The sequence below is a fragment of the Zingiber officinale genome, chromosome 5A, assembly GCF_018446385.1.
Source record: "Zingiber officinale cultivar Zhangliang chromosome 5A, Zo_v1.1, whole genome shotgun sequence".
In the NCBI taxonomy this organism is placed as follows: Eukaryota; Viridiplantae; Streptophyta; class Magnoliopsida; order Zingiberales; family Zingiberaceae; genus Zingiber; species Zingiber officinale.
Window position 1 is genome coordinate 72,810,132 of NC_055994.1, and position 144,179 is coordinate 72,954,310.

At 38.2% G+C, this 144,179-nt stretch overlaps 3 protein-coding genes across 3 annotated transcripts; all 3 read right to left on the minus strand.

The window, feature by feature from the left end:
- Positions 1–7,127: 7,127 nt before the first annotated feature.
- LOC121980590 lies at positions 7,128–11,042 on the minus strand. The gene is made up of 5 exons (XM_042532693.1): positions 10,585–11,042; positions 8,512–8,597; positions 8,123–8,428; positions 7,906–7,989; positions 7,128–7,721 (listed from the first exon to the last, which is right to left on the minus strand). The coding sequence occupies exons 1-5, from the start codon at positions 10,960–10,962 to the stop codon at positions 7,289–7,291; spliced, it is 1,287 nt and encodes a 428-aa protein (XP_042388627.1). The 5' UTR covers positions 10,963–11,042; the 3' UTR covers positions 7,128–7,288.
- Positions 11,043–15,615: 4,573 nt separating this feature from the next.
- Positions 15,616–24,625, minus strand: LOC121980591 (transcription factor BIM2-like). The gene is made up of 7 exons (XM_042532695.1): positions 24,381–24,625; positions 24,075–24,192; positions 19,857–19,926; positions 19,673–19,765; positions 16,403–16,788; positions 16,179–16,302; positions 15,616–15,944 (listed from the first exon to the last, which is right to left on the minus strand). The coding sequence occupies exons 1-7, from the start codon at positions 24,448–24,450 to the stop codon at positions 15,834–15,836; spliced, it is 972 nt and encodes a 323-aa protein (XP_042388629.1). The 5' UTR covers positions 24,451–24,625; the 3' UTR covers positions 15,616–15,833.
- Positions 24,626–31,634: 7,009 nt separating this feature from the next.
- LOC121979633 lies at positions 31,635–64,058 on the minus strand. Its single transcript, XM_042531626.1, has 7 exons — positions 63,777–64,058; positions 62,897–62,997; positions 62,748–62,808; positions 62,270–62,390; positions 40,634–40,834; positions 40,419–40,567; positions 31,635–31,765 (listed from the first exon to the last, which is right to left on the minus strand). The coding sequence occupies exons 1-7, from the start codon at positions 63,994–63,996 to the stop codon at positions 31,635–31,637; spliced, it is 984 nt and encodes a 327-aa protein (XP_042387560.1). The 5' UTR covers positions 63,997–64,058.
- Positions 64,059–144,179: the final 80,121 nt, after the last annotated feature.

Consider the following 144,179-nt stretch of genomic DNA (forward strand, 5'->3'; position numbering starts at 1 on the left):
ACGAAGATTACACATCACAATCCACCAAGTTGACCATTAAATTGACTAAGAGATAGAAGAATTTTTTTTTCTAAGAATTTATATTCATCCAAAATTGATCCTTTATCTTAGTGTAGATCACCCTCTAATCAGCCTCAAGCCGTAAATGCAACAGGGGTAACTGCAAAAGAAATGAATGAATGATTTAAGAAGTATCTACAAGTAGAGTGCTGGAAGGGTCACCTGAAAGCATGCATGCCAAAAGAGAGTGAGAGTCAGCTTTTGTAGTGTCCTAAAAGCAGTTGAATATCAAGCTTTAAACAACAGGTGTCAGATTAAAGAGGAGAGCAATAACTCACCCATATGTTTTATGCATGAATTAATAAAGCTGTAAAGATTCCCAAAGAATTAATATCCTTGGGGTTCCTAATTAATTTCCTTCATTCCCAATTCCCAAAGAGGTGGTCAGGACGATGTAGAGCACTGGAGTCGTAGTGTGGGAGCTTGGCCTCCTCATGGCTCAAAAGCCTCATGCTGATGAAGGCGATCCCTGCACTGCTGTGGTTACCATCATTGCCATTGAGTGGCCACAATAATAAAGATCAACAAGGTTCGCATTGAAGCCGGAGACTGACCGACCGACCGATCAATTGATTGATGAGTGTGTAAACCCGTTTCTATTCCGAGGGAAACCAAGGAGCTGCGCGCATGCATCCTGCTGCCGAAGATGCATACATGTTTGTCCAATTGATCTCGACGTGGATATGAGCCACCACCATCGGTACTAGCTGCAATAGGGGAATTAAGATCAGGTCAGCTAGCGCTTGTGCATGCGCCAAGCAGCTAGCTGATCTATTGTTCAAGGTAATTAGGTTAATTATCAGAGTTTAAAATTAACTAAGCATGCATGCAATTGAAAAATGAATGATTGTTTGAGCATGACTTGGCTTGGCTTGGGTTCATTGGAATTTAGCTCAAGGTTAATTTGTTTGCCTGTTATCAAGCTTTTAATTAAATTTATTTGATTGTTTAAAATTTTATATTTTTAACTTTGGTAATTTTTCAAAGGAGGCATTCAAGATTTGGGATTAACTGCGAGATTTGAGAACCCCAAAAGGTATGTCTCTTTTCTATTTTTACCCTTATGTCAAAGCTAACTATTTATCTTTTCTCTTTCATGTCTTCTCTCCTTTATATAGGACATCTTTCTTCTTTTCTCTTTCCTCTCTTCTATTTCATCTCAAATTAAATTAAATTTAAATAAATAATCCTTTAAATGTATTTATTTTTAATTTTTAAACTTTAATATTTTTTTAAAATATAAAAGAAGATTAATAAAAAATATATATTTTAATATCTAATTATAAAAGAATAAAAAATAAAATAAAATTAATAACAACACTGATTTTATTAATAAAAAATAATAATAAATGAAATGAAAAATCATTTTGGTGTTGATTTTTAAAATCTAATATCAAAGCTTAAAAACCAACACCACAGGTTAACACATTAACACCACTACGGTATTGATATTTAAAAATTAACATAACTTAAAACACTAGCACATCTTTAATGTTGATTTTTAAAAATAATAAAGAAGGTCATATTTAGATTTCGGGAGCACGACAGAAATCTACCAGAGTAGGATTGGATATAATTGGAATTTTATAGGTCCATCAATAAGTTTTGATCAAAATTCATTGATAAACTTAGGGGATTTAAATTTCTAAAAAGTTAATATACAATGGAAGAGGATAGTGCATATAAGATATTTATTATGTCCATATCTAGTTCTGACATACATACGATAAGTTATGTATATGTGTCAATTATCTTAAAGTTATAAACTTTGAAAATCTTCTGATCACTATTGTTAATGACTTCCAGTCGATATTTCTGGGCACATATAGACTCGGGGTACTTTAGAAATTTATAGCATTTAGAATGAGTTTGATTAAAACTCTATTGGTTACTAATGAGTTTTGATTGAAACTTATTAATGAATCCAAAAACACTATAAATGATTTTTTTGGGACTTGAAAATGATCGAGTTGTTACGGCTATAAATGATTTCAATTAAAATCTATTGATAAACTTAGAGAGCTCGATTAAATCCATTCAACTTTTGTGGAATTGATTTTAAACACTAATACCATTGTGGTATTGATTTTAAAAATAAGCACTTCTTCAATATTAATATTAATGTGTTAAGTTGTGGTAGTGTTTTTTAATAAATCATGATGCCGATATTTAAAAATCAATATCATAATGATACTCATATTTAAGCTTTATTGTTGATTTTTAAAAATCAACAGCAAAACAATTTTTATTTCATTTTTTATTAATAGAATCAGTTTTCATTACTAATTTAATTTAAATAAATTTAGAGAGTTATTTATTAAAATTTAAATATAAATATAATTTAAGGAGGGAGGAAAGTACCTTGGAATGAAAAAGAAATGTGTCTTTTGGCATTCTCAAACCTAGATACGCCTGGCCAATTCCAAATTTTAAGTGCGCTATTTGAGCAATCATCATTTTAACTCTGAGAAATGATCGTTTTAACTTTATTTGATTAGAATAGTAGTTTTTTTTTTTTTTACATCAAATTTATGTAAAGAACTGCTAGCAGATAGATAGATATATATATTTACTAAAAATAAATTCTTTTCTGACTGTACAAGCAACATATATCAGATATATATATATATATCTCTATCTTATTATCTTATTGCATCTGAAAGAAAGAAAGAAAGAGTGGCTGCAGAATCTATCTCCCCTGAAAAGCTAACCTAGCTCTCTTAATTACGAGTCAACTCACCTCATGGCGGCGCCGGTGCAAGCGAGGGAGGTCTCCAGCTCTCTCTATATAAATGGAGAGGATCCTCTCCCTTCTCCTCAGTCCCAACCCTTGACTGATTTAGGAACCCCCCAAACATACATACAAATCTAATCGATGGGAGGAAGCCAGTCTTCAGTATCTTTCTGCGGCCTCTTCAACGCCTCCTCCAACAAGAAGAAGAAGTACGGGTCCGAGTCCGAGTACGAGGGGGATGAGTTCGCGCAGAGGAAGGTGTGGCCTAGCGATGAGTTCGAGGAAGAGAACGCCGGAAGAGGCAGGTGGGTGGGGGAGGTAGACGTCGACAGCAAAGCCTCCGCCTTCATTGCCAAGTTCCATCAGACTCGCATCACGCTCATGGATCAGATCGAGACCTCCCAAACTATCTAACTACTTGAAGATTAGATCAATTATATTTCTGCTGCGTCTTCAATTCCTTCATCGATATGCATGCACGTCGACTGTTTTCAGTATATGTATATCACTTGTATACTGCGCTCGTAAATCTTCTATGTACTTTTAAAGTTGGATCGATGTAAAATCCAAAAAAAAAAAACTTATTTGGGGAATAAAGCTCTCGATATCGATCATTTCCTATATGAAACGAGGACCTTTCTAACTGATCAGTGTCTAAAACATGCATTAGATGTTTGAATACATACGCAGTAGCTAGTTACTTCTCTTTAATTATGTATGCTCAAATAGTAGTTGTTTAAGGAAATTAACTAATTAAAAGCAAGAGATAATCTCCAGATGAGAATGAGTGTTAATATATTATTGATCGCAAAAACTTTTGGAGACTGATCAATGTGGTGGCCGGCCAATTACATTGTCTAATTAAGTAATTTGAAATGAGATGTACACAATTAGATACATATAAAAGCAATTTTATGGCATTGAAGAGACTACACTTGTTCTTTTGTTTTCTTGAATATTGCTATTTTATAATAATTCAATACTTGTATAGCTATGGGACAAAATGTGTGACGACTAGGACCAATCCAAAAAGAATCAAGTTTTGATTAAATATAATTAATTTCACATCAAAAATTGTGATCTTACATGAAGTTGGTCTTTATAGATGTACGTGATCCAAGCTTAAGACGATCCTTTAATAATTTGCTATATATTAAACTTAGTTGGGTGCAGCATTAATGATTCTCGTTCCTTAGATAGATGCTCTTCCTTTAGTTCCTTCTATGAGTTTCTACTTGTAAATCAGCTAAATTGTATTTATTTCCATAAAACATTGAATCCTCCACTAATTCACTTAGCTTCATAAATATTTCAATAATTGGAATTCACAAATCGAGACTGTTGGATATATATATATATATGCCTATATAAATCATGTATTTTTAATTTGTATATATATATATATCTATAAAGGTGGAGTTTATTTGTGAAATGTAAAAGAGAAAAGGCCGTAATTAATTACAACTCACCTGAAGACACTTTATAGATGATTAATGAAAGGATGTTTTCTTATTTGGCCTCTGTAGACTAATCTTATCCAAAGTTAAAACTTTAATGAACTCAAATCCTTATCAAACATTCCTTTTAATGGAAGAAATCATAGGGTTGTTCTATTTAGCATTAATTCCTTTTAATGTAATATCAATCCAGTGTGCAGTGGCAACAATATGTTCTTGTCTGTATATGTAGTTAGATTTGGGAGAAAGCAGAGTGGATCTATTTGATTCTGCATGCCATTCACTCACTTTAGTCTCTAGCCCTAAACTTATAAATGGAAGAAAACAATATTACTAACGAGATTGATTGTCCAGGCAGCTGGTCCATGACTGTTCATGCATCACCCTTTTCTCTCAGGCAATTAGAACCTACATAAAGCCATCATATCATATCCTAGCTATAATCTTCAGTATCACCAACTTATCTTCCATATATTATGGGCGAATTATCGATGGTTGTTGTCGTCGTCTTGAAAGAATATTGTGGAAAAGAAAATGAATCATTCTTGTCAAAGTTGAATGCATTTATTCCTTCCTGTGGAAAGGACACAAGGTGCAATTAATGGCCCAATCTACAATCCTTTGTCATGTGAAAACACAGTGATATGCAGGGAGATTTATTATCCCCGTGGCACTCAGTTACTCCAAAAATATCTCTTTTTTTTTTATGGTATCCATATCCAGAGAGATCTAGAGAGAGAAGGCAAAGGTTCCAGGGCTAGCTAGAAAATATCAAGTTGGTAGCAGGATACGATGCTTCGTTCATTATTAGAGAAAGAAGACAGGGAGAAGGATGATGGAAAAGGTCCAGAGGGGTTATCTGGCTTCCTCCATCAGTGCATGTATTCGAGCCTATCTCGTTGAGTGAGATGACAAGAAATTGCTGTAGCATTTGACCGGAGGACAGATATTACTGTGGAAAGTAACACTCATTAATTTCACCGCATTGTTGGAAGTGGCGCCCATGAAAATCTGTGTCGCTGTTCCTTGGGCAAGGTTTGGAGACACGCGTTGCATTGTGTGAACCATGAGAAATGGATGTGTGCTCCGATATCTATGTTAAAACTAATTTTTAATTAATAAATATAAAATATTTTATTGGATGTTGGTGATTTATTTATCTATATTTAGCTATGGATTGAACGGTAAAAATATGGAGCTAAGTTTTAAAAGGATCAAACGTATTTAATAAAATAATCGGCCTAAATCAAATTAAATTTAAAATGAATTAATTTTGATTTATTTTTTATGAATTTAATTTTAATTCAAATTTAATTTGAGTTTGGTTCATTTAGATGTCATTGAATTCATCATAATTTAAGTTTGGTTTGAATTTGATTCGTTTAAATATTATCGAATTCGTAATTAAATTTTTTTTATTATTTAAAACTTTTACATATTTGATGAATGATTAATAATTAATGATTATTGATTATTGAATTTAAAAATTTAAATTTATTTATTCATACAAATTTTATTAATAAATATGATTCATGAATATTATTCATTAATATTCATTATCGATAAATATTATTCACGAATATTAAAAAAATTAAATATATATATGTTCAATCTTATTGTTTAATTTAATCAATTATTTAAATTTATTTATTTAATTAATCTTATCTATATTATATCAATATGAATAAATTTTTATTAAATTAAATATTAAATTTATTCATAAGTATTTAATTTATTTATAATTTTAATCGTGGGCGATAATACTGATTATTTAGGATGAATAATAACATTTTTGCTGTTATAGTTAGAAACTGAAATGTCACTACTGCAGGCATGAAAATTAAAAAAAAAAAAAAATCAAAATAACAAAGATATCTATATTTAATGAATTACAAAATGAATATACTTTTTATAAAAAATATGATGGATGCTTCATTGTATATTTTATCCTAAAAACATTTTATTTTTAATATTATAGCAAGCTACAACGTATAAAATATAATATTATTTTAATATTATAGTGAGCATCCACATCAGTTATCCTATTTAAAAATTTTATCTTAAATTTTGGATAAGATAGCTAAAAAATTTAGGGAATAAAATCTCTACCCTAAAAATAAAATAATATTTCTTTTTAATCTCTCGTCTTTCATTCAATCTTTCAATCTCTCCTTCCACTCATTCCATAAATATATTAATAAAAAAAATAGAAGAAAGAGAAGAAAATAATAAAAAATTAAGGATGATGAAAATTTTAAGATAGTTGATGTAATGTATAGTGAAAAATGATTATCTAAATTTAATAAAATGAATTATTTATTTTAAATTTTAGATATAGTAATAAAAAAAATGAACGTGCATGCTCCAACTACTTAAAAATTTCAACTAATTTTTATACCATTTAAATAATTTTAACCATTGATAAAAAAATATTTAGACTTTAGAATTTAATAATCAAAGTGGAAGAATTATATTTAGGTTCAATTATAATTATATAGCAACTATCTAATTAATTATTATAACTCTTTTAAAATAAATTTGACTAACTTAAAATAGTTTTGATAAAATTTAAATAATCTTATTTAAGTCCGTAAAAAAAAATTGACAATTGATATAAAATATTTGATAGCGGGGAAGAAAAACTTTTGACAATTAAATGTCTTCGTGTATCTGTTCCCTAGCCAGTGCCGAAAACAACCCTCAAGTAAAATTTCTTGTTCATCTCAAACATTAAAAAAAAAAAAGTTTTGTGAATTAAGAAAAGAAAAAGAGATTCTAAGCTGACTACTGAAATCAACCATTTAAAACTTAAAAAACATGAAACATCGCCCGATCGTATTGCATCCACATTCATACTATTCAAAAGCTAACATCCCTGGCCAGTTACTCGTTGCATTTGGATTCATAGTATTCAAAAGCTCAAGCTAAAGTACCAACATATTATTTCTATGTCGAAGGCACACATACTACGGCCTCAAACAAAAGCACAAACGGAACAAATAGCAGTAGGTTAATTGCAAGGCATCATAAACTACTCTTATCTAGGCTGCCTGTAGTAGCTATAAGCGACTGCGACAGAAGCAATGGCTGTGACCACAGCAAGTGCGGCATATGTATCTTCTCGTTCCCAGCTCTCAAACCAGGTAGGCAACTTGTAGAGCTTCCTGGTGCGTGGACCTTGGTTGTTGCTAGCATCACGGTATTTGTTGCTGCTCTCCTGCTCAATCTCTTGAGCACTTTCATCTTCAGTTTTGCTCACTATGGGTTTTTCCTTTGGTGTAACTTGGCAGCAAGTAGAATTTGGATTCCCTTGACAGCAACTCTCAACAGGTGTTGCAGCATTAGTGCCGCCATTAACAGAGGCATTGATGAACTCTTTATTATTGTTTTCATCTGATCCCACATCAGGCTGGGCTTTGAGAAGATTCAGAGCGGCTTTCTGTTCATCCTCAGATAAACCCATTTGTCCCCTGATCCAACATGAAACTAATTGGTTCAATTGCACAAGGTTTGCTTCCATATAAAGCAAGATAATGGTTGTCAAAGCATTCTTTCTGAATATGCAAAGAATAGATGGTGAATGACTTCTATTTTGCGTGATACTTCGAGCACAATTCAAATAAATATATGACCTCAAGCAAGACAATAAGGTACCTCCAAAGATGCTCTATAATTTTTCCTTTTCCAATGTGTTGCTCCAGCAATGTAGGTACATCCTCAGGAGTCACATAACCATACCTTAGGCACGACAAAAACAAAAAACCATTATTTCCACTTTAAAGAATATATAAGAGGAGCATTGTCATAGAAACTAAATATGGAAGAGAAATGACGACAAAGAACTTATACCATTATGATATTTTATCCTTACCAATGACCGGATACTGCTTCACTGACAGTTGGGCTAAATATGATAACATTTCCAGCATACTTATGACCACCAATGTGAGAGCAAGGACTAACAAATACTTCACCCTGTAGACCTCGTGATGAGATCTCTTCCTTGAATCGTTTAATCAGAACAGGACCGCAAACACCACACCTGCGATCTCGACTACCATGAGCACATACAAAGATATATGAACCTGAAAGTGGCTCAGGTGGTTTAGGATTCCACTCGGAGTTTTTCTTAAGCACTTCATCCACAAAAGGTTCAACGTCAAAATGTGTCAATTGCCTACAATTAACAAATCCAATCCAAAACTAAGAAGTGTGAATATACATTCTGCTGCTCAGTAGACTTTAAGCTTATTTACTAACCTGTATCTTATCATATCTGGAAAGATCAACACATCGCCATTTGAGAAATCAGTGCCATCTTCTCCTTGAGATATAGTGAGACGAGTCTACGAAAACCGGTGCAAAAAGAGTTTCAAGCCAAGACATAATGAATATAACTTTAATTCGCTTAGGATCCAACCTTATGCATATCATCTTTCAATAAAAATATACAGAAAGGGCTGTACAGGAAGAAAGAAACTATTTTTGTGTCCGTAAATAGAATGAATCTATGGCATCACAATCTATAAATAAAAAATAATTCATCACTAAATAGTGATACAATCAACAAAAACCAACAACCCATTAAACTGTATAAAACGATCAACATAGTTCAAAAAAAAGAGGATCAGAATCAGCCAAGTAAAAAAAAACTTAATATTGGTCATCAGGGTCAATAGGTTTGGAAGAGGAAAACCTAACAATGGATTGATTTTATAACTGTGCTGATTATTTCCAAAGATTCCATCCGCCAATTTGGTAAGAATGGAATGCTCTATTCAATTCATGCTGGATTCCTACCAATTCCAACTAGATGTATCTGGTCATTTCTGCCAATGTTCTGTCATAGCTTGGAGGGTGTCTGTTTTCTTGTGTCTCAGATTGGTTACTGTGTTATCAACTTGGGTTGGCTGATTAAGATTGAAATTAACCAATTCAGTCAACTATGAAAATGCTACACCTCATTGCGAAAAGAATTATGATATTGTGTGACTAGATAAATGGCGCATCCAAGAGCTGTCTGTATGGAGAAAGGTCCACTAGAAATGTTAGAATGGATGGACAAAGAAAGACACTAATGGGAGGAACTATTCTAAACCAATGATCTATTAAAACTAATGAAATTATGAACACCATATAAAATGCAGCACTGGCAGAAATGATGAGCACAAATCTCAAATTTTCGGTGGGATGTGCCAGCATTCTTGAAGCATGAAGGTGCCAACTAGTTCAACTGGTAACGTTTGCCAAGATGTTGAGTTCCTAACCTGCCTTCGTCAAAATATGATGGCCTGAGGAATCTCATAAATTTGCCAGCACTCTTGTAGCACAAAGGTGCCAACTAGTTTAGCTGGTAAGGTTTTGCCATGGTGTTGTGTTTGAGACCCACCTTCAAAATATGATGGCCTGAGGGATTTCATAAATTCATCTAAAAAATATTCATGAGGCACATTATGCTTATTGACTACAATTACACAATCTAGGGGTTCTCCTATCTTCAAATCTATGTCAAACTTTTATCAACGAAAATTTTTTAGCTCAAAATCATACATTGTATCATCTGAAGATCCTACTTGTCACACATGACGTGCAGAGGGAAATATAGGATATCAAAATCAATGGTAATATGCCAGAAATATTCTTTCAAACAAACATGGCATTTATGGCTCATTAGTTCTTCATTCAAATAGGAGAAACAATTTATGATGTGTCTAAAAATTCATCTGACGAAGCCATGCCATACTGCACAGCCACTCAGCTGCAGTTCTTTGCCTGAAGTGTAACTGCAGTGTACCATTTCTTGATACCCTCAGCTCTATTACTGTATGATCAAAATGCACATGCAATTGGACTGGTAGGTGGCTTATTTGTTAGATATCTACTAAGTTAGACAATATATTTCGGTAGGCTTTTTTCTTTCCTGGATCAAAACTTTCCACCTATTTTCTGACTTACAGCTGAATTGTAGCAGCATGTACTTCCTCCTTTTTCCTTGAGAGAACTAGTCTGTTCACCCTTTTATCTTTTCTCAATGAAAAAAAAAACTAACTAGTTAAGAAATGATGACACGAGAACTTTTTTGAACGCAGGAACAAGAATTAGGGCAAGCATCCAAGATATCCCGTTCATAACACACATCCATTGCGGATACGACAAAGGATTTGAAGCATTAGTATTTCGTAATTTATCAACTAAAATATGATCAGCATACACTTTTTGCTCACATGTCGGAAAGAGAAGTCGGATCAGCATATGCGCTCGCATTATTAAATATATGGAATTCCTAAACGTCAGGTACGCCAATTTTTTTTTTTTTTTGAAAAAAAGGTTCACCTTCTTACTGATCGAAGACTTAGAAGCTTTGATCTCCGCCGCTAGTAGCCTCGGCAAGCGGTCGGAGTCCGACCCCTCAACATTCGGAGGCCAGACCTCAGGCGACTTGTAGCAGAGGAACAGGTGGCGATCGTAGGGCTGGACCGTCCCCACCAGTAGATTCTTCCCAAAATCCGGCCTTTGGAATCCGCACTCCGCGTCTTCCCCGGCGCTAGGAGGAGCAGCTCCCCCGCCTCCTGCCGCCGAGACCTCGGAGGCGGCAGGGACCACGTCGGCACCCTGCAGGGCCCCGTTTTGAGACTCCGGCTGGGGCGCGAGGGGAGCGGTTCCGTCTCCGCCGGAAAAGGCGTTCGGGGAGGAGAGAGAGGGGGAAGCCATGGATCGACGAGGGTTGGAACGGTTACGGCGCAGATCGATGAAAGCGCAATCGACGTCGTAGCATTTGGGGAAATGAGAACGCTTATGTATTGGTGCCGACTGTATTGTTTATTATCTTTTTCTTATTTAAAAATGTATTATTTTGTCGCTTCAAGTAAAAAAAAAAATCAAATTATTTATGTAACAAACCTGAAAATTTCTGTCCCTGTGAGTATATAAATACAGTAGGTTAAAAAAATATTTTTATATTTCCAATAAATACAGGTTGAATTTATCTATTTTTAATATATCTAACTAATTATTGTATTTAAAAAATGAAGACCGGTACAGTGTATAATTAGTTAGCAATCAAACTCAATGTTCGGGCACTTCTGTTGAATTTATCGGGAGTAATGATAAAAGAAAAATTCAATTGTTAGCTTGGTAAATGAAAAGACTCGTCTAGACCGTGTACAATCGAACATTATCTTGGTAAAATATTGTCTAGATAATATTCAATTCAGCTCGGTTCAGTTAGCTTATCAAATAAATTTAAACATCCTAATGTTCGATTCAGCTCGACTCGTTTATAGTCCTATATTATTATTATTATTATTATTATTATTATTATTTTACTTATCATTTAAGCATGAGTTCATTCTCGCAACATGTACGGAAGTTAAAACCTTGGATTCCATTAATTTTCTAATTTAAAATTTTAAGAATATATATATATATGAGTTTTGTTAAAATACGGACATGTGCATGCGGACTCGTCCGCAACAGAATTTGATTTTTTTTTATATTTTTATATTTTTTTTTACCATCCTCGTTCTCCTCTCTCTCGTCGTCGTGTGCCGATCGTGCCAGCCTCGCCTACTCGCCTTTGGCCGGCCGGGGAGGAAGTCTCGGCGACGAGGGGATCTAGTTGGGCCGGATTCTGGCCACAATCGCGCCGGAATCCTGCCGTGATCTTGCCGGAATCTGGCGCAATTGCGTTCAGTCGCGATAGCGTCCGGAATCCAGCCGCGATCACGCTAGATTGGGGCGCGGCGAGAGAGAGACGCAGGCGCGCGAGAAGGATCACGGCGAGAGAGAGGCGTAGGCGCCTGAGGAGGATCGCGGCGAGAGAGAGACACATGTGCGCGAGGAGGATCGCGGTGAGAGAGAGAGCAGGCGTGCAAGGAGGATCGCGAGGCTTCGGCTGGGATGAGAGGAAAAGAAAATAAGGAAAAATAGGATGACGCGGTAAGAAATAATGAGAAAGAGTTTGTTCGTATGATTCCGTAGATAAAGGTCCGTAGGATATATACAGAATTGTTATCCTACAGACCTTTATCTACAGAATCATACGGACAAACTCTTTCTCATTATTTCTTATCGTGTCATCCTATTTTTCCTTATTTTCTTTCCCTCTCGTCCCGGCCGAAGCCTCGCGATCCTCCTCGCGCGCCTGCTCTCTCTCTCGCTGCGATCCTCCTCGCGCGCATGTGTCTCTCTCTCGCCGCGATCCTCCTCGTGCGCCTGCGTCTCTCTCTTGCCGCGATCCTCCTCGCGCGCCTCCGTCTCTCTTTGCCCACGTCCCAATCTGGCGCGATCGCGGCTGGATTCCGGACGCTATCGCAACTAGACGCGATCGCGCCAGATTCCGGCGAGATCGCGGCAGGATTCCGGCGCGATCGTGGCCAGAATCCAGCGTGACTAGATCCCCTCGCCGCCGAGACTTCCTCTTAGCTGGGCGGTGGGCAGGCGGCAGCAGCCGGAATCCATGCCGCGATCCCCGACGGGTTCACCCCCTGGGCTATAGTGTGGGTGGGTCCAGGCAGCCGGAGGCCGCCGACGGTGGGCAGATGGGCAGCGGCTGGGCGAGGAGGCACGATGAGCAACTTCGGTGAGAACGAAGAAACACAACAGAGAATTCCAGACTTCCTTCTGTGGGTCGTGGTCGATGGGTGGTGGGCGGCCGGAGGCGAGGAGGAGGGGTGACCGGTGGGTGGCGGCCGGCGGGCCAGAGACGAGTAGGCGAGGCTGACACGATCGACACACGACGACAAGAGAGAGGAGAATGAGGATGGTAAAAAAAATATAAAAAGAAATCAAATTCTATCGTGGACGAGTCTGCATGCACATGTCCATATTGTAACAAAACTTTCACTCTCTCTCTATATATATATATATATATAAAATCCAAAAGTACCCTTTTTAAAATTGAGTGGTCAAAGAATTCCTCCACCACCACCACCACCTCCTCCTCCTCCTTAAATACATCTCAAAGTACCTCACTTTATATTTTTTAATAAAAAAGAAATTTCAAAATCAATACATTCATACTCCTACGCATATTATTAACCTTTTTTTTTTTTTTACTTTGTAGGATTATATAAAGGTTTTTGTCAAAACATCTACGTTACTATTATTTATATAATAATTTTTTGTCAAAATTGTCATATGATATTAAATTATTATAAATTAGATTTAAAAAATTATAATAAATTTTTAGGATAGCGATAACACAAAGAAAATCTTATTTATAATAGTTTTTGTCTATATAACCATTTTAAACCAAATTGCTACACGGCGTAGGCCTACTAAATGAATATCAAAGAGTATTTATTTGTGATATGAAAATAATTTTAAATTCGTATAACAGATTTGAACAAAATTAATTAAATATCAAATTCATTTATTATTCCTTATAAATATTATAAAATTCTAATAACATGTCTTAATTTCTATAATACTAGATGATTTTAGACTCTCGACATGGGTTTTAGGTATAGACCATTATAACTTATATCTAGTGATGCTTTCTTCTTTGATCAATAAGAATATGAATTAGAAATTTTTTATCTTATCCATATAATGTAAAAAAAAAATGTTATTTTTTTTAAGTTCCCATTCTTCCCCTTTTCCAACTTTCACTCTCTGTGCTTCTCTTACTCATTGAGATAGGAGAAGAGAAATCACACCTAATACTAGCATGCTGATTCAGTCAGTGTTATAATGCTCCTTACTTGATTAAATTCAAATGTTAATGCATTCATCCATATTGTGTTTGATCAAAATGGAAGATTTAATTATTTTTTAGCAATAAAAAGTTAGGTACCTCTACCATTTTACTTCCTTGATAGACATTTATAAATTATTCAATTTTCCCTTTGTCTCCCTTTTATCATTTACAATTGTTCTGATTTAGGTAATACAAAATATGATTTATTTTTTCTTTTACTCTATGCCTAAAAGGGTTTCCATTTAGTTCTTTATAAATGATAATAGCTCGTTTGTTCTCATTATCTTTATTTTCTAAGGATTGTATTCAGTTTTATCATTTTATACATGGTTCTTTATTTATTTGTTTTTTGTGCTTCATTGATAATGATGAGTTGAGCATGGGAGCATGATTTTTTTTTTTTTCTATTGTTATCTTATTTCATTGTTCTTATTTTCTCAATTTTGTTCTTTTTTTATAAGAGTTGTTCTCTCCATTTTTCATTCAAATAATTAGACGTAATTCGATCTTTCTTTATTTTTAAATAATTTTGAATACATCCATTTTTTAGCTAAGTAAATTATAAATTTACTATCTACTTCAGGTGTATTATTAGATCTAATAATAATACTCTGTTTAATATCATAAAACTTATATTTCTCTGAATTTGATTATCAAAATTTGAATATAAAAATTTAATTAATAATTTTATATCTAAAAAGTGAGATAATTAAATTGAATAAAAGAATATTTTTTAAAATTAATATTTAATTTGTTAAAAAAAATAAATTACCGTTTTCGATTCCGAATTTAAATGACAAAGGATGAATATTTTTTTTTAAAAAAATAATGTCAAATACTTAAAAAAAAATTCTGCCTAAAGTCTTAAATAGGCTGAGCTGGCCCTATCTTAGAGGGCACTAACTATTCGTCAAATAGAATGAAAAAGAGTCAAGCATATTATAAATCGAAAGAGAATGGACTCGCATCATAAAATTTGAATATCTAGATTATTAAAAAATAATAGACGGCCTAGGCCATGTAAGTCAAGATAGCAAATTTGACCTAGTGGATCTATGCTCTGCCAATAGTTATTTTCACACCATAGTCCAATTGAAGGTTGTGAAATGGATTATTTTCATTTATATGTTCAATTCGTGAGGTAGTTATAAGTAATAGATTAGTAATAAATTTTCTCAAACATAACGCTAGACTATGGTTTGCTCAACCCCTCATTTGCTTCAACTCAATCAATTCATCTATGCCAACTAAGTTTTTAAGTTTTACATCAATTATACATGGTAGCGAATTTATCTATCTTTTTGGATCTCACATCTATAGCTCACTTGATCTATCCAATCTAATAAATCTTAGTCTGAGAGGAAATTTTTAGAAGAATCTTTGTCGTGACTGTTTTTCAAATTTAACATGGTATTGTAATTTTAATGGTTGTTGTTTGTTTAGCTTTTGGATTTAATCTTGGTCTGAGACCAAAATTTCAGTCTTTGATGACCGAATAAATGGGCTTCATAGGATTTTAGAAGAATCGATTCGCAGAGAAAATGAGTGCTTGCAGCAGAGAAAATGATATGGCACTTTCAGAAGAATCAATTCCCAGAAGCATCAATTAGATGGCTCAGATTAGGCTTTTGGAAGAATCAATCATTTTCACAGGACCAGGCCGGTTAACTTCAGGACTAGTCAGCATAAACTCAATATCTTTCTTGATCAATACAATTCAAACAGTCAGCTATTCATTCGTACATGGATTGAATTAAATGAGCTTTTTTGGATCACAGAATAAGATGCAGAATATAAAGAATACACAATATGATTATACTCCGCCAGTTCACTTGGCAGGCAGATTCATCAAGAAGGAAGGATTAAGATCACAAGCAGAAAGTCATTGGCTGGTATCCACCTTTTGCCTCTTTGATTGTCCAGCCTCCTCAAAGTTGCTCCCTGCTCCGGGTTCCCCAATTACTTGATTCATAATTGAAGGGTCAGACAGATCCTAAGGAGCAAGCAACGAAATATTATGTCTGTATCTGTATAATTTAGACAAGACCCAGCCATTGTGCGTTTTGAGTTTAAGCAAAAATGCATCTGAAAATAACACTAGGTAACACGAGAGTAGTGTAGTGGAATTGATTAAAGTTCCCAATTGATGATCATGTTGTCTAAGTTTGATTTCTAAGTAAAACGATAAAGGGAAAAGAAAAAATATTAAAAACTAAGTAGTTCACACCTTTGCATTGGGCAAATTGGGCCTTTTAATTGCACGCCTACCAAGATTAATCTGCACGGACATGCTTGCTTGTGACAGATCTAGTCCAGAATTAGCGATGGCTTGTGATAGTGCAGTCAATAAACTGCATTCAAGTAATTATAAACAGGGTATGTTGCTTTAAGACAGATTAATAATTATCCAATAACTGAGTGAAAAAAACTAGAGGTCGAATGAAGACTCACCCTTGGGAATAGATGCTAGAAAAGCTAATTGTGCCCTCATCTATGGTCAATTCTTGTTCATTCTCACTGCTCACAGTGCAGTTGGCCATGCAGGATGAACTTTGCCACTCAGATTGAGAATGAGATACTAAGTTTTCAGAGTCTGTAACTAATCTCTCTTGAGGCATAAAATCAGATCCCCTACCCACAGAAGCATAATAGTTGGACTGTATTGGAACAAGATTCACATCAGCTTCTGCTACATTCTGGACGTTTGAGAGAGACATTTGTGCCCCCAGATTGGTATTATCAACAAATTTTCCAGCAAACAAGAGTGGAGACTGAGGACCATTTTTAGCAAGGCTAGCAGGCTCCGTTATACTCTCTCTGGGCCCTTGATTGTTGCCCTGTGTATGCAAGGAAAATCATAAGTCAAAATATACCCATATTCAATTAGTACAATGACTTGTACAAACATCAAGATCATAATTCCAGTGCAGACTGTAGACAATAGCATCCTTCCATTCAATACTACACCATAAGTGTATACAGTTTTCTAATTTAGAAGAAAATCAGTACAACAAAGCAAATTATAAGATAAAGAAGACCAGAACTTATTTTGCAGATGACAATCTGCTAGTAGTTTACAAAAGGCACTCTTCAGATTTTAGGCATGTCATTCAAACAAAACCTAGTTTCATTTCACTCAAATATGTAAATACTAAAATGAGCAATATGATCATTCAAAAGTTGGCGCCCAGATAAACAAAAACCATCTAGTATCAGTTCCAATTTAGTGTTCTCATACAGTATGCTTAGAGACATTCCATACATAAAATTTAATTGTGCATTGGACAAATTATACAACTAGTATTTTCTATTGTTGACCAGTTTGACTAGTATCTCCTTGCAGGGGCGGACCTAGAAATTTTGTTTAGGAGGGCACAATTTGTTGGACCACGTTGGCCGGCTAGAAGGGGGGTTGAATAGCCCTACAAAAGTAAAAACAAACTACCCTTCATGGACTTTTAATTGAACACTTATATAAAATAAACAAACAGAAGATAACAAAAAGAAGAGGCACCGGATTTGACTTCGTTATAACCGGGGAGGTTGTTAATTCAAGGAATGTGTCGCACTAATATCTCCTTCAGGCGGAGAAGCCTCTTATAGCAATGACGCACAGAAAAATAGAAGATAAACTCTAAAGAAAGCGAACAAGCGTTGGAAATGCTAATTGCTTGAATTGATTAAACGCTTCTGGACCAAGGCTGTATTTATAGCCTTGGTCGAGGTGCCTGGAAGGGGTTTAGGCGCCTGGGAGGGGATAAAATTTTATCCCCTTCGCAACAGATTGTGTTTGACCGTGATTCGGTCAAAACTTGATTCCGAGCGCCTGGAATGGCTCCGGCCGCCCGGAATGGTTCTCGGCGCCCGGACCACTAAAGTCAACAATGTTGACTTTTGATCCGGGCCCTCTGCTCTCGTGCTGCTCGCCTCGGTCCAGGTCTTCCGTTCCAGCTCCGCTCGCTTGGGCGATTTCAGCCAACCGAAATAAGGCTCACTCGAACCCAATTTCGACCTTTTCGAGCAACATTCCGCTTCAGCTTTTCGTCCCTCGGAAACGCCGCGTGCCTCCTCGTCCGCCCGCGTACTCTTCCGCAGCACCTCGTCCCTCGGACGCACCGATCCCGTCGACTCTTTCCTGTGCCGTCCTTCTCGCTAGCTGCGTCTTTTGCTCGACTCCCTATGCTCCTAAGCTCCTACACACTTAGACACAAGGTTAAAACACCACAGGACCTAACTTAACTTGTTGATCACATCAAAACAACCTTGGGGTTCCAACACAATTCATATAAAATCACAAAAGTAAAATTTCTATCAACTAAAAGACTTAAAACATTATCATTAATTCAAATGTGACTTATAATTGACTTTTATGATCTTTCAAATTTTTTCTATAATAATTCATGATACAATCATTTGATAAGTTACTAAATATAATTTTTTTTTCAATATATGCCATCAATATGTCATTTAACCATTGATCACTCATTATGTTCCGAAGTCGATTCTTCACAATCTTCATAGCTTAAAATAGTCAAAATAGATGAAAACTCAAAGCATCAAACTAACAATTAACACATAAAGAACAATAGATAAATATGATACATGTTTCTAAAATGCCAAAATCGAAAGGTCAAAAGAGGAGGGAAGTAAGGAAAAATATGATACCTTCATAAATCACAAGGTAAAGGAGAAGAAGAATTTTTTGTTGAGAAGAGGAAGGATTGGAAAGAGGGTTTTGTGGCTTTTTGTTTTTTTTAAAGTTTATTTTATTAATTAAAATTTTAAAAGTATATTAGCAATTTTTTTTTAAAATGAGGGGAGGTCCATGACCCCCCTTGCCCCTTTGTGGGTCCGCCCATGTCTCCTTGACCTCCACCTTTTCCCCATTTTTCCTCCTTTTTTGATAACTATAAAGAACGAACGAAAATGATCAGCATAAAAGTAAATTAATCAATTTGATAGTTAAACATTACAAATCACATATATGATTTCATTGAGATCGGATATTTACATTTGCCAGGATAGCACTCAGAAAAAGGAAATTAATTTGATAACTTCTATTTCAGATCAGGCTTACCACTATAGTTCCTCCTCAATCTGGTCCAGAGAAATTATTTAAAGGCTCAACAAAACCATCTAGCCACAGACACATCAAGCATAACATTAAATATCCCATGCAATTTGAGTCTGGTTGAGACAAACATTCAAATGGGTAAAATTTGAATTTATTATCTTTTCTTCACTTTCCACCATAACTAACAGAAAGTTGATCTTTTCTAGTCAAACACCATTCAAGTTTCTACAAGACAAATGGATTTTATTCCAGTTCCTTTTTGGCTTTCATGTTCAAGATCATGTAGATAAAGAGATTTATCTTTAGTGAGTGCCTAAAAATTCACAAACCAAACATATAGAATCAATTGTTTTTTATTAATTGCATCTGGTTGATTCTAAAAATTAAAGCTATGAGATAGTTCATCCAACCTAGCCATATAGCCCAGTGTCATCCATAAGCTGCAGGATATAAATATTGGGCTATGTCGTTCCGGTGGAAAGGTCATATCTACACTTAAAAGAGTTATCATTCACACAGGGAGAACAACTGACAATGCAAATAAATTTAAAAGTTTGGTTTGACATTATGTCCACCATCCCATTGGACAAAGATTAAATGCAATTCTTTATCAAACCATATTTACAAAGAAACCGACAGAAGATTACCCAGGGAATCAATTTCTCAGTCTCCTGATTCCAGCTAGGGAAGGTTTCATATTTTTGTGCTTTTTCTTGTAAAAACTTGATATATTCGATAACCTGCAGGGCAAAATGACTACAAAATTAACTCAAAATAACTTATTCGTAAAAGAATATAAATGATTGAAAAGCATCAGAATCATGCAGCTACCTCCAAAAGAAAAGAAGCTTTATCCCTCTTCTGATCACTATGTGGTATGAGGTCTCTAAGTATCTGGAATCTGCATGGTGGAGTAGGATCAGATTTTTAGATCATAATATACAGATAGAACTATTACCAAAAATATAGCAAGAACTATTTGTTTTCTCAACTCCTATTTCCACGAAGCAAAGAAGTTCATTTTAGCCTTTTCAATAAATACATCATAAAGCAATTAAAGCCTTCAGAAATGCCAAATACCAATTGAAACCCCAGTATACGACAAGGATGTAAAATTAATTTATCCATAGTTAAGCATTTATTTATTCTAAATCCACCTTTTTGCATGATTCATGGGTTGCTTGGTATACGATGAGTTATCACAAATATGACTATCTCAATTTGGCCCATACCATTCTATAACCATGCACTGGTAAGTAGAAAAAGTATCTTTTCGACAGGTCATGGCAATCAGCAAGTTTCATGGGCACAAACAATTTACATGATTAGGGAAGCATATTAATACAAGTTAGTTTATACAAAGATGCAGTGACACATTATTAAGTGAGAAATGGTTAACCTTTTTTTCATTCAAGTCAAATTTATACAAATTTAAAGGTTGTGCTCGACGAATAACTTCGACCTTTCTTGTCACATAACATTTTTTCATTAATTTGAATAGCTAAGCAAAAGTCACCATTTATGTTCTAATTGCCACAACATATATTAACGGTTGTATTAATAATTTAATAATTCAAATGCCAAAATAAATATAATTTTCAAAATGCTAAGGTTCTAAATCATTTTTGGAAATTTCAACTATGCAATTAGTTGCACAATCTACAAATTGAATGGAAGAATTAATGTCCCATTTAAAGTGCTAAATTTCAAATTGATTTTGGAAAATTTTCATAGGAACTATGGAATTAATCATGTGATTGAACATAATTGGTCCCATCATTTAAGGCAAATATCATACTTCAGCAATCAGAATACATTAGTGAGACAAACCAAAAATTAGAAATCTAAAGTGGCACCTAAGTCACATTGATTGTCATAAAGCACCAATGAATCTGTATAACTACTTGAATAACTATGCAATGATTTTACTTTATATTAACCCATTTCATCTCTCTTCTTACATTGTTTTCCTTTTGGTAAACTCTTTCTCTCCATATGTTCTTTTCTCTATCTTCAGGTCATAAGGAATTTTTTCGATAGATTCTAAAACATTTTTCCTAAGAAATCTCCAGATAGACAGATCAGCGACTTGCTAGCATCAGACATGGATCAACATAAATCCAGTGGGACTTTTGGTGTAATCACAGTATTTTATAGTTATAGGCAGTTTCCTTCTCGTTTTGTGACAGAAAAAACTTCATATACCACACTTCTATTTTATTTTAGCGGACCTTAATAGTGTTCCTTTGTGAAATTTTATCGTAATAGAGTCACATATTCCACAAAGATAAGTGATTTCACTAAAATAATTAGTTTATGAGATTTGTCTCTTCCATAGTTGTCAAAATTCAGATTGACCAGTCAAAACATCTAATTCTATGTGGCATCAGACTAGTAGGGTTAATGACCATATTCACAATTTGTATAATTCATAACTAGATTTTATCCATATTCACAATTAATTTGACCAAATTTCAATGGATTTTATCAATTTTCAATTATTAACAAAATTCTAGCTAATTTGTCATTTTTCAATAAATTGGATATTGTTGACAACGATCCAACCTAGGGGTTCTGCATCACTATCAACCAATTTTGCTAACTATAATTTTTTTTTAGATAGTATCAACATGTGGCCAAAGCTTATTTTTGAAGATTTAGTCAATCTTTGAACTCTTTATATTCATTATCCAATTTTTATAAGTAAAATCTTTGGAATTTTACAGAATGATAGGTGCACTAATATTGCAAATTTTTAGTCTCTCAAATCAAATGTTTGATTAGCGGATGTTTTCAAATAACAAGAACATGAATAGAAAGGCCCAAAAAATAATGAATTTTTGTACTACATTCAATTGAAGTTCAAGCTCTAAACAATTCCTCAACTGGTATTTCTTATGTAAAATATTGTTATTGAAAAGAATGTCATTGCAAGGGAATCTGAATAAAAGAAAAAATAATGGCTGAAAAGTTTATTGTTTGTAATATCTGTATTTACAATTAGATACACGTAGATCTTCTTTCAATTGATTTTTTATTTCCAATCCAAATAAAAATATTGAAAAATAATTCAAAGTTGTAAATTGTCTTGTGAATTTCATTCGTCTCATTCTTTTTAATATTTATGAAACAATAAATACCTTCAAATTAATATATAATATCACTAACTAATTCTCTTTTATCTTCTATGTTGAAAATTAAATTTTTAGTTTAAACTAAATTTGGCTATCTAAGTTTACATTTATCCCTTTTCTCATTACCTATTTATATTTTAACTATTTTATGTAATAATTTTCTAAAAGTAATTTGCTTAAGGTAAATCTTATACAATTTGATTTTTTTTTTTCAATGTATTTTATTTTTTTTAAGATATTTCATGCTTGAATGTATCTTAAATTTTCAATGTGTATGTTTTACTTTTTTTTTCATCTTTTTTTTTTTGTTAAGGCATTGCTTAATATTTCATTACCTTTTATTGAAAGGTTGATGGGTGCCACTAGTTAATAGATTTCTTGAATATGAAGCACCTACAAGAAATATGGAATTTTCTTAGCTACTTTCTTAAAATGGCTGGATGCAGAATCTTACTCATGGTCTAGGTAAACATGTTTTTAAGAATTTTTCATTACCTTTTTTTTTTAGTTTTTGTTATATGAAGGGGAGCCTTGGCACAATGGCAAAGTTGTTGCTTTGTGACCAAAAGGTCATGGGTTCGAATCCTGGAAACAGCCTCTTGCAAAAAGAAGGGTAAGGCTGCGTACAATGGATCCTTCCCCGGGACCCCGCATAGCGGGAGCTTCGTGCACCGGGCTGCCCTTTAATTTTTGAGATTTACAATTTCCAAGTAAATATTACATGCTTGAGTGGTGATTCCAAAATCTTTCATCTGAAGAAGATATTAATTATTTTATGCGGTTATCGAATAGTTGATTATATGCTTCATGCATTTCTCAAGGGATATAGCTCAAATTTTCAACAATGAACAGTAGTTAATGTGGAGTTGATTGCTTACAAATTAGCTCTTTACCCTTCACAAGCACAGTTTACCGACAAAAAAAATCGGTTTCCTCAGCCTAAAGGAGATTAGACATGATGCCAAAAGGTTGGTTGAAGTGTCTTCTGAGATTAAAATAGGAAATTGTCCTATATTAAATAATGAGTTGAGAATGTTGACTTCCATAATCAATAATATATTTTTTTTTCACTTAACAATCGACAGGCCTCGACAACAACAACCGTCACTAAGTCCCAGATCATGGCAATGTCATATTATGACCTAGCATCAATTCCATGAAAAATGTTCCAAATGAGTTCTAAAATCAGGAGACCCAACAATACATCTAACTATAACAACAACAAAAATGAGATAATCTGGATGAACAGGCAAATAAATTGGATTTGCAACACTGCAAAAGATTGTAGCACCTTCACAATAAGACCAACGTGGGCTAGATGGTATAAGGAAAATATACAAATAGAAAATAGCCAAAACAAAATAAACTGAAAGTGAATTTCAAGTTCTTGAAAGCTGAAAAAATAAACACTATATTAAACTTAACAGATGTCAAAAGTTCATGAAGCCATGAAGAATCAAATTTCTAGTTTTGTTCTCATGAAAGGGGGCAAGGTAAAGTAGGTGATGAAAATATATTTATCATTTTGTTCATGTTATCTTTGCACGGAGAAATGCCAATTGCATATGAATATCCACTTTAATTTGCCCACAAACCCCCCTTATATTTTGTGTTAGGTGCTCCATTTCCATTCTTCCTGTTAAATGTCTTTCTCCCTGTACGTTTACCAAATTGAATGATAAGAGGGTTATTTCTAAGAAAAAGTGATGTAAAAATCAAGGAACAAATTGAAGTTCTTGAAATCAAGAAATCACACTTTAGTTAACTTCTACCAACATCTTTTCTACTCCATAAAAGTGAAGAGGTTTTTTGAAGAACATTTTCCATAGATTTAAAAGGAAATTTTTTTTTGAGAATAATAAACATTTAGCCAAAAGATACTAGAGTATGAATGCAATCCAAACTAGTTACCAACCTATCATTGATTTTGCATCTACGACGCTGTTCGGTTGCCGAATGCTTTGATCTTGGAGTAGTTGGCGTGCCTGAATTCTGCTCACCACTCTTTCCGTCCAGCTTACCCGTCAGTTCAACTGTAGATAACAGATACACACAGAAGAGATAAAAAGAAGAATGAACTTTCAGCGAACAAAGCCAATTGAAGTTCTTACTCAGAAAAAAGGGCTCAGAATAGTATCTCAGCAGATGAAAGACGTCTTTCAAGTTAAAGTTTCTCTGTTTATTCTAAAAAAATAAATGGACCAAAGAATCTCAAGCACACCTCTTTGTGACGATCCATGAGCCCTCCTCAACTCGTCCTCGTCGCCGCTCGATCTTGACAGAGACTCCATAAGCAGAATGCTATCCTGTGAAGGAAGGAAGGAAGGAAGGAAGGCTCACTAGCTCTGAAGGAACCCGCAAATTTAGAAGAGAGGATGAGATCGACGGGAACCCTAATCCCAAGGTGACTTTTTGCCGGTCTTCTCCGATACGGAAAGCGATCGACGAGGCGGTATGAAACTTTCATAAAAGCCATTGCAAGATATAGTAACTCCCAAATACACCACGTTTCCTTCTCATCACTCATCAGAAGGAAATTTGTTTTTCACTCCCAAATGTTTACTTTTTAAAAAAACACTTAAAAGTTTTAAAATTATTTTAGTCCAACAGTAATAATATATATTTCCCTAGTAGCATGACAAACAAATCCTAAATTGTAGCTATTGTGCACTAAAATAATATATATTTAAATATTTTCAAGTTTTTTTAATAGTTTTTAAATTAAATGTGATTTAAAAAAACATGATAAAATTTAAGGAATGAAAGACAAAACAACGATTATGTAAAAAAAAATCAGTATCACCTTAATATTGAATTACACAATTTTCCTAAATATCTTAGAGTACGTTCATATTTTATAACGATTTTGATCAAAATTATTATAAAAAAAGTGATCAAACTATTCAAATAACTATATAAATTTTTTAACTAAAACTAGTGTATAAGATTTTTCTTTAAATTTTAAATCTGAATAAATAGATATATTTCAGAAAATCATTAGAAAGCTTACTCATAGTTTCAAAGTAACTAAAAACTTGGGAGAAGACTTGACCATGATTCGAAATCGTTAGTTCGGCGGTTTAGAATTATTTATCTAATATTTCTTGGAACGTCGATCCTTAACATTAATCGTTGAAGACGATTATAATTCACATTTTGAAATCGTCAGCAGTTTAAAATTATGAATATTTTTTATAAGATATTTAAAAATTATAAATTAAAAAAATAAATGATGAGAGCTGACCGTGGACTCGGTTATGAATATATATATATATATAAAATAAAGAAAAAAATACTTGATGCTCACAAGATGAGTGAGCACCTATGGTATCAGTTGTGTGTGTATCTAGCTACATATGTACATTTGTAGTGTTGCCAACTCAATTTCTTTAAATTATTAAATTCTTTTTATGCTTTCTCCTCTTCCACCCTTTATTCAAAACCTCACCCTTGCCTTTTAATCTTTCAATTTTCCTAAATCTAAATTTCTCTTGCTCTCGCTCCTTCTTTCGACACCATCTTCCGTCGATTTCGCTCCTGTCAGCAAGTAAAGCAAAGGTGTTGCAAGCTACACAATCACATGCATGTTTTCGAGCTGGCTGGAAGATCCCCAAACTGGCACTACAAGCAAAGCAAAGGTGCTGCAAGCTAAACAATCACATGCTTGTTCTTGAGCTGGCTGGAAGATCCCCAAACCGTCACTACAAACATAGTCGATGTTGCTTTGTTTAGTACCCCTCTCCATTCTTGATCGTAAGTCTTTTCACTCCACTGTCTATTTTTTAGCTTTGTACAATATTTTTTATTAAGAATTATCCTACAATGTACAAGCCCTAGCTACTTTCTTATCCTTTTTTGCATATATAATTTATAGAGAACTTGCCAAACATCATTTCCCACATTTCATAATCAATGATAAGTTATTTCATTTTAAGTTGTAATTCCCTCTGATCCTAATATATATTATTAGAATTTATGCTACAACGTACAAGTCCATGTCTATTACAACATGTACCAGCTACTTGGGCATTTAGTTGCTACAATGTGTAGCTGCCACTTAGACATTTAGCTGCTACACCACTTGGACATTTAGCTACTACAACGTGTAGTAGCTACTTGGGCACTTAGCTGCTATATGTTGTAGCAGCTAACTGTCCAAGTCGTTTCATTTTAAGTTGTAATTCCCTCTAATCTTAATAATATTTTTATACGTGATTCTAAATGATCTATTTAATTAATATAGGGAAAAATATATGTTATATTTATTAAATGTCAATCAGGTATTTATGACACCTAGATAGAAGTATCTATACAAGTTAATCATTTTAAGGGCGCTATACATCAGTCCTTCGAGAGTAAACAGGATGCAATAAGAGTTTTTAAAGCTTACAATGTACAATCTTATAATGTTAATAATCTTTTTTTAATAATATTTTTTTTGTTATATAATTTACAAGAAACTTATCGATGCTAATAATCATTGTAACTATCCAATATTATAGTTGGCATGGTTGATACATTTTAATGTATTATAATTCAAATTGTATTTCACTTTCATGTTGTAGTAGCTACCCAACAGTAGCTTCTACAATGTGAAAGTGAAATTGTGCAATTATTGTTTTGCCATCATAGTTCCAGCCAAAGTTATAACGTCTAAATCGGGTGTGCGACACATATTTCGAAAGATTCTCATTCGAAGTAGATCGGTGGTTGACAGTGTCTTTGTCTATCAACCTCACCGTAATGACTCTTTTTCTCCTTTGAAGCTTCACCTCCATCGTAAGTATTTCGTTAGAGTTTAGTATTTTGATTTTTCTCCTCTTGTTTAATGTTTTAATTTTTTAGGGTTTTGATTCTTCTCCTAGCTACTATAATAGTGTTGACTGATTATAGGTCTTCACTTTGAAGATATACTTTTAGGGAATAGGTGTAACAATCCAAATTTCCTCATTTTGAGTCCCAAAAATACTTTTAAAAATATTTAAAAATGCCTTATAAATATTCTAGAGATTTTAAAAAAAATTTAGAGTATTTTTATGTAATTTTTGGAGGTCGTATGATATTTTTACTAAACGAAGGAAGTTTCGACAAAAAATGTCCAAGCCGAGATTCGAACCCGGGACCTCCGACTGAACCCAACTTTAAGCGAATCCGGCTAGCCAACTGTTCCACAAACATTTTGTGAAAAAATATGGAACGAAATATATATAAGCAGTAGTTAGATAATAAAAACCCTAGTTATAAGAAAAGAGAACTTAGGTTTTCTTTTTGTTTTTTTTCCCGAATCCTTTCCCTCTCCCCTTCTCTCGAGTTCGACGGCGCTTCTCTTCTTGGGCGGAAACGCGGCAGAGAGCTAGGGCATTTCCGGCGGCCGGCGAGCACCCTTTTCTGAGAGGTCCTCACACCATCGAGCTCCTCTCGTCAAGAAGAGACGCGGACACAAAGGAATCGCCGAGGTTTCAAGCTCCACCCGAAACCCTAGAACCTGCTTCTCTTTGGTTGTAAGTCCAAGAACATCTCAGTAAGTTGCTTACTCACCTGCAGTAAGAGTGGTTTTCGAACCTCGAATTCATTCTTTGATTTCGGTAGAGTTGGTGGCTTTAGAATTTCCTGCCGTGAATTGAGGTTTCAGGCTTGGTTTTCTTCTTTGCATGTATGCTGTAACATGTTTTAAGATTTTGTTTGCTGCCGTGAGTTAAGGTTTCAGATCTAGTTTTTCTTCTTTATCTAGTATGCTGTAAAGAATGTTATTTGAAGTTCACTGCCGAGGACCTCAAAGGAATGAAATAAATTGTATGAACTAGGCATGTAGATTAGATTCTTCAGCCTTATAATTTGCGTTTCACATTCAGATTTAGTTTTTCCTCCTTGTTACCTTAATGGGCATGATTGGCTTATGTTTATCCCTGCTTATGGTTTGAGCAGATTTAGTTACCTTACTACTTGTTTAGATTCATACTTCATGGAGATGGAGTTCCTAAATCCAAAATTGTATAGATTTTAGAAGATATGACATCTATAGTAGCAGGGTACATTTAATTTGGTGCCTAGTAGATTTAATGTACTTGCTGTAAAGAGATTGGTACAATTTTGAAGAAGTCAGATTTTGCTTTTCTTGGTTTTAATTTAGTTGTGATCCTGTGGGCAGATCTAAAAGGTTATAACATGAATTCAAAGTGGTTCTGGTTCTAAGTGTCGGTTTTGGATTTTGATTACTTTCTTTTGTACAGATTAGATGCCTTGGAAGAATTTTGTGAAGTCTAAATTGTATTAGAGTTTACTGTATGTTTAGTTGCCTTGGAAGAATTTTGTGAAGTCTAAATTGTATTAGAGTTTACTGTACGTTTAGTTGCCTTGGAAGAATTTTGTGAAGTCTAAATTGTATTAAAGTTTGCTGTACAGTTTAGTTGCTTTGGAGATTTCTGTGAAGTTTAAATTGTATCAGAGTCTGCTGTACATATTTGTTTTGTGCTTATTAGACCACTTCTTTTAGGACTTATGAGCATGATTAATTCAATCCTGTGAAGTTTGGTTTGGTTTAGAGCTGCTGTGCAGTTTCGGTTGGTATTATGAAAGGGTTACGGGCAATTCCCTTTAGAGTTTCAAGTGCAGGTTTTATTAAACTTATAGTGCAGAATTTTGATTAAGTTTGTAGACAGATTTTATTAAGTATTAGTGTGCAGAATTTTATTAAGCATTAGTGTGCAGATTTTATTAAGTATTAGTGCATATTTCTGTTGAGTATTAATATGCAGAATTTTATTAGCATAGTATGCAGATTTTTATTTATGCATTTCAAAATTAGAATTTGTTTAAACATTTCAGTTTTTAAAGAAGAATTCTTTTATTAGAGGTATTAACAAGTATAAGAAAGATAAAGAAAAGAAAGAAAAAGGCCAAGGCCTTAAGTAGATCCCAAAGTCAAGACTTTAGGGATTTTGACACACAAGGTGCTCGTTAAAATGCCAAGGCATTTAAAGAAGAAGTAATTAAGATATTTTACTTTGAAGAGGCTAGTACCCGACTTCCGAGGTTGTCGTTAAACAAATCCAGGTGTCCAATTCCAAGGTCTTGGCCCTGGTAGACCGAGGTATGCTCTTTTAGGATTGGTGGCTCACTACCCCAACCTATTAGGGAACGTGTATAAGATGGTACTACGCTTGGGCCCAAGAGAAGTTGATTACTATTTTGAAGTATTATAAGTATAAGCTTTTGAACAAGTAAAATAAGTTTCACATAAGTATAAAAGTATTAAAGTATAAGTTTTCAAATCAAAGAAATAAGCTTCACTTATGTTTAGAGTTAGCAAGTTTAGCTTCTTTTAATTCAAAGCATGTAGTATTAGTTTTATTTGTTTCCTGATTAGTTTATTGAGCATGATTAGTTTTACCTTTCAGCATGCAGCTTTATTCTTGTGTATCATGAGTATGCAGATTATTTTCAGAGTTTTGCTATTAGTTGAGCATGAGTAGCTTTTCTTTTTAGCATTTCAGTTTTAGCATTCTTCATATTATATGTTTTTTCGAGTTTTGTGAGTTAGATAGTGCTTACTAAGCATTGGCTTATAGTTTGCATTGCTCCTACTGCAGATAAAGGAAAAGCTAAAGTATAAGGAAAAAGGCGACAAGATGGTGGGGATGGTGTGTGATGTTGAACTATGGAAGCCTCGGGACTTAGCTAAGAAGTTGTTTAGAGTCCTTCTTTCATGTTGTTAGAGAAGTTGAGATTGTTAAAGAGTTGTTTCTTTTTTCTTATGTTGCTAATTGAGTCTATTCCGCATTGTTAGTTTGGTTGTTTCCACTGTTGGAGCTTTATTCATTTGCTATTGCTAGAATAGTTTTTTTTTTAAAGTTGTTGTGTCTTATTACTGCGTGGTTGTGAAGTATATATACCAGCCGCATGTGGCTGATGGTTTATTTTGCATGTATTGATGATTATTGTCACCGGTACAGGGGAGACTCTACCGAAATTTTTCGGTAGAGACTCCTCGTGGTTTCGATCATACCGGTTAAGTAGAGTTAGTAATTAAGTAACGGTCACCCTTAGAGAGTAGTAGTAGTAAGAAGGGTGATCGTTACAATAGGGGCTTAAAAAAAGGTTGTAATGTTGTAACAGATACTCGATAGTAGGTGTTACAACGTAGTTAAACCCTAATGACTGCTATAGCGTGGTTAAACCCTGCTTGTTGCCACGTTGTAGCAGCTATTTAACTGTAACTGCTACAACATGATCAATAGCCATGTTGTAGCAGCTACTAATCACGTTGTAGCAGCTAGCCAGCTGCTAGATATTGTAATGTATCATATTATGATTGAAAACTAACATTGTAATTATTATATTATGGTTGAAAACTAACAATATTGTAATGACGCCAAATGATTATCGCTAAGATCTGATGCATTTGTTTTACAGAATTAAATAGCAAGCTAGAGAACTTCTACTTCCAGTGCATATCATAAGAAAATGCATTGGAAAAGTAATTACCCTTACTTTAAGGCTTTTTTATCATCACTAGACATAAACGACTGGCGGATGGACTTGATAAATGGAAGTTCATTTGCTTGGGTTATAGTCATTCTTGAAATTATAAATATCCGAAGTCTTATACAAAATTTGTTTGACAATTGGGACATTAAAGGCAAATATTTCTGTTAGGACCAAAAGAGATTTAGATATCTTCACAATGATATGATATTGTCCACTTTAGGCCTAAACCCTCATGATTTTATTTTTGGACTCTACCAAAAAGGCCTCAAACCAATAGAGATATCTTTCCCTTATAAACTCATGATTTTTCCCATATATTTTCAATGTGAAACTTTGTTTGCAACCTTGCAACCCAACAATCCCCCCCTCAAACGAAGGACCACAGACTTCCCACGTCCGATCCTCAACCCACTAGGTCTTCCTGCCTCTTGATCCACCCGACCTATTAGGACTTCTTGCCTAGCTGCAACTAGGACTTCTTGCCTGATGTCTAGTCCTCTTGATCTGGACATGGGAGCCCTCACTTCCTTTGTTCGAGGTCAATATTATACTCAAGGTTGTCAAACTCGCGATTCCAGTGTCGACTCGGTTAGGGACTCATAAACTCGTATCGTAAACTCCTAAGAGTTTATAGATAATCCAAAACAGAATTATAAAATGCCAAATAATATATATTTATCATTAAGAACAATCATTATTTCACATTTATAATAAAAAAATATAAACACATATATCATCAACATTTTTTCACATATAAAAAAAAACTAAACATGAGAATTTAACATGCAAAGATACGAAGTTTCAAAATTAATCAAGTTAAAAAATGACAAATTTAAAATTCCACATAAAAAATAGTCCAATAGTCAATACACCAAATAAACTATAATTGTCTAAATTTGATAAAAGGAAACAAAGGTTCAAATTTACTACTAAGATAAAATAATACTACTAAATTCGATGACTAAAACTTGAAGAAAAAACAATACTACTAAGATAAAACATCCATGACGACATCCAAATCATCAACTCCATCTTCATCCTCAACATCAAAATCATCAGTACCATCAAGCTCATTATCACATCCTATAGCATCTTTATCACCTATGTTACTCTCGACGCCTACATTGTTGGTGCAATTTCCAGTAGGTCAAGGTTGACCTAGTTGACCAAGCGTAAACCTTGGTCATGGTTTCGATGTTTGACAATACAGAAAGACATGTAGACATGGACAATGCAGGTGCAGTTGTCCATGCGGAGAGATACTGATCAGAGTCTGATCAGGTTGAATGAAGAAGAGTCAAGTAGGTCAAAGTTGACCGGATAATTGACTGGGAAGTCCTAACTGGGATGTTAGGCAGTTCGGAAAGTCCTGGTGAGTGAAGCCAGGCAGTTGGGAAATCCTGGTGAGTGAAGCCAGGTAAAAATCCTAGTGAGTGAAGCTAGGTGAAAGTGAAAGTCCTGGTGAGTGAAGCCAGACAATGAGAAAGTCCTGGTGAGTGAAGCCAGACAGTTGGAAAGTCCTGGTGAGTGAAACCAGGCAAGAGAAATCCAGATGGGTCAAGGTTGACCAGACATCTGGTGAAAAGTCTAAGCAGGGAGCTTGGCACGGGAAAAGTCCAAGTATGGAGACTTGGCACGGAGATGGCACGAAAAGTCGGAGAGGGCTCGGTAGCTCATTCTCCAGACTAGGTCAAGAGAGGGCTCGGTAGCTCGTTCTCAGGACCATTTAGGGTTTAGGGCTAGAGCTCTAAACCTGGATTGGTCTGGTGACCTATCCAGCGATACGAGTGATCGGTCTGATGACCGATCAGTAACCACACAGTGAGCTTCTGTGTGTTATCTGATCGGTCTGGAGACCGATCAGAAGGTCGATCAGAGGGAGGCAACAGGCCCCCGGGAAGGAACAGCTGATCGGTCTGGGGACCGATCAGGGTGGAGCCTGATCGGTCCAGGCCTAGCCGTTGTGACTCAACGGCTAGGCTATTTCGGGCTTCTGTGTTCTGGCCTTTTTGCCTTGCAGGTTCGCAGGTTGACTCAAGATATCAGAGGTTATAAAAGGATCGAGAGGCACTACAGAACCAATTCTTCTTGTTCTTCTTCTTCCTACTCCTGACTGTGATCGAGCTTTGCTGAGCTCTTAGCTTACTGAGCTTCGTGTGAGCTCCTTCTTGAAGCTTCAGGTGAGCTTTCCTCGACTGATCAGCTGCTGCTGTGAGTTTCCTGAAGTTGCTGCTTCGGGTTCCAGTCGATAAGAACAGTAGGCAAGCTTTGTTTTGTACATTCATATTGTCTTCTGTTTTGTGCTGTATTTTTGTACACCTTTCTTGCTGTTGCAAGAAGTTTCTGTGGCGAGGTTTCTCCACCCAGAAGGAGTGTTCTTATTAGCCGGTTTTCCGGGGACTCATCCACCGACGGATTGATAGGCTTCGTCCACCTTACGGACACGCCGAGGAGTAGGAGTTTCATCTTCGAACCTCGTTACATCGACGAGTTTGAGGTTTGCTATTCTCCGTTGTCATTTCTATTGTTTATTTCCGCTGCGCTAACCTTGATTTGTAGAAAGAAACGAAGATTTGGGGTCGGCTATTCACACCCCCCCTCTCTAGCCGCGACCGTCGATCTTAACAAGTGGTATCAGAGCGAGGTCGCTCTTCGTTGGATCAACACCCGGGGGAGCACGAGCTAGAGAATGTATCTATTTGGAGAAGACGTCACGATTCCACCCTTCTACGATCGCGACGACTTCGCGTTTTGGAAGGTAAGAATGAAATACTTTCTTATGACTAACCTTGAAAATTGGAGTTGTGTTCAATTAGGTTTCAAGCCTCCGATGGACAAGAAAGGAGAAACCTTAGAGAAGAAGGAGTGGACCAAGGAACAAGTCCACCAATCCCTAGTCAACGATGAGGTATTGAAATTTTTTGAATTTTCTTTACCTAATGATGTTTTGTGTAGGATAGGTGGATATAACGATGCCAAGGAGTTGTGGAATAACTTGGCAAAGTTCCATGAGGAGAACTCCACTTCAAGTCATGAAGAGGAGTCAAGTGAGCCAAGTAGCTCACATCATGGAGGCATGGATTTAGAGGTTGAGGGCTACTCAACATCTAAGGAAGAAGAGGAGGAGAGTTCCTCTTCAAGATCGGAGCAAGAAGAAGAAGCTTCTATCTCCGGAAGGGATGAAGAAGAGAGCTCACATCCATCCTCAACCCTAGGTAACTCAAGCCATTTAATTTCAAATAAATTACACATAATGTGCTTTGAGTGTAGGGAATTTGGATATTACAAGAGTAAATGTCCAAAGAGAGTTAGAAAGACTCCACCGGCGCCAAAGGTCAAAGAAGCCGGAGTCCCAACACGCAAGGGCAAGGAGCACGTGGTGTGCTTCCAATGCAAGCGAAGGGGACACTATAGGAGTCAATGTCCGAGGGGGAGGCAACCTCACAAGGACAAGAGACCGAGCACGTCAATAGGGGGAGCGAAGGCAAACCCTAAGGTAACATTTAAGTCTCACTCTTGCAATAAGACACATGCTAGTAGTTTTGTTACAATTGTTAATAATGATAAGCATGTTAACTTTAGGAACCAATATACGTGCTTAGGTGCTAAACATGTTAGCTTAGGTAAGGACAACACTAGAAATGTCAATCCTAGGATTAACTCATCTAAGGTTAGGGAGAACCTAGGTAGGAATCCCAAAACAACTAAACATATGCCTAGGAATACCTCAAAGAAAAATGACAAATCAAGTCTTGAGGTATTAGAAAAGGAAAATCAAGTCTTGAAGTCAAGACTTGACAATTTAGAAAAGACCCTTAAGAATTTAGAGAAGTCAACTCAAGGGTCTAAGGGTCAAAAATCAAAGCCCAAGAACATGAGAGGTTTGGGTCATAAATCTAAGACTCAAGTGGTCAAGCCCACTTATCATAATGTTCCATTCGATTATGGAACAAGACCTAGGGCTAGAAAGACCATCACCAAGGTCACAAGGGGAGTCACCCCTAGAGTTGATCTTGATGAGTGCCAAATGACCAAGGCTTCAAAGCCTAGGAGGGTCATTAGGAGGGTTGCTAGGGAAGTCATCCCTAGTGAATATTTAGTGAACCCAATGAGCTCAAATAGGTATTGGGTTCCTAGGAGCGTGATTCCATCACACTAGATTGTTTAGGGTGTGCCAACCTTACTTGAATAGGTAGTTAACCTAATCATGGCAAAAGGTGGCACTTTAGGAATGTTCAAGGTGTAATCAAGCCTTGAAAATGAGATTAAAAATTATTCCTAAGGTGATTAGGATGTGCCAATCACATTTGAGGAGTTTTCTAAAGTCAATCTAATTGGCACATAGTGATCTAAAAATCTTTAGTATATGATTTTAGATCTATTACACTTAGGAATATAGAATTTATGGCAAAATGATCAAAATTATCAAAAATGGCAACTAAAGCTAGAATTAGGTATTTTCTATACCTTTATATGTTATTTGCCATATATTGTTTGCCATATGCCATGTCATGACATCATATTTAATTTATTATCATTTGAAATGTCATGATAATGCTTAGGTTAGTTAAATGTCATGCTCTATTTAAGTTTTATACCTTATGCCATGACATCATGACATTGGCACATGTTTTTACTTATGATATCATTATATGCCATGTCATCATCATCTTTTGCATTTATAATCAATTAATTTGATTTAAGGACAAAACACAATTTGATATGGAGATCAAATTGTTGTTTAGAAAATGCATGAGAACTTAGCCTAAGATGACCTAAACCCATATCTCACATCAAGATTGACTTGGATGTGTTTGATACACCTTAGATGTGTGTGAGATATTAGGATCATGAGTTAGGATCAAGGTTCATAGTTCTTGTACCTAGATGAGCCTAATTCGAAATTGAGGATCATAGGGAAAGCTTGTGTACAAGTCATGTACATTTAGCCCTAAGATTGTGGTCCTAAATTAAATGGTTTAAAATCATTTCAAAGTTGATTTGAAAAAACCTTGATGAAGCTTTTCTAGTGATAGCATTCATCATTGAGTAAGTTGATACAAAGATTGATTAACTTTGAGTTATTTCAAAATCTTTTGAACTTTGTATCAAGATTTGAAAATGGAAGTTATTTTCATAGAAAACTATTTTTTCTTGATAGTATATGTTATGAGGAATGTATCCTCAAAATTTCACAATTTTTTGAATTTTCTGTGATTTTCTAGAGGTTTCTGAATTTCGGGAAGGAAAAATTCAGAAATCTGTCCATCAGTGTCTGGATCGGTCATTGGACCGATCCAGGGCTTTCCTGATCGGTCACTGGACCGATCCAGAGGAAGCCTGATCGGTCTGGTGACCGATCAGGGCGTGCCAGTTTCGACTGTACTGTCTGAAATTTCTTAAATTTCAGCAATGAAGTTGGTGTTTTGGATTTCTAAAGGTTTGGAACTCTCCAAGACATTGTTGGTGCAATGGTCAAGGGGGAGTTGACCTTCAGGGGGAGTTTTACCTATTAGTCAAGAGGAGTTGACTTTCAGGGGGAGTTTTTACTCGTTGAAATTTTTGAGGATGAGTGATACGGAATTATCACTAAGTTGATTGTTGAATTTGGTATCAAGGGGGAAATTAAGGGTTTCAATGAAAGGTATGAGACTTTCATTAGGAAGAAACTCTTGACCTTGATTTACTCCTTTTGATGTGTATCAAAAAGGGGAGAGAATGTCTAGAGAATGTTCAAGGAAGAACATTGAAGTTAGTGGGAGAGTTTGTTGATCACAACGAGTGAAGTTGTGAACAACGATAACTTACTCTTCAGGGGGAGAGTTTGTTGATGTGTGCCAATAGGGGGAGAATGAAGGGTTTAAGTTAGGCCTCCATTATCTAAGAAGGAGGTTGTCTTCTTAGAAGGAGAATGTAAGGTTATAACTTATGTTTCATTACCTAGTGGCATGAAGAAAGTTGAGGCTATTGGATTAGCCTAACTTAAAGGTATTGTCAAACATCAAAAAGGGGGAGATTGTTGGTGCAATTTCCAGTAGGTCAAGGTTGACCTAGTTGACCAAGCGTAAACCTTGGTCATGGTTTCGATGTTTGACAATACAGAAAGACATGTAGACATGGACAATGCAGGTGCAGTTGTCCATGCGGAGAGATACTGATCAGGGTCTGATCAGGTTGAATGAAGAAGAGTCAAGTAGGTCAAGGTTGACCGGATACTTGACTGGGAAGTCCTAACTGGGATGTTAGGCAGTTCGGAAAGTCCTGGTGAGTGAAGCCAGACAGTCGGGAAATCCTGGTGAGTGAAGCCAGGTAAAAATCCTAGTGAGTGAAGCTAGGTGAAAGTGAAAGTCCTGGTGAGTGAAGCCAAGTAGTTGGAGAAAGTCCTGGTGAGTGAAGCCAGGCAGTTGTGAAAGTCCTGGTGAGTGAAGCTAGGCAGTGGGAAAGTCCTGGTGAGTGAAGCCAAGCAGTTAGTGAAAGTCCTGGTGAGTGAAGCCAGGCAGTGTGAAAGTCCTGGTGAGTGAAGCCAGGCAATGAGAAAATCCTGGTGAGTGAAGCCAGACAGTTGGAAAGTCCTGGTGAGTGAAACCAGGCAAGAGAAATCCAGATGGGTCAAGGTTGACCAGACATCTGGTGAAAAGTCTAAGCAGGGAGCTTGGCACGGGAAAAGTCCAAGTATGGAGACTTGGCACGGAGATGGCACGAAAAGTCGGAGAGGGCTCGGTAGCTCGTTCTCCGGACTGTGGTCAGAGAGGGCTCGGTAGCTCGTTCTCTGGACCGGACGAAGTCGGAGAGGGCTCGGTAGCTCGTTCTCAGGACCATTTAGGGTTTAGGGCTGGAGCTCTAAACCTGGATCGGTCTGGTGACCTATCCAGCGATACGAGTGATCGGTCTGATGACCGATCAGTAACCACACAGTGAGCTTCTGTGTGTTATCTGATCGGTCTGGAGACCGATCAGAAGGTCGATCAGAGGGAGGCAACAGGCCCCCGGGAAGGAACAGCTGATCGGTCTGGGGACCGATCAGGCTAGGGCCTGATCGGTCCCCATGAACGATTAGATAGGCTCTCGACCGATCAGGGTGGAGCCTGATCGGTCCAGGCCTAGCCGTTGTGACTCAAAGGCTAGGCTATTTCGGGCTTCTGTGTTCTGGCTTTTTTGCCTTGTAGGTTCGCAGGTTGACTCAGGATATCAGAGGTTATAAAAGGATCGAGAGGCACTACAGAACCAATTCTTCTTGTTCTTCTTCTTCCTACTCCTGACTGTGATCGAGCTTTGCTGAGCTCTTAGCTTACTGAGCTTCGTGTGAGCTCCTTCTTGAAGCTTCGGGTGAGCTTTCCTCGACTGATCAGCTGCTGCTGTGAGTTTCCTGAAGTTGCTGCTTCGGGTTCCAGTCGACAAGAACAGTAGGCAAGCTTTGTTTTGTACATTCATATTGTCTTCTGTTTTGTGCTATATTTTTGTACACCTTTCTTGCTGTTGCATGAAGTTTCTGTGGCGAGGTTTCTCCACCCAGAAGGAGTGTTCTTATTAGCTGGTTTTCCGGGGACTCATCCACCGACGGATTGATAGGCTTCGTCCACCTTACGGACACGCCGAGGAGTAGGAGTTTCATCTCCGAACCTCGTTACATCGACGAGTTTGAGGTTTGCTATTCTCCGTTGTCATTTCTATTGTTTATTTCCGCTGCGCTAACCTTGATTTGTAGAAAGAAACGAAGATTTGGGGTCGGCTATTCACACCCCCCCTCTCTAGCCGCGACCGTCGATCCTAACATACATGAGCACCGGTGATCTGTGTGCCCTCTAAATTATCTACATCATCAACAAGATTAATTATCTCTAAAGGATCACTATTTATGTCAGCATCATCATCTTCGTCCACCAAATTCAATCCTACAGAGCTAGGTGCTTCAGTTATCCAATCATCAGATGGGAACTCTTTAAAAGTAGTTAGAGTTTGACTATCTTCCTTGGACTTCTTCCCTTGTATCTTAAGTTATAGTAAACAAATACTAAGTCATTCATTTTCTTCTGATGCAAGTGATTCCTCTTTTTTGTATGAACCTAAATAAATTATCAAACAACAAAAAATTATAACTATATCATTTCATTAGAAATATTTTCTATATTATATACCATATATTAGAAACATGATATACCATAATTGAGTTTTAAACTTTTGGTAATTTATAATAATTACCATCTCAAAAGCACTCCAATTACGTTCACATCTAGACGAGCTGCAAGTCATACTCAATATACGCATAGCCCATTTTTACAATTCAGGACAATTATCACCAAAAGAATCCCACTACTATGTAGGAGATTTTTTTACCTACGGTTAACTTTGCTGCATCATGACCAAATAGCCCTTTTTGCTTTCTTGAAGGATTCCAATTGTTCATGAATCACACTTCTCACATCTTGATCATTTATCATTCGCTCCATGCAATCATAAAGTCCATTTTTTACCCTCGAATTCGCTTCAAAATCTAGGCTATATTGATACACAGGGTTCAAAAAATAACCTACAGCATGTAATGGGTGATGAAATTGATTTTCCCACCTTTCATCAATAATCTTCCATACTGATTCATAATTGAAAAAAATCACATATAATATCAAATTAATATATGAAATTTAATATCAAAGTAGTAATTATTAAACAAATACATGTGCTTACTGCTTATAGCTTTTTCTCACCGCCAAAGTTGACTTTTATTTTCTCTTTTGCAGCTTCCATTGCCTTATAAATAAAACCCATAGCAGACTCTTCAGAGTCTACCAATCGAAGTGCTTTAATGAGAGGACTTGCTGCCTTTAGACATGTAACTACATTATGCCAAAACCTCCCATCTAAAATGGTCTTTTGAACAAACTTTCCCTCCTGTATCTTTGAAAATCGACTACTCTTCCAAAAATCAGATGTGAACAACTATTGCAAACCACTTTTAACTTCATTAATACAACTCAATGAAAAATATGCAGTTGCAAATCTTGTAACAGCAGGCTAGATTATATCCCTTCCCTTTGTACATTTTCTTAATTGAAAAATGAGAAGAGCCCTCGAATAAATGAAAGTTGAAATTCTTCTTTCCTTTGAAATTGTGACTTCGTGGATTTTCAATTTTTTCTCAAAGTCTTCAAGCATCAAATCAATTCAATGAGCTGCACATGGTGTCCAAAAAATGTATTTTCTCTTATACATCAACATCTCTCCAACAACTTTATAATTTTGCTGCATTATCGTTGATTACTTGCATAACATTTTGTTTACCAACTTTATCCATAATTTCATTTAACATTTCAAAAACCTTATTTGTTGTCTTTGAGATATCAGATGTGTCAGTGGATTGCAAAAAGATCGTTCCCTTCTCACTATTCACTAAGAAATTACATATAGATAACCTTTTCTTGTCGGTCCATCCATCATACATAATAGAACATCCTCTTTTTTCCACACAAATCGATGCTCTTTAAGCAAAGTCATTGTTCTATCTAATTCTTTTCTCAAGAATGTCTCCCTCAACTCATGATAAGATGGAGGTTTAAACCCACAACCATATTTCCCAACTATCTCAAACATCTTTGTAAATTCAGGATTTTTAGCACAATTAAAGGGAATGGCAGATGTGTAAAAGAACCTGACAATTTGTTGGCAAGCTTCTTCTCTTATGTCCTTCTTCATGAATTGATTAATTGTGACTTAAGAACTACCTTTTTTTAACTTTGATAAATTCTTCTATTATTGCTTTTCCCTTTCTCTTTTTTACTTGCTTGTGGCTCTTCACCACTGTCTGATGAATCCTCATTAGAACAAATAATCCTTTTCTTTGTTTCAGATGCTTGAGCAATTTTGCATACAAGGGACAACATCTTCTTCTTCACATTATCAGGAACACTAATACATGCCTCCGCATCCCTTCAAGTGCAAGCTAAATGATGCTTGAAATGAAAAATGCCACCATTTACAATCTTATCACAATACTTGCATTTCACCTTTCTTGAATTACCAACAACATCATATCCATGCTCCCAACCCGGGCCAGTTCTACTACCTGAAGCATTCTTTCTCGAATTTTTTGATCCTTTAGATGATCCTTTAGTTGACATTTTTGATGCAAAATTGATAAAAATAATTGCAGTTGTAGCACAACTTGTAAGCAAATGGAAATAATTCATCCAGTAACTACAAATCACAGATTATCACAGTATCACACTTCACAAGCATACAAATATAGGAAATCAAAGCAATCCATAAACAAGTATATTATACATCAACCAAATTACCAAAAACCAATAGGTCATACACGTTCAATGCCAACAAGATAAAATAGGATAGAACAACAAAAGAACAAGCATAGCGCACAACACACAACAATGCAGAACAAATTTCGAATAGACAAAATAATCATATTTCGAACAGTAAGAGAAGCATAAAATGGGCACAACAATGAGACTAAGCACAATACAAAAAACAACGGAAGAGCATAATTGAATCCAAATGAGTGTGAAAAATAGGACACACGGTGGAGCAAAACAAAGAAGCAAGCAAAAAAAAAGAGATTGAACTGCAAAACACTTACCTTGTGCAACCGTGCTCATGATTTTTGAACCTGATTGCTCGACGGTGACGGTGTGACAGGTGCTTGATGTGCTTGGCAGTGATTTTGGGTGTAGAATCGAAGTGTTGTAGATGGTGGCCTGGTGCTCCCACAAGTTTCGAAGGTGGGTGCAAAATCAATGAATTTTGGCTGGCTTAAGCTTAGAAGATCATTGCTCCTAGTGCAAAATCAACTAACTAAGTATCAACTTTCGAAGATTGCTGCTCTTAGACCTCAGTGCAAAATCAAAGAAGTCTCGACTCTCAAGTCTCAAAGTCAAAGATTGCTACTCTCAGTGCAAAATCGACGAACGAATTTGTGTAATCAAAGATTAAGATCATTGCTCTCAATGGATTTTTTGTCTACGTTTGTTTTAGCATTTTAGGGTTTCTTTTATTACTTAATTTGGGCCCTAAATGACGTAATTACATTTTTGTTGCAAACTCGAGTTATGGACGATTTAAAACACAATTTTATTGGTTTTAACGGCCAGACTCATGTTTTAACCAATTTTGCAAGGGGGGTTTGATTTTAGACCGATTCAACATGGGATTGGAATAATAGTTCATAAACTCGTAAAATTGACGAGTTGACTCATGATTTTGACAATCCTGATTCTACTCACATAGCTCAATTAGACCATAGCCTTTGTGCACAGTCGGCGGTTAGACTTTCTGACAGTCTAAGCTTTGATACCAATTGTTAGGACTAAAAGGGATTTAGATATCTCTATAATGTCATGATATTATCCACTTTGGGCCTAAGCCCTCATGGTTTTATTTTTCGGCTCTACCCAAAATGTCTCATACCAATAGAAATATTTTTTTCTTTATAAACCCATGATCTTTCCCATATATTTTTAATATAGGACTTTATTTGCAACCTTACAACCCAACAATTTCATTTTTCAAAATAAGGAAAATTGCTTCACAAGGAAATTTCATTTTTCCAGAAAGTTAATTAAACATTTGATTTCAGTATTTTGGCTTCCAGGTCGTGGCGAGGCACTAGGCCTTCTTGGTTATTGGAGCAACAACCATTTCCTTAGACAAAGCCTCATAAAGAAACTATCTGTTTAACTTTCTTGTTGAAAAATGCTAAGTTTAATTTAAAATTTAAGTTAAACATGTTTTCGGAACCCAATAGAGGTTCCTACCTATAGGGTTAATTAAATATTTTCTAGGTACATAGGCCTTTGACATTTTTCTAATTTGATTTTGGTGAAACCTATAATACCAGTTTAATCCTCTATAATTTTTAAAAGCAGAAACATTTGAACTGTTAGACTTTTTCAGCCTTACTATTTCTTCTTTTAGTTTTTCATTTTCAATTTTTCAAAATCCTCTATAAGACATGATTTTGCCAAAAGTCTTTTTGTTTCTAAAATTTCATTTTCTAATTTGATATTTTTATTTTTCTAATTTATACATGGATTTTGCCATTGCCTTAATACTAAAGTAAAGTTGATCAGGGGGTAAGAGGCATACCTCACTTACCATATCAAACTTGAAGCCTGAATCTCCCCCTACTTCGCTACTTTCATCTGAGGTCGCTCCCCCTTCATCAATGCTAGGTTCTAATGTATTTTGCCCTTTGTAGCTTGCCATCAGTTCTATCCAGGCATATTCTTGAATCTCGGACTCAGATGAAGAAGTGTCACCCTAAGTAGCTTTTAGGTTCTTGTGCTTCTTGGGAATTTTGCCTTTGTCCTTCTTTAGTTCTGGGCAATCCTCTTTTAGGTGTCCTTCCTTTTGACACTGGTGGTAGCGCATCCTTCTTCTATTTCTTGGATTCCTTTTATTTTGCATTTCTTTAAATTTATTAGATCTAAAAAACTTTTTAAAGTTTCTTACCATGTATGCTTCCTGATTATCTTCTGAGTCTGACTCGGGTTCATCCCTTTTGGTCGCGTTTAGTGCGATCATCTGGCTTGATTCCTTTGTTCCTGCACACCTAGTTTCATGCAATTCAAGAGTGGAGAACAGTTCTTCTAAAGTACTTACCTTCAGGTCTTTCGAAATATAGTAGGCGTCGATGATTGATGTCCATCTGAAGTTCTGGGAAACGCATTGAGTGCGTAGCATATAGTGTCCCGATTTGTTACCATTTCTCCGAGGTTCTCAAGACCAGTAATCAGTTCTTTTACCTTCGTGTGTAGATTGACTACCTTCTCACCTTTTTCCAGACGGATGTTCATCAACTTGTTCCGGAGGATGTCTCTTCTAGCGAGCTTCGCTTCGGACGTGCCTTTGTGGAGTTCCAGGAACTTCTCCCAGAGTTCTTTAGCAGATGAATAGCTTCCGATGCAGTTGACCTCTTGAGGCGGCAACACGCTCAGTAGGTGATATTCCGTACGACTGTTCGCTACAGACTCATTCTGCTCTTTTTTTGTCCAATGACTCTCTTCTTTTTCTTCTCCATCTTGATTCATCGGAGCTACAAAACCATACTTCATAATAAACTGAATTTCGAAATCAGTTTTTAGGAATACCTCCATACGTCGCTTCCAATCTGCGAAGTCCCCCTTGAATTTTGGTGGAACGATGCTTGGTCTGGCCATCTCGTTGCTTCGATCGACGGTTAGTCCTCCTGAAGCTCCTTGCTTTGATACCACTTGTTGGTCCCTTTGGAGGCCGACAAGAGGGGAGGGGTGAATTGCCCTACAAAAAATAAACCACAAACATTTCTTGGATATTCAACTAATTTAAGAGGACTTGTAATAATAAACAAAAGTGACTAATTAGAAACAAATTCAGACACAGAGGGTTTACTTGGTTTTCAATAAGAGGATTGCTAATCCAAGGCAAAGATGACACACTATATAATTCTCCTCTGGGCGGAGTAACCTCTTACAGCGTTGACAGTACAAAAGAATAGAAAGCACAGAGAAAATGGATTACAAGTTGGTTGAATGATCTTAGCAGATCAGTGCTATATTTATAGCACTGTTCGGGGCGCCCCGAAGGGTTCCGGGCGCCCTGGGGGGGGGGGGGGATAAAACTTTATCCTCCAACGTTCAGTCAACGTCCACATCATCGTGGATGAATTTTGGGTTCCGGGTGCCTAGAAGGGTTCCGGGCGTCCGGACCCTCAAAAATTGCCCAGGGCGCTCGGAATGATTCCGGGCGCCCGGACCACTTAAGTCAACCTTGTTGACTTTTTGTGGTTTGGTTCCACTGCTCCGGTTTAGCTCGTTTCGGTCCAGGTCTTCTGTTCCGGCTCTGCTAGCTTGGGTGATCTCGAACATCCGGAATAGGGCTCACCCGAACCCAGGTTCCGACCTTCTCCTCGAGCAGCCTTCCTTCCCAGTTTCTCCTCCCTCGAACACCGCGCACGTTCTTCTCGTCCACCCGGTGTACTCTTTCGCGGTCACCTCGTCCCTCGGACGCACTAAGCTCGTTGACTCTCTCTCATGCCGTCCTTCTCGCTAACCGCATCTTCCGCTCGACTTCATGTGTTCTTAAGCTCCTGCACACTTAAACACAAGGGTTAGACAAAACAGGACCTAACTTAACTTGTTTGATCACATAAAAAACACCTTAGGGTTCCAACACTTTTGTCTTTGTATTTGTTTAGCAAGTAAAGTTATATTTTAAGAAAAATAAAGATAATGTGGTTGTAGAGGTATTATTAAAACTGAGTCAGCTAAAGTGGGTTAAGTAGTCGTTGAGTTATACACTTATTGTAATACAAATATATGATGATTTATTTTAATAATTGTATTATGAACATAAGGATAAATTACATTGGAATTATATTCTTATTGTATTATCAAACATATATTTCATAATGTTGAATAAATTCAGTCATGCATAATTAGAAGTTGTTATAACGCATATAATTTTTGTAGTTGCTACAATTGTAGCAGTTTTAGCAATAGGTGCTAGTGTTGTAAAATATAATTTATCAACATTTTATGTAGGACGACGACAAAGCCAATATGATCCAACTGAACAATTACATTGAATATGGAATCTTTCATGACTATTTTTGATTAGACTATATTCACAGATGGTAATGGCACAAATACATATTTTGTAATCCTTGTAGAGGAAGTCAAAACATCTGGCATACCATATTGGCCATCTATATTTTATGTTGATGGTTTTATTGTAAGTATAACTGATGTTTGCCCAAGGGCTGAAGCTACGAGAGATCATTTGTCACTTCTAGAAGGCCCAATTACAAGACTTCGGGCAAAGCGTTTCAAAGAAGCGCTAAATGGGCTAATTAAAGAACATTGGGCTGACTATGAGCAAGGAGAGACCAAGATAATCCCAACTACTAGTCATGACCTAATCCACATAATCGGGCGTATCCATCCATGACTCGACCGTGCTTAATGGAAGAACGCTAATAAGCATGGAAACTCATTCATGCATGAAGACTTAAGTATTTTAGATTGCTTACATGAGGCATGTGACTTGGGACTCTAATTATGAATGCATTTATTTTATTTTTGGTTCCTAGATAGCTTTCATGAGGCATGGGATATTGGGACTCTAATTATGCATGCATTTATTTTGTTTTGGGTTCCTAGATAGCTTTCATGAGGCATGGGATATTGGGACTCTAATTATGCATGCATTTATTTTGTACTCTTCCTTGTTCACTCCCATTATATAAGGGAGGGACATCTTAATATGAAGCAACTTAGTTTTGATAAGATTTGTGTGCTCTCTTAGTTCTTGAAAGGACTTTTGAACTTATTAACTTTACTCTCGTGGCGTTCAACCCATCAAAACTTATCACCCTTGGTGTGACATTTCCTTTTCCTTCGCTGGCTTGGTTCGTGTCGGTTCTTGGTTACGGATCAAGACTCACACTCACGTCTTCTAGTTTTTGGGGTTCTATCCATCGTTGTCTTGGGTTCCATCACATTTGCTGGTGGGGTTCGTATCATATGGTATCAGAGCTTCGGTTTAAAGGCAAGTGCTAAATCTATCTTTACTTGCTATTCTTCAAAAAAAAAAAGTCTATTCTTAAAAAAATAAATAAAGAAAGACAGAAAAAAGAAAGAAAGAAAGAAAACTCAGCTAAAAAAAATAAAAAAAAAGAAGGAAAAAAGAAGTGCAAATCAAAGTGATTATCTTCAATAATCCATTTCTTATTTCTCTTACTCTCAAACTTCTACTCTTTTATTTTTCTCTTAAACTTCTGTCATCATAAGCTTCGGTGGTATATTTTGAATTATTACGTGATATTCTGATTTGTTCTAGAGTTTGATTAAGAACTAAGAAATATCATCAATTGAGAGCCTACCACCCAAACATGAGTTGAGTGCTTATGAGATTTTCTTTTATTTTTGCAGACATGTCCAACAACCAGGAGGATGGATCAAATGAGGGGGCTAGGCAACTTTCAAACCTGCATTTGCAAGCATTGATGGGGGAAATGCAACAGATGATGAGGGCTGAATTAAAATCTATCCATGAGAGGTTGGATCGAGTGGAGGATGGGACACCAAGAAGACATCAACAAGACCATTCTACTATACCACAATGAAGACATGCTCAAGGGGCTGATGTTAAAGAAGATGAAGAGTTGGTGGAAGACTTTTATGAGCAAAACTACAACCGGGACAGGATTGAATATCGAGGAGATAGAAACGAGCCTAGAAGAAATAATGATTTAGGAGGGATTAAGTTGAAGATTCCAACCTTCCAAGGGAGAAATGACCTAGAAGCTTACTTGGAATGGGAAACTAAGATGCAAATGATGTTTGACTATCATGATTTCTAAGAGCTTAAAAAGGTGAAGTTAGCTACCATTGAATTCACTGATTATGCTATTATTTGGTAGGATCAAGTGGTGATGACTCGGAGAAGGAATAGAGAGCAACTTGTATCCACTTGGGAGGAGATGAAAGTGCTCATGAAAAGGAGGTTTGTACCCAACCATTATTATAGAAGATTATATCAGTAATTTTAAAGATTATCTCAAGGCTCCAAAAGTGTGGATGAATATTTCAAGGAGATGGAGCTATCTATGATGCGAGCTAATGTCAATTAAGATCAAGAAGTCACCATGGCCAGATTTTTACATGATTTAAATCCAGAAATTGCTGATATTGTTGAATTGTAACATTATGTAGAGCTGTCAGACATGGTCCACCAAGCACTAAAAGTGGATGAACAACTCAAGAGGAGAGGATTGGCTAAGAAGGGATGACCAATGACTACTAACGACACATGGTGGACATCTCCAAGAAAAGAGGAACAACTGTAAAATAAGCTAAAGTTTGAACCCTTCAAAAAGCCCAAACCTGTAGCATCTGCTACTCAAGGTAATCGCGAGTTCTTTTCTTTCAAAACTCATGATATCAAGTGTCTTAAATATCACAGACATGGTCATATAACTAGTCAATGTGTGAACAAAAGGGTGATGGTAATAAACGCCTAAGGTGAACTTAATCAGAAGATGAGGATGAAGTGGTTGAAGAAGTGCCATAAATGGAGGATAGTGATGATAAGAAACATGCTGTTGTTGAAGACTTATTGGTGGCCCGATGAGTTCTCAATCTACAAGCTAAGGAAGAAGAAGGTAATCAAAGGGAAAACTTGTTTCATACTCGTTGTTGTTGGTTGCTACTCGGAATACCGTCCTAGTTCTCCTGTACAAAAATTTGTACAAGCATAGAACTATCCTAGCTACACTTGTGCTCTACTGAAGTTAAATTTGGATTACAAACGATGCTTAATATTATTAATCCAAATTGTCCTTCAGAAGTTAAAATTGGATTGGAAACGATACTTAACATTTTTACTCCAAGTTTAACCGATGTGATCTTCCTAAGTTAAACCATATTACAGAAGTTATCAAATATCTATTTCAAATATCATCTTCCAGGTTAAACATGGCAAGACACTAGGACTTCTTTGGTATGGGATCATCCACCACTTCCTAGATAAAGCCTTTCAAAGAAATCAGATATTTAACTTCTTACAGTAAACTAGGTTTAACTATAGAGACCTCAATAGAAACACATTATCGAAACATTAAATTGAAAAATAAAATCGATAACAAAAATGATAACTTAAAATCGATAACCTCTTGTATTGATTTTTCAAGATCTATACAAAAGATGAACTAGTTATGATGCGGAAACTAATAACTAGTTATACCTTTTGTAGCTTATAGACCTCTTGATCTTCTGTTGTATTCCCCTCCTTCTCTTGGACGTCGTGTGGGCGACAATCTTCCAAGATGAAATTCACTCAAGTTTCTTCCAAGGCTTCCAGGATCCAGCCACCAACTAACCTCCAAGGGATGCTAGACAAGAGAGCTTCCTTCTCTTCTTCTTCTGCTTCAAGCAACCGACCACCAAGAGATTACCACAATTGATATCGCCGACCTCTAAGGAAGAAAACAAAAGGAGAAGAGAGAATGACAAGGGCTGGCCACCAAGGATTGGAAGAGAGGAATAGAGGATGTGTTGTCTCATGAGACACCCCTTCATCTCTTTTATAATCCTTGGTATTGGCAAAAAAGGAAAGTTTTAAACATAACTAAAACTTCCTTATATTCATTGCCAATGACTAAAAAGGAAAGTTTTAAAACAAAAAATTAAAACTTCCTTTTATACTTGTCATGGCCGGCCACCTACTTGTGCTCTAAACAAAGAAAGTTTTAAACATAAAATTAAAACTTCCTTAATTGTTTTCGGTAAGAAATTTTTAATAAAAAATTTCTCTTTTAAATCCCTTGTTGGTTATAAAAGGAAATTTTTATAAATTAAAATCTCTCTTTTAAAACATGTGGATGGTTACAAAAAAGGAAAGTTTTATCAAAAATTAAAATCTTCCTTTTAACTACAAATAAGGAAAGATATCAAACCTTTCTCTTAATCCTTTGTAGAAAGCTATAAAATGAAAGATTTTAAAATTTAAAAACTCTCTTTTAAAACCATGACTTCCATAAAAGGAAGGATTTTAAAATTAAAATACCCTTTTATTTTAATGTGGTCGACCACCTTACTTGGGCTCCATGCTTGGCCGGTCACAATCTTGGCTCCAATCTTTGGCTTGGCCAGCCCTAGCTTGGGCTCCAAGCTTGGCTTGGCCGGCCACAATGAGATGGGTAAGAAGCTTGGCTCTAAGTGGATATAAGGCTTTATTAATAAGAGGCTACAACAGGGATTGAGAGGAGGAATTGGTTTTGGTCTCCCGATGAGCTTGAGCTTCTTGTGTTCACCCCGAACACCCAACTTAAGTTCATCAATAATAACTCATACCACTAAAGAGTTATTATTGCACTACCACACCAATCCCATATTACAATATGATCTCCTTCTTATCATGAGTGTGTTAGTCTCTCTGTGTTTAAGATATTGAATTCCCACTAATTAAATGAGTTACTGATAACTCACTTAATTAATATCTAGCTCCAAGAGTAGTATCACTCAACCTTATTGTCATATCGGATTAAGTCCACCTGCAGGGTTTATATAACAATCCTTATGAGCTCCTTATGGGGACATCATCAACCTAGATTACTATGACACAGTTTCATTCTATAATCAACAACACACCATATAAATAATATCATTTCCTAACTTATCGGGCCTATTGATTTAACGAACTAAATTGCACCATTTGATAAATTAAAGAAATAAATATTAAGTATACGTGCTTGTTATTATATTATGATTAAGAGTACGTGTTGGATCGAGACGCGCTAGAGGGGGGGGGGTGAATAACGCTCGTGGCTAAATCGTTCGATTATCGGAATCGTAAAATGTTCGTCGAGTAATTAAAGTAGCGGAATAAAGGAAACAAACACAAGAACATGGTCGTTTACTTCGTTCAGAGCCTAGGTCAACTCCTACTCGAAGGCCCGCGATCCTTGATCGCTTTCCGTGGGCAACAACTATAAGCTCGTATGAATATTACAAACTAATTACAAATGTAACTACAATTAAGATTATACCGACAACAGTAGTAGAAAAGAAATCTGAGCTCCGGGTCGTCGGAATGTTGCAACAACACTTCGGAAGTAATACTTGAGCAGAACACAGCAGAATGGAAGCTTGGAAGTTGTTGTTCTTCAATGCTGCTTGAAGTCCCCTTATAAAGGGCATCCAAGGCGCCTTGGAAGCCTCCGAAGGCGCCTTCATAGCTCCGAGTCCACCGTGTAGATGAGCGCTGACCAGTTTGCGCTTATCACCTTTGAGGGCGCCTTCAAGGGTCTTTAAGGCGCCTCCCAAGGCGCCTCCAGAGCCAGCTGAGGCGCCTTCAACCCTGTTTCGCGGTCAGGTCAGCTTTTGTACCCGAGGCGCCTTCAAGCTCCATGGAGGCGCCTCGGACACTGTTCATCCGAGGAGAACTTCATTTCTTTGTACCTGCAAGATGTGTTAGTCCCAAACAATATCCTGCAAACACAAAGTTAGCATAAACAACAGTATGAATATGATAAAAATATTCTGACAGTCTCCGGACTGTCCGGGTCTGACTTCGGATTTCCAACCGGAAACCCTAGGTCGACCCGACGCCTATTGTTCCCTCTACGGGAAACACGTCCTCACCTACTCCACTCAGGAGATTTACCTGTTGCCAGTGCGATCCTCCAGATCGACTGGACTTTTGCTCAGCACTCGACGCTTCCGGACTTTCTGCTGGACATCCGCTTCTCGGCTAGTCCAGTCTTTCACTTGGTTCGCGACACCAGGACTTTCCACCTAGGGTTACCACCCCCTAGGACTTTTGCCTGAAGCCATCGACCTGCCAAGACTTTCCGCATAGGGTTACCAACCCCTATGACCTAGGGTTACCGCCCCTAGGGTTTTTCCTTTGCCTAACCACAGCTAGGACTTTTCTCCACCTAGGGTTACCGCCCCCTAGGACCTAGGGTTACCACCCCCTAGGATTTTCACCTGCCTAACCGCAGTTAGGACTTTCCTGAAACACTCATTCAACATGTTAGATAACAACATGACTTAATTTTGAACCCTTTGCCATTATCAAAACTTGGGTTCGATCATCGGATGCTTCCCGCACCAACAGTACGTACTTCCATAATAACAGAAGTTTTGTTCTTTTATATAGTCAGTATAAAAAGAAACTACCTCAAATGGTCCTGCTCAATACACTCATAGTGTACTAGTGTAATTTTATAGTCAAGATAAACTAATACCAAATTACACTACAACTACTCCAATGGTTTGTCCCATTCCATCTTGGTTGTGAGTTACTATTTATAATTTATAAGTAACTGATAACATGACCTTCTGTGTGTCTTCTCACACCATGTTATCTACAATATAAATTAAATGGACAACTACACTTAGTATAAATGTAGACATTTAACCAATGTGATTCTTATTTCAAAATAAATGTTTATATGAAAAGCTAGACTTTTAGTATACACTCTAACAGTTGCTTTGTCAATAACAAGGTTTATAGTGTTATTATCGATGGAGGGAGTTGTACTAATGTAGCAAGTACTGATTTGGTGGAGAAATTGTCACTACCTATTCGAAAACATTCATGTCCTCACTACAAGAAAAAAGCTAATAAACAACGCTTTTAAAGCGTTGTCTTTGTGCCTGAAAAAGCGTTGTTAAAGGCACTGTTGTTAAAAGTCTGCTCAACGACAACGCTTTTAAAGCGTTGTCGTTTGTATCTAAGACAACGCTTTTGCAACGCTTTTAAAGCGTTGTTTTTGATAGAAAAGACAACGCTTTTGCAACGCTTTAAAAACGTAGTCATATTTTGCAAAGACAACACTATTACAACGCTTTAAAAGCGTTGTTGTTTTTTTTTACAAAGACAACACTTTTTGCAAGGTTTTAAAAGCGTTGTCGTTTTAAAGAAAAAAAATAAAAAAAAATTATTTAAAAATTATTATTTTTATATTTACAGAACTATTATTTTTCTTGTACCATGTCTAGATTCGAATTTTACATATAATCAACTTAGCTAATGATTTCAAACTCATACCAAAATAATAGAATTCTGACATTGAAGTAATATTAGTATTTAATTACATGAGAAGCTAATAAATATCAAAATTAACACTAATTTTGTTTCAAAGTAGATAGTGATATTCACATATAAAACAAAAGAGCATAAAATAACTAGCCGACCTCGAAGCCAACAATCTGTTTACTTCTACTAGCTACACTCAAAAATTATTATCGACTTGAGAACGGGACAAAACTGTTGGTTGCTACTCGGAAAACCTAGAGGTTCCACTGTACAAAAATTTTGTACAAAGGTCTGAACCTTTTCCTAGCTACCATGTGTTCTTTTAAATTAAATTTTGGATCGCCTGCGGAACTTAACACGTTTGATCCAAAACTTAATCTATTCGTTCTTTTAGGTTTTGACTTGGGTCTCCTGCGGAACTTAACACGTTCGACCCAAATCACCTTAAGTTATTAATTCCATTAAATATTAATTTCCATAATTGGTTCCCAGTACTGACGTGGCGAGGCACACGACCTTCTTGGATATGGGAGCAACCACCACCGACTAGACAAAACCTTTTATGGAAAGATAATATTTAATTTCCTAAAATAACTTTAGGTTAACCGAAAAGAACAATCAAATCACAAGGAAAAGAAAAACAAAAGAACATTATATCGAAAACAAATTCGAAACTCTAGAATCGTATGCCTCTTGTATTTAGTATTATTTCCAAAAATAACTAGTATGATGCGGAAAGAAAAATTACTAGTTATACCTTTTAGAAAAACCTCTTGATCTTCTACCGTATTCCTCTTCTAACCTCGGACGTTGTGTGGGCAACGATCTTCCGAGATGAGAACCACCAAGCACCTTCTTCTTCCTTGCAAGTTTCGGCCACCACAATTCTCCAAGAGAAGTAGAGGTTCGGCCACCACCACCAAGCTCCAAGGGATGAAAGAAACAAAACCACCTTTCTCTCCTTCTTCTCCTAGCTAGAACCGCCACCATCAAGAGCTCCAAGAAAGGTTGCCGCCGGCCATAAGAAGAAGAGAAGAGGAAGAAGCTAGGGCCGGCCACCAAGGAGGAAAAGAGAGGAAGAATAGAATAGAGTTGTTCACCATGAAGCCTTCTCTACCCCCTCTTTTATAATCCTTGGTCTTGGCAAATAAGAAAATTTAATTAAAAACTTCCTTAATTATTTTGCCATGAAAAAGAAAATTTTATTTAATTAAAAATAATTTCCTTTTTACAAATACAATGGCCGGCCACACCATTCCACAAATCAAGGAAATTTTAATTCACACAAGAATTAAAACTTCCTAATTTGCTTTCGGAAATTTATAAAAATTTCTCAAATAATTTTTCCCTTCATGGTGGTTAATAAAAAGGAAATTTTATAAATTAAAATATTTCTTTTAAATATGTGGATAAAAAGAAAGTTATCTCTAAAAATTAAAATCTCTTTTAATCTACAAATAAGGAAAGATATCAAATCTTTTCTTAATCTTTTGTAGAAACTTATAAAAGAGAATATTTAATTTTAAACTCTCTTTTAAATCATGAACATGATTAAAATTGAAAGTTTTCTTAAAATTTAAAATCCTCCTTTAATCAACAAATAAAGAAAGATTTCAAATTTTAAACTCTCTTTTAAACATGTAGATGATTTACAAATAAGGAAAGTTTTTACCAAAAATTAAAATCATCCTTTTAATCTACAAATAAGGAAAGAGATTAATCTCTTCTCTTAATCTTTTGTAGAAAGTTATAAAAGGAAATTTTTAATTTTTTAAACTCTCTTTTAAAATCATGATATCCACATAAGAAATAATTTTAATAAAAATCCTTTTTAATATTCTAGTGGCCGATCACCTAAGCTTGGGACCCAAGCTTTGGCCGGCCACCTACATGGCTCATCCACTTGGACTTGGCCAGCCCTAGCTTGGGTTCCAAGCTAGCTTGGCCGGCCCCATTGGATGGGTAAGAAGGTGGGTATGCGGTGGGTATAAATCTCTATATACAAGAGGCTACGATAGGGACCGAGAGGAGGAATTGATTTTGGTCTCCCGATGAAATTAAGCTTCCCGTGTTCGCCCCGAACACACAACTTAATTCCATCAATAATAATTCATTCCACTAAAGAACTATTATTGAACTACCGCACCAATCCCAAATTACATTTTAGGCTCCTTCTTATTATGAGTGTGTTAGTCTCCCTGTGTTTAAGATAACAAATGTCCACTAATTAAGTAAGTTACTGACAACTCACTTAATTAATATCTAGCTCCAAGAGTAGTACCACTCAACTTCATCGTCATGTCGGACTAAGTCCACCTGCAGGGTTTAACATGACAATCCTTTTGAGCTCCTCTTGGGGACATTCCCAACCTAGTATCTCTAGGACACAGTTTCCTTCTATAATCAACAACACACACTATAAGTGATATCATTTCCCAACTTATCGGGCTTATTGATTTATCGAACTAAATCTCACCCATTGACAAATTAAAGAAATAAATATCAAATATATGTGCTTGTTATTATATTAGGATTAAGAGCACACACTTCCATAATAACTGAGGTCTTTGTTTCTTTATAAAGTCAGTATAAAAGAAACGACCTCTAATGGTCCTACTCAATACACTCTAAGTGTACTAGTGTAATTATATAGTTAAGATAAACTAATACCTAATTACACTACGACCTTCAAATGGTTTGTTCCTTTCCATCTTGGTCATGAGCTACTGTTTATAATTTATAAGGTACTGATAACATGATCCTCTGTGTGTGACACCACACACCATGTTATCTACAATATAAATTAATTGAACAACTACATTTATCACAAATGTAGACATTTGACCAATGTGATTCTTATTTCTAGATAAATGTTTATACCAAAAGCTAGGCTTTTAGTATACACTCTAACAATCTCCCACTTATTCTAAAAGACTAAGCTGCCATACATCTGATTCCCATCCCTTCAACATGCCCATCAAAAGCTCTTGCCTTAAGGACCTTAGTGAAAGGATCTATAGGTCATCACCTGATGCAATCTAGGCGGCAACAACTTCTCCTCGTTTATACGATTCCTCGTATTGGGTGGTACTTGCGCTCTATTGTGTTTATTTGCCTTATAGACTTATGGTTTCTTCGAGTTTGCTACTGCACCAACATTATTACAATAAATTGTAATAATTTTTTGGACAAACTAGAAATCATATCTAAGTCTATCTTGAGGTTATTGAGTCATTCAGCTTTTATGGCTACCTCAGAGGCTTGCCATATACTAAGCTTCTATGGTGGAGTTCAGAAAAACACCTATGCTTATCACTCTTCCATAGTTATGACTTTACCTCCTAAAGTAAACACAAAACCCCGAGGTTGACTTATTATTATCCCTATCTGATTGGAAGCCAAAATCCATGCAACCCACTAGGACCAAATTAACTGCCTTGTAAGCTAGCATATAATCTCTAGTGCCTCTAAGGTACTTCAATATATGCTTTATTGCAGTTCACTGTCCTTGTCCAGGATTACTTTGATATCTGCTAACTATGCCCTTGGCAAAACAGATTTCTGATCTCGTGCATAGCATATATTAGGCTTCCGATAGCCGAAGCATAAAGAACTGTCTTTATTTCATTTATCTCCTTTGATGTCTACAGAGACATATCTTTAGATAAAGTTACTCCATCCTGAAAAGGTAAGAAACCTTTCTTGGAGTTTTGTATGCTTAAAACGAGCAAGGATTTATCCGATGTATGAAGCTTGGGATAAGTAAAATATTCTTTTCTTGCGATCCCTTATTACTTTGATCTCAAGAATATATACATTCTCCCAAGTCCTTTATATCGAATTGTTTGGACAACTATACCCTTACTGCTGACAACATTTTGATATTGTTTCCAACTACCAAAAATGCTATCTACGTATAGTACAAGAAATACCACTACGTTTCTATCACGCCTTTTGTATACACAAGACTTATCCGGTTACTAAATAAATCCATAGACTTTAATAAACCGGATGTTCTAAGACCTTGAAGCTTTGCCTCAGTCCATAGACTGATTGAGCTTGCACACAAGATGCTCTTAGCCCTTTTCAATGAACCCTTCTGGTTGCTTTATATGGATGCTTTCTTCAAGACTTCCATTAAGGAATGTTGTCTTGACATCCACTTGCCAAATAGATAAAAGAACCCGGATAGACTTAAGCATGGCTACCAGTGAAAAAATTTCCTTTTTCATCAAGCCTTGCCTTGAAAGTTTCTACCTTCCTGTCTATCCTTCTTTTCGTATTATAGACCTTTTACACCCAAAGGCTTTTACACCACTTGGTGGTTTTACAAGCTTCCAGATTTTATTAGAATACATATATTCTAATTCTATTATTCATTACTCTTTGCCAAGATGCTGCATATTTATCTTGGAGTGCTTCGTCATATGTCCGGAGATCAGGTTCATGTCCTTCAGGGATCGAGTCCAAAAACTCTCCCAAAACATGAATCTTTTAAGGCTGCTTAACAACCCTCCCACTACGACAAGACATTTTCTGCAATTGTGTATCATTTGTGATACGTGTTGCAGTTTTCTTGTGGTATCTCATCTTGTACAGTTGGTACTAGATTAGACATGTCTTTTATTATTTCCTTAAGAACAAATTTACTTATGAGCACGTGGTTCATTATATAGTCCTTTTCTAAAAAACAGTCATTGATGCTAACAATAACCTTCTGATTTTTAAGACTATAAACCTACTTTTGTTTATCTAGGATAACTTACAAACAAGTGAACTCCTATCCAACTTATCATTATCTCTCATATGTGCTGGATTACCCGAATCTGAATATGCTTCAAAATAGGCTTACGCCTATTCAGCAACTCTATATGAGTAGAGAGTTATGACTTTGGAAGGTACTACGTTCACTTCCGTTTCCAGAGCATATCCTTAAAACAAATTTGGTAATTTTCTGAATAACTCATCACCTATCTAATTATTCCATAAGAGTCCTATACCTTCTTTCTACTACATCATTCTGTTGGGGTGTACCAGATGCAGTTAGTTGGGATTGAAATCCAACTTCTGATAAGTGACTCCTAAATTCTCCTAAGAGGTACTTGCCACTATGATCTTACCATAGTGACTTTTACTTTAACATTTCTCCGCATCAGCCTTGTACTCTTTGAACTAATCAAAGTACTTAGTCTTGCGGCACATTAAGTAAATTTATTTGTATCTTGAATAATTGTCTATAAAATAGACAAAATATTCAATACTACCTCTTGTCTGGATAGTCATAGGATCACACAAATCAGAATGAACCAATTTCAACATATATTTGACTCCATACCCCTTAAAAGCTTCTTGGTTATTTTCTTTCTAAGTAAGACTCGCAGGTTGGAAAGATTTCCACTACCAATAAACCCAAAAGTTCATCAGCTACCAATGAATCCTACTCAAGTATAACCTAGCTTTTAGATGCCAAAGATATAATTGGTTCTTTTCTGAAGGTTGCTTTCTCTTAAAATTAGAAGATGTGTTACTAATTTCCATTTGTTGCATCGTGGGAGTTATTGGATTATAAATTGTCAACCATCATACCAGAATAGATAATTTCCTTATTTTTCTTGATAACATCTTTGTTATCAAAATAGACACAATATCTATAATAGTTTAGAAACTGAAATCAGGTTCTTTCTAAACTTGGTACGTAAAGACAATTACTTAAAATCCATATTTTATTCTTATCAAAGGATAAACATCTCCCACTGCAACAACTACCACTTTTACAGTAGTGCTCATGTGAATGGTGATTTACCTTTCATTTAGTTGTCGGGTTTCCTGGAACCCTGAATTGCAGACATGATTAATGGCATCTTGTATCTACACTCCAGGTTCTGGTAGATAACACCACTAGACATGTTTCAACTAATGAATTAAATACACCTAAATTGTTCTTAGTTCTAAGAAGACAGTCTACCTTAATGTCCAAGTCCTATTTCCAATCATTACAATTGGGACTACTAAGTCTTTTTCTATAGTATGACTACTAGGGATTGACAAACATCCTAAGAATCACAAAAATATTTGGTCAAGATCAACTCCTTAAAATCTCCATGAATTTTGTATATACAAAATCGAAGAGGAGATTTTATTCATTAATTTTATTATCTCGTCAACTTTACTTTATGACGAATAAAATTAATAGTTGATCTGTCTTTGATCAAATATTTGGTCAAAAACTCTTTGAATTTAAAATAACATTGATTCCTCAAACAATATTATTTAAATTCACCAGCACCTCAAACACCATGAATTTTGCATGCCACGTTAGTGTGGACGTATACAAAATTTAAACATTTGTAAGAGGAGGGTTTTACCCATTAATTATCTTGTCAATAAATCTTTATGACAAATAAAATTACCTCAAACACCGTGAATTTTATATGCCACGTTAGTGTGGACGTATACAAAATCAAACATTTGTAAGAGGGGTTTTTAATTTTATTATCTTGTCGACCTTTTTATTTGACAAATTAATAGTTGGTTTTCTTCGGTCACACAAATAATAGCAGTGACTCCGATGGGGAGGATACTATTAGACATGCCTAAGTGTATACCATTACTTGACACTAAGTCCATTAATAAGATTATGCCCCTTCCGTTGGGGAAGATCACACGCTCTTAATTAACTTCCTATAGTCATCCAAAATTGGAAGTCTGTTCTAGTGATCCACAAACAAGCTCATCCGTTATGGAGGAAGGCACTCAGAGCCAACGCGCAAGCTTGTTTGCATCACTTACAAACCAGTAATGGAGACCATGGGATTTATTTAAAAATCCCTCTCCCACTTAGTTATTTATAAACGAGGAGTTTTTAACTATACTAGTCTATGTATACTAACATGCACACACAGTACAATATAAAAGCAATAAATAGAAAATCTAATTTTCAACTATTATGGCTTTTATCTATTGTTGTCCTTCGTGTGTCACCAACCCTAGCTGCTGCCATCTTTGGCTACTGCCACCGGGTCTAGTTGTCGCATCCATCTTGCTCCTTGTTCCGCTGCGCCTCTGGTCCTCAAAAAGTTCCACGCCTTGCAAGATTCGATTCGCGACGTATATAGAATTTTTACATTTTTCGATCCTATATTCCACGAAGGAATGTACATGTATCTAGATCAAAAAATAAAATCCTAATAAAACTAAATACAGCTCCTGCTGTATTTTATAATACAATCATGCACACACAATAAAATGCCCTTGACATGTCCAAGGGTCCAATCACACACATAATAACTATAAGCCATAATAGTTGGATCCTGCATCCACAAAGTTAGCACATCCTACTATTATCCTGCCTAAATTATGTATGACATGTGCATAATTAAACTAATACCAAATACACAGAGGCAAAACCCTAGCTCTGATACCAATTGTTGGTTGCTACTCGGAAAACCTAGAGGTTCCACTGTACAAAAATTTTGTACAAAGGTCTAAACCTTTTCCTAGCTACCATGTGTTCTTTTAAATTAAATTTTGGATCGCCTGCGGAACTTAACACGTTTTATCCAAAACTTAATCTATTCGTTCTTTTAGGTTTTGACTTGGGTCTCCTGCGGAACTTAACACGTTCGACCCAAATCACCTTAAGTTATTAATTCCATTAAATATTAATTTCCATAATTGGTTCCCAGTACTGACGTGGCGAGGCACACGGCCTTCTTGGATATGGGAGCAACCACCACCGACTAGACAAAACCTTTTATGGAAAGATAATATTTAATTTCCTAAAATAACTTTAGGTTAACCGAAAAGAACAATCAAATCACAAGGAAAAGAAAAACAAAAGAACACTATATCGAAAACAAATTCGAAACTCTAGAATCATATGCCTCTTGTATTTAGTATTATTTCCAAAAATAACTAGTATGATGCGGAAAGAAAAATTACTAGTTATACCTTTTAGAAAAACCTCTTGATCTTCTACCGTATTCCTCTTCTAACCTCGGACGTTGTGTGGGCAACGATCTTCCGAGATGAGAACCACCAAGCACCTTCTTCTTCCTTGCAAGTTTCCACCACAATTCTCCAAGAGAAGTAGAGGTTCGGCCACCACCACCAAGCTCCAAGGGATGCAAGAAACAAAACCACCTTTCTCTCCTTCTTCTCCTAGCTAGAACCGGCCACCATCAAGAGCTCCAAGAAAGGTTGCCGCCGGCCATAAGAAGAAGAGAAGAGGAAGAAGCTAGGGCCGGCCACCAAGGAGGAAAAGAGAGGAAGAATAGAATAGAGTTGTTTACCATGAAACCTTCTCTACCCCCTCTTTTATAATCTTTGGTCTTGACAAATAAGGAAATTTAATTAAAAACTTCCTTAATTATTTTGCCATGAAAAAGAAAATTTTATTTAATTAAAAATAATTTCCTTTTTACAAATACAATGGCCGGCCACACCATTCCACAAATCAAGGAAATTTTAATTCACACAAGAATTAAAACTTCCTAATTTGCTTTCGGAAATTTATAAAAATTTCTCAAATAATTTTTCCCTTCATGGTGGTTAATAAAAAGGAAATTTTATAAATTAAAATATTTCTTTTAAACATGTGGATAAAAAGAAAGTTATCTCTAAAAATTAAAATCTCTTTTAATCTACAAATAAGGAAAGATATCAAATCTTTTCTTAATCTTTTGTAGAAACTTATAAAAGAGAATATTTAATTTTAAACTCTCTTTTAAATCATGAACATGATTAAAATTGAAAGTTTTCTTAAAATTTAAAATCCTCCTTTAATCAACAAATAAGGAAAGATTTCAAATTTTAAACTCTCTTTAAACATGTAGATGATTTACAAATAAGGAAAGTTTTTACCAAAAATTAAAACCATCCTTTTAATCTACAAATAAGGAAAGAGATTAATCTCTTCTCTTAATCTTTTGTAGAAAGTTATAAAAGGAAATTTTTAATTTTTAAACTCTCTTTTAAAATCATGATATCCACATAAGAAATAATTTTAATAAAATCCTTTTAATATTCTAGTGGTCGGCCACCTAAGCTTGGGACCCAAGCTTTGGCCGACCACCTACATCCACTTGGACTTGGCGCCCTAGCTTGGGTTCCAAGCTAGCTTGGCCGGCCCCATTGGATGGGTAAGAAGGTGGGTATGCGGTGGGTATAAATCTCTATATACAAGAGGCTACGATAGGGACCGAGAGGAGGAATTGGTTTTGGTCTCCCGATGAAATTAAGCTTCCCGTGTTCGCCCCGAACACACAACTTAATTCCATCAATAATAATTCATTCTACTAAAGAACTATTATTGAACTACCGCACCAATCCCAAATTACATTTTGGGCTCCTTCTTATTATGAGTGTGTTAGTCTCCCTGTGTTTAAGATAACAAATGTCCACTAATTAAGTAAGTTACTGACAACTCACTTAATTAATATCTAGCTCCAAGAGTAGTACCACTCAACTTCATCGTCATGTCGGACTAAGTCCACCTGCAGGGTTTAACATGACAATCCTTTTGAGCTCCTCTTGGGGACATTCTCAACCTAGTATCTCTAGGACACAGTTTCCTTCTATAATCAACAACACACACTATAAGTGATATCATTTCCCAACTTATCGGGCTTATTGATTCATCGAACTAAATCTCACCCATTGACAAATTAAAGAAATAAATATCAAATATATGTGCTTGTTATTATATTAGGATTAAGAGCACACACTTCCATAATAACTGAGGTCTTTGTTTCTTTATAAAGTCAGTATAAAAGAAACGACCTCTAATGGTCCTACTCAATACACTCTAAGTGTACTAGTGTAATTATATAGTTAAGATAAACTAATACCTAATTACACTACGACCTTCAAATGGTTTGTTCCTTTCCATCTTGGTCGTGAGCTACTGTTTATAATTTATAAGGTACTGATAACATGATCCTCTGTGTGTGACACCACACACCATGTTATCTACAATATAAATTAATTGAACAACTACATTTATCACAAATGTAGACATTTGACCAATGTGATTCTTATTTCTAGATAAATGTTTATACCAAAAGCTAGGCTTTTAGTATACACTCTAACAAAAACAGTACAGTAATTTCTACCACAATACAGAAGAAGTAGCTTGTCTTTCTCAATCTATTACAGGAATAAGCAATTGGATTTTGTCTAGGATCTTTGTGAGCTTTGAACAGATTGAACAGTTGGCCTGAAATATAAACAAAAAATTACAGTCAATAGTTTGAACCAAAAAATTACTTCTACTAGCTATTTTCTATAAATGAACAAAAACTCATTACTCAGAAATGAAATGCGTGTAGAAAGAAAGAAAGCTTGCAAAAATGTAACGTTTCTTCAAACTACAGAAAGAAAGTTTGCAGAAATGAAACGCTTTCTTCTCTGCAAACGCTTTCTTGCAAAAAGCACTGTTGTTGCAAAAATGCAACGTTTCTTCAAACTACAGAAATAAAGCTTGCAGAAAGAAAGTTTGGCTTGCAGAAAGGCAACATTTCTTCAAACTGCATTCTAAAATGCAGTTAAAAAAAAATCATCCAATGTCACTTACGATAATAAGGTTGTTCGGTTGAAGAACTTGCATTCTGTTTTACAGTTCCATTCGTTTGTATCTTCAATAGACACAAGATAATAATTCAGCAATAAATTAACAATAATACTGAAATACAACATAGCTTATTCCTAGCATTGCATACTTACTTCCTTAGCTGTTTGAGTCTCCATTGGGCTTGCCTTTGATACCTCATTCATAAAGGAACGTTCATTGTGAAATAGTTCTTCTGGAGAAACATCCACAAATGCTATAGAATTTTACGTAAGACAATATGTCTCATACAGATAGAAGGTATAAAACATAATATCTCTATGATAATTCTTTTATATCATGTCCAATGCCTTTAAATTTAGGACTCAAATGTTCTGTTTGCTACTCTGCTTTGAGTATTCCCTAGCAGAGATTCAAACTAGTTTATTGGCTCCAACTAAACAAATTTTTGGGATTTAGTAAGGATGGTTTCTTTAACAAATTTAACACAGTATTTGGAAGCTTTGGGTTGTCTATTGTACTATAGACAAATATGCTGTGGACACTATCCAATTTAATATGGTGTATTCACTAAATGTGATACCTTATTTAATTAGAACCACCAGCATTTCTATAACTGGACCTTCAACTATGATTTAGTTATTTGTAACCTAATCAAACGTTTCCTCAGCGTAACTCCATCATTTGAGTTTAACCCAACTCAACCAATGGCAAGCTCAGAAAGGGTAGAAATGAAAAGAAAACATAAACCTGAGGACAAGCTGGATTAACTACGGATAGGTTTGGGACCCCAGAATAGTTCTGGGTTAAAAGAATGGACGTTTATTAATGCGACCTATACAAGTAACAGTTCTGGCTAGCAAAAGCCATGACCTGAGTAAAAAAATGAAGCAGCAACAGAAGTCTTTAACAATGAATTGATCTAGATTAAAGATTTATCAAATAATAAATATCACTGATATATAATTAAAGATTTAATTACACAATATTATACGAAATGCAATTAAAAGACACAAGACACAATATAGCTGATACCTAAGTTTTTTGAATGCCTGAAATTGATACCAATATTGACAACCATGCTATATTGTTCCCAGTGCCCACACAAATGACACAAGAGAAGCAAGTAGAAAACACTGCAATTGCAAATAGAATAATTTAGAAGACAATTTGAAATTGTAATGAAATAAGAATGTTTTTCAGTGATATTTACTGGTTTGCAAGTACAATAATCACATTTCAAAAAATAATTCATTTTTCCATTAGTTATTTACTACTTTGCAGGTTCAATAATCATAGGCAATAAACTGGAGATTCAAACATTGTGCCCAAAGTTAATTCAGAAAGAAGAAAACAGTTAACTGATTTTGAAACACCGAGACGATTAGAATATGAGTTTAACTAATAGTGGAAAATTGCCAACTTCCTAAAGAAAGCTTGTAGAATTTTTAGTTTAACATGCTTGATAGACTTAAAGCTTGCCAAAATCTTGCATAAATAGACAACACTTTTTAAAAAACGTTGAGAAGTTAACAACGCTTACTTAGATCCAACAGAGCGGTAACACTTGTGATCAACATCATTGGGAACACAATGTTCTGTGTCTGGAGGAACCTGTTATGACACTGTATGAGGCCATACGCGAAAAGGGTGGGAATCATCCATTGAGAATAGGCTCCAACTTCTGCAGCTATTTCTGGATCTTGACCAAACAGACTAAGAATTGAGCCTGTCTCTGCATGTGTATGCCCAGCATATGGTACTGCTTTGCTCCAAAAGCTTGCCCACACATAGTATCCAACGCTGTACTCATTCCCAGCTATGAAGAATAAGACATCAATTATAATATAAAAGAAAGCAACTACAAAAGCAGAACTCTACCGTATCGCTTCTTGCAGAGCAGGATATCACTTCTTGCAGAGCAAGATATCAAAAGGCAAAAGATCATAAGAGTAGTTTGAGCATAAGTTCACGAAGAATCTGTTTACTCCAATGGTTAGAAAATCAAAAGATGAATAAGCACGAAGAATCCTATTTTCTTGTCTCATTTAGAATAAAACCAACTGACATCCATTGGATGTCCCTTACACAATTCCTTTTCCCTTTCATGTTGGTTCAATGAGAATTAATGTTCACACATAGTTGAGTTAGCATTGCATTTAGCCATTCACACCCATGAACCATGCTCATACACGAGCTAGTGCCCTCATTTGATTGTGCATTGATCCGAGATACTTGTGGTTTCCTCCATCATTTACGATAATTTTCTTGCAATGTAGATAGTGCATATATCTCTACTCCTTTTTATTGGTTAGGAAAACTAATTTCCAACAATCAAACTCACTCCAACTACCCAAATTGTTCTTGCTCATGGGTTTAGTGCGCATGAGGGCACTAGGGTTTTGCAGTTATGGATGGATAGGTAATCTTTGGCAAGGAGTGATTTGATTTTTACCCAATTTGGGCAAAACCAAAATGATGGATGAGAGATCTCATCATTTTCACAAAACTGTGATATAGGGATTGCCATGGAAATCAGTAAAAGATTAAAACAAGATTGAAGAATGGAATGATTGAGTCGGTGAACTAGTTTTCCTAATCAATCAGATGCGAAATGTAAACATGTAGAAGAGCGGAGGCATGGATTGAAAATACTACTTGACGTACCAAGAAGCTGAAGCTAGTAACACCGGCGAAGGATGTGGCCATGGAGGCGCCGAAGAGAGCGAGCTCGCCGAGGTGGCCGACGAACATGACGGAGATGACCTGGAGAATGTTTTGCAACAAGCTGGCGGCGACAAGCGGGCCGGCCAACGGTTTAGGGTTTTCTACTCCTTACTTAGATCCATCCGCTTGTATTAATCAAAATTTAGATGAGAACTTAATAATAGACAACACTTTTTAAAAAACATAGTCGTAGACACTAAAAAAAACCTAATAGACAACGCTTTTTATGAAGCGTTGTCTTTAACCTGTAAAAATCACTAATAGATAACGGTTTTTAGAAAAGCGTTGTCTATTAATAAGAAAATAATGAAATAAACAACGCTTTTCACTAAAAGCGTTGTTAAAAAAAAATAGACAACGCTTTTTGTAAAAAGCTTTGTCGTTTAAGTGTTGTAGAATCCCAATTTTCTTGTAGTGGGCCTTATCGACTCCAATGTCTAAACGATTGTGATGAAATCAAGGTAACAAAGAAAGTCTTGGTAGCAATTTCCATTGGCAAATATGAAGATGAGCTATTGTGTGACGTAGTTCCTATGCATGCATGTCATCTATTATTGGGGAATCCTTGGCAATTTGATTGAAAGGTAACACATGATAGCCTCACAAATAGATATATTTTTACTCTGAAGGGGCAACCTATTATTCTTGTACCATTGACTCCAAGACAAGTTATGGAGGACCACTTGAGATTATAAAAAGCAAATAAAAAGAAGACAGGAAAAGAAATTGAGGGAAAAAAATTAAGGGAAAAGAAATTGAGAAAAAAGAATTGAGAGAAAATAAATTGAGGGAAAATAAGATGAGAGAAAAGAAAATGAGAGGAAAGAGCCAAAAGGAGTGGGAAAGGAAAAAAAAGAGAGAGAAAGAAAAATAACATTTATGAAAAAAAAAGTAAGATCAAACGAGTTTTATTTGCAAATCAGCCGCCCCTTATCCTTTTGTATAAGGAGGCACTTTTGAGTACTGACAACCTTAACGATTCTTTACCTAGTATTATTATTTCTCTCTTACAGGAATTTGAGGTGGTCTTTCCTGAAGAGGTTCCGCTTGGGTTACCTCCGGTTAGAGGAATTGAGCACCAAATCGATTTCTTACCCGGTGCATCCATTCCAAATCAACCTGCCTATAGAAGCAATCCAGAGGAAGCAAAGGAACTTCAAAGGAAAGTTAATGAATTACTGGAGAAGGGGTATTGTTTGAGAAAGCATGAGCCCTTGCGCCGTGCCTGTGCTACTAGTTCCCAAAAAGGATAGAACATGCAGGATGTGTGTGGATTGTCGAGCCATCAACAACATAACGGTAAAGTATCGCCATCTAATTCTTAGGATTGATGATATACTTGATGAATTGCATGGTTCTTGTGTGTTCAAAAAAATTGATCTTAGGAGTGGGTATCATCAGATTAGAATGAAGGAAGGTGATGAATGGAAAATTAGTTTTAAAACTAAGCAATGCCTTTCGGTTTAACTAATGCTCCTAATACTTTTATGCATTTGATGAACCATGTTTTGCATGCTTTCTTAGGTAGATTTGTAGTTGGGTATTTAGATGATATTTTAATTTATGGCAGAAACTTAAAAGAGCATGTGACACATCTAAGGTCAGTTTTGAGTGTCTTAAAAGAAGAGAAACTTTTTGCTAACCTTAATAAATGCTCATTTTGTACAGAGAAAGTTATATTTCTTGGTTTTGTTGTTAGTGCTAAATGTATTGAGATGGATGAGGAAAAGGTGAAAGCAATCCAAGAGTGGTCAACACCGGCAATAATTAGTCAAGTGAGGAGTTTCCATGGTTTGGCCAGCTTCTATAGATGGTTTGTTCATGATTTTAGCAATATTGTAGCTCCTCTTACTAAAGTCATCAAGAAAAATGAGTCATTCAAGTGGGGAGAGGAGCAAGAGAAGGCATTCAACACTTTGAAAGAATAGCTAAGTTCTGCTCCTTTACTAATCCTACCAGATTTTTCTAAAACCTTTGAAATCGAATGTAATGCTTCTGGTGTTGATATTGGTGCTATGTTTATGCATGAGATGAGACTCATTGCTTACTTCAGTGAGAAGTTGAGTGGGGCCACTCTCAACTATCCCACATACGATAAGGAGATGTACACATTGGTGAGGGCATTGGAGACATGACAGCATTACCTATGGCCGAAAGAATTCGTGATTTACACAGATCATCAATCTCTAGAGCATTTGAAGAGCCAACATAAGTTGAACCGACGCGATGCTAAATGGGTGGAATTCATTGAGACTTTTCCTTATGTGATCATATACAAGCAAGGAAAAGAGAACGTGGTTGTTGATGCATTATCTTGAAGGTATGCTTTACTTTCCACTTTAGATATGAAATTACTTGGATTCGAATACATCAAGGATTTATATACTAATGATGCTGATTTTTCTGATGTGTTCAAAGCATGCGATAGTATTGCATATGGTAAGTTCTATAGTCATGATGGGTTTTTATTTTATGAAAATAGATTGTGTGTGCCTAGGTATTCATTGTGGGAATTATTTACTAGGGAAGCCCATGGTGGTGGCTTGATGGGTCATTTTGGCGTTACTATGACTTCAGGGGTTTTACAGGATCATTTCTTTTGGCCTCATATGAAACATGATGTGGAGAGAATTTGTGAGAAGTGTGTCACTTGCAAACAAACTAAGTCTAAATTGAAACCCCATGGCTTGTATACTCCTTTGCCTATACCCAGTGAAACTTGGACTGATATTTCAATGGACTTTATTTTGGGATTACCTGCGACCAAGAGGGGGAGAGATACAATTTTTGTTATGGTAGATAGGGTTTCTAAAATGGCACATTTCATTCCATGTCATAAAACTGATGATGCATCACATATAGCTGAATTATTCTTTGAAGAGGTTATTAGGTTGCATGGTGTAACGACCCGCCTTCTACTGACTAGGCTGTGAGGCCGATCGCTACATTATGCTGTGCTAAATTACTATTGCAGAAATCTGGATTGATTAAAATTTTACTAAACTGATTACTGTAAAATCTGAACTTAATATTCTAGGTGTACCTAGGAGTTGTACACATGCTAGAGAAGATAATCTATGCCTCTCGGATGTACTGCTAGCTATAATCAGGCATTTCAATTGATCCATGAATCGATTGGGCTGTCGGATCGATCCAGTGATCGATCCAGCTTGATACCGGCACGGAGAAAAACTCTGGATCGGTCGGCTGACCGATCCATAAGCTATATCGCTTCTGTACGCGGCTGGATCGGTCTACCGACCGATCCAGGAGTACACTGATCGGTCGGTAGACCGATCCAGTGGCTCACTGATCGGTTGGCTGACCGATCAGTGAGCTTCGGTACTCCCTGTTCACAGACGCTAACTCTCTGTTCGCGACTGGATCGGTCAGCTGACCGATCCAGTGACACAACTCCATTCTGATCGATCTGTAGATCGATCTGGATTTCTGATTTCGAATCAGAACCCCTGATTTCAGCACTTGTTCGTGCCAAATCTCACACAACAATTATATAATGCATGGAGAACGTTCTGATATCTATTAACTAGCATTCTAACACGATATAGTGCAAGGTTTATTAATTTATAGCATTTAAACCACTAGAAATGCGTAAAAGTATCTTAAGAAAAGAGACTAAGTTCTTAATTTGCTAAACTCCCTAAGGATCTTCGTTCCAGGTTCCTGCCACACACACCATCACTGCATTGACCTTCAGCTTCCTCTGCTAATCCATTTTCCCTTTACCTTTATCTGCAGTATAAGGAAAAAGTATCTGTAAGCTTTAAGCTTAGTAAGAAACCATCTACCTCACAAAAACATGCAACGATGCAATCATGTTTTTAAAGAATGCTATTTAAAAACATGCACTGGATTTGTTAAAGCATGGCATACTGAAGTTAGATGGCATAAATACTGAAACATGGCATGCATAATAAAATCTAAGCATGGAGCTATCTCATGGTATCAACTAGGAGAACTAAACTGAAATTGAAACTAAAACTGAGCTAAAACTATATTCACATAACTAGATTACGAGTTTGGAAGCTATTATCATAATAAGTGAAAATAGTAATCATGCTGCTGTTTGGGCCCAACAACTGTACTTGCTGTGCACGCATCCCTAACTAGACCCGGGTTTGCAAGTCCCGCATTTAGTAGGGTTTACTAGGTTATCTGAACCTATGGACGACTGTGGGAGCCCAAACCAATGGACATCTGGTCCAGTACAGTGCCACTGAAAATAAAATACTGAATATAGCTACTAATTGCTTATTTTGCTGTTTCTAGGTTATCTGAACCTAGAGCTAGGTTATCTAAACCTAGAGGCGACTGTGGGAGCCCACCCATTGGACCGTAGTCCCATGTAAGCTGAAACTAGACTAATATACTGATTTAAATGCTACTAATGCATTTAACTGAGCTGTTAAAAATATCTGAGGTGGTATTTAGCTACACTAATCATTTTGTCGAACACCTGGTGTGCTCCAACTCTCCCCTCTAATAGGGTGACCACCTCTAGGCACCCGACAACGTCTAGAGCCTCCAACTGAAGGAGAACAACGTGTCTGGCCCATCTGGAGGTGCTCAACTAGATCCCTAATCTGTGAGGAGGGTTTAAACACACCCTGGGTGCCGAAAAATCTGCATATAGCTAAACTAAAGGCATGCAATCAAACGGAAGCTACTTATACTGCAGGTGAGGGGTTTCTTTCCTCGTACGCTAATTTCCTTACAATTCTATTCGCTAGAATTCCGGTGGAGACGACCCCTTCGACAATCTTCTCGCGTCTATGCGTTCCTCTCGCGAAGAAGAGCATCCTCGTGCCGGAGTTGTCACCGGAAGATGACCTTGGGGCCCTAGGGAGGGAACCCTAGGGTTGGCGCCGAGAGGAAGAAGAAGAGGGAGAGGTGCGGCGTGAGGTTAGGGTGAGGAGGAGAAATTGCCGAACCAATTAAAAATAAACCAAACCCCACTTAAATTTTCTATTTATATTAAGTGGGTAACTCGGCCCAACCTAAATATAAATATAATTGACTCCCCTTTCTTTCAGCACGGTCCTGCTGGGTTCAACTGGTTACTTAAGCGGTCTAAAGGCTTAGCGGACCCGAGAGGTCCCGGGTTCGATTCCCGCTTAAGCTATTTTGCTTTTCTAATTATTTTTGCTACTTCCGCTACTCTATTTTTCCGGAAAAATATCTAAAAATTATAGAATATTTCTAATATAGTTTTGAGAATTTTCGGGCATTACACATGGCATGCCTAGGACTGTTGTCTCTGATAGGGATGCAAAGTTTTAAAGTTATTTTTGGAAAACTTTATGGGAGAAATTAGGAACTAAATTATTGTTCTCTACTACTTGTCACCCCCAAACTGATAGGCAAACTGACATGGTCAATCGAACTTTATCTTTTTGTACTCCATGCGGTCATTAACAAGAATTTAAGAATATGGGAAGATTGTCTACCTCATGTTGAATTTGCTTACAATAGGAGCATATATTCTGCGACTTAATTTTCTCCATTTGAAATTGTTTATGGTTTCAATCCCTTAGCACCATTAGATTTGATTCTTTTAGCTGTAAGTGAGCATATAAACTTGGATGGTAAGTAGAAGGTTGAATTCCTAAAGAAGATTCATGAACAAGCATGACTGAATATTGAGAAAAGAACCCAGTAATACATGCAACAAGCTAACAAGGGGCGCAAAAAATTATGTTTGAACTAGGAGAATGAGTTTGGTTGCACCTCTAAAAGGAGCGATTTTCGAACAAACGTCTTACTTCTACCTCGAGGGGATGCCCCATTTCAAGTGTTAGAGCCCATTAATAATAATGCCTACAAACTTGAACTACCAGGTGAGTATGGTGTGCATTCTACTTTTAATGTTGCTGATTTATCCCTGTTTGATGCAGGTGATGATTTGAGGACAAATCCTTTTCAAGAAGGGGAGAATGATGTATGCCCAAGGGTTGAAGCTATAAGAGATCATTTGTCACTTCCAGAAGGCCCAATTACAAGACTTCGGGTAAAGCATTTCAAGGAAGTGCTAAATGGGCTAATCAAAGAACATTAGGCTGACTATGAGCAAGGAGAGACCAAGATAATTCCAACTGCTGGTCATGACCTAATTCACATAATCAAGCATATCCATTCATGACTCAACCGTGCTTAATGGAAGAATGCTAATAAGCATGGAAACTCGTTCATGCATGAAGACTTAAGTATTTTAGATTGCATACATGAGGCATGTGACTTAGGACTCTAATTGTGCATGCATTTAGTTTATTTTGGATTCTTAGATAGTTTTTATGAGGCATGGGATATTGGGACTCTAATTATGCATGCATTTATTTTTCAGGGGGGTTCCTAGATAGCTTTCATGAGGAATGAGATATTAGGACTCTAATTATGCATGCATTTATTTTGTATTCTTCCTTGTTCACTCCCATTATATAAGGGAGGGGCATCTTAATATGAAGTAACTTAGTTTTGGTGAGATTTGTGTGCTCTCTTAGTTCTTGAAAGGACTTCTAAACTTATCGAGTTTACTCTCATGACATTCAACCCATCGAAACTTATTACCCTTGGTATGGTGTTTCCTTTTCCTTCGTAGGCTTGGTTCGTGCCGGTTCTTGGTTACGGGTCAAGACTCGCACTCTTGTCTTCTAGTTCTCGGGGTTCTATCCATCATTGTCTCGGGTTCTATCACATTTTTTGGTGGTTGTCTCAGATTCCATCACATTTGTCTTAGGTTCTAGCATACCATATTGGCCATGTATATTGTATGTTGATGGTTTTGTTGCAAGTATTACACCAATTGTTACTGTTGAGGTTTCTTTGCTCCATATATTCCTTTTACAATGTTTGTCTCTATACATAGAATATGTTTTGAATGATGTCTTTTGAGTCATTTTGTCTGTCATCAACCATTGATAATGGCAAACCAATTAGATATATATTCTACCTATTAAATAACATAAATGATCATGGGTACCTATTGATTATAGACTTGCAAGAAGCTACATATATGCATTATAACTCCCTTGGAGCTTTAGAACTGTACACTTCTAAGTTTCAAAATTATGTAAGTACCCTCCATGTTGAAGAATTCTATACGTAGCCCTAGATACATTTGTGTTATATGTCAAACTAACCTTTTAATCTATCATCAAGATTATCACAAGATCTGATATATCATCAAGATTAAATTGGCAAGTTTCCTATAAATTATATAACCAAAAAAATAAATTTTATAAAAAAACATTATTAACATTGTAAGATTGTACGTTGTAGGCTTCAAAAGCTCTTAGCGCATCATGTTTACTCTTAAAGGACTTGTGTATAATGTCCTTGATCCTGTTTGAAATCTACGAGATTGTGCGCTGGCTTTGGTAAATGGTGGTTTCTGATGAAGACGAATTCTTGAAGATTCGTAAGAGCTCTCAACAATCCTATGCACAGTGAGACGAGCCAACAAAGCGTTAGTGACCTAGGACAGGGTGGGGATCCTTGGCTAGGCCCTTCGACGCTCAAGTCAATTCCTCCCTTGAAGGTGGAAGAAGAAGAAGAAGAAGTACAGTAACGAGTACTTAGAAGCAGAGTTTTGGATGCTAGAGTTTGCGTACCTTACCAACAGAAAGGATCCTCCATTTTATACTATCTCATATAACCTCCGTAGTCATGAGGTGCTCCCTGATTTGTTAGAGTTTGTTAGAAGATGAAGTCATCCTCTAGAATTTATGTAATAATCCTTTAAAGAATCTTTTTTGTATTCCAGATGTACCTTTTTTGTTGTTTGTGACTCATATTCATGATAAAGTATGCATAAGAACATGTCACTATAACTGAAGAAGCTTCTAGAAGATATTTCCCGCCAAATTTACCAAGCTGTCATACTTATGTACTTCTATTAAACATGTCTCAACTGATCATTCAAGCCGGTTGTATATATAATGAGAATACCCTCTGTTAAGCATGTTCTGGCCGATCATTCAAGCCGACCATATATATAATGAGAATACCCTCTGTTAAGCATGTTCTGACCAGTCATTCAAGTCGGTCGTATATATAATGAGAATACCCTCTGTTAAGCATGTTCTGGCCAGTCATTCAAGCCGGTCATATATATAATGAGAATACCTTCTGTTAATCATGTTCCGGTCGGGAATGTACTATAAGCTTTATAAGGATGAGCACCTTTATGCTTGGTCAGGCTTCGTTCGACTGAGCGCATATAAGCATATTGGTGTTCACTCGGTCTTCACTCGATCGATAATATATTAAAAGTTTTATAAGGCGAAGTGCCTTTGTGATCAGTCGAACTTTATCTGGCTGAGCACATGTAAGCACATTGGTGCTTGCTCGACCTTCACTCAGCCAGTAATATACTAAAAGCTTTATAAGTCCAAGTGCCTTTGTGCTCGGTTAAGCTTTATCCGACCGAGCACATGTAAGCACATTGGTGCTCGCTCGGCCTTCACTCGGTCGGTAATATACTAAAAGTTTTATAAGGCTAAATACCTTTATGCTCGGTCGAGCTTTGTCCGGCTAAGCGCATGTAAGCACATTGGTGCTCGCTCGACCTTCACTAGGTCGGTAATATATTACAAGCTTTATAAGGCTAATTACCTTTATGCTTGATTGAGCTTTGTCTGGCCGATCATATTTAAGCACATTGGTGCTCGCTCGGCCTTCACTCGACTAGTAGTATACTAAAAGTTTTATAAGGCCAAATACCTTTATACTTGGTCAGGCTTTGTCTGGCCGAGCACATGTAAGCACATTGGTGCTTGCTTGGCCTTCACTCGACCAATAATATACTAAAAGCTTTATAAGGCTAAATACCTTTATGCTCGGTCGAGTTTTGTCTGACCGAGCATATGTAAGCACATTGGTGCTCACTCGACCTTCACTCGGCTGGTATTATACTAAAATCTTTATAAGACTAAGTACCTTTACGCTCAGTTGGGCTTTGCCAGACTAAGCACTTGCAAAAAGTCTTTTATTTGGTTGTTCATTATCCTATTAATCATACATTCGCCCAGCTATATACCCCTCATATCTTTCTTGACCATGACTTTTACTTCATTCGACAGACCGGTTTATCATAACCCATATCAGTCCTTAAAATGATTAACTTATGTAGATGCTTCTATCTAGGTGTCATAAACACCCGGCTGACGTACAATAAAGATAACATATATTTTTTCCTATATTAATTAAATAGATTATTTAGAATCACGTATAAACAATATTATTAGGATTAGAGGGAATTACAACTTAAAATTAAACAACTTGGACAGTTAGCTACTACAATATGTAGCAGCTAAGTGTCCAAGTAGTTGTTACATGTTGTAGCAGCTAAATGTCCAAGTAACTGCAACAATATGTAGTAGCTAAGTGTCCAACTAGCTGCTACACGTTGTACCAGCTAAATGTCCAAGTGATGTAGCAGCTAAATTTCTATGTGGTTGCTACACGTTGTAGTAGCTAAATGTCTAAGTAGCTAGTACACATTGTATCAAGCGTTGGCTTGTACATTGTAGCATAAGTCCTAATAATATATATTATGATTAAAGAAAATTACAACTTAAAATGAAACGCCTTACTATTGGTGATGAAATGTGAGAAATGATGTTTGACAAGTTCTCTACAAATTATATAAGAAAAATTTAGTAAGAAAACAGTTAGGGCTTATACATTGTAGGATAAATCTTAATAAAAAATATTGTACAGAGCTGAAAAATAGACAGAACTGACAATGTCATGTATACGTGTTGCTCACGGTCGCACACGAAGCGTATAATTTTATTGTTAACTAAATTATATATTTTTTTTCAAAAAAATGATTATTTAAGTTAAATAATTATTATAAAAAAAATTATTATTTTTTATAAATTTAATATTAAATAAATTAAATAAAATCATTAGTAATTGAGAGAGTTACATAAGAATAATAAATTTAATAAACTAAAGATAGAATAATTCTACATCAATTAATTGGTAAATAGATTGTGAATAGTTTTAATACAAAGGTTAAACATTCTTACATTTAAAAAAAACTTCAAGTCAAGTGAGTTAAAAACAATAGTTTAAATAGATAGGTTAAATAGTCTCCTATTAAAAAAAATTCAAGATAAATATGTTTAAAAAATTAATTTAAATAGAAAGATAGAATAAATTAATTAAATCACATCATTAATATATCTTAAATATTATAAATATATATATTTTTTAAAAAAAAACTACCAAACCCATAGTTAATTACCGATTCGTTGGATTTTATTGGGCTAGACCAGTTGAGCTAGTTACGATTTCGGCCCAGCATTGGGTCAACGGTACCCTACCTGTTAACCCTTTTATGGGCCTAGGCCAGGTCTGGATCTTGGTCCAGTTTGGACCCGACCAGTGGTCGAGTCTACTTGGGATTATCTTAAATAAATAAGAATTTTTTGATGATTGTCGATAGATCATATGGCACACTTGGAATATCTTAAACACATAGATGCAGTTCAAATTAACTTCTTGCAGTAGATTAGATCTACATGAATTGTGGATCGATATCAAAAGGTTAGATATAGGATGAACGTGCTAAGATGATAAAGTACAAAGAAGGCAATGAGATTAATGTTGCCACTCGCGACAAGGTGCGATGGTAAAGTGAACTCTTTCCTAGCTATACATGCAGCAAGGGTTCGAATCTTATGTTGGGTGTTTCCCGACACTTGCAAAGTTCAAACCATTTGTGATCGTGGTCCACCTATACTTTCTGGATTTACCCGATGGTCAGTTCGTGGGGTTGCGATTGTCCACCTTCATAATTAGTTGAATCGCAAGAGTTGAATATCTGGATTACCAAAATAAAAAAAACATAATGAGTAATAATCTAAACATTGTGATGACAAAAGAGAATTAAAGGTCACAATTATCCTTTAACCTCTCCAACAAAAAAAACAGTAGCTAGTTGATGTTAGGGTAGTAAATGAGTCAAGTAAAGTTAAGTTTTATGATGTTCAAGCTTATTTGATAAGATAATCAAACCAAACTGAGCCTAAAATGAACCAAGTTGTTAAAATAATCATTATTCAAATTTGAATTGGTTTCTTTTTTATAAACTTGAGCTTGGTTCAAATTTAGCTTGAACTTGGTTCATTTAGATATTATCAAACTCTCAATTTAACCTTGTTTGATTATTTAAAATTTTTATATTTTAAATTTATTTAGTTAGGTATTGAACTTGGTAATATAAACTTATTTGTTCAGAAACTTTATTTATGGATGAACATGATTCACAGAAATTGTTCATGAACATATATTATTCTTGAACATTAATGAACAAGTACACATATATGTTTAAGTTTGTTCATTTAGTTTTGATATTGTCCGAAAGTTGAGAAAATGACTAGCTGGGTATGTGGCTCTGCGGTTGACTAGAAGAAGACTCCGCGTGGTCTTGCAAAACTAAGAACGTTAGTGCCAGGCCAGGGAAGGGATCCCGACGTTGGCCCTCTGACACTCAAGTCAGTCCTCGGTTCAGAAGAATAGTAGAAATGAACAGTAGCTAAGAACACATAGAATAATAAAGCATCGCATACCTCTGCCTATGGATGGAGACCTCATTTTATAGTGCTACTGTAGTGTCTATGCACGTATCCCAAAGTATGTGTACATTTTCTAAAGAATCATAGGAAAAGACAAGTCAAAAAGTGTCCTTAAAACCTTTCTTTAAGTGAGCACGTAAATCTCTGATATGGCAGGCTAGAAGCTTCTAAATTACTATTTACTTGCTAGACTTTCTCTATTGTATGTGGTACAAACTTTCAAAAGAGTATGGTAAGATATGTAGGTGGGTCCCACTATATGCTGACCAGGGGCCACTCAGTCAGGATGTCACCAGCTCGGTCGTGCTGAATGGAGTTATTGGCCGATTTTTCACTTGACTTTACTGTTGTCGGAGATGCACATTATGCCCGATTGGACCTAAGGTCCGATCGGCTAGGGCGGTGGGATGAGTAACTTAGTGTTTGGCTCTGGACGTTAGTTGGAAGTTGTAGAGCGCGACTACTCGGAGGGTCCGGTCGACCTTTCATGTTTGATCGACTCTAGAGGCCAGCTCGACCACTCCCAGTTCGCGGTTTCGTAGTCCACCTGACCTTGCGGCTTTGGCCATTTGACTTTGACCTCCACGTCAGCCGATCTTCCCTACTTTGACTCACTTTTGGGGGTCCATCTTTATCACTGTATATCAAGCCTTCCCCTCAAGTCTAGTTGAAGGAGGCTGCAAGTTATACTGACTGAACCATTAGTATTTTTCACATTTCTTCTTACCAAACAGGCATTTTAGGGTTTAGGGTTGCCGCTCGGCTTGCATAATCACTGCTCTTACAACTCTTCCAAAAGCTAATCTCTTCTCAGTTGGGAGACTCTGAGATTGATTCCGCTTAGACCCAACGTGTATGACACTTAGTCATTTTGTTAGCTCCTTTCTAATTTCTTTCCCAATTAGGAGACTCCGAGATTGATGCCACTCATACCCGACATGGATGACACTTAGCCATTTTGTTAGCTCCTTTATGATCTCTTTCTCGATCGAAAGACTCTGAGATTGATGCTGCTCAAACTCGACATTGGCGACACTTAGCCGTTTTGTTAGCCCCTTTCTAATCTCTTTCCTAGTTGGGAGACTCCGAGATTGATGCCGCTTGGACCCGATGTGGACGACACTTAGCCATTTTGTTAGCCCCTTTCTGATCTCTTTCCCAGTAGGGAGACTTCGAGATTGATGCCACTCAGACCCGACGTGGATGACTCTTAGTTGTTTTGTTAGCTTCTTTCTTATCTCTTTTCCAGTCAGGCACCCATACTCATAGTGCCTTTTGATTACTGCTGATGTCATCTAGACTTCTCAAAAACCACCCAAATCCCTTACAACTAATGTAAAGCATGCCAAGCATGCTTTTCAATCATACGCCTACCGATAATTTCCATCCTGAATTAATGCCACCTGTGATTGGGTGCCATGTGTTGGTGCGGGAAGCATCCGACGACCAAACCTGTATTTTGATTATGTTAAAGGGTTAAAAGTTAAGTTGTCTTGCTATCTAACATGTGTCATTGAGGTTGCAGGAAAGTCCTAAGTTTACTTAGGCAAAAGTTCTAATTGCGGTTAGGCAGGTAAAAACCATAGGGGGTGGTAACCCTAGGTGAAGAAAAGTCCTAGCTGTGGTTAGGCAAAGGGAAACCCCTAGGGGGCGGTAACCCTAGGTCCTAGGAGGTGGTAACTATAGGCGGAAAGTCTTGGCGGGTCGAGGTCTTCAAGCAAAAGTCCTAGAGTCGGATACTCTAGGTGGAAAGTCCTGGTGTCGCGAACCAAGTGGAAAGTCTGGACGGGTCGTGGAGCGGACGTCCAACGGAAAGACCTGAAGACTCGGGTGCTGAACAAAAGTCCAGTCGGTCTGGAGGATCGGTTTGGAAACAGGTATACTCTCCTGAGTGGAGTAGGTGAGGATGCGTTCCCCGCTGAGGGAACAGTAGGTGTTGGTTCGACCTAGGGTTTTCAGTCAAAAATTCGAAGTCAGAACCAGACAGTTCGGTGACTGTCAAACATCTTTATTTATCTTATTATTACGTGCTAACTTTGTTGATCCGGCGGTTAGAATAGGGGACCCCCATTCTGAGATGCCAATGCCACGCGGGAGTCAAAAGGCCAGGTGGCTGACCGGAGAAGGATGAGCCGACCTCCCGGTCGGCCGACCGGTGAACAGCCGATGGCAAAAGTCTCCCCGATAGAAGTCGGGGTTTCGACGCTCAATATAACAGTAGCAAAGAGCCGAGCGGAAGGCCTAAGAGAAGGTGATATACTGCTAAACAGTCCCTACATAGCACCCTACCGAAAATATCCCCAGCATATTGAGGCCAAGGGCTGGCCGGACGGACGCGATGTGAGTGCCGTCCGGCCGGCGCGTAAGTTGAGGGCTGGCCGGACGGACTCCCCGTCTGTCCGGCCTGCTGGACGCCCTGACCTGTGGTAGGTAGAGAAGGACAAGAACATCTTATGACAGCTGTCAAGTCCTATGGCTAGGCCATACTCCAAGTCTGACAACGAGGTGTTCTGTTGTCCCATCGAAGACATGCATGGACTACAGCAGTATGGCGTCAGGTAAGCTTTCTGACAGACACATACCGAGGTATGGGCTACGGACATGTGGGCGCCTCGGTGGACGTGTAGGAGCCCTTTCACCGCTCTATATAAAGAGCCTCATACTTCGCCGGAGACACGCGATTAACACCTTTGGAGCCACTTCTTTCATTGCTAGCTTGCCTGACTTGAGCGTCGGAGGGTCGCCGCCGGGAACCCCTTCCTGGCCCGACTTCTGTGCAGGTTCGTCGGTGCTTCGTGAGACTAGCCGGAGATCTACATCGGCAACCCGGAGAGCGCCATGTGCCCAGCGTCCATTGATTCAGCGATTCGGACAGGATCAATGTGGCGCCGTCTGTGGGAACGCTCCTGCATCCGAACGGAAATAATGGATGAGGCTGGACGACAACACACTGTGACGCTTTCGACAGAGGAACTCGACGCTCTGATCGAGATAAGGGCTGCCAAGCTTGTGGAGCAGCTTGCTCTAGCCGACGGCGCTTTCGAGCCGTTCGGCCGGAGGTATAATATCCGAGTCAAGCGCTCGATAATGAAGGCCCCGAGCCGTTCGGCCGGAGGTATAGTATCCGAGCCAAGCGCTCGATAACGAAGGCCTCGAGCAGTTCGGTCGGAGGTATAGTATCCGAGCCAAGCGCTCGATAACGAAGGCCCCGAGCCGTTCGGCCGGAGGTATAGTATCCGAGCCAAGCGCTCGATAACGAAGGCCCCGAGCCGTTCGGCCGGAGGTATAGTATCCGAGCCAAGCGCTCGATAACGAAGGCCCCGAGCCGTTCGGCCGGAGGTATAATATCCAAGCCAAACGCTCGACGAAGAAGGCCCCGAGCCGTTCGGCCGGAGGTATAATATCCGAGCCAAGCGCTCGACAAAGAAGACCCCGAGCCGTTCGACCGGGAGTATGTTATCCGAGCCAAGCGCTCGACGGAGGAGACCTCGAGCCGTTCGGCCGGGAGTACGTTATCTGAGCTGGGTGAAAGGTGCGCTAAATGTAAATTTATATACATTTCGGTCGCCTATGTCCTTGTAATGCAGGAAGCAAAATTATAAAGTTGGCAAATATCTTCGCTGACCGGCTGTGTTAAAATTAGCCTTAAAGGCCGTCGAACTCCGACGTTAAATATCGAGAGACGAGCCAGCGTCTATAAACGTCTGAGCGGAAGACCGTCGAGCTCTGACGTTAAATATCGAGAGACGAGCCGGCGTCTATAAACGTCCGAGCGGAAGACCGTCGAGCTCCGACGTTAAATATCGAGAGACGAGCCAGCGTCTATAAAAGTCCGAGCGGAAGACCGTCGAGCTCCGACGTTAAATATCGAGAGACGAGCCGACGCCTATAAACGTCCGAGCGGAAGACCGTCGAGCTCCGACGTTAAATATCGAGAGACGAGCCGGCGTCTATAAACGTCCGAGCGGAAGACCGTCGAACTCCAACGTTAAATATCGAGAGACGAGCCGGCGTCTATAAATGTCCGAGCGGAAGACCGTCGAGCTTCGACGTTAAATATCGAGAGACGAGCCGGCGTCTATAAACATCCGAGCGGAAGACCGTCGAGCTCCGACGTTAAATATCGAGAGATGAGCCGGCGTCTATAAACGTCCGAGCGGAAGACCGTTGAGCTCCGACGTTAAATATCGAGAGACAAGCCGGTGTCTATAAATGTCCGAGCGGAAGACCATCGAGCTCCGACGTTAAATATCGAGAGACGAGCCGGCGTCTATAAACGTCCGAGCGGATGGCCATCCACGTGATACATTCCGGTGGTAAGAGCCAACCGACGACAGAGCCTGTTCTTGAAGGCCAACATACGGCCGAGCGGCTCGCGTAGCAAGAATATATGGAAAACCTCTTTGAGGTAAGGGGCAAAGCAAAAGATGGTTAATAAGAATTAAAGATGTGAGCACGTGAACGTGTGACGTTCGCGCGCTGAGCGGCTATGCAAGCGCATGGTGAAAGACATTTTCTGAAAACAATCAGCTTGAGTCCGTATTAGAGTATCAAGCCGAGCGGAGGAGTTTTAAAGAACACTTGAACATGACGAAAGAAATTTCTTGCCAAAAAAAAAGTTGCAAGAACGGAAAGATGATCTATTTACGCCAAACGCTGGGCAAACAAAAGAAGTTACAGCAAAAATAAGTTTTGCCGAACGGCGAGGATACAAAAAAGTTGATAGAAAACACTCCTCACGCGTCAAAATCAAAAAGAGCATCGGGAATGGCGCCCATCACGGTAGCCAGATCCTCTGGGGGGATGGTCAGCTCGGCAGGAAGGTGGCCTTTAGTCTTCAAGTAATCCACCGCCGCCTTGATCGCCTCTTCGAAAGTGAGGGAAATCTTGTCGGTGAATTTCTCTCCGAAGTCGTCCGAGCGGACAAATGCCTTCCTCACTTCGTCAGAGCGCGCTGACTCCCCATCCTGATACTCTTTGAGCGCGGCTCGGGAAGCATCGTTGGCGGCCTGGAGATCCTTCAAGTCTCCTTCAAATTTGAGCAGATCGGCCGAGCGGCTCTCCTTCTCGGTGGCCAGAAGGGCATCCAGATCCTTGACGCGCTGCTCCAGCCCCTGGTTTTCTACCTTCATCAGGTCCATGTCATAAATGGCCTTGAGCTTCCGAGCGGTCGCGGTCTTCACTTCCTTGTTCCGCTGCTTGACCAAGGCTTCGAGGCGGGCCACTTCACTCGTCAAGTCAGAGGATTTACCTCGTTCGGCTTCCAGCAATCTTTTAGCCTTCTCCAGAGCGGCCGTCGACTGTCGGCTGTCTCCCGCGGCCTTGAGCTTCTTCAGCTCGTCCTCCAGTTCGGCTAGGCGATTGCTGATGGCAATCTGCTCCACCCAGTTCTGCGAGCAGATACGAGCAAGTTAGGAGCTTGATCCAAAATAACCAACAAAGCAAAAGAACATACCCCGGTCGCCTGTTGTAAATTGCTGTCGCCGAGCTGACTAGGAGTCATCATGGCAATTCTAAGCCGAGCATCCTCCCAAGCTTTGGCAAGAGGACCAGTAAGCGTGATTTGCTGCTCGGGGACAACAGGTCGATCAACGACCGCCATGTATTCTTCCGACGGAAGGCGCAGGACGGTTTTTATCAATTTCAGGCCGCTCGGATCACCTTTAGAGGCAGCAGCCTTACCGGACGGCTCACCGGTGGAGGAAGAAGGAGGGTCGCCCAACCGCCTAATACGTCGCAGTGTTCTTGGAGGACTGGAGGGCGGCACCTTAGAGGTTGCCCTTGGAGAGCCGAGCGGTGTCGGGGTACTCTCGATAGAGACCGTCCCGGATAACACTGGAGCTTCGTAGCCCCGCTCGGATTGCGGTTCATCGGATGGACTTGGTTGAGAGGTTGCCTCCGGCTGTTTGTGCTTCCGAGTTGCCAGAGGAACGTCGTTGGCCGAATGGCCCTCTACCTCAACTTGAGCAGAGGGTTCTATGTCGCCCGTGGCCTCGTCGTGAGAAGCAGGGGCGTCTAAGGCTTCGGGGACAGTTTGGGTCCCCTCACCTTCTTCGCTGGCCGGACCAGCTGAAGCCGAGCCCCGCTCGGCGACCTCCCTATCCTTTACCGCCTCAATATTGGCGGCCTTCAGCTTGAGCTTTTCGGTTGCCTTGGCGCGCCACATGACCTCAGCTGCAGAAGGAAAAAATAAATCAGTTAGAACAAAACAAACGGGAAGATAAGGGAACTTACTCATGCTGCAGGGCAGATCGGCCGGGGTAGAAGACAAGCCGAATATATATATTACTCTTGGGAGAAGCAGCTTGTCGATATGATAACGCTGGCCGACCAGCCGATCGGCTGCATGAAGGTAGGCCGCATCACCTCTAAACTTGCCGAGCTCTGGTTGCGCGGGCATCGCCGTCTGCCATTTGACCCGGAAGGTCGGCGACTCGGGGAAACGCACATAGAAAAAGTGCTCCTTCCAATGTTTGTTGGAGCTCGGCATGTTATCAAAAAGAACGAAACCTATCCTAGATTGAAAAACAAAAGTTCCCCACTCGGACTGCTTGCGATAGTAGAAGTAATGGAAAACTTTGGGGTCTAGGGGAATGCCGTTCAGTTTGAATAGAATTATCACCCCGCTCAGCAGCCTTACGAAATTTGGAACTAGCTGGCCGAGCGGGATGCGGAAGTAGTTGCAGACTTGCAAGAAGAACGTATGGGGTGGAAAGCGTAGCCCGGCCAAAAATTGGTCTCGGAAAAAAAGAACGGTGCCCGGCGGCGGTTCATGAGGCCGATCGGCCGGTGTGGCTAATACTATGTGGTGGTCGGAAGGAATGTCGTAGGTCCGAGCGAGACGCAACGCATCCTCCTTGTCAAAACGGCTCTCCATGATCGTGTACCATAGACCAGGAGTGCCGCCGGTCGATTGCGAGGTGCTGGTCATGGCCAAAAGACAAGAATGCGGAACCAAGAAGGAAGGTTCGAGCAAGGAATGAAAGGAAACCGACTGAATGAAATGATTAACAGAAAGAAGAAAACGTAGGGAGCGAGGAAAAGGGTCTTACGAGCAAAAGGGATGATCGACTGGGGCCTGGGGGTTGCCGAAGAATGGAGGAGCAAGGTCGCGGGAGAAGAAAAAGAGCAGAGGGGCGCCGGAGGAGGATGAAGAGAAAAGTGTGGCGAAAAAGGAGTCGTGGGCTTTATATTGCCGCTTGAGAGCAACCTCCACCGTCCGATCCAGGTTGTGAAGAACGAGGCCATCATCCAGCCGTTCATTTCAAACGGCGGCCGTCCCATCAGAAGTGACGCCACCGCCATGCGCTGACAAAAGCATGATCGCCACGTGTCAGCAGAATATAGGTCGCATTTAATGATCGCCCCTTACCGTGCGCAGCCCACGTGATGGGCAGTAGGGGAGAGGATGGGGCATGGACTCCAAGGGAACACAAGGCATGGGCAAATTACCGTCGAACGGATGGGCATCCCTAAGTTTGGCCGAGCGGATTAATGTATCGGTCGTTACTGTCAGATCGGCAGTCTAGTCAGTCGGACTTCGCCTCCTTCGACTAGACTTGAGGGGAAGGCAAGTGATCCGGCGGTTAGAACAGGGGACCCCCATTCTGAGATGCCAATGCCACGCGGGAGTCAAAAGGCCAGGTGGCCGACCGGAGAAGGATGAGCCGACCTCCCGGCCGGCCGACCGGTGAACAGCCGATGGCAAAAGTCGCCCCGACAGAAGTCGGGGTTCCGACGCTCAATATAACAGTAGCAAAGAGCCGAGCGGAAGGCCTAAGAGAAGGTGATATACTGCTAAACAGTCCCTACATAGCACCCTACCGAAAATATCCCCAGCATATTGAGGCCAAGGGCTGGCCGGACGGACGCGATGTGAGTGCCGTCCGGCCGGCGCGTAAGTTGAGGGCTGGCCGAACGGACTCCCCGTCCGGTCGGCCTGCTGGACGCCCCGGCCTGTGGTAGGTAGAGAAGGACAAGAACATCTTATGACATCTGTCAAGTCCTATGGCTAGGCCATACTCCAAGTCTGACAACGAGGTGTTCTGTTGTCCCATCGAAGACATGCGTGGACTGCAGCAGTATGACGTCAGGTAAGCTTTCTGACAGACACATACCGAGATATGGGCTACGGACATGTGGGTGCCTCGGTGGACGTGTAGGAGCCCTTTCACCGCTCTATATAAAGAGCCTTAGACTTCGCCGGAGACACGCGATTAACACCTTTGGAGCCACTTCTTTCATTGCTAGCTTGCCTGACTTGAGCGTCGGAGGGTCGCCGCCGGGAACCCCTTCCCGGCCCGACTTCTGTGCAGGTTCGTCGGAGCTTCGTGAGACTAGCTGGAGATCTACATCGGCGACCCGGAGAGCGCCACGTGCCCAGCGCCCATTGATTCAGCGATTCGGACAGGATCATTTGTGTTACAGGGTATGCTTGGTATTTTGGGACTAACGTATCTTGCAGGAAGCAAAAGAGACACTTAAAATCCAGATAAACAGTGTCCGAGGCGCCTCCATGGAGCTTGGAGGCACCTCGGATGCTTTGGCAGAAGTTGTGTAGGAAGCAAAGCTAGAGGCGCCCTCAAGGAGTGTTGAGGCGCCTCGGACGGCATTGGAGGCGCCCTCAAGGGAGATCGAGGCGCCTTCAAGAGGATAGGCTGCGACCTATTGAACCCTTATCTTCGCTGCGAAATTGGCAGAGTTGAGGGCTCCCTCAAGGAGGTTGAAGGAGCCCTCAATGGGCTTTATATAGCAGTCTCGACCAGCAGCTTGAAATAATACAATTTGACAACCCTTCTTCCGTGTGTTGCTCAACGAGACGATCCGTGAAAGCTGTAACGACATTCCAACGACCTGAAGCTTCGAATTTATGATTTCTTTGTAGTCGGTATATTTCTTTACAACATTTTAAATTATAATACTTTTTGTAATATTTCTGAACTGATAGTGAATTGCCTAAAGTAAATGCTCAACGAGGGTGGGCCTTGGAGTAGGAGTCACCTTAGGCTCCAAACCAAGTAAAACCAACCTGCGTACTTGGTGTGTTCTTCGTGTGTTGGTTTTCTTTTATTTTCGCTGCATTTACTCGATAGTTTTTTGAATACGAAAAGTGAAAGCCACGAGCGCTATTCACCCCCCTCTAGCGCATCTCGATCCAACAATTGGTATTAAAGCGAGGTCGCTTCGATTTGGTGCAACCACCAGTCAAGTATATTTTTCATGGTGATTTTTAGTTTTTCAGAGTCGATCGGAATCGGTATTCTTGTCACCCTCTAATTTTTTTCATAATCGATTTTTTCTCAAAGTTGGTGCAACACCACTCGAGATCACATGTTAGTTTTTCTTTTAACCCGCTCTACTAATCCAGGATCAAGTCCTGGGACAAGTTTCTTTTGCTATTTTTCTTGTGCAAGTTCTATGGCTCTTCAAGAAGGCTACAGTACAGCCCGACCCCCGCTCTTCATCGGAGAAGACTTCGACTACTGGAAGGGTAGAATGGAGTTGTACCTTCAAACACATTTTGAAGTCTGGATGATCGTCAAAATCGGTCTTGAACTCCCAACCGATAACGACGGCAAGCTAATATCGTGTGAGAACTGGGATGCATCTTTGATAAAGAAGGTAGAAGCAAACGCCAAAGCAACCTATACACTTTAGTGTGGCCTAACCAAGGAGGAGCTGAACCACGTCGGCCCCTTCTCGAGCGCCAAAGAATTGTGGCAAAAACTGATTGAGCTACACGAGGGTACATTAGATACAAAGGTAAGTAAGAGGGATCTCATTCTTAATAAATTATATAATATAAAGTTGCAGGAAGGTGAAACGGCAAGCTAACTGCATGCACGCATCCAAGACCTCCTCAACGGTCTCCACACAATCAAACAAAAGGTAGAAAATAGAGACATAATCAAGTATTCACTCAATGCTTTCCCGAGGAATACCTTGTGGGCATCAATGGTAGATGCTTACAAGGTATCCAAGGATCTCTCTTCAATTAAATTAGATGAATTGTTTACTGAATTTGAATTGCATGAACAAATTAACACTCGATCGGCTGAGAAAGGTATTGCTTTAATTGTAGGTACAAGTAGAACCCGCGAACCAAAAGCAAGACGTAGAACCGAATCAGAGTCAGAAGAAGAACCAGTCTCGGATGATTATGACGACGAGATCACAGCCAAACTTGTCAGTCAGGTAAGAAAGCTCTACAAAAGGAAGAAGGGCTTCAACAAGAAGGGCGTCAAGAAGGTGATCTAGTCCAAGGAGGCTCAACCAAGTTCCAAGATGAAGTTTGAAGTAACCTGCTATGACTGCAACCAAAAAGGACATATCAAAGCCAACTGTCCGAATCAAAAGGAGTCAAAGAAGCAAAGAAAGAAGAAAACTTTGAAGGCAACTTGGGACGAGTCTTCTTCAGAAGAGTCCGACGATGAGCTTGAACAGACGAGTTTCCTTGTATTGATGGCCCGGAACCAAATCAACGAATCCTAAAGTGAGGACGAATCAGAAGCTGAGTCCGAGAGAAGCCACAGATCCATATCCATTTTCGAAGGGCCTAACCCCTCTGTAAGTACCTCTCGGTTGTATAACTTAGTTAATTATCTTATACATAAATTAGTTAAGTCCAACATTCAGATCAAATCACTTCTAAAGGAGGTAACATTCCTTAAAGAAGTGACTAACTCCAAATCCTTGATTGACCCTATTCAGACTGAAACCTCAACTCAAGTCCAAAAACTTGAGGAAGAGAATTTCAGCCTGAAAACTCAAGTCAAGGATTTGAAGATCACATTGGAACGGTTTACACTGGGTTCCAAGAATCTTTATTTGATTCTTGAAAAATAGAAGGCCATATATAATAGATCTGGACTAGGATTTAAGACTAAAAGGAAATACCGTTCATATTTATCACTTGTTAACAGACCAAATAGAAAGGTAGTCCAAGCATGGGTACCTAATGTTAGTTAGAGCCCTAGAGCCAATTATTTGATGATTGTTGTATGGACTCATTGTATCATATTCTTGTATATAAATAAAGGCATTTGTTTTGGTTATTATACTTACTTGTATTGGTGCCAAATAACTAAGTATAATAGCGTCCTTGAGTAGGGGGTTCTTACCTATATCAATCGGTTAATTGAACCGATAGTGAGATGATATAGGGAACACTACTCTTAATCATTCCTAGTCGAGTATTAACATTCAGAGACAATGTTAATGCGACGAGACTAGCATGTAGGTCAACTCGATGACTTGATCTCACAAGTCATGGATATGGAGATATCAAGTTGACATATGGGTATGCATTGGAGAATGTATACTGAATGACCCGCCATGAGAAAGTATCATGGATCGTTATATGAGTGTCATATACTTTCTCATGTGGCTATTAGTATGACTACTTGTCCTTGGACCTGAAGTCACCATGGTTCCCTACATAAGGAGTTACGTACTTTGGTTTCGTCAAACGTCACCCGTAACAGGGTGGACTATAAAGGCGATTACTGGGTATGTAACAAATTATGCGGAGGGATGTGAGTGATGTAGATGGGATATATCCCTCCTATATGACGGGAGTGACATCGATATTCTTGATAGAGTGAAACCACTAAGTGCATGACCATGCCCAAATGAGTCAATATGAGATATTGAGCTCATTTGTTTGAGTGAGTCTACTTGGAGTTCAAGATTTAGATTGATTAGAGGATGACATGGTCTATGCCTCACATTGATCAATCTAGATGTCTAGGATAGAAGGACGCTTGTCATATATTGTGAGGAGTCACAATTGGTAGTCACAAGGTGATGTTGGATCTCAACATTCTTGTAACTTGGGTAGTAATGATGTGTTGCTAGATACCGCTCATTACTTATACTTCTAAATGGGTTTAGGAGCATTGCCAACGTTACAAGAACCTATAGGGTCACACACAAAGGGAAATTAGATGGAGATTAGGTTCATTTGATGAACCTAAATGATTAGGTTTTTATGATGAACCAAATTGGATTAAGAGTAATCCAAAGTAGGCTAATTGAGTTGGACTCAATTTGGTTCATGTGTTAAGTGAGTCTAATTTGGACTTAGACTCATTTAATCAATTTAATTCAATGAATAGAGATTCATTAAATTAAAATTGACTTGAACCAATGGTTAGATTAGATCAACCAAGGGAGAGAAGTGGTCAAGTTTGACTTGACTTGAGAGGAAGATGAAGGGTCAATTTTGACTTGAACATTTGCCACCTCATTGGTGAGTTGGCATTAAGTGGTCTAATGATGATGCTCCACATTATCATGGTTGCTTAAGTGGAATGCCACCTCATGAGAGTTACCAAGAGTTGTGACTCTTGGCATCCCATGGAGGTTACAATTCCCCTTAAAGTGGCCGGTCACTTTTGATGTGTAGTTAGTGCATTTCGTGTGCTTGTGTGAGTAACTCCATCATCTTCTTCCTCTCTAGTTTTCTTCTTGCTCTCCCTCTCCTCCATTACTGATCTTTAAGGTTGCTAGCACATCCTTAGAGGTTCTTCTCCATCTCTTGCTTGTGTGGATACACATAGAGAAGTGTTTACTTTGACACTTTCGAGATCCGGCGAACCGAGGACGAGCGGGATTGCGAAGGGCTTCGCATCAAGAGTAAATCCCTTCTCCTTGTAGATATAGTTTAGAACTAGTGTAAGAAACTCGTACTCATAATGTTTTTCGAAATTTTATTTCTTCGTACGGATCCGTGGCATGGGGGTTTCGGGGTTTTCGCAACCCAAAAAGCGGTTTTTGCGGCCCGAAAAACCCAACAGTGGTATCAGAGCCACGTGTGAAGTCTTGTACGAGTTTAATTTGTATTTTTATGAAAAATAGCAGATCTGTAACTTTCTGTGAATTTATGATTTTTATAGTTTTTATGGATATTTTTCTCGTAGAAGCGAAGCACAAGTGTTTAGACACTTGTAGGCTTTGACTACCGAGAAGATTTTTCCAAAACGGCAAGGTTTCACCCCAAATCCTTTTGGGACAGTGGACTAAGGCGCTGTAGGATCGCTTAGGAACACTAGCGATGGTTATATCACGGGTAGGGGCGCTGCCCCTGACCCCGCAAGGGGCTTCGTTCTGCGATTGCGCCCGAAAAACGCTAAACGGGACCGTCAGGAATTTTTATTCATAAAATTGTAAAAATTGTAATAAAAATTATAGAAATTTATAGAAATTGCATAATTTAGAATTATGTATTATTTTGTGATGGTCATGGCCCAAAAGACCCAATTGGATTGGAAATTGTGTTGTAATTCATAATACGGCCTGCGTGTCGTCGTGTGATTGTGTGTGTTGTATATTTGATACGCGATTTGGGCGTCGTGCCTTTCTATTTATTTATTCTTGTTGTAAATTAGTTTAGACTCGAATGTAACTCGAGTTTCACCATTGTAATGTACAAAAATGGAGCGGTGGAAGGTCTACTCGAGACGGAGTTACGAGGAGGGCGTGAGCAACACAAGGTGGTCAAAAGGAAGGAGCTTGAGAAGCTGTTGACCTTAGGTTGACCATCCGATCTTTTCATTGGCTTGAGAAGATCGTAGTAGGGCTATGACTAATCACAAAATATTTAATTAATTTCTTGTGTGTGTATATGTGATGCATGCTAGAATAAGTAATTAATTAGCTCCTTAACGATTCGATTCGATCAATCGCGTACATAATGCACCATAACGATTAGATTAGATCTAAATCGAGTATATGATACACCTCGTCGATTAGATTAGATTTTAATCGCGACAACTCATAATGCCTACCATGCCATGATACCTATCACTACCTCGATCACATGTAGTTGTTGAATCTGCCAAAGCAGAGCAACATATATTATCTTTGTAGGGTATGGAGGGACAATCTTGGTCCCGCCTATCAACGCATGGGTGAGTAAAACTCAATTAGATTGAGTATAACTAGTTAAATCAAGTTTAACTGTAGACATTTATCCAATAGTTGGAAGATAGGACAAAATCACGTTTATATTAACCCTTGGGCGTATTAGCCAAAGCTAACTCGAGTTTTAATATAAATGCGGATCTTGATCCTATAAACAAGAGTTGCATAGAGATGTAATTGGTAATTAGTTACCTACCTATCATACTAAGTCTTGGGCGTTTTAGCCAAAGCTAACTCAGGGCATAGTATGATGTGGATCTTGTCCCACATGAATTATAGAATTCAGTGGGAGCATCATTTAATTAAAAAGACCTAATTAAATGATTACTAGAATATGATGTTTATTTATTTTCTGTATTTTTCTGTTGTAGATAACCATGACGTCAAACACGAACACCTTCTCTCTGCATTCTGTCCTTGACAAGGATAAGCTCAACGGAGCAAATTTCCTGGACTGGTACAGGAATATGAGAATAGTTCTCACCCAAGAACGTAAACTGTACGTTCTAGAGGAGCCCATTCTGGAGGCTCCTCCTGCCAATGCCACGTGAGTAGACAAAGATGCTTACAAGAAGTATCAAGATGACGTATTAGATGTGTCATGTCTTATGCTTGCAACCATGAACTTTGAGCTTCAGAAGCAACATGAGTTAATGGGTGTTTATGATATGGTTGAACATCTTCATCAACTATATTAAGGACAAGCACGACACGAGAGATTTGAGATCTCAAGGGCACTATTTCAGTGCAAGATGTCAGATGGGGCTCACGTAGGTCCATATGTACTCAAGATGATTGGGTACATAGAGAATCTACAGAGGTTGGGATTCCCACTTGGCCAAGAGCTGGCCACTGACCTGATCTTGCAGTCTTTGCCAGAGAGCTACAGTCAGTTTGTCATGAACTACAACATGAACGAAATTGACAAGCCACTACCCGAACTGCTTAGTATGTTACGAACTACTGAGCTCAACCTTAAGAAGGTTAAGACCAACTCTATTCTGATGGTTCAGAAACATAAGGGCAAGGGCAAGCCTAAAGGCAAGGGAAAGTCCCAAGCCAAGGGCAAAGACAAAGCACTGAACCCTAAAGGAGGGGTCACCAAGGATGCTACCTGCTTCCACTGCGGTCAGACCGGGCACTGGAAGAGGAATTGCAAAGTCTACCTGGAAAATCTTAAGAAGAAGAGAAGTGAGACTTCCACTTCAGGTATATATGTGATAGAAGTCAATCTATCTATTTCTTCATCATGGGTATTAGATACCGGATGTGCTTCTCACATTTGTACTAATGTGCAGGCGCTGAGAAATAACAGGGCATTGACGAAGGGCGAGGTGGACCTATGCGTAGGCAATGGAGCACGGGTTGCTGCTGTTGCTGTAGGGACTTATTTTCTATCTCTGCCCTCTGGGCTTGTATTAGAGTTGGATGATTGTTGTTATGTGTCTGCTTTAACTAAGAACATTATATCAGTTTCTTGTTTGGACAAGAAAAGGTTTTCATTTGTGATAAAGAACAAATGTTGTTCAGTTTATTTAAATGATATGTTCTATTGTAGTGCACCTCTAATGAATGGACTCTATATTCTAGACCTTGAGAGCCCTATCTATAACATAAATACCAAGAGGTTCAAGTCAAATGACATGAACCAAACCTATCTCTGGCACTGTCGCTTAGGTCATATAAATGACAAGCGCTTATCCTAGCTCCATAAAGATGGTTTGCTGGACTCATTTGATTTTGAATCATATGAGACATGCGAGTCATGCCTTCTAGGCAAGATGACCAAGACTCCCTTTAGTGGACACAGTGAGAGAGCGACTGACTTGTTAGGTCTTATACATAGTGATGTATGTGGCCCTTTCAATGTCACAGCTAGAGGTGGTTATAGGTACTTCATTATATTTACTGATGACTTCAGTAGATATGACTATGTGTACTTGATGACACATAAGTCTGAATCCTTTAAAAAATTCAAAGAATTCAAGAATGAAGTACAAAACCAGCTTGGCAAGAGTGTTAAGATACTTCAATCAGATCGAGGTGGGGAATACCTTAGCCATGAGTTTCGTGACTATCTAGCTTAGTGTGGGATTCTATCCCAACTCACTCCTCCTGGAACACCACAGTGGAATGGTGTATCTGAAAGGAGGAATCGTACCCTATTAGATATGGTACGGTCTATGATGAGTCACACAGATCTTCCTACATTCCTTTGGGGCTATGCTCTAGACACGACAGTCTTTATACTCAACCGAGTTTCATCCAAGGCTGTAATAAAGACACTATATAGGATATGGTCTGGGAGAGATGCTCAGGTGTCTTTTATGAGGATTTGGGGTTGTGAGGCTTACGTTAGACGTCAAGTCTCGGACAAACTTGGACCCAAATCCGACAAGTGTTATTTTATTGGATATCCCAAGGAAACGAAGGGATATTACTTCTACATTCCCAGTCAACACAAGATAGTTGTGGCTAAGACTGGGGTTTTTCTAGAAAGGGATTTTGTTTCTATAAAGACTAGTGGGAGTATGTTCGATCTTGAAAAAGTTCAAGATGCGAACAATAGCACTGAAGTCTTGATGGAAGGTGAACTGGAACCACAAAGTGTTGTGGATGATGTTGTTCCACAAGGAGTTGAGGAACAACAACCAGTTCAAGTAGACATATCTCTTCGCAGGTCTGATAGGGTACGTCGTCAGCCTGAGAGATACTCATTTCTCTTGTCTGATCATGATAACGTTGTGCTCATAGAGGATGAGCCCACCTCCTATCAAGAAGCTGTGATGAGACCAGATTCTGAGAAATGGCTAGAAGCCATGAGATCCGAGATGGAATCCATGTACACTAACCAAGTATGGACTTTGGTTGATCCACTTGAAGGGGTAAAACCCATAGGGTGTAAGTGGGTCTTTAAGAGAAAGACTGACATGAATGGACTTATCTATAAAGGTCGCTTGGTAGCTAAAGGTTTCAAGCAGATTCATGGTATTGACTATGATGAAACCTTTTCTCCAATAGCGATGTTTAAGTCCATTCGGATCATGCTTGCTATTGCAGCATACCATGACTATGAGATATGACAGATGGATGTCAAAACCGCGTTTCAGAATGGAAACCTGCTCGAGGATGTGTACATGACACAACCTGAGGGTTTTGTAGATCCACAACATACTAGCAGAGTATGCAAGCTGCATAGGTCCATTTATGGACTAAAGCAAGCTTCTCGGAACTAGAATCTTCGATTCGATGATGCAATCAAACAGTTTGATTTCATCAAGAATGAAGATGAACCTTGTGTCTACAAAACGGTTGTAGGGGACATAGTTGTCTTCCTCATATTGTATGTGGATGACATACTACTCATTGGGAAAGACATCCCTTTGCTACAGTCTGTCAAGACTTGGCTAGGGACTTGTTTCTCAATGAAGGACTTAGGTGAAGCATCCCGCATTCTTGACATACAGATCTATAGAGATAGATCTAAGAGATTACTTGGCTTAAGTCAGAGTACATATATTGACAAGGTACTCCTACGGTTTTCCATGCAGGACTCCAAGAAGGGATTTCTGCCGATGTCACATGGCGTGAGTCTTTCAAAGACTCAAGGTCCCTCTTCTAGAGAGGAGAGAGACCGCATGGATCATATCCCTTATGCCTCAGCTATAGGATCTATCATGTACGCCATGCTATGTACTCGTCCTGATGTCTCGTATGCTTTGAGCATGACGAGCAGATACCAGTCAGATCCAGGTGAAAGTCACTGGATAGCGGTCAAGAATATTCTTAAGTACTTAAGAAGGACTAAAGAATATTTCTTGATATATGGAGGCAATGATGAGCTAGCTGTAAAGGGTTACAGTGATGCTAGCTCCCAGACCGACCAGGATGATTATCGACAGCAGTCAGGGTTCGTGTTTTGCATAAATGGTGGTGCTGTGAGCTGGAAGAGTTCGAAGAAGGACACAGTAGCTGATTCTACGACAGAGGTCGAGTATATTGCTGCATCAGAAGCAACAAAGGAGGCAGTTTGGATCCGTAAGTTCATCACTGAACTTGGGGTGGTTCCTAGCATCGTTGACCCTATTGAGCTCTATTGTGACAACAATGGAGCAATTGCGCAGGCTAAGGAACCTCGCTCACACCAGCGGACCAAACACATACTACGGCGCTTCCATCTCATTTGAGAGATTATCGAAAGAGGAGATGTGAAGATTTACAGAGTACCCACAGAGGCTAACATCGCAAATCCCTTGACCAAGGCTTTGGCACAGAGAAAGCATGATGGTCACACTAGGTCATTAGGCCTTAGAGCCTACACTGATTGACACTAGTGCTAGTGGGAGATTGTTAGTTAGAGCCCTAGAGCCAATCATTTGATGATTGTTGTATGGACTCATTGTATCATATTATTGTATATAAATAAAGGCATTTGTTTTGGTTATTATATTTACTTGTATTGGTGCCAAATAACTAAGTATAATAGCATCCTTGAGTAGAGGGTTCTTACCTATATCAATCGGTTAGTTGAACCGATAGTGAGATGATATAGGAAACACTACTCTTAATCATTCCTAGTCGAGTATTAACATTCAGGGACAATGTTAATGCGACGAGACTAGCATATAGGTCAACTTGATGACTTGATCTCACAAGTCATGGATATGGAGATATCAGGTTGACACATGGGTATGCATTGGAGAATGTATACTGAATGACCCGCCATGAGAAAGTATCATGGATCGTTATATGAGTGTCATATACTTTCTCATGTGGCTATTAGTATGACTACTAGTCCTTGGACCTGAAGTCACCATGGTTCCCTACATAAGGAGTTACGTACTTTGGTTTCGTCAAACGTCACCCGTAACTGGGTGGACTATAAAGGCGATTACTGGGTATGTAACAAATTATGCGGAGGGATGTGAGTAATGTAGATGGGATCTATCCCTCTTGTATGATGTTAGCTAGAGCCCTAGAGCCAATCATTTGATGATTGTATTATGTACTTATTGTATCATATTTTTATATTAATAAAGGCATTTGTTTGGTTATTATACTTACTTGTATTGGTGCCAAATAAACTAAGTATAATAACGTCCTTGAGTAGAAGGTTCTTACCTATATCAATCGATTGGTTGAATCGATAGTGAGATGATATAGGGAACACTACTCTTAATCATTCCTAGTCGAGTATTAACATTCAGGGACAATGTTAATGCAATAAGAGTAGCATGTAGGTCAACTCGATGACTTGATCTCACAAGTCATGGATATAGAGATATCAAATTGACACATGGGTATACATTAGAGAATGTATACTGAATAACCCGTCATGAGAAAGTATCATGGATCGTTATATGAGTGTCATATACTTTCTCATGTGACTATTAGTATGACTACTAGTCCTTAGACCTGAAGTCACCATAGATCCCTACATAAGGAGTTATGTACTTTGGTTTCGTCAAACATCACCCGTAACTGGGTGGACTATAAAGGCGATTACTGGGTATATAACGAATTATGCAGAGGGATGTGAGTGATGTAGATAAGATCTATCCCTCCCATATGACGGGAGCGACATCGGTATTCTTGATAGAGTGAGACCACGAAGTGCATGGCCATGCCCAAATGAGTCAATATAGGATATTGAGCTCATTTGATTTAGTGAGTCTACTTGGAGTTCAAGATTTAGATTGGTCAGAGGATGACACGGTCTATGCCTCACATTGATCAATCTAGATGTCTAGGATAGAAGGACACTTGTCATATATTGTGAGGAGTCACAATTAGTAGTCACAAGGTGATGTTGGATCTCAACATTCTTGTAACTTGGGTAGCAATGATGTATTGCTAGATGCCGCTCATTGCTTATGTTTCTAAAGGAGTTTAGAAACATTACCAACGTTACAAGAACCTATTGGGTCACACACAAAGAACAAGTGGATGGAGATTAGGTTCATAGGATGAACCAATTGGATTAGGTTCATATGATGAACCAATTGGATTCGGATTGATTTAAATAAGACTTATTGAGTTAGACTCAATTAGATTCAATTGTTGAATGAGTCTAATTTAAATTTGATTCATTGAGTCAATTTGTATTAATGAATTGAGATTCATTAAATTAAAATTGACTTGAATCAAATGTTGGATTTGACTCAACAAGGAAGAGAATTGGTCAATTTTGACTTGACCAAATGGAAGTTGAAATATCAAGTTTGACTTGATGCATTGCCACATCATGGAGGATGACTCATCCTACATGGCAGCCACATCATCTCCAAGTTGTCAAGGAGGTTACAAATCCCATTCTCATTTAATGTGGCCGGCCACATTAAATGGAATGGGAGTTACATGTGTGGCCGACCACATTTTGTAATGGGAGTTTTTATTTTGCAATTAAGTGTGGTGAATGCATCTTCTTCCTAGCTTCTTCCTCTCCTTCTCTTGCTATTGCCGTGGGTTCCAAGGGAAGGTGAATGTGGTTGAATGAGTTCCAAGAGCAAAGGAAGAGTGAAGGTCACAAAGGAGGGATACTACTTCTTGAGTGTATGGTATTCCTTTTGCATCCTTTCTTTTCTTCCTTTTAAATCCTACCCGAGAGCCCTAGGAAGTGCTAGCACACTTGGGTACTCTCTTCTCCATCGTTGAGTGTTAGAGAACACCTCTTGTTCGTGTGGATATCATTAGAGAGTTGTCTACGTTGACAACTTCGAGATCCGGCGTACCTTGGACTTGCGGGATTACGAAAAGGGCACGCATCGAAGGTATAAAAGTTTTCTTTTATAGATCTACTGTAGATCGGAGTTTTAAACACATACTCGATTTTTCGTATAATTTTTCTTTGCACGAGATCCGGTGGCTGGGGCTTTCGGGGTTTTCGCGACGCGAAAAGCGATTTTCGCGGCCCGAAAAACCCAACATATGACGGGAGTGACATCGATATTCTTGATAGAGTGAAACCACTAAGTGCATGACCATGCCCAAATGAGTCAATATGAGATATTGAGCTCATTTGTTTGAGTGAGTCTACTTGGAGTTCAAGATTTAGATTGATTAGAGGATGACACGGTATATGCCTCACATTGATCAATCTAGATGTCTAGGATAGAAGGACGCTTGTCATATATTGTGAGGAGTCACAATTAGTAGTCACAAGGTGATGTTGGATCTCAACATTCTTGTAACTTGGGTAGTAATGATGTGTTGCTAGATACTGCTCATTACTTATGCTTCTAAATGGGTTTAGGAGCATTGCCAACGTTACAAGAACCTATAGGGTCACACACAAAGGGCAATTAGATGGAGATTAGGTTCATTTGATGAACCTAAATGATTAGGTTCATATGATGAACCAAATTGGATTAAGAGTAATCCAAAGTAGGCTAATTGAGTTGGACTCAATTTGGTTCATGTGTTAAGTGAGTCTAATTTGGACTTAGACTCATTTAATCAATTTAATTCAATGAATAGAGATTCATTAAATTAAAATTGACTTGAACCAATGGTTAGATTAGATCAACCATGGGAGAGAAGTGGTCAAGTTTGACTTGACTTGAGAGGAAGATGAAGGGTCAATTTTGACTTGACCATTTGCCACCTCATTGGTGAGTTGACATTAAGTGGTCCAATGATGATGCTCCACATTATCATGGTTGCTTAAGTGGAATGCCACCTCATGGGAGTTACCAAGAGTTGTGACTCTTGGCATCCCATGGAGGTTACAATTCCCCTTAAAGTGGTCGGCCACTTTTGATGTGTAGTTAGTGCATTTTGTGTGCTTGTGTGAGTAACTCCATCATCTTCTTCCTCTCTAGTTTTCTTCTTGCTCTCCCTCTCCTCCATTACTGATCTCTAAGGTTGCTAGCACATCCTTAGAGGTTCTTCTCCATCTCTTGCTTGTGTGGATACACATAGAGAAGTGTCTACTTTGACACTTTCGAGATCCGGCGAACCGAGGACGAGCGGGATTGCGAAGGGCTTCGCATCAAGGGTAAATTCCTTCTCCTTGTAGATCTAGTTTAGAACTAGTGTAAGAAACTCGTACTCGTAATGTTTTTCGAAATTTTATTTCTTCGCACGGATCCGTGGCATGGGGGTTTCGGGGTTTCCACAATGCAAAAATTGGTTTTTGCGGCCCGAAAAACCCTACACGTAAGTCTAACTTGGTCAATCAAGTTGGACTAAGTCATTATTGGGTCCCCAAGGATCAGATACATTATCATGATAGACCATATCGAGGATATGATCCAGGGGGAGCCAATAGAAAAACTATCTTTATAAATAAATAGAATTGTTTGATAATTGTTATTTTCTTTTCTTTATAATATGCATGCTTAGATTAGGATAGATTAAGGACCCAGACATAATTTACACTTGATTGGTTAATCCTAGGAGTTTCAAAAAGAAAATTAAATATACAATTTCTTTGAAAGGCTTTGCCTAGAAGCGGTGGATGATCCCATACCCAAGAAGGCTTAGTGCCTCGCCACAGCCTGTAAGCCAATCTTTGAATGTGTATTTAATTGAATAATTAGAAAACCTAAGTCTAACACAAATGTAATTAATCCTTAGATATAATCTAAATTAAAGTTAATCATCTCACAACAACATACAAGGTTCCCTGAATGACAACTTAGAATCGGGTGAGATGGATCTAGGATGAACTTAGTCGAATTTATTTAACCTAATTTAATTTAATCTAATGAATCAACCTTAATTCAATTTAATCAATTTAATAAATTTAACTTAATTAATTTTAATCTTAATTTCGAAATCATAATTATTTTAAAAATCATAATTAATTTCATAATTAATTTTAAAATCACTAATTAATTTCATAATTATTTTAAAAATCATAATTAATTTTAAAATCATAATTAATTTCGAAATCTTACTTAATTTTTATAATTAATTTTAAAATCATAATTAAATTTAAAATCTTACTTAATTCTATAAATTTTTTCAAATTATTTTTCAAAATGATCATCACTTTCAAATCATTATAATTATCATAATTAATTTCAAAACGTTAATTATCTTTTAATTAATTTAAAATCTTAATCATAGTAAAAGTTCAAAAATCTTATTATTATAATTATTTTTTAAAAAAATTATTAATTCTTAGACTTCCAAAATTAATTTTCAACTCATGCTTATGATTATTATATCAATTTTTTTTTCAAAATCTTCATAATTTAAATGTTTACTCATTTTTTAAAAAAAATTCAAATTCATTGAAAATTTAAACTTATATTTTAAATCTCAATATTTTTCTTAAATATTGATAAAATTAAAATAAAGTTAACTCCATCTCACACTCACTCATAATCTGAACATACTTGAAAACCTAGAATGGGTGAGATGGAAAATTTAAAAAATATAAAATAACTATTTTTTTAATTACATGCCTGGATTCTAGAATCCTTAAAATTATTAAGGTATAAATCAAGAGAGAGTGAAGGGAGTCGGGCTAAGTTTTTTAAAATTTTTTTTTCAAAATTTCAATTTATTTTTAAAAAATCAAAAATAAATTATCTATAAAAACTAAGTATTTGCTCATGTATTTTTCAAATCACTTAGCTAAGTATTTATACAAGAAAATATTTTTTTTTAAGTAAAGTTTTTAACTTTAAATCTAAGATTTTATCAAAATATATTTTAAGCTAAAGTTTTTTTATCAAAATCTGTTTTAAGTTGAGTACTTTTAAGTAAGTCCTTCTTCAAAACCTTTACGTTTAAAGCTAAGTATTAAAATTCTCAAAGTCTTTTTAAAGCAAGTCTTTTTAAGGCTAAATACTTGACAAAACAATTATCTTCAAAAGTTTTGCTAAGACTTTGATAAAAGTGTTTTCAAAGCAAAAATTTAACTAAGTTTTTGTTCTTCAAACCTAAGTGTTTTCCCTTTTAGCTAAGTTTTTAACTAAGAAATTTTCAAAACTAAACATTAAATTTAATTAAAATATTTTCTATACTTAGTTATTTAGCAAGGTGTTTTATCAACACAACTATTTTAAAGCTATAAATTTAGCTAAGTTTGTTTTTCGAAAAAGATATAAAAGTTTCAAAATTTATGTTTATCTAAGTTTTTGTTGAAAAATTAAATATTTTTCAAAGCATTTCTAAATTAGCTAAGTATTTTCAAAGCTAAATTTAGCTAAGAGCTACTCTTCAGGGGGAGCTTAGAATTACATAGAATATTTTTCTATTTTTTTTCTTCTCTCTACTTTTTCTTTTTGATTAATGTTAAAGGGGGAGAGAAAAGTCAAAGTTAAGAAAAAGGAAAAGCAAATTAAGAATTTAAACAAAATGAAAGGTAAATTAAGAATTTAAACAAAATGAAAGGGGGAGCATAGCATTAGTTTCATTGCATTCATGCTCATGTTTAAAATTTCTATATTTATTGTTTGTTATATTTTTACTTAACTTTGAACTGTGTTGTCATAATAAAAAAGGGAGAGATTATTGGTGCGGGAAGCATCCGACATCAAACCTGTGTTTTGATTATATCAAAGGGTACAAAGTTATGTTGTCTTGATATCTAACACGTGTGATTGAGATTGCCGAAAAGTCCTAAGTTTACTTAGGCAAAAGTCCTAGCTACGGTTAGGTAGGTAAAAACCCTAGGGGGTGGTAACCCTAGGTGAAGAAAAGTTCTAACTGCGGTTAGGCAAAGGGAAAACCCTAGGGGGTGGTAACTCTAGGTCCTAGGAGGTGGTAACCCTAGACGGAAAGCCTTGGAGGGTCGAGGTCTTCGGGAAAAAGTCCTAGAGTCAGATACTCTAGGTGGAAAGTCCTGGTGTCGCGAACCAGGTGGAAAGTCTGGACGGGTCGTGGAGCGGACGTCCAACGGAGAGACCTGAAGACTCGGGCGCTGAGCAAAAGTCCAGTCGGTTTGGAGGACCAGTCTGGCAACAGGTATACTCTCCTAAGTGGAGTAGGTGAGGACGCGTTCCCCATTGAGGGAAGAGTAGGCGTCGGTTCGACGTAGGGTTTTCGGTCAGAAATTCAAAGTCAGAACAGATAGTCCGGTGACTGTCAAACATCTTTGTTTATCTTATTATTATGTGCTAACTTTGTGTTGCAGAGTATGCTTGGTATTTTGGGACTAACATATCTTGCAGGAAGCAAAAGAGGCACTTAAAAATCGGATGAACAGTGTCCGAGGTGCCTCCATGGAGCTTGGAGGCACCTCGGATGCTTTGGCAGAAGTTGCGCAAGAAGCCAAGCTGGAGGCGCCCTCAAGGAGTGCTGAGGCACCTCATACGACATTGGAGGCACCCTCTGTAACGCCCTCCCTTCCAGGTAGCACTAAGGCCACCCCAGAGGGACGGACGTCACTAAAACATAGACATCAATTATACTAATGCATATGGATTCATGGCAGCGGAAGACATATATAATTAATTGTTATTATTATTTTTTTTTTCATATCATAACATATACCATATGCATCTAGTTCTCTTAACATGGCATGTGAAGTCAAACGTACCAACATAACATGAGTAGGATATCATACTAGCTGAACATTATCATAAGCATAGGTCCAACATTGTTCACATGCATAACTTAGATAATTCAAAAACTTAAATAGATCTATCCACCAGCACTTCCACACACATCTTCATTGCCTTTCCTGCTCTGCTCCCCTTAAACAATCCATTCCTTGCCTTTATCTGCAGTATAAGAAAAACATGTAGCTATAAGCCAAAGGCTTAGTGAGATCCTTGCCTACCCATAAATCCGAAAAAACACATAACATAACATAACATGTAGAAACCATAGCATAGCATAACATAGCATGGAGAATCATAACATAGAACATATCTTATCATGTAAAAACCATAACATCTCATAATATAACATGAGGGAAAACAGAACATAATATATCATATCACATAAGGAGCATAACATATCAGAGTATAGCATGTGAGTGTATATCATGATTCATATCACTTTCTATAAGCACATATCATGAAGCCTATCATATCATGTAAACATGTATCATAACTCATACCTGTTCATAAGGGTGCATAAACAAAATTTCATAAATATGTGCATGTAGATGCAATATGTATATTTTTAAAACATGTATCATGGAATGCACATATGCATCATGCTTCTTTCAAAACATATAGTATACATACTTGAATATCATATCATCATCATGAGAAGGGCCCCGGCTTGTACCACATGTAAACATAAATGCGCGCAATCCCTAGGACAGGGTAGCTAGCCCCGAACCTACTAGGGATCTAGGTCCGTTCATAGTCCGTCGACCTAGGGGCGTAATGAGGAGCCCATCCCTTAACGAGGTCCGTTCATAGTCCGTCGACCCCGGGGCGCTTATGGAGCCCACCCTTGGTACAAGCCATACAAAATAAAATATCATGCATATCATATCTCATCATATCATACATGTCATAATTCTTGTCATATCATGAAGAGAGCTCTTGATCCCCAACTTAAGGGAAATATCTCTTTACCATAGCATGAAGAGTGCTCTTGATCCCAACTTAAGGGAAGCAACTCTTTTTCATAACATGAAGAGTGCTCTTGGTCCCAACTTAAGGGAAACAACTCTTTTTCATAACATGAAGAATGCTCTTGGTCCCAACTTAAGGGAAGCAACTCTTTAGGCTTTTCTTCTTACATAAGCCATTCACACATGCATTATATAACATGTTCTTATCATAACATAAAGTATAACATGTTATTTTCTTATCATCAAACTTGGCATATCATCTCATGAACTTAGCATAACATATCATGAACATGACATATCATATAATGAGTCTAGCATATCATATCATGACCATAGCCTATCATGTCATAAGTCTATCATATCATATCATAAACATGGCACATCTTATCATAAGACATAGAAATGCAACATATCGTAAAGCATATTTTCATCACATCATAAAGCATGAAAGCTTAATCCACTTATATATCAAAGGCTACATATCATGAAAATGCATAAGCATGTTTGGTTAGGTTTAAACTCTTTCCTAACCCAATTAATCCATCTTGGCCGAACCATATCAGTAGGTTTCAACCTCATTTCATTCCATATGAAGCATAGAACTTATCCACATAACATGTAAACTTGATCTAAGCACATACAAGGCATTATACTTCATGAATAAGCATGTTTGAGTTCAAAACTCTAACCTTAACCCATTTATCTCAATTTGGCCGAAACATATCAGTAGGGTTCTTATATCATTTGGTTCCATATGAAGCATAGGACTTATCCACATAACATGTAAACTTGATCTAAGCACATACAAGGCATTATATTTCATGAATAAGCATGTTTGAGTTCAAAACTCTAACCCTAACCCATTTATTTCAATTTGGCCGAAACATATCAGTAGGGTTCTTATATCATTTGGTTACATATGAAGCATAGAACTTATCCACATAACATGTAAACTTGATCTAAGCACATACAAGGCATTATACTTCATGAATAAGCATGTTTGAGTTCAAAAACTCTAACCCTAACCCATTTATTTTCATTTGGCCGAAACATTTCAGTAGGGTTTCATGTCTTTTTATTCCATAAGAAGCATAAGACTTAAACATGTAACATGCACATTTAATCTAAGTACCTATAGAGCATTGTACAAGTACCTACAAGGCACTATACTTCATGAATAAGCCTATTTGAGTTCAAAACTCTAATCCTAACCCATTTATTTTCATTTGGCCGAAACATATCAGTAGGGTCTCATATCATTTTATTCCATAAGAAGCATAAAACTTAAACATATGACAAGCCCATTTAATCTAAGTGCATACAAGGTATTGTACTTCATGATCTAAGCATATTTGAGTTCAAAACTTTAACCCTAACCCATTTATTTCAATTTGACCAAACATATCAGTAGGGTTTCATACCATTTTATTCCATAAGGAGCATAAAACTTAAACATATAACAAGCCCATTTAATCTAAGTGCATACAAGGTATTGTGCTTCATGATCTAAGCATATTTGAGTTCAAAACTTTAACCCTAACCCATTTATTTCAATTTGGCCAAACATATTAGTAGGGTTTCATACCATTTTATTCCATAAGAAGCATAAAAAACCTTGGTTATAAACATGTAAAAATTCATACATCACAAAGAGGTACAACTAGTATGGTTTCTATCTAAAATTCTTGACCTAAGGCCTTATAATCAATTTTGGCCGAACCATATAGATTGGTATCTCTTTTTTTTTTTCACAACATGAAGAATGAAGACTTAACTAACAACATGTGAAATTCATATATCATAGAGTAGAAAAATTAAGCATGTGATCAAAGAAAACTTGTTCTAGGTCCTCTCTTCCATCCTTGGCCGAAACATGCAATAAGGCTCTAAATTTCTCATTTTCTTTTTCTATAACATGAAGCATCTCTTATTACTTGTTAACCCTAAGTGACTACCTATTCTTTATCTTGACCACATTCTTGCAAGAAAATTTTTAGAGTTTCGAAAAACAAAACATAAGCTACTTGTACTGCAGTGAGGGGATACTCACTTCTTTGCGCTTGTTTTCCTTAGAGATTTAACCTTTGTTGTGGATCCTTCCTAGAGAGGGGAAGCTTCCTTGCTCCTTGGTCTCGGCAAGAAGAGGAAATGGTGAAGAAGAGGTCACGGTGGAGGAGGAGGGAGTAGGAAGGTGAATGAGGAAAAATGCCAACTCATTTTAATTTCCTCCTTTTATTCATCATGAGAGGAGGAAGGAAAAATATATTTTTCTTCCTCCTTTCTTTTACTCTCTTCATAATTAAGAGAAAAGTCTAGATACATCCCTTCTTGGTGAGTAAGGAATGAATATTCTAGAGCATCTCTTCATTAGAGAGGAAGAAGACAACTCTCACTTCTCCTTCTAAGAGAAGAGCCTTTTCTTCTTACATTTAATTATGGTTTCCCTCTCTTTTCTAACAATAATTTCTCTTGATCTAGTGGTTATCTTATTCAGGCATCTAATGAGAGATCTAGAGTTCAAGTCCTAGACCTTATATATTTTTATTTTTATTTTATTTGTTTAAGTGTTCGGCTAGGAGCAAAATTTAACTAAAGTATATATATATTTTTTCTTTATTCATGATAAAATATTCTAGAATTTTGCTAAGGACCCTATGGGTGTTACACCCTCAAGGGAGATCGAGGCGCCTTCAAGAGGATAAGTTGTGACCTGTTCAACCCTTATCTTCGCTGCGAAATCGGCTGAGTTGAGGGCTCCCTCAAGGAGGTTAAAGGCACCCTCAACGGGTTTTATATAGTAGTCTCGACTAGAAGCTTGAAATTATACAATTCGACAACCCTTCTTCCGTGTGCTGCTCAACGAGACGATCCGGGAAAGCTGTAGCGACATTCCGACGACCTGAAGCTTCGAATATATGAATTTTTTTGTAGTCGGTATATTTCTTTACATCATTCTAAATTGTAATACTTTTTGTAATATTTCCAAACTGATAGTGAATTGCCTAAAGTAAACGTTCAACGAGCGTGAGCCTTAGAGTAGGAGTCGCCCTTGGCTCCGAACCAAGTAAAACCAACCTGCGTACTTGGTGTGTTCTCCTTGTGTTGGTTTTCTTTTATTTCCGCTGCATTTACTCGATAGTTTTTCAAATATGAAAAATGAAACCCACGAGCGCTATTCACCCCCCCCTCCTCTAGCGCATCTCGATCCAACACCATGTGTCACCTTTTCATGTCGTTGAATGTGTGATGTGACATGCGACTGTTGGGATATGATATTTTTATATTTTAAAGGATGTCCTAAGACAATCACCTTATAATTTTACTATTTATTTGATAAATATGTTGGTGCAGTTAGCACTAACGGTCTAACCCAGGTTTTGATGAATGAAAAAATAGGTTAAGTTAGTTTTGTTGTTGATCTAACACTCTAACCGACTGTGTAGGAGAAGCCCAGACAGGTCGACGGACTGACTGGATGTCTAGCACGAAGCCCAGCTAGGTCGACGGGCCGACCGGATAGCTGGCATGAAATCCAAATGGGACGACGAGCTGACCGGACGTTTGGCACGAAGTCCAGTTAGGTCGACGGGACGGCCGGATAGCTGACATGAAGTCCAGACAGGTCGAAGGGCTGATCGAACGTCTGGCAGGTAAGTAAAGGTAAGTCACTAGAGGGGAGTGACTGTGAGGACGCGTTCTCGAGAAGGGAACTTAGGCGCAGATCCGACTTAGAACCAATTCGGAACTCGAAGTCGAGATCGTGACTAGATTCTGGTCTCAGAAAGACAGAATCTAAGTCATACTCTTTCTATTTGAATTATGAACTGTGCTAATAATCTGTTTTGCAGGAGATATGAGTGCCTCGGACTAACATTTTTTTGCAGGAAAGAAACTACTGGAAAATAGGGTCCGGGCGCCCGGGAGGTACCCAGGCGCCGGGAGGTACCCGGGCGCTCGGAGGCAAACTTTTATCATCTTTGCGTCATCGCCACATGGAGCCTCCTGATTGGGCCAGCTACGTCACACCAGGGCGCCCTGAAGGTTCCAGGCGCCCCGAACCTCCTATATAAGGAGGGTCAAGGCTGAAGCTCCAACAACAATTGACAATCAGATCTTCAGTGCTCCTGCGACGCTGTCTAAAGCTCACCAACAAGTTTCTTTTTCTTCCTGTCTTAGTTTTTATAATTGTCGGCATTTTTTTAATAATTCCTGTACTTTCATTGTAATTCTCATTTCGAATTATTAGTGATTACCCACCGAAAGCACCCTTGTGTGCGGGCCTTGGAGTAGGAGTCGATACAGGCTCCGAACCAAGTAAAAATTACTTGTGTAATCTCTCTTTACTTTACTTTTTTCGCTGCGTACTCTCATTAATTTTTAAATCGATATTCACCCCCCCCCCCCTCTATCGACTTTCACGATCCAATAAAATATAGATTCACTATTTGAGTATATATTATATGTTTGAATTGTCTTAAACTTATTTACTGAATGTCTGCAATATAATTCATAACATGAGAGAATTTGTGATTGAATCACAACTTATGATTATCTCTACATGTGCAATTATGAACATATTAAAATTTTCCTAGTCGTCGAATTGGTGCATTCAGATATCATCAATTCTGTAAAACTAGCACGGATTATACTCCTTGGTTCAACCAAGTAGTTGTTTCTCACTAGGTGGAGACATTGGGATGTCAAGAGGTAAATGTGAATGCTAGTTATGATAACTAGTTCATTAGAGTGAGTTATTATAAAACTTCATATAGTTCTCTACATATATGGATATGTTTGTGAAGCTTTTACTATAGCTCGAGTGCAAGTTTCCTTCGACTTGAGATATACAAGTCATCTTGGTCATGGAGACTTATACTTTGACATCTTAAGCAAACACCTCTTGGAGGTGTAGACCCGAGATGATTGAGTATTAGTCTAAATGTCCGAATGTGTTTAGATAATTTACAAAAGATTCACTGCTCCTTACAAAGAGACGTATACCCTATGCCCACTCATTAGGATTATTACTCAATCTTTGGCCAAATCATCACTCTTGTACGCATGTACGAGTAATTTGAATCCGCAGAATGAGAAAGTATTACTTGAGCTAGGTGTAACATAGTAAGCCTAGTGAGGGTAGACACATAGACCATGTCCTGAACCAAGTGGGTATAAGATGAGTGAAAGGAATGAGACATGACTCACTGTAGCTACTGAAGGGTTCAGAATTAGTTCTGATATCAACTATGATTTTTTGATTAATTGGGGATTATGATGTATTACAAAATGTCACTCATGATCGTTCTATAATTAAGTAGTTAATTATGGACAACCAAGATAAACCAGTAATCTATTGGGTCGTACGCACTACGAGTCTCTAAAAGATGTAAAATAAGTTAGAGAATAGCATTATCAGATCAAGAGATAAAATATTTGGTTAGACCATATATAAGACAAATATAGAAATATTTGTCGGAACAAAAGCGCAGATGGGTGATGTACGCAAGTCTGTCACACCCGCAAATCAAATTAACAAATGATATCCACTGAACCCCTTAACTACACAATGATGTTGTAATAACAAGCCCAGGATCGATCTCTCGAGGAACTAACGGTAGGATGTAATCTAGGATTGTATGTTATTCCTATTTTTGGGGTTTTAATATATAAATGGGGAGATTTAAGCTTTGAATCTAAATCTAGCAATTGAAAAGCAAGCAAATAAGAACTTATCTAATGCATAAATGAAATCTACCTAGGTGCTAACAATCAAACCATAACGCATTGTCACCCTACGTTGTGATTAAATCATTAACACACTTAAACTAAGAATGAAATAACAAGATTCAAATAAAATCTAAGCTAAAGAATTGAATAAAATAGGGAATAAAATAACAAGTCACATTTAAATCTAACCTAAAATAGAATTTTAACCCTAGCTTTAAACTAGCCAACTTAACAATTAACCAAGTAGAAATTAAACACAAATTAAACTTCAACAAGGCAAAGAAATGCTAAATTATTTGATAACAAAATAACAAACATAAACGAAATCTATTCTATCTTCTAAAATAGTAGAAAAAGAAACTAAAATGGTAAACCGTTCCAATCTCACAACCAATCTACCAAACTTCACTTCTTGCCATCACGCAAGAAGCCGGAGACGAGAACACCCAACTCCGGTCATCAGTGAAGAGTCTTAGCCGTGCCTCGGTTCTAGGTTTGCTCAACAATACCGGCGGAACACCCCCGGTAAGCTGGAAACAACCCAAAACCTATATTCGGCCCGAAATATGGAAATCTAAATCTCGGAATCTGGATGAGAGCTGTGGATTGCGGATGAACGTCGGATGAAGCTCATCAACACCGGAGGAACACTGCCAGATGTTGCTAATGGAAGATGGACTCACAGATTGGAGGAACGCTGCTGAATCTGAGAAGAACAGGGGATTACCGAGAGGAGAATTCCACCGAAGGGAACGCCTGTCGATGGTTCCAGATGATCGGGATGAAGCTCTACACTGATGTCGAAGCTTGATAAGTTGATCGGGGAAGAAGCGGGGTCGGAATCTCGGAAGAAGCTCGCCGTAGGACGCAAGCAGCGCGGAGGAGATTGACAAACATGAAGCTTCTGTAGCTTCTGTTTTAAATCAGATCCAGATCTGAACGGATGGCTGGGAGCAATTCGGATCTTGATCAACGGTGAAAAATTGCTTTAAATCTGATCCGAAGGTGCTGATCTTAATCAAGGGTCTGGATCTACTCTCCCTTAGATTGGATGGACCAGATCTTAAATGGATGGCTCAGATCCCTCCGATCTTTGATGAACGGTCCATAATGCTCCGCAGCTTGATCTTCTCGTTTAAACTCTGATTCGAGCACAAATTCGGCTCGAATAGATCCAAATTCAAGATCCTTTGATGCCTACAATATAAGAATCAAATATTAGCATCAAATAATAGAAAAAATAAAATAATTTACAATTAAGTCCAAGAATAAAGATAATGCATGAAATATGATGCATATATAGGTTTCATCTATGAATTTAGCATCAAACCATGCATGTATGAATCAAAATAATACAGTAAAATCATGGTTATCAAATCCCCCATACTTAGTCTTGAACGTCCCGTGCAAGTAAAGAAAACCTAAAAATCATCTCCACACAAATTCCCTAGCAATACCTAGAAGATAGTAAAAGGAATTTAACTAAGAACATCTAAAGATTACAAACAATCATGAATACAATCTAAACAATAATCAGTATGTATGGTAGTTTCAATCTAATTGAAAAATTAAGCAAGTTGCAATCTCACAAGGTTTTTACCTATTCTATCCCTCACACTCAAACATGCATAAAAGTGGAGCTCAACTCAATGCAACTCACAACATTTCACTACCATAAGCTTGCTTATTTTCTAATTCTCCATCATTATAAACATAACATACATGAATCAAAAGGATTTATCAACAAGAATTGAAATGGAATAAAAAAATAATTAAAATGGATGAAATAGGCAAAAGAAAAGAATTCAATGAAGAAAGTGAGAAGACGAGAGTATTGGAGGAATATACTTGATGAGTTGACCAATTTTGTGTGAAAAGAGATGAATACCATTTGTCGTTACCAATTCAAAATATCAAGCTAACCTCTCCTTCAATTTGATGGCTATCCAAAAATCTTGATACTCTATCTTCACACTTGATACTCTTTGTCATGCCATTATTTTTTTTTTTTCACTATTTTTCCACTCAATTCCATCACTTGAAGACTAAAACAATCTCAAATTGTGAAGAAGAATTCCCTCCCCCGCACTTAAAACATTGGCCGTCTTGGCAATGAAACACATCATACCTTCCAATTACTTGATACATCTCTTGCCACTGTTGTTTTTTTTTGCAGCAGGTTTCCTTTTTCATTCTTTCTCTGCTTTTATACTTTTGGAACTCAAGTAACCAAACCATTTGATTCAAAACCCCAATTCCAGCAGGAGCTAAGATCATTACAGTTGTCAAGGACTAAGAATTTCAGCAACTTGCATATCCAGATTGTGCAGAAATCACAATATCTATGGCTGAAGATTGAATTCCAGTTGCATTTGGTCAGTAGCAGCAATAAGATACAACAATAAACAAGGTATACATGACAGATAATTTAGTCCACCTCTCAACTTTTAAACAGCTTAACAAATTCAACTTGCTAGGTTAAGTGTCAGCTTAAATCCTCAAGAATTCAGCTCATCAAATGATAGTATTTGATAATCAATTTCTGCTTCTGAGTTCTTAGAGGCTTCAGATACCTTAAAGACTTAAGTGTGCCATCTAAACATCCAAAATCTTCTAAAATTCAGTGAAGACTTCTCAAATTCTTTACTGTCATTAATCAGAATAAAAATTCATAACTAGTTTTAAGGTATCACTTCAACTTCAATCCAAGAAAACTATAATCAGATTTAAGAAAGCAATAACTAATTCAAGAACTAGATGCAGAATCGAATTCAAACTTTTGTTTCATGTCCCACAGCAACCATCTTCTATATCAATTTATTAGCCAGAAATCAACAGCCAACATCTAATTCCTCCTTAATCCTTTGTAGCTATCAATTGAAACTTGGCATTCTAAAGCTCCATTTGATACTCAACAATTACCAGCTTCCTTATTTCTACACCCACAGATTTCTACATTTCCGATCCAATTCAGTAAGGATTCAATGGAGTTTGGCTGCCAAAAGATTTGTTGTTTAAGAATTCAGATTCATTTCAGAGAACTCATGCTTTTCAGACTTCAGAAATTTTGAATTCTGCTTCTTTGATTACACTTTCTTTTCTGTGTTTTTTTACATTCTATTCATCCTGAAGAATACCAGCATCTTATCATTCCAAAATATCTTAATAACATATGTCGTGAGCACTTAAATGTTCCGAAAAATTCCCTGAAATCATTACTCACAGCAGTAACAAATATCAGTGATGTTTCAATTTCAACATTTCAGAAATCTGGACAAAGCAATTGAAATCAATAGCTACTGCATTATGATTAAAGTATCAGATTAAAGAACTGAAATCAATAACACTTTCCTTCTGTTGTTCTAAATTTTCTATATAAGAACTAAAATCAGAACAAAAATTAGACTGAAGACAGAACTAAAAACAGAACTAGGTTGATTCTGAATTTTGTTCTCTTGCACCATGGACTAGTTACACAAAATATAGCTCTTTCATTAGCAACAAAAGTAGGGAACTAATACCAGCTTATAAATTCAGCAACAAAGTTCAGTTCATACTCGAAAGCTTTCCAAGTTGATACTTCAGTTCAATTGAATTCTCAAGGCTACAAAAATTCAGCAAAGCAATCATATTCAAAGAAGTAGTACAGAATTCTAATATTTCACAGTTTCAGAAATCCTTGAAAGCATTGTTGTCAACAACATTTGTACAACTCTGAATTTATTTTTCTGAATTCAGATTCAATAATTAAACATGATCATAATCAGATTCAAGTTATTCTCTGCAAAATTCACACAATTGCAGCAACAAATATTCAAGACTTTAGTTGGCAGCATAAAGGAAATGGGCTATCTAATCCATGTATCTAATATGACAGGGCCAACAGTAGGTGCAATTGTACAAACAGGGCCAGCAAAGAGAATCCAAAGATTTCGGTAAATTGAAACATTCCTTGGCACACGATAATGTATTTTCTGATTCTGTAACTTCTAATATAAGAAGAGAATACCAATTGACATTAAGAGATCAAGTGCTTTTCTTGATATTTTACTATTCAGAAACTTGCATCTTTGAAATAATAACAATGAAGAGCATCAATTTGATTTAGCTGCATGATCAGATATCAATATCAAAGTACTTCTGCAGTCTAGAATTTAGCAACCCATTTCAGAATTCCAGAAATTAGCTAGGTCTTGAAATCTTTAGCTTTACGCTAATAGTTTCAGAATTAGGATTTAAGGGCAACTTAGCTCAATTCGTGAAGAATTCAATTTGGAAGAAAGTATCATTTGACACTGAATTAACTGACATTCCAATTCAAAGTGCTGATGATCATAAACAACATTAAGAATTTGCCCAATTCTACACTATCCTAACAAGTTTTGTTGACCCAATGAAAATAACAATTTGATTTGATATTTGACTAGATGAAATCTCAACAACCTTTTGACTTTTGGAAATCTGGAATTTACTTCAAGAAGTTCAAAATGGGTTTTGATTTCTGTAATCTGTTGCTATAAATTTCGGTTAAAGAAATTGTGAGTCAATGAAAGCCTTTTAGTACTGCAATGTCCCAGTTCTATATTAGTGAAGAACCAATTCAAATTCATGCTAACCAGCAGCAACAATTCAAAGTTACACTTCTCAATTCTGCTTCAATTTAGATTCTAGTAAATCTAAATTTCTAGTTCATGGAAGACCTGGAAAGGAAATAACACCATTTGTCATTGAAAATACAAGAGTTTTACTTGAGCTTCTCAATGATTTGAGAACTGCTTCAAAGAGTTTGGTACAAAATTGATGTCCAGTTTCTGAAAAAATTCAGAAATTGTGGACTCAGTTTCAGCTTCAGAAATTCACTTTCAGCAGAATATTTTCCAGATTAAGTATCAACACTTTCATTTCTTGCAGCCTCGTCCATATCTGAAATCAGATTTCATAGGTTATTGTCTCACAAAATTATAGATAGTACACAAACTCCAAAAATATGATTTCAACAATAGATTTATTCTCAACATTCAGATTCTTGGGTTTGATTAGTTTTACAACACTAGTAACCTTATAAAGGAAGTACAACAAATAGCAAATAAAGCCCAAAAGATTCTCTTAGACTTGATTTCTGATTAAAAATATGCGAACAACTTGATACACTTCAGTTCCTTCAAGTTGCTATCTATAATGTATTTTCCCTCATTTCAGTTCTGAACAATGAATGGTTCAAGGTATTGTGAAGTATGCTTCATTGGAAAAGAGATATTATGATCCATCACAGATATTAGACTCCATAGGAAATCAAACTAGCTCCTCATTCTGATTTGAATCTGATACAAACTCCCACTTGGTACTTAAATTCCTATCTATGAAATTTCTAGCATTTAACTGATTTCACTTCCTTATATAACTCATTGTACATCTTTCCTAAAGAGCCTTGCACACCATTGAAACCAAGAATACATTAAAACTCACCATTTGAAGAGCCGATGGATTCTTAACATAGCATATCACAATTCTAGAATCCAATTTTTGTTGCTAAATTTGTTTCCCTTTCTGTTTCTGCAACTAACATCTCCTTTTGATTTCTATCTATTGATATTCAGAGCCAAAATGTGGATTTGGAAACAAAGAAAGAGTGCTCCACATATTGGAATTGGCACACACAATTTGCAAATCCAATTCACAACTCAACTCTTGACTCCTCTTAAGTTTTTGTTTTGCATTACTGCACTTTTTTTCTTTCTGCAAATTCTGCACAAAAATTCCAGGAATTCAAATCATACAACAGATTAGCATCCTTGCTATTTATATCACTATTCTTTTCAATGCAGTTATTCACTTCATTATTGCCTCCCAACATCCTCACACATTCACTAAAATGTGCCTATTAATTTAGCAACCAATGAACCTTGCTTAGCCCCAAAGATTCAATAGACCACTGCCTTGCTACTCGATAGAATTGTAGAGAATTTAAACATCCCTGGCAGTAAAAGCATTTTGCTGTTCTTTATATTTGAATGAATGAAAAACTAACCCACCAACTCATGACAGTTTAAGCATTTAATTATGTTCCGAAAATTTCAATAAATCATACAATTGAAGAACTCCTGTCACTACCATATCATGCTCAAAAAGAAAAGATCAATCTTCATGAAACCATTAAAAATCTTCAAGACCTCTGATTTTATCCAAATCCTTCCCCCACACTTGAAATTTATCCATCTCAAACAATCCACTCATCAAGATAATCAACCAAAACTCTCAATAAAAGAATGACAAGCAAAGATTATCAAGAATTAAAAGGCTAGATGAGAATGTATAATCATTAGGAAAGAAATTGGAAATTATGAGGGAACAAAATTAGTAAAATCCTCAATTTTCATGCATACATATGCTATTATGATTTTGAAAAGAAACTAAGCAAGTTCTAGAGTTTCAATTGCTATAAGTGTATGCCACACAAAGATATAATAGTGTTTAGGCTTAAAGTGGTCCTCTCTAGGTAATATTCATGCAATCAAGCTCAATTGATCAAATTGGAATCCACCACTATTTTAACCAATATCATGTAAGTAGAGCATTCAATCATGTCCAATGACCTAAAATTGATGATCAAATTTAAGACACTTTTACCATCTTAAAAATATTACTTAGAAAATTCTCATGAAGACTTTTATTCGAAATGATATGCTATATACTAAACAAAATGTAAAGTATAGAAATAAAATGCAAATATAAAATATGAAACTAAGAAACATATAAAGAATTTATTAAACACAAAGTATGAATTAAAGTGCAAAAGAAAATGAAATTGGAACCAACTCCCCTAAATTCCCGGTGGTTGAAGAAGATCTAAAAGAAGTATCCATGCCGGTAGTGGAGTACTCATGGTTACACTCAAATTCTTTTTATTCATCATTTTTCCATTGCAAATTCTTTCTGGAGGTCTAAGGTCGTTCAATTTAAGCTTCCACTTCAAAAACTTATGTTCTCCTACAAAATCAATAAAGGAAAGCACCTCCCACACATGTATGGAATAAGAAGGAAATAGGAGAACATTAGTGTGGGTAGAAAATATATCATGAAATGAATCACATCTAATAAAATCAAAGAATGGTACCTCTATTAAATTTTCTGAAAAATCACAAAAAATACTCACCTTGTCTTGTTGAAAGGTACCTAAAGTGGTGATTGTTACCTCTTTTCTACCAAGTAAATGCTCAAGTTCTGGTTTTGGAAAATGTACAACCAAAGGTAGTGATTCTTGGGTACTTGGCTCCCTATCACAAGTCCCTACACTCTTGTCATCATCATCATCAAATCCAGGTGATCCTCGGGGTATTGCTTCCAGTAAGCAATCCCCTACACTTAAATTCTCTTCAGGTAAATTTTCAATTCCTGCATCTTCAACAACATCTAAAGCAACACTATTAGTAGAATCAAAAATTTGAACAACTACATTATCATTACAAATTAAACTAGAAAATTCTTGTGAAGAAATGGGAGTAGGGTCAGGCCTGACAGAATCTATACTATCCATCTCTCCACTGGAGTTTTGTGCTTGTAACTGGTTGATGGATGACGCAATTTGGTCTAACTGACTCTGTATATTCTGTATCCTCACAAATTGTTGCTCTTGATGCTCACTCATTTGTGTTGGGACCAATTATGTAACTAGAAGGGGGCTGAATATCTCGGCGCGATCTCGTGCTCGTCGTTGCTTGTTTCTTCAAAGATATGCAGCGGAAAATACGAAGAAACACACACACAACGCTAACACAACGGATTTACTTGGTATCCACCTCAAGAGGAGGTGACTAATCCAAGGATCCGCACACTCACGCACCCTCCACTAATAAAACACTCCTTTACGGTAACTACCGAAGGCGGAGAAGCCCTACAAGCTCACACTACAAGAAGAAAAGGAAGGGAAATACAATACAAGAAAAAGCTTACAAGAGATGCACAAAAACCCTAACCCTAGCTTCTTCCTCGCCTCTTGACTTGGACGTGCACTAGCACAAGTCTCCAAGAACCTTCAAGATCTAGCGTGAGAGCTTTGTGGAGTTGCTGTGAAGATCTGGGATGAAAATCGTGAGCCCTGGAAGTTCTACCGAAGATGAACGCACGCCAACAGCTATATCCTGCGCCAACAGTCAAATCCCAATCGATAGGAGTGCTCCCAATCGATCGGGAAGGCTTTGGATCGATCGACCGATCGATCCAGAGCGCCTCTATGCTCTTAAGAATCGCCTGAATCAATTGACTGATCGATCCAGGGTTTATCGTGCGAAATCGCACCTCCCAATCGATCAGCTGATCGATCGGAGGCTCCCAATCGATCGGTTAATCGATCGGAGGCTCCCAATCGATCGGCTGATCGATTGGGAGGCTTTCTGTTCGTGTGACATTTCTCCCCAATCAATCCACCGATCGATTGGGAGAAGGATTGTCGCGGGGACTCTCCCAATCGATCGGTCGATCGATTGGGCATGAGCCAATCGATCGACTGATCGATCCAACTCTTGTTTTTGCCCCAAAACAAGTCCAAAGTCCCCTAAACCAACATCCGGTCAACCATGACCTGTTGGTACATCCTAGCATCTGGTCACCCTTGACCTGCTAGAACTCCCTTACCAAGTGTTCGGTCAATCCCTTTAACCCACTTGGACTTATCTCCACGTGCCAAGTGACCGGTCATCCTTGACCCACTTGGACTTATCTCCACCAGGTGTCCGATCAACCTTGATTCACCTAGATTTCCTGTGCCTGGCTTCACTCACCAGGACTTTCCTTCTGCATAACTTCACTCACTAGGACTTCTCATACTGCCTAGCTTCACTCACTAGGTCTTTCACCTGGCTTCACTCACCAGAATTTTCCAGTTGCCCGGCTTCACTCACCGGGACTTTCACCAAGCATCACTCACTAGGATTTTCCTTCTGCCTGACTTCACTCACTAGGACTTTCTTTCTGCCTGGATTCACTCACCAGGACTTTCCATACTGCCTAGCTTCACTCACTAGGTCTTTCACCTTACTTCACTCACCAGGATTTTCCAGCTGCCTAGCTTCACTCACCGGGACTTTCACCTAGCTTCACTCACTAGGATTTTCCTCCTGCCTGGCTAAACTCACCAGGAATTTCTATCTGCCTGGCTTCACTCATCAGGATTTTTCAGTCAAGTATCCAGTCAACCTTTACCTACTTGACTCTCCTTCACAATCTCACCACATGAACAATTGCACCTGCAATCTCCATGTCTTGTCTCCATGTATTGTCAAACATCGAAACCCTAAATATCATGACTCGAGCTTGAACCAATTCAAGGTCAGTCAACCAGGTCAACCTTGACCTAGGGAATATTACACCAACAATCTCCCCCTTTTTGATGTTTGACAATACCACTTGTAAGTTAGGCTAATCCCATAGCCTGAACTCCTTTCATGTCAATGTAAGAATGATGGTTTCCTTCATTCTCCTCCTTTTCTAGAGGGAAAACTCCCTCTTAGGTAATAAAGGCCTAACTTAACCACACATTCTCCCCCTATTGGCACACATCAAAAACTCTCCTCCTGAAGAGTTACCCAACATTGTTGACAATTTCACTCGTTGTTCACAACACAATAACGAAGGTCCCATACCCTTCATTATTCTAAACGCTCATCCTTGAGCAAACACCACATGAATAATGAAGATATACCCTCTTCATTACTTTCAAATGCCCAACCTTGAGCATTTTCGTTAAAGAAGGTTAACCACCTTCCAAGGTGTATGAAAAATAAATTTTAATGTCCTTAAAGAGTAACTCCCCCTAAATGTATACAAATGTGTTTTGAGGGGTTAGGAATGGTTACCTAGATTAAAGTTGGTTCAAAATGCTAAAATCAAGCTTTCCCAGCCAAAATCAGCATCCCCGATCGATTGGAGTTAGGTCCCAATCGATTGAACCCTGCTAAATCGATCCACTGATCGATTCAGACTGCGTGGATCGATCGGTGGATCGATCTAGCGAGCTTCTGCTCGTGAGAGATGCCTTCCCAATCGATCGCCCGATCGTTTGAGGCACTCCAATTGATCGGTTGATCGATTGAAGCTCTGAAAAAGCTGAAATTCAATTTCAGTCAATTTCAGAAACTCTCCAAAAATTCTACAAAATTTGAAAAATTATGAAAATTCATGTAGACATTCCTTAGGGCATATATTATCATGGAAAAATAGTCTTCTAAGAAAATACTTCATATTTTCCAAGATTGACACAAACTAGAAAACACGTAAAAACTTTAGTGTTTTCTCCTAGTTTGTGTCTAACTTTTCAATGATGAGTACTATCAAAAGATAGTATTCACCAAGGTTTTCCAAAACATATTTGAAATCATTTTCAAAACCAATTTCCAACCATGTTCTTTGGGCTCAATGCACATGACTTGTACATTAGCTTTCCTAATAATTGGAAAACACATAACTATGTGTTTTGATGAACCTAAAACTCAAAAGAATGCACTAAATCAACATCTTGAGTTTTGTTCATCATCCTAACATCTCACTTGTATTTAATGTATACTAAACCACATACAAGTCACCTTATAGTTCTTTTATGAGATGTAAAGTTTGGTTTTGCCCTAATCTAGGGAACATGAATATCTACTTAGGCATTTTGAGGTTATGAACATTCACCAAGGATGTGATTTGTTAATAAATGTCATTTGTCCTTAAATTGCAAGAAATTAAAATAGTGCATGATATGTTATGGCATACATCAAAAAGAAATAATCTTCAAAAGAAAATTTCCTATAACTATATGATGTATGTATGATAAGACATGGTATTTTTGTGTTTTTCATAATAAAACATGAATGTAAAAATAAACATGATGTCATGACATATGACGGGCAAACAAAGCATGGCAAATTAGCATAAGTAAAATACCTAGAATAACTCTCTAAGTATCCTTAACCCTTAGCTAAATTAAAATTTAACCCTAGATTGCCCAAAATGTCCCAAGAAATTGCCAAAACCCAATTTTAACATTTCTTTTACTTTTCCTAATTGGTGCCAATTTAAATTAAGCAAAATCCTCAAATTTTTGGCACAAATTACTCTTTTAACGAGTAACAAATTGAAATAAGGCGTAGATTTGTCTTTAACTTCCCAATAAAATGATGACATCCCAACTTGGCATTTATTTAGACTTGATTTCTTGTACCAATTAAAATTATATCCAAATACTCAGATTTTGGCACATCTTACTCCTTCCACGAGTAAGCCTTTAATCCTTATCATTTTCAAAGGTTAACAATAACCTTGAAAATGCTCTTAGAGTGCCAACTTTATCATGATTGGGTTAATTACCCTTTCAATTTAGGTTGACACTCTCTAACCCATCTAAGGGGTAGAGAAAATGCTCCTAGGAACCCAAAACCTATTGGTGCTCCTTGGATGCTCTAGTTATTCACTAGGGATAACTTCCCTAGATACCTTCCTAGTGACCTTGTTAGGCTTCTTAGAGCCCTTGGTCACCTTTTCTAGATCAACTCTAGGGATTTCTTCCCTTGTGACCTTATTTGTGACTTTCTTGGGCTTCTTAGAAGTCTTATTCACATTTGTTGCAAAAATACTCTTAGGGATAACCTTCCTAGTATTTTTGACTTTACCATTTGACCTAGGATTGGTTCCATAACTATATGGAACCCTATGATACGAAGGTACATCCTTCTTAGCCTTAGGTTTGTATCCCAAACCACTATGACCATTGGATGACCCTTGTTGTCCTAGACCTAGGTTTTGACTCTTGAATCCTTGTGTATCATTTGTGATTTTCCTAAGAGTCCTCTCCAATTTATCAAGTCTTGACCTTAAGACTTGATTTTCTCTCCATAATCCATCAACCTTGGATTTTTCACTAAAAACTTGAGCATTTTTGTTGCTAGGCTTATAACTAAAATCCTTAGAATTCTTACCTAAATTTTTATCTACCTTCCAAACCCTAGGTTGAGTGGTTTTAGCATGAAAAGCTACATGTTTTTCCTTAATGCTAGCATGCTTCCTATTCTTGTGGTAAATAGCATTAAAATGATAAAAATTAGAATTATCATGCCTTTTACCATTATTTAAAGGGGCAGGCTCAATAAATGATACCTTTCGTTTTACCTTGGAGACTCCCCCTTGACTCATGCTTCCCCCTCTAGCCTTGACCACTTTCTTCCGCTTGGGACATTGACTCCGATAATGTCCCTTTTGATTGCAAGAGAAGCACACAATGTGCTCCTTGTTCTTCTTTGTTCCGGGGACGGTCTCCTTGGGCTTCACCTTGCCCTTTAGTGCCACTTGGCCCTTCTTCTTAGCCAATTTGGGGCACTTGCTCTTGTAGTGCCCATGTTCCCTACACTCAAAACATATAATGTGATTTTTATCTTTAATTAAATTATTTTTACCTCCTTGTGTAGGGATGACACTTGATCCTTCATTTGATTTAGCTTGACTTATGGAGGTGGAAGCTTCTTCATCCTCTTCTTCTCTTGACCCAGATGTGGAGGCTTCTTCTTGCTCTGGTGTCAATGATCTACACTCCCACTCAATCCTAGAGGTGGAGGCTTCTTCATCTTCATCTTGTACATGGAACAATGAGTATGCCCTCTCCTTGCCCTCTTCATTGCATTCCTTTGAAGATGAAGCTTCTTGGACTTCTTCTTCGGAAGATGAGCATCTCTCACCTTCGGAATTCTCCTCCTCTTGGTCTTGCTCCAATGAGTCATCCTCTTTGGATTCTTCTTGATTTGGTACAGTGGAGGGGATCTCATGAATCTTGGCCAATTTGCTCCATAGCTCTTTGGCATCTTCAAAATCTCCAATTTGCTCCAAGATGTTGCTCGGCAATAAATTGACCAAAAGCTTGGTCACTTTGTCATTGGTTTCACATCTTTGGATTTGTTCTTGCCTCCACTTGCTCCTCTTGAGAATTTTTCCCTTTGAATTCTTTGGAGCTTCGAAGCCTTCCATTAGAGCAAACCATTGCTTTATCTCCACCATCAAGAAATTCTTGATCCTTGATCTCCAAAGATCGAAGCTCATCATTGTGAATGGTGGAGGCACCCTTGTGTCGAATCCAAGACCATCTTGGAATTCCATTTGAAGTTGAGCTTGATGATGAAGTCTTTGACTTGATAGAATTTGCTCCAACTTCTACACCCTCTAGCTTTGTTGCCCCTTCCGACGATGATTCCGATGAAGAGCGGCCTAGGATCCACACACTCACGCACCCTCCACTAATAAAACACTCCTTTACGGTAACTACCGAAGGCGAAGAAGCCCTACAAGCACACAATATAAGAAGAAAGGGAAGGAAAATACAATACAAGCAAAAGCTTACAAGAGATGCATAAAAACCCTAACCCTAGCTTCTTCCTCGCCTCTTGACTTGTACGTGCACCAGCACAAGTCTCCAAGAACCTTCTAGATCTGGCGTGAGAGCTTTGTGGAGTTGCTGTGAAGATCTGGGATGAATATCGTGAGCCCTGGAAGTTCTACCGAAGACGAACGCACGCCAACAGCTATATCCTGCGCCAACGGTCAAATCCCAATCGATCAAGGAGGCTTTGGATCGATTGACCGATCGATCCAGAGCGCCTCTATGCTCTTAGGAATCACCTGAATCGATCGACTGATCGATCCAGGGTTTATCGTGCGAAATCGCACCTCCCAATCTATCAGCTGATCGATCGGAGGCTCCCAATTGATCGGTTGATCGATTGGGAGGCTTTCTGTTCGTACGACACTTCTCCCCAATCGATCCACCGATCGATTGGGAGAAGGCTTGTCCCGGAGACTCTCCCAATCGATTGGTCGATCGATTGGGAATGAGCCAATCGATCGGCTGATCGATCCAGGTCTTATTTTTTCCCCAAAACAAGTCCAAAGTCCCCTAAACCAACATCCGGTCAACCATGACTTGTTGGTACATCATGCCTAGCATCTGGTCACCCTTGACCTGCTAGAACTCCCTTACCAAGTGTTCGGTCAATCCCTTTGACCCACTTGGACTTTTCTCCACGTGCCAAGTGTCCGGTCATCATTGACCCACTTGGACTTATCTCCACCAGGTGTCCGATCAACATTGATCCACCTGAATTTCCTGTGCCTGGCTTCACTCACCAGGACTTTCCTTCTGCCTAGCTTCACTCACTAGGACTTCTCATACTGCCTAGCTTCAATCAGTAGGTCTTTCACCTGGCTTCACTCACTAGAATTTTCCAGCTGCCCGGCATCACTTACCGGGACTTTCACCTAGCTTCACTCACTAGGATTTTCCTTCTGCCTAACTTCACTCACCAGGACTTTCCTTCTGCCCAGCTTCACTCACTAGGACTTTCCATACTGCCTAGCTTCACTCACTAGGTCTTTCACTTGGCTTCACTCACCAGGATTTTCCAGCTGCCTGGCTTCACTCACCGGGACTTTCACCTAGCTTCACTCACTAGGATTTTTCTTCTGCCTGGCTACACTCACCAGGACTTTCCATCTGCCTGGCCTCACTCACTAGGATTTTCCAGTCAAGTATCCTGTCAACCTTGACCTACTTGACTCTCCTTCACAATCTCACCACATGAACAATTGCACCTGCAATCTCCATGTCTTGTCCCCATGTATTGTCAAACATTGAAACCCTAAATATCAAGACTCGAGCTTGAACTAATTCAAGGTCAGTCAACCAGGTCAACCTTGACCTAGGAAATATTGCGTCAACAATCTCCCCCTTTTTGATGTTTGAGAATACAACTTGTAAGTTAGGCTAATCCCATAGCCTCAACTCCTTTCTTGCCAATGTAAGAATGATGGTTTCCTACATTCTCCTCCTTTTCTAGAGGGCAAACTCCATCTTAGGTAATGAAGGCCTAACTTAACCACACATTCTCCCCCTATTGGCACACATCAAAAACTCTCCTCCTGAAGAGTTACCCAACGTTGTTGACAATTTAACTCATTGTTTACAACACAATAACGAAGGTCCCATACCCTTCATTATTCTAAACGCTCATCCTTGAGCAAACACCACATGAATAATGAGGATATCCCCTCTTCATTACTTTCAAATGTCCAACCTTGAGCATTTTCGCTAAAGAAGGTTAACCACCTTCCAAGGTGTATGAAAAATAAATTTTAATGTCCTTAAAGATTAACTCCCCCTAAATGTATACAAATGTGTTTTGTGGGGTTAGGAATGGTTACCTAGACTAAAGGTGATTCAAAATGCTGAAATCAGGCTTTCCCAGCCAAAATCAGCATCCCCAATCGATTGGAGTTAGGTCCCAATCGATTGAACCCTGCTAAATCGATCCATTGATCGATTCAGATTGCGTGGATCGATCGGTGGATCGATCCAGCGAGCTTCTGCTCGTCAGAGATGCCTTCCCAATCGTTTTCCCGATCGATTGAGGCACTCCAATCGATCAGTTGATCAATTGAAGCTCTGAAAAAGCTGAAATTCAATTTCAGAAACTCCCCAAAAATTCTAAAAAATTCGAAAATTATGAAAATTCATGTAGACATTCCTTAGGGCATATATTATCATGGAAAAATAGTTTTCTAAGAAAATACTTCATATTTTCCAAGATTGACACAAACTAGAAAACTCGTAAAAACTTTAGTGTTTTCTCCTAGTTTGTGTCTAACTTTTCAATGATGAGTACTATCAAAAGATAGTCTTCACCAAGGTTTTCCAAAACATATTCGAAATTATTTTCAAAACCAATTTCCAACCATGTTCTTTGGGCTCAATGCACATGACTTGTACATTAGCTTTCCTAATGATTGGAAAACACATAACTATGTGTTTTGATGAACCTAAAACTCAAAAGAATGCACTAAATCAACATATTGAGTTTTGTTCATCATCCTAACATCTCACTTGTATTTAATGTGTACTAAACCACATACAAGTCACCTTATAATTCTTTTGTGAGATGTAAAGTTTGGTTTTGCCCTAATCTAGGGAACATGAATATCTACCTTGGCATTTTGAGGTTATGAGCATTCACCAAGGATGTGATTTGTTAATAAATGTCATTTTTCCTTAAATTGCAAGAAATTAAAATAGTGCATGATATGTTATGGCATACATCAAAAAGAAATAATTTTCAAAAGAAAATTTCCTATAACTATATGATGTATGTATGATAAGACATGGTATTTTTGTGTTTATATAATAAAACATGAATGCAAAAATAAACATGATGTCATGACATATGATGGGCAAACAAAGCATGGCAAATTAGCATAAGTAAAATACCTAGAATAACTCTCTAAGTATCCTAAACCCTTAGCTAAATTAAAATTTAACCCTAGATTGCCCAAAATGTCCCAAGAAATTGCCAAAACCCAATTTTAACATTTCTTTTACTTTTCCTAATTGGTGCCAATTTAAATTAAGCAAAATCCTCAAATTTTTGGCACAAATTACTCTTTTAAATAGTAACAAATTGAAATAAGGCATAGATTTGTCTTTAACTTCCCAATAAAATGATGACATCCCAACTTGGCATTTATTTAGACTTGATTTCTTGTACCAATTAAAATTATATCCAAATACTCAGATTTTGGCACATCTTACTCTTTCCACGAGTAAGCCTTTAATCCTTATCATTTTCAAAGGTTAACAATAACCTTGAAAATGCTCTTAGAGTGCCAACTTTATCATGATTGGGTTAACTACCCTTTCAATTTGGGTTGACACTCTCTAACTCATCTAAGGGGTAGAGAAAATGCTCTTAGGAACCCAAAACCTATTGGTGCTCCTTGGATGCTCTAGTTATTCACTAGGGATAACTTCCCTAGATACCTTCCTAGTGACCTTGTTAGGCTTCTTAGAGCCCTTGGTCACCTTTTCTAGATCAACTCTAGGGATTTCTTCCCTTGTGAGCTTATTTGTGACTTTCTTGGGCTTCTTAGAAGTCTTATTCACATTTGTTGCAAAAATACTCTTAAGGATAACCTTCCTAGTATTTTTGACTTTACCATTTGACCTAGGATTGGTTCCATAACTATATGGAACCCTATGATACGAAGGTACATCCTTCTTAGCCTTAGGTTTGTATCCCAAACCACTATGACCATTGGATGACCCTTGTTGTCCTAGACTTAGGTTTTGACTCTTGAATCCTTGTGTATCATTTGTGATTTTCCTAAGAGTCCTCTCCAATTTATCAAGTCTTGACCTTAAGACTTGATTTTCTCTCCATAATCCATCAACCTTGGATTTTTCACTAAAAACTTGAGCATTTTTGTTGCTAGGCTTATAACTAAAATCCTTAGAATTCTTACCTAAATTTTTATCTACCTTCCAAACCCTAGGTTGAGTGGTTTTAGCATGAAAAGCTACATGTTTTTCCTTAATGCTAGCATGCTTCCTATTCTTGTGGTAAATAGCATTAAAATGATAAAAATTAGAATTATCATGCCTTTTACCATTATTTAAAGGGGCAGGCTCAATAAATGATACCTTTCGTTTTACCTTGGAGACTCCCCCTTGACTCATGCTTCCCCCTCTAGCCTTGACCACTTTCTTCCGCTTGGGACATTGACTCCGATAATGTCCCTTTTGATTGCAAGAGAAGCACACAATGTGCTCCTTGTTCTTCTTTGTTCCGGGGACGGTCTCCTTGGGCTTCACCTTGCCCTTTAGTGCCACTTGGCCCTTCTTCTTAGCCAATTTGGGGCACTTGCTCTTGTAGTGCCCATGTTCCCTACACTCAAAACATATAATGTGATTTCTATCTTTAATTAAATTATTTTTACCTCCTTGTGTAGGGATGACACTTGATCCATCATTTGATTTAGCTTGACTTGTGGAGGTGGAAGCTTCTTCATCCTCTTCTTCTCTTGACCCGGATGTGGAGGCTTCTTCTTGCTCTGGTGTCAATGATCTACACTCCCACTCAATCCTAGAGGTGGAGGCTTCTTTATCTTCATCTTGTACATGGAACAATGAGTATGCCCTCTCCTTGCCCTCTTCATTGCATTCCTTTGAAGATGAAACTTCTTGGACTTCTTCTTCGGAAGATGAGCATCTCTCACCTTCGGAATTCTCCTCCTCTTGGTCTTGCTCCAATGAGTCACCCTCTTTGGATTCTTCTTGATTTGGTACAGTGGAGGGGATCTCATGAATCTTGGACAATTTGCTCCATAGATCTTTGGAATCTTCAAAATCTCCAATTTGCTCCAAGATGTTGCTCGACAAAAAATTGACCAAAAGCTTGGTCACTTTATCATTGGCCTCACATCTTTGGATTTCTTCTTGGCTCCACTTGCTTCTCTTGAGAATTTTTCCCTTTGAATTCTTTGGAGCTTCGAAGCCTTCCATTAGAGTAAACCATTGCTCTATCTCCACCATCAAAAAATTCTCGATCCTTGATCTCCAAAGATCGAAGCTCATCATTGTGAATGGTGGAGGCACCCTTGTGTCGAATCCAAGACCATCTTGGAATTCCAATTGAAGTTGAGCTTGATGATGAAGTCTTTGACTTGATAGAATTTGCTCCAACTTCTACACCCTCTAGCTTTGTTGCCCCTTCCGGTGATGATTCCGATGAAGAGCAGCCTCACTCTGATACCACTTGTTGGAACCAATTATGTAGCTAGAGGGGGGGGGGGGGTGGGGTGAATAGCTCGACAAGATCTCATGCTCGTTGTTGCTTGTTTCTTCAAAGATATGCAGCGAAAAATAAGAAGAAACACACACACAATGCTAACACAACGTATTTACTTGGTATCCACCTTAAGAAGAGGTGACTAATCCAAGGATCCACACACTCACGCACCCTCCACTAATAAAACACTCCTTTACGGTAACTACCGAAAGTGGAGAAGCTCTACAAGCTCACACTACAAGAAGAAAGGGAAGGGAAATACAATACAAGCAAAAGCTTACAAGAGATGCATAAAAACCCTAACCCTAGCTTCTTCCTCGTCACTTGACTTGGACGTGCACCAGCACAATTCTCCAAGAACCTTCAAGATCTGGCGTGAGAGCTTTGTGGAGTTGCTGTGAAGATCTGGGATGAAAATCGTGAGCCCTGGAAGTTCTACCGAAGACGAACGCACGCCAACAGCTATATCCTGCGCCAACGGTTAAATCTCAATTGATCGGGGAGGCTTTGGATCGATCGACCGATCGATCCAGAGCGCCTCTATGCTCTTAGGAATCGCCTGAATCGATCGACAGATCGATCCAGGGTTTATCGTGCGAAATCGCGCCTCCCAATCAATTAGCTGATTGATCGGAGGCTCCCAATCGATCGGCTGATCAATTGGGAGGCTTTCTGTTCGTGCGATACTTCTCCCCAATCGATCCACCGATCGATTGGGAGAAAGCTTGTCGCGGAGACTCTCCCAATCGATTGGCCGATCGATTGGGCATGAGCCAATCGATCGGCTGATTGATCCAGCTCTTGTTTTTTTCCCCAAAACAAGTCCAGAGTCCCCTAAACTAACATCCGGTCAACCATGAGCTGTTTGTATATCATGCCTAGCATCTGGTCACCCTTGACCTACTAGAACTCCCTTACCAAGTGTTTGGTCTATCACTTTGACTCACTTGGACTTATCTCCACGTGCCAAGTGTCCAGTCATCCTTGACCAACTTGGACTTATCTCCACCAGGTGTCCGATCAACCTTGATCCACCTAGATTTCCTGTGCCTGGCTTCACTCACCAGGACTTTCCTTCTGCCTAGCTTCACTCAATAGGACTTCTCATACTGCCTAGCTTCAATCACTAGGTCTTTCACCTGGCTTCACTCACCAGAATTTTCCAGCTGCTCGGCTTCACTCAATGGGACTTTCACCTAGCTTCACTGACTAGGATTTTCCTTCTTCCTGACTTCACTCACCAGGACTTTCCTTCTGCCCGGCTTCACTCACTAGGACTTTCCATACTGCCTAGCTTCACTCACTAGGTCTTTCACCTGGCTTCACTCACCAGGATTTTCCAGCTACCTGGCTTCACTCACCGGGACTTTCACCTAGCTTCACTCACTAGGATTTTCCTTCTGCCTAGCTACACTCACCAGGACTTTCCATCTGCCTGGCTTCACTCTCTAGGATTTTCCAGTCAAGTATCCAGTAAACCTTGACCTACTTGACTCTCCTTCACAATCTCACCACATGAACAATTGCACCTGCAATCTCCATGTCTTGTCTCCATGTATTGTCAAACATCGAAACCCTAAATATCAAGACTCGAGCTTGAATCAATTCAAGGTCAGTCAACCATGTCAACCTTGACCTAGGGAATATTACACCAACAATCTCCCCCTTTTTGATGTTTGACAATACCACTTGTAAGTTAGGCTAATCTCATAGCCTCAACTCCTTTCATGCCAATGTAAGAATGATGGTTTCCTTCATTCTCCTCCTTTTCTAGAGGGCAAACTCCATCTTAGGTAATGAAGGCCTAACTTAACCACACATTCTCCCCCTATTGGCACACATCAAAAACTCTCCTCCTGAAGAGTTACCCAACGTTGTTGACAATTTCACTCATTGTTCACAACACAATAACGAAGGTCCCATACCCTTCATTATTCTAAACGCTCATCCTTGAGAAAACACCACATGAATAATGAGGATATCCCCTCTTCATTACTTTCAAATGCCCAACCTTGTGCATTTTCGCTAAAGAAGGTTAACCACCTTCCAAGGTGTATGAAAAATAAATTTTAATGTCCTTAAAGAGTAACTCCCCCTAAATGTATACAAATGTGTTTTGTGGGGTTAGGAATGGTTACATAGACTAAAGATGTTTCAAAATGCTGAAATCAGGCTTTCCCAGCCAAAATCAGCATCCCCAATCGATTGGAGTTAGGTCCCAATCGATTGAACCCTGCAAAATCGATCCACTGATCGATTCAGAATGCGTGGATCGATCGATGGATCGATCCAGCGAGCTTCTTCTCGTGAGAGATGCCTTCCCAATCGATCGCCCGATCGATTGAGGCACTCCAATCAATCGGTTGATCGATTGAAGCTCTGAAAAAGCTGAAATTCAATTTCAGTCAATTTCAGAAACTCCCCAAAAATTCTACAAAATTTGAAAAATTATGAAAATTCATGTAGACATTACTTAGGGCATATATTATCATAGAAAAATAGTTTTCTAAGAAAATACTTCATATTTTCCAAGATTGACACAAACTAGAAAACTCATAAAAACTTTAGTGTTTTCTCCTAGTTTGTGTCTAACTTTTCAATGATGAGTACTATCAAAAGATAGTCTTCACCAAGGTTTTCCAAAACATATTTGAAATCATTTTCAAAACCAATTTTCAACCATTTTCTTTGGGCTCAATGCACATGACTTGTACATTAGCTTTCCTAATGATTGGAAAACACATAACTATGTGTTTTGATGAACCTAAAACTCAAAAGAATGCACTAAATCAACATCTTGAGTTTTGTTCATCATCCTAACATCTCACTTATATTTAATGTGTACTAAACCACATACAAGTCACCTTATAGTTCTTTTGTGGGATGTAAAGTTTGGTTTTACCCTAATCTAGGGAACATGAATATCTACCTAGGCATTTTGAGGTTATGAACATTCACCAAGGATGTGATTTGTTAATAAATGTCATTTGTCCTTAAATTTCAAGAAATTAAAATAGTGCATGATATGTTATGGCATACATCAAAAAGAAATAATTTTCAAAAGAAAATTTCCTATAACTATATGATGTATGTATGATAAGACATGGTATTTTTGTGTTTTTAATAATAAAACATGAATGCAAAAATAAACATGATGTCATGACATATGTTGGGCAAACAAAGCATGACAAATTAGCATAAGTAAAATACCTAGAATAACTCTCTAAGTATCCTTAACCCTTAGCTAAATTAAAATTTAACCCTAGATTGCCCAAAATGTCCCCAGAAATTGCCAAAACCCAATTTTAACATTTCTTTTACTTTTCCTAATTGGTGCCAATTTAAATTAAGCAAAATCCTCAAATTTTTGGCACAAATTACTCTTTTAAAGAGTAACAAATTGAAATAAGGCTTAGATTTGTCTTTAACTTCCCAATAAAATGCCGACATCCCAACTTGGCATTTATTTAGACTTGATTTCTTGTACCAATTAAAATTATATCCAAATACTCAGATTTTGGCACATCTTACTCTTTCCATGAGTAAGCCTTGAATCCTTATCATTTTCAAAGGTTAACAATAACCTTGAAAATGCTCTTAGAGTGCCACTTTATCATGATTGGGTTAACTACCCTTTCAATTTGGGTTGACACAGTCTAACCCATCTAAGGGGTAGAGAAATGCTCCTAGGAACCCAAAACCTATTGGTGCTCCTTGGATGCTCTAGGTATTCACTAGGGATAACTTCCCTAAATACCTTCCTAGTGACCTTGTTAGGCTTCTTAGAGCCCTTGGTCACCTTTTCTAGGTCAACTCTAGGGATTTCTTCCCTTGTGACCTTATTTGTGACTTTCTTGGACTTTTTAGAAGTCTTATTCACATTTGTTGCAAAAATACTCTTAGGGATAACCTTCCTAGTATTTTTAACTTGGCCATTTGACCTAGGATTGGTTCCATAACTATATGGAACCCTATGATAAGAAGGTACATCCTTCTTAGCCTTAGGTTTCTATCCCAAACCACTATGACCATCGGATGCCCCTTGTTGTCCTAGACCTAGGTTTTGACTCTTGAATCCTTGTGTATCATTTGTGATTTTCCTAAGAGTCCTCTCCAATTTATCAAGTCTTGACCTTAAGACTTGATTTTCTCTCCATAATCCATCAACCTTGGATTTTTCACAAAACCTTGAGCATTTTTGTTTCTAGCCTTATAACTAAAATCCATAGAATTCTTGCCTAAATTTTTATCTACCTTCCTAACCCTAGGTTGAGTGGTTTTAGCATGAAAAGGTATATGTTTTTACTTAATGCTATCATATGTGGCAATATGATAGCATTAAGGAACATGCTTCCTATTCTTGTGGTAAATAACATTAAAATGATAAAAATTAGAATTATCATTCTTTTTACCATTATTTAAAGGGGTAGGCTCAATAAATGATACATTTCGTTTTACCTTGGAGGCTCCCCCTTGACTCATGCTTCCTCCTTGAGCCTTGACCACTTTCTTCCCCTTGGGACATTGACTCCGATAATATACCTTTTGATTGCAAGAGAAGCACACAATGTGCTCCTTGCTCTTCTTTGTTCCGGGGACGGTCTCCTTGGGCTTCACCTTGCCCTTTAGTGCCACTTGACCCTTCTTCTTGGCCAATTTGGGGCACTTACTCTTGTAGTGCCCATGTTCCCTACACTCAAAACATATAATGTGATTTTTATCTTTAATTGAATTATTTTTACCTCCATGTGTAGGGATGACACTTGATCCTTCATTTGATTTATCTTGACTTGTGGAGGTGGAAGCTTCTTCATCCTCTTCTTCTCTTGACCCAGATGTTGAGGCTTCTTCTTACTCCGGTGTCAATGATCTACACTCCCACTCAATCCTAGAGGTGGAGGCTTCTTCATCTTGTACATGGAACAATGAGTATGCCCTCTCCTTGCCCTCTTCATTGCATTCCTTTGAAGATGAAGTTTCTTGAACTTCTTCTTCGGAAGATGAGCATCTGTCACCTTCGGAATTCTCCTCCTCTTGGTCTTGCTCCAATGAGTCACCCTCTTTGGATTCTTCTTGATTTGGTACAGTGGAGGGGATCTCATGAATCTTGGCCAATTTGCTCTATAGCTCTTTGGCGTCTTCAAAATCTCCAATTTGCTCCAAGATGTTGCTCGACAATAAATTGACCAAAAGCTTGGACACTTTGTCATTGGCCTCACATCTTTGGATTTGTTCTTGGCTCCACTTGCTCCTCTTGAGAATTTTTTCCTTTGAATTCTTTGGAGCTTCGAAGCCTTCTATTAGAGCAAACCATTACTCTATCTCCACCATCAAGAAATTCTCGATCGTTGATCTCCAAAGATCGAAGCTCATCATTGTGAATGGTGGAGACACCCTTGTGTCGAATCCAAGACCATCTTGGAATTCCATTTGAAGTTGAGCTTGATGATGAAGTCTTTGACTTGATAGAATTTGCTCCAACTTCTACACCCTCTAGCTTTATTGCCCCTTCCGGCAATGTTTCCGATGAAGAGCGGCCTCACGTTGATACCACTTGTTGGGACCAATTATGTAGTTAGAGGGGGGGGGGGGGTGAATAGCTCGGCAAGATCTCATGCTCGTCGTTGCTTGTTTTTCAAAGATATGCAGCGGAAAATACAAAGAAACACACACACAACGCTAACACAACAGATTTACTTGGTATCCACCTTAAGAAGAGGTGACTAATCCAAGGATCCACACACTCACGCACCCTCCACTAATAAAACACTCCTTTAGGGTAACTACCGAAGGCGAAGAAGCCCTACAAGCTCACACTACAAGAAGAAAGGGAAGGGAAATACAATACAAGCAAAAGCTTACAAGAGATGCATAAAAACTCTAACCCTAGCTTCTTCCTCGCCTCTTGACTTGGACGTGCACCAGCACAAGTCTCCAAGAACCTGCAAGATCTGGCGTGAGAGCTTTGTGGAGTTACTGTGAAGATCTAGGATGAAAATCGTGAGCCCTGGAAGTTCTACCGAAGACGAACGCACGTCAACAGCTATATCCTGCGCCAACGGTCAAATCCCAATTGATCGAAGTGCTCCCAATCGATCAGGGAGGCTATGGATCGATCGACCGATCGATCCAGAGCTCCTCTGTGCTCTTAGGAATCACCTGGATCGATCGGATGATCGATCCAGGGTTTATCATGCGAAATCGCACCTCCCAATCGATCAGCTGATCGATCGGAGGCTCCCAATCGATCGGCTGATCGATTGGGAGGCTTTCTGTTCGCGCGACACTTCTCCCCAATCGATCCACCAATCGATTAGGAGATGACTTGTCGCGGGGACTCTCCCAATCGATCGACCGATCGATTGGGCATGAGCCAATCGATCGACTGATCGATCCAGCTCTTATTTTTGCCCAAAAACAAGTCCAAAGTCCCCTATACCAACATCCGGTCAACCATGACCTGTTGGTACATCATGCCTAGCATCTGGTCACCCTTGACCTGGTAGAACTCCCTTACCAAGTGTACGGTCAATCCCTTTGACCCACTTGGACTTATCTCTACGTGCCAAGTGTCTGGTCATCCTTGACCCACTTGGACTTTTCTCCACCAGGTGTCCGATCAACCTTGATCCACCTGGATTTCCTGTGCCTTGCTTCACTCACCAGGACTTTCCTTCTGCCTAGCTTCACTCACTAGGACTTCTCATACTGCCTAGCTTCACTCACTAGGTGTTTCACCTACCTTCACTCACCAGAATTTTCCAGCTGCCTGGCTTCACTCACTAGGACTTTCACCTAGTTTCACTCACTAGGATTTTCCTTCTGTCTGGCTTCACTCACCAGGACTTTTCATACTGTCTAGCTTCACTCACTAGGTCTTTCAACTGACTTCACTCACCAGGAATTTCCAGCTGCCTGACTTCACTCACCGGGACTTTCACCTAGCTTCACTCACTAGGATTTTTCTTCTGCCTGGCTACACTCACCAGGACTTCCCATCTGCGTGGCTTCACTCACCAGGATTTTCCAGTCAACCTTGACCTACTTGACTCTCCTTCACAATCTCACCACATGAACAATTGCACCTGTAATCTCCATGTCTTGTCTCCATGTATTGTCAAACATCGAAACCCAAACATCAAGACTCGAGCTTGAACCAATTCAAGCTCAGTCAACTAGGTCAACCTTGACCTTGGGAATATTGCGCCAACAATTTGTTGCATATTTTCATTGAATTTCCATGTTGACTTTGTAAATTGTACTTGTGCATCCTCATACCTGAAATGTGAAAAATCCCCCCTATTAGAATTATAGGTATTTGGAAATGACTCATACCTATTCTGCTGCTCCACAAGTGGGTAGTACTGATATGCAGGCTGATAGAACCCAGACTGAGGCTAATAATAATAACTCTCACTCCTACCTCCAAAATGCTTATAATATGGATCCATGGTCAAATAGATTTTCTGTTCTTACACTGAAAACTAGCAAATAAAATCAGAAGACTCAGGAACATATAAAATCAAACACATGGATATATGAACATGAAAGCAATTGAAACAACAAAAATTTTAAAGTTTTCCAAAATAATGAACAATCCTAAAATTATCAAACACCGTTTTCCCTGGCAACGACGGCAAAATTTGATTTGCGCAAGTCTGTCACACCCGCAAACCAAATTAACAAATGATATCCACTGAACCCCTTAACTACACAATGATGTTGTAATAACGAGCCCAGGATCGATCTCTCGAGGAACTAACGGTAGGATGTAATCTAGGATTGTATGTTATTCCTATTTTTGGGGGTTTAATATATAAATGGGGAGGTTTAAGTTTTGAATCTAAATCTAGCAATTGAAAAGCAAGCAAATAAGAACTTATCTAATGCATAAATGAAATCTACCTAGGTGCTAACAATCAAACCATAACGCATTGTCATCCTACATTGTGATTAAATCATTAACACACTTAAACTAAGAATGAAATAACAAGATTCAAATAAAATGTAAGCTAAAGCATTGAATAAAATAGGGAATGAAATAACAAGTCACATTTAAATCTAACCTAAAACAGAATTTAAACCCTAGCTTTAAAATAACCAACCTAACAATTAACGAAGCACAAATTAAACACAAATTAAACTTCAACAAGGCAAAGAAATGCTAAATTACTTGATAACAAAATAACAAACATAAACGAAATCTATTCTAGCTTCTAAAATAGTAGCAAAAGAATCTAAAATGGTAAATTGTTCCAATCTCACAACCAATCTACCAAACTTCACTTCTTGCCGTCACGCAAGAAGCTGGAGACGAGAACACCCAACTCCGGTCATCAGTGAAGAGTCTCAGCTGTGCCTCGGTTCCAGGTTTGCTCAACAATACCGGCGGAACACCCCTGGTAAGATGGAAACATCCCAAAACCTATACTTGGCCCAAAATCTGAAAATCTGAATCTCAGAATCTGGATCGGAGCTGTGGATTACGGATGAACATCGGATGAAGCTCATCAACACTGGAGGAATGCCGCCAGATGTTGCTGATGGAAGATGGACTCACAGATTGGAGGAACGTCGCTGAATCTGAGAAGAACAGGGGATTACTGAGAGGAGAATTCTGCCGAAGGGAACGCCCGCCGATGGTTCCAGATGATCGGGATGAAGCTCTACACTGATGTCGAAGCTTGATATGTTGATCAGAGAAGAAGCGGGGTCAGAATCTCAGAATAAGCTCGCCGCGGGACGCAAAGCAGCGTGGAGGAGATCGACAAACATGAAGTTATTGTAGCTTCTGTTTTAAATCAGATCCAGATCTGAACGGATGGCTGGGAGCAATTCGGATCTTGATCAATGGTGAAAAATTGCTTAACTCCGATCCGAAGGTGTTGATCTTAATCTAGGGTCTGGATCTACTCTTCCTTAGGTCGGATGGACCAGATCTTCAATGGATGACTCAGATCCCTCTGATCTTTGATGAACGGTCCATAATACTCCGTAGCTTGATCTTCTCTTTTAAACTTCGATTCGAGCACAAATTTGATTCGAATAGATCTAAATCCAAGATCCTTTGATGCCTACAAAATAAGAATCAAATATTAGCATCAAATAACACCAAAAATAAGATAATTTATAATTAAGTCCAAGAATAAAGATAATGCATGAAATGTGATGTATATATAGGTTTCATCTATAAATATAGCATCAAACCATGCATGTATGAATCAAAATAATACAGTAAAATCATGGTTATCAATGGGCCACATCTCTTATGTAAGAGTTAGACCCTATATGATTTAGTCATGAACCAATTTGATTTAGCCATGAACCAATTTGATTTAGTTGTGAACCAAACTAAGTGGTTAATGTGCTAATTTTTGGTTAAGGTATAATGGGTTGGATTTGAGATTTCTAATCTAACTCATTAAAGAGGACTATATATTGATATGGTTAAGAGAGAATTAACACACAATTCATTATTCACTTGATTATATTTTGGAAATCTAAACCCAATACCTCTCTCTCCCTCTCCCTCTCTCTTGCCGCCGGTCACAACAAGAGGTTCTCCTCTTGTTGCCGTGAGCCGCCCAAAGGAAGATCTTCCTTTTGCTTCTTCTTCCTCTTCTTGATTCTTCTCCTTTGCTTGTGGTTAGTACCTTCCGAAGACGAAGCTTGTTCTCTTGGAGTTGTCTTAAAGAGCTTGATGTGAATACGAATAGAGGTGAGGTTCGATAATGTCATCAAAGGTTGATGTCCTTCTCATTATAGGTCATCTGTAAGGTTCGATTTTGTTTTATTTTATGAACTTATCTGCACGATTGTATCTTGTATACGTGTGGTGTGTGTGATGTAATAAATTAGTTAATTTATCATTAAGTTTTCCGCTGTACATATTTACAAAACATATTTTTAGCATACACCGCATCGGACATATCCCAACAGATGTGATGGTTGCCTTTTCAAATTCAATGACCCAGATTAAGCCTCACTTTTCTCAAGCTCTTGATTAGATGGCTGGGGGCCATCGTCAATAGTGTTTTTAAACCCTTTATTCCTTCCTTCTCTGTATCACAACATTCATCTTCGTCTCCTTCGCTTCTTGCTCTCTGTTCATCACCGATGATCCTTATCCAGTAAGTTATTTCTCCTTTCTCTCTTCGATCTCTGATGGTGCGATCTCCCTCGCCTCCCCCTACTATCTCGGGTCTATGGTATATCTCTACTGAGTCCAACTTAAATGATGATGAGGTGGATCAAATGAAGATAACTTACCATATTCCCGATGATCACCTAACCATAATCCCTTCTACATACGACCACACTCCTGTCAAGGTTTTCCTTCCTTTCTGTAAGGACCAACTATATAACGGTCTACGCATTCCAATCCATCCTTTCATTTTTGAAGTTTGTAGGTATTTTCACATCCTGTTATTGTAGTTAGTACCTAATTCCTTTAGGTTACTGTGTGAGATTGTGGTATTATTCCGTGTGTACAAGATTCCTCTCTTGCCTCGTATTTTCTATTATTTTTATTACCCTAAACTATCCGAGTTGGATGTTTTTCTTTTTCAAGTTCGAGTGGATGTCGCCTATTTTAAGAAGATGCCCACATCCAACAAGAGATGAAAGTCTAACTATTTCTATGTCTGACTTCCCGAGCGGCCCGCTTTTTCGACCGACTGGCAGATGGATCTATCGAACTCCCCTGGGTTGGGAGTTGACTTACCTCCAAGCAGCCATGTAGCTAGTCGGTCTGAAATACCACATACACAAGCTTCTACTATAAGGCATCTTGTATAGGTTCGGGCTAAGTCCCATCAGAGCTCGGCTGCTCGACTCTTTTGGTAAGTCATTTTTTCCTTTTGTCGTTTTTGAATCTGACTAATTCTTTTTCCTTTTTATAGCCCAAGTCATATTTAGGGAGTTTCTTAGCGGCTCCAACAAGCTAAATGATACAAAAATTAATGCCAAGGGAGTAGCAGCGCTGGAGAGCCGCGTGCTCTTATAGGTCAGGTCACCTAAAGAGCAGTCCGGCGAAGCAGAAGTGAGTCGGGTGGCAGCCAATGACGCCGCAACTAACATTAGTGAGATGCCTCCCGAGTATCCTTTCATGGTGCCTATAGCCATTCCATCAAAATTAGCCACATCCGGGGAGCCACTAATCCAACGCCAATGCCAAAAAAAAAAGCTCCGGTCAGAGGCTTCTTCTCGCTTGGAGACTTTTATTCTGTAAACTTCTACAGCCATGTCAGCTCTACGACCCTCATTCGAGCGGGGTGAGAGTTCTTCATCTGTAGTCCCTGAGAGGGCGTCTGGTTTGCCAAGTCCTCCCTTATTAGATCAGACTCCTTTGTTTGAGCTGCCGGCCGGGGAGACTATAGCGCAGCTAATCTCCTACCTGATGCCCCCATCGATCGACCAAACAACCCTACTTCTATTATCTATTCCTTCCCAATGTCCAAATCCAAGGGCAAGGCTACTTCAGAGCCTATAGATCCGGGTGAGCGCAGACATATAACGGTAATTATCAAACTGCCGATTGATGACTGGCACCATCCAGATGATGCCGAGCTGCACTCCCCTGAACACAAGATTAGAATACAAGGGCCCTGGCCCAGTCCTGGGTAGATGCCATGGCTAGGGCGGTGATAATTTGGCCTGGGGAGCTTGTGGATAGCTTCAGCTAGAAATCTACTAGGGTAAGCTCTCCGAACTTTTCACATCTTTATTTCTCGGCCAAACCTAAGTGACTTCTTTTTCTATTCATACAGTTTTGTATGGATGGCCTGGCTTTATGCTAGAGATTGCCCCACCTTGAACATGAAAATAAGTAGCTCTAGGCCCTGGTTAGGGAAACAAGCACCTCGCAAGCTCTGGTAGAGAAATTAACTACCAAAGTCACTCAGCTGAGGGATGACATGGAGAGAACTTCCGAGTAGCTACTGAACTTCGAGTAGGCTCTGGTCGTGGAAAAGGAAAAAAAACCACGACCAGACTGTTGAGCTAGAAAAGCTTCCTAAGCAAGCCCATAACTTTAAGGCAAAGATCAACTCGGCCAACACTTGAAAACTTAGGGCCATTGAAGATTTGGAATCAAGAATAAAGAGGTCTGAGTCCTGGCTAAAAAAATTGGAGGAAGCTGAAGCCACCATGGTCATCGAGCAAGTTGGTCGTAGGACAGAGTTGGCAAGCCATGAACTCCAGCTCAACAAGCACAAAAGAAGAATAGTCAATGAAAAAGATGTTGAGCTGTGCTCACTGAAGGACAAACTTGCTAAGTACAAGGAGGAGGAGCTCGGTTGGTTGGAAACCTTTAGGGTGGAATACCTTCTATCCAAGGATTTCAACCAGATACTGACCGATCATACCCTTCGACTATTCAACTATGGAATTGATAGGATCCTTCAGCAGCTAAAGGAGGGTGGATTTCCTACAACAAAGGTCCCAACAACATTCAATAAGAAGAAGAAGATTGTGGAAATGCTCCCCAATGATGTAGTTGCCGATCTGGCATAACTTTCTTTCAAGTTTATTAACCTTTCCTTGTCCCACCTAAGTACTCTCTGTAAAAATTTTCTAAGTTTGTTTTAATGCACGTCCATCCTGCGCGTTAAAGTTCTCGCTTTGTAGATGTGCTAACTTATAGCTTACTTTTAGTATCTGAGACTTACCTTTTCCATTCTATTCAAACAATACAGAGCACAAGAGCTAAGCTTGCTTAAAGCTTGGCTGAATGACATGAGAGTTTGGAAGCAGGAGAACTCAGCTCACTTATAACTCGGTCTATTAGCTCGAGAGTCTGGGACACATAGCAAGAGGGCTTTGTTGACTTATAACTCGGTCAAATGGTTTGAGAGTCTAGAAGCGTGAGAGCTTATCTCACTTATAACTCGGCCAAACGTCATGAGAGTCTAGGACACTTTGGCATGAGGGCTTTGCTCACTTATAACTTGGTCAAATGACACGAGAGTCTAGAGGTGTGAGAGCTCGGCTTGCTTATAACTCAGCTGAACGACGCGAGAGTCTAGAGGCGTGAAAGCTCATCTCACTTATAACTTGGTTGAACGACATGAGAGTGTGGGACACTTTGACGCAAGGGCTTTGCTCGCTTATAATTCCACCGATGGCACCTTATAGCTCCACCGATGGCACGAGAGTTTGGAGGCATGAGAGCTCATCTCACTCATAATTCGGTCGAATGACACGAGAGTCTAGAACACTTTGGCATGAGGGATTTGCTCACATATAACTCAATTGAACGACATGAGAGTCTGAGACACTTTGGCTCAAGGGCTTTACTCACTTATAACTTAGTCAAACGACACGAGAGTCTAGAAGCGTGAGAGCTCAACTCACTTATAACTCAACCGAACGATACAAGAATCTGGGACACTTTGGCTCGAGGGTTTCGCTCACTTATAACATAGCCAAACAACATGAGAGTCTAGAAGCATGAGAGCTCTGCTCACTCATAACTCGGTCAAACGATATAAGAGTTTGGGACACTTTGGCGTGAGGGCTTTGCTCACTTATAACTTGATCGAACAGCATGAGAGTCTGGGATACTTTGGTGCGAGGGCTTTACTTGCTTATAACTCGATCGAACGACCCGAGAGTCTAGAGACGTGAGAGATCAGCTCACTTATAACTTGACCGAATGGTACAAGAGTTTGGAATACTTTAGTACGAGGGCTTTGATTGCTTATAACTCGGCCAACTTGAGAGTCTGGGACACTTAGTACTAGGGCTTTGCTTGCTTATAACTCGGTTGAACAATGTGAGAGTCTAAGACACTTTGGCATGAGGGCTTTGCTTGCTTATAACTTGGCTGAATGACACAAGAGTCTGGAGGCGTGAGAGCTCAGCTCACTCATAACTCGATGGAATGACACGAGAGTCTGGGATACTTTGGCGTGAGGGCTGTAACACCCACAAAATTATGAGATAAGTATATGGGTGTTATTTGCTTTAGAGCCCAAAAATTTGAAGAATCAAAAAGAAAAAAAAAATAAGAGAAATAAAAGAAGAGGTGAAGGTTTGAACCTTGAACCTCTCACAAAGGATAGAAATAAAATTATGTATGATAACCACTAGGATAATAAATAATATGTGAATGGGAAATGAAGGGAATTGTAGTTAAAAGTAAAGCTAAAATTTAGTGAAGGAACAAAGGGAAAATCAAGTGGCTTTCTTTCTCTTGTTTACCTCTTGGTTAAGAAAAAAGAGTAGCAAAAGACAAGTTGTCTTTCTCCCTTTCCTTCTCTATTTTCGTGGGGTTTAAGAGGATAATAAAGAGAAGAATTTAGGGAAGGGAATGAGGACATATTCTCATTAAGAAAATACATGCATGAATTAAGGAGGAAGGGAAGCAAAGTTCATTTTGGTAACTTCCACCTACTTAGCATAAAAAGGAAAGGAACTAAAGGTTTTCATTTTTTTTTCCTTCTCCCTCACCCTTGCCAAGACTCTAAGCCTCCTCCCTCATCTCCACAAGCCAAGTTTAGGTTTCTCCCTAAGAGAAAACTAAACTACAAGAAGGAGACTTCAAGGTGTACCCTTCCAAGCAAGAGAAAATCAAAAGGAGTGCTAGAAGAAGAAGCTCCCTACTTCCTCTTCACCAAGGGTACCATTTCTTTAAAGATTAGCAAGTGATTACTAGGTAAGCTTCCCCTCACCTGTGGTACAATAGTTTGTATGATTTTTCATGGAGTTAGATCGCTTAAAAACCTAGGACTTGCCTTAAGAAAATTCGGCCAAAAGAAGAAGAAGAGTTTAAAAAAGTTGTAACTAGATATGCTTACTATTTTTCTTGTGATATGTATTTTATGTAAAAGGTTAATCTAAGGTTTCCATGCTAGAATAAATGATGAAAACTTAGATCCATAAGCTTTAAACTCTCGGCCAAGCATGAACAAGAAGACTAGGTAAGTTTAAGACTCAAACTAAGCATGTTTCCTTATTCTTGAGTTATGTACCCTATGATAATGATGTTGTTAACTTTTTCTCCTACTTGTATATTGTTGAAAGTCCATTTCTCATGCCCATGAATATTCAGCCATGTAAGAAGTAAAGGCTTAAGAGAGTTTTAAATTTAGGGCTAAGCATGCTAAGATTGTTCCTAAGACAAGGTATGAAGTTTTATGCCATGATTGTATGTTAGTTATAAATCTTATTTCATGCTTATAAAGGTTCGGTTATGATGAGATTTGAAGTCTAGGAAAGTTTAAACCAAGGCTAGGAAGCTCATGACTTTCTTGATAAAATAATATGAAACTAGTGGATGTTTTTTTTTATGGTTACTTGTTACATAGAATTTTGAGTACATGTAACTTTCGGCCACACTAAGTTTTAAAGCTAGTATGTGTAGATTTTTTTTTAACTAAGTTTACTCATGTTGTTCCTTGTTATGATGTCATGAAAATTGTGTAGGGTTTCCATGCTTTTAGGCCATATGAAAAACAAAAAACCTAACTCACATGTTTCGGCCACTTTTGGATTAAAGGACTAGGAAAACTTAGAACCCAACTTATATATGTTCATGATGCTCCTTGTGGTAAGTACTATGAAATGTAGTTGTGGTTCCATGCTCTTATGCCACTAGAAATGTAGTTCATGCTTGTTAGGGTTCGGCCAATACTAGTGCAAAGGCCTAGAGAAATTTTGAAACCAACTTACATTTGTTCATGATGTTTTTGTGATTAGTACCATGAAATGTAGTTGTGATTCCTACGCTCTTATGTCACTAAAAATCTAGTTCCATGATTTATATGTTTCGGCCACTACAAGTTTAAAAGCCTAGAGAAAACTTAGAACCCAACTTATATATGCTTATGATGTCTTGTGATATATGCTATGAAATGTAGTTGTGGTTACCATGCTCTTATGCCACTAAAAACCTAATTCCATGAGTTATAGGTTTCGGCCACCTTGAGTTAAGGGGACTAGGAAGTTTGGAATTTAAAACAAATATGCTTATGTTGTTTCTCATGAAAATGTATAAGATATTGGCTTAAGGTTCAACACTTCCATGCTACTTGTAACCTAGAAGGAGACATGTTAGGGTTTGGCCATGATAAGTTTGGGAGCTTAAGGAACTTAGAACCCAAACTAAATATGCTTAAGTGGTTCCTTATGAGATATGATATGATATGAGCTTAGGGTTTACATGTTTGCATGTTATTTAGAACTTGTTTGCTCTACATGAAAGGTTTCGGCCATGAAGAATTTGAAACCTAGGAGGGCTTACAAATTTAGGTTAACATGCTTATGACCTTTATTATGCTAGTATGTGAAGATATCATGAGATTTTTATATTTGTATGTTGTCTAAAGATCATGCC

What these genes read in the sequence shown, in the direction of transcription:
- LOC121980590 (XM_042532693.1), bottom strand. Translation starts at nt 10,962, where the DNA reads ATGGCTTCCCCCTCTCTCTCCTCCCCGAACGCCTTTTCCGGCGGAGAC. An exon ending in AGTCTTCGATCAGTAAGAAG is followed by an intron (nt 8,598 to 10,584) that starts GTGAACCTTTTT and finishes CGGTTTTCGTAG; the next exon opens with ACTCGTCTCACTATATCTCA. An exon ending in CCAGATATGATAAGATACAG is followed by an intron (nt 8,429 to 8,511) that starts GTTAGTAAATAA and finishes TGTTAATTGTAG; the next exon opens with GCAATTGACACATTTTGACG.
- LOC121980591 (XM_042532695.1), bottom strand. Translation starts at nt 24,450, where the DNA reads ATGGAGTCTCTGTCAAGATCGAGCGGCGACGAGGACGAGTTGAGGAGG. An exon ending in AAGCTTCTTTTCTTTTGGAG is followed by an intron (nt 19,766 to 19,856) that starts GTAGCTGCATGA and finishes TTTGCCCTGCAG; the next exon opens with GTTATCGAATATATCAAGTT. An exon ending in CCAATTTGCCCAATGCAAAG is followed by an intron (nt 15,945 to 16,178) that starts GTGTGAACTACT and finishes CTTGCTCCTTAG; the next exon opens with GATCTGTCTGACCCTTCAAT.
- LOC121979633 (XM_042531626.1), bottom strand. Translation starts at nt 63,996, where the DNA reads ATGAATTATTTTTTGAAATGTGATTATTGTACTTGCAAACCAGTAAAT. An exon ending in AACCGAACAACCTTATTATC is followed by an intron (nt 62,391 to 62,747) that starts GTAAGTGACATT and finishes TTTATATTTCAG; the next exon opens with GCCAACTGTTCAATCTGTTC. An exon ending in GTGGTAGAAATTACTGTACT is followed by an intron (nt 40,835 to 62,269) that starts GTTTTTGTTAGA and finishes TGTGATTTGTAG; the next exon opens with TTACTGGATGAATTATTTCC.